The sequence below is a fragment of the Tyto alba genome, unplaced genomic scaffold (genome assembly GCF_018691265.1).
Source record: "Tyto alba isolate M040663 unplaced genomic scaffold, T.alba_DEE_v4.0 Super-Scaffold_48, whole genome shotgun sequence".
NCBI classification, from domain to species: domain Eukaryota; kingdom Metazoa; phylum Chordata; class Aves; order Strigiformes; family Tytonidae; genus Tyto; species Tyto alba.
The window spans coordinates 26,950,961-27,084,009 of NW_024881324.1; the positions used below are offsets into that span (position 1 = coordinate 26,950,961).

Genomic DNA, 133,049 nt, shown 5'->3' on the forward strand with positions numbered 1-133,049 from the left:
AAGCAATATTGTCTTTAGACCAAAATCTTTTGTTCTCCCCTAAAAGAATTTCTTTCCCTGTTCAAGAAATAAATCATGCATTTGCTTCACATTTTCCTAAAATTGTTCCTCTTCCTTTATTGTCAGATGATGCAACCAAAAATAGGTTGGTTTGATACTGGTATGGATAAGCCTGCTGATGCTACTCCATATGGAGAAAGTGTGTAGCCCGTCTGCCCTTGCGCTTCCGCAGCTCAAGATCAGTTCCCTCCTCTTCTACAGATTTCCCGCACGACTGTGGGAGCTCTGAGCCTTTCCATCCCTGAGGTTTTGCTCACGAATTGCAATCGTGGTGCATCTCTCTACCCCTGGGATGTTTGGGACCTGAGGACATTACAGTTTTGCGGGGGTTCAGACGGTGTTTGACTTCACGCCGTGGAAGTGCCGCGGCTACGCGTCCGTCTACCCTTACTGTTGCCCCACATCAGTAAACTGTAAAGAAATCAGTGCCGAATTAATCCTAATTCTATTTTTTTTTTTTTTTTTTTTGGCAAACCCCAGACAAAGCCTTAATATGTGACCCAGTTTCTCCTTCTGAAATATTATGTTTTTAATCCTCTTTCTCCATCAGTTTTCTCTAATTCAAACTGGGGGTTGGATGCTGCTATCTAATGCAACCCAGTACTGGAGAAACAAAAGCAGAAACAGAAATAATTTAATAAAGTAAAGAACTGAAGGGGAAAATCTAGAAGTTTTGCTGTCATAATTTATTCATATATACCGTCTCATTTTATTATCTGCCCTCCTGTGAGAATTTTGAGTGCTTTAGAATATAACTTGCGTCGAGCGACATGCCTCAGCAAAGCATCTCGGTTCGTGTTGCAAAGGTGAACATCATGCTCATTTTATAGGTGCTGAAATTAAATTAGAGGCTATTCAAATGCAGCAGAGCACTGTATAATATAATGTCAAACATACGGCTGTCTTGTTTTGGCACTACTCAAATGCTTTAAATGACTTGTGGTGTAGATGGCTTGTCCAAATCTGTACAGCCAGGCAGATGGGGAATGAGGTTTGGCTCCTCCCTGAAGCCATTAGAGAAATCCATCTGCATGCCTATGGCATAGCTCCATGGGAGGCTACAAGTGGTCATCCTGCAACTATTTCTCTTTTCAGAACATCATGCATGATGGCCAGCAAACATTATAAATGGCACTTTATGACAGACACAGTTATCATATTCAATATATCGGATATTTCTCCAACTTCTTCTTCTCTGTTCTTAAATATAAAGCAGGACACTGAGAAACAAAGCGGTCTCCAGCAAGGCCACGTAGATACAAGACCAATTTATTGCTTCAGCGTGGGATTTCAGAGTTTGCATTTGTTTCTTTGTACAGTATCAAAATAATAACAAATGTGATTCTTTCCATGCGCAATGAATCATGCTCAGAGGATTTCTTGTTTTTCCTCTCCCACCTCTTCCTGCGATAACTGGTCTTTCTGGTGCTAACTGGCATTTCACCAGACTGTGCAATCACACGATTAACTGGAGGCTTGTATTGAAAGACAACTATGCTTAAATGTTCTGGAAAGGTTTTGTGCATGTATTTAAAAGATTTAGAGAATTTGTGCCCTCACAAAGATGTGTGGTTTGAAAGTGTGTTAGAAACTCATAGAATAACTGTGGGGCTATTATTATTTTAGTACTGTGCATATTATCTATTAGGTTTCCTTGTATCCAATAGGATCATGCTCATTTTCATCTTTGCAGAAATGCGATGCTCTTCAAGGAGATTATTTATTTAATGTTTTCCTGAAATAATTTAAAGCGCCATACTGCCAGGTTAAAATACATAGGTGCTCATCTCACCCAAAGGTTCCCTTGTTTCTTGGTGTTTTCATAACACGATTTTCAAAAATCACACACATGACGGGACTTATCCCAGGAGATACCCAAGTGAAAGAAGATTATCTGTAAAACATACCTCTTTAGAAACCATGCCTCCCACGTCACCATTATTTAAGCAGTTTTAATTATCTTACTTGCTCTGTTGTATCTCTTTTTATCAGAATTCTTCCACTTAATAAAATATATTTCCATGAATTTGTTACAGAGGAAGTTAGAGGGGTAAGTCAGCAGATAACACTGACTACACTTCTGTGGTCAATTCTAAGCAGTTCCATTGGTTTCAGTTCTGTTACTATCCATACTCCCCTGTGCGGGTATAGGATATTAAAATGAAGACCTGTCACTGTTCAAAGCATATTATGCCATGGAGAGCATGGATGGAGGGTCTTTCTGACCCCCTATTCAGAGGCTGTTAGCAAATAATACCAAATGGAGAGAGCAATATCTCCTTCCTGCACTGTTCTTATTGCCTGTATTTTCTTTACAACTCCAAATAAAGTCTGATTGAGTAGAGAAAATATATACTTCCGTATGGTTGTATTTTTGGGGGGAAACATCCTATGAGTCTAGTGCGATTTCCTTTTGATTGTTTCTTGCATATCCATCAGCAAGAAAGTCCTTAACTTCCTCTGTAAGGCGGCAGAATTGAGGGATGACATTTTCACAGTCAAACTGCTTCAGAAGCAGCAATTAATAATCAGAAGACACTGAGATAGGTAAATATTGTTATCTCTGCTTTTCAGCTGGTGAAACTGAAATGAAGAGGTCAAGGTCAATATCTTCCAATTTAAAATCTATGGTTAGACTTTGACAGTTAAATTAGTGACATGAATTGCAAATGTTTGAAGCCTACAAAATCAAAAAGGACTGAACATTCTTGGGAATCGTGGGAATCTGAACACTCATTTCTATGCCAGAAGTGTTATAACCAAGTAAACATTCCTGCTGAAATGGTTAGGGCAATGTTAGGTCACGGTCAAAGATATCCTGAATCTCTAGGTTTTGGAGTTTTGTCTTATGTTCAGCAGTAGATATCTGCCTTTACATAAGCCCCCTCTATTTATATGCGCTTGTAAAGTACCAAAATCTTAGGAGGAAATTTTCCTTAAATTGCTCTCAATGTTAATTTGTATTTCGATTTCTTCAGTGCCCTTCACTACGGTCTGTCTCACACGGATGGACAAACTTGCACACTAAGTGAAGGAAAACGCATCGTCTACTCTGTGGGTGGTTGTGGAAAAGATGAAAACATACACTTTCCTGATGAGGAGAGAAGAGGGAAGAAAGAGCATCTTGCTTCCCCGGGGGACAGCAGTAGGGAAGGGACAGGGCCAAACAACACAGCTTCCTAGAAGAGGGTTTGCTCTTGGTTCCTTCCCACATCCACGCAGTCCTGTTTGAAGGGAGTCCGGAGTAGGGTGGTGAGCGGTCATGCAGACCGGGAGTCGCATGACTGGTGTGTTCTTTTCTCTAATGAGTAATTTATTAATGAAGTGCTGCCCAGATGGCACCCCAGATACACTGTGTGAACGCATGGCTATTGCAGGACTCTTAGAAGTTGGGGGGGGGGGGGGTTTATCTGTAAAACGTGACTGTTTTGGACTGATTGGCCCTTGTAATCCTCTCGCCCACATTAAGGCATATGGCCAAAGCAGAGGTTTTTCCATTTTCAGAAGACGGGCACTGCCTTTATCTTATCTGACCCCCCACACCCCCCACACCCCCACCCCGGTGCTGTGAATTTCTCTTCCCCTGGCAGAGGAGGGAGAGTCAAGTCAGGGATCATCTCCTTTCTGGTTATCGCCTGGCGATGGCATGTCCTGCCGGGAGGCGCTGACCATCCTGATCGGGTCCTGCCCCGCACGTGGCCGGTCGAAAAGGGGGACCACAAGCTGGGGGCTGCTGCTGAGACAGATGACAACTCTCCCACTGGAAGACTGGAGACAGTATTTTGGCATTCCGGGAAAGGCACGGGCTCTGCCCTGCTTGTGAGCACAGTTTGTTATACTGCTCTTAAAAGTTTCATTGCACCAGCCAGCACATTAGCATTACAAGCAACATAATGAAGCGTAATTGGTACAAGGGCTCAGTGTGAACTAATTGATCTGGAAAAAATGCCATTTCAGAATGCAAACAGGAAAAATAAACCTTGACTTTTCCTAGAAATTTCCAGGAGGGTTTGTATTTACAAAATAGTAAGGGAGAACTGAGAACTTGCTAGCAAGCTGATTTAATTTTTTTTGGTTGATTGGTTTATAAAAATGACATCTTGCTTGCCACCCAGCAATGAGATTTACCAGCAGGGACTTGTGTGTTGAACTGTGTTTGATTGCAAACTCTGCTGAAAATGTTGTTTTGGGAATAATAGGATACAACGTGTTTAAAAAAGAAACACTGTTACTAATTTTTGTTGTAATTATCTCCAAATAAGGTTACTGAGCTAGGGAAAGCCGTTCTAGCTATACCAGAGCTGTCAGCGCTGCCGCAAGGTTTTGCTTTGTGCTGTGCTGTATGACGTGCTCTGAAGTTGAGCCACAAAAGATGTTTTTGCCAATCAAAAATAGCGACGTGGCCTTCCACTTAAAAACCCTTCTGCCGCACCTCTCTTCTGTTCTTAGCTACATTAAAGATACCTTTTGCAATACTGAAAAGAAATAGAGATCTAACATTTAGTTTTACAAATTTGCCCTTTGCTTACCTACAACAAACCTAACTCTGGAAGTCTGCTTACCTATAAACTTTTCCTTGTGTTAGAACCAAAAGCACCCCTTGCATTTCTGTAAAAAAAAAAACAAAAAACAAAAAACAAAAACAAAAAAAAAAACACCAAAAAACAACAACAACAAAAAACAAACAAACAAAAAAAAAAAAAAAAAAAAACCCCACCACCACCAAAAAAAAACCAAACAAAAAAAACCAAGCAAACAAACAAACAAAAAAAACCAAACCAAAACAAAACAAAACAAAAAAAACAAAACCAAAACAAACCAAAAACGGTTTGTTTAGAATGACAGTTGTGAAAGATGATGCAATGCCCTTTAAATAGCTAAGAAATATTGCCATTTAAATGAGGACTTGCTACAGCAATCTTGGTGAGATTCAATTGGTTTTTTTTTGTGTGTGTGAAGCACCGCTACCTTTCCGCAGAGACAATCCTTTGCGGAGCCGCGGACGAACGACACGCCGAGACGGGTTCAGTGTGGGTGATAGAGCATCAATCACCGTGTGTGTTTATTGGCCCAGGGTACATATATTTATACAGACAATGATAATTATTATGCCCACTAGTCACTAGCTGATTGGCTTAAGCTCTAAAGGTCGTATTCGCACGGTCCACCTACTTGCAGTTAGCTTACAGCACAAGCTTCTCATCACACTAAGTTTCTCATGCTACTATTTCTGATTCCTGTTGACTTGTTTTCAATACACGACGGTACCGTAACACAATGTTTCTCAGACCACCCTTACCATAACACTGGGTTTCTCAGACCACTATTCCTAATTCCCCTTAACCTGTTTTCGACACCCCACGGTACACAGGGCTGGAGCATCCTTGCCATTCCTCCTGTATCAGCAGCTGCGAGCAGCTGCAGGCAAACCCCAGTGAGGCCCAGCATCAGCAGCCAGAGCAGGCTCTGGTCATACAGCTGCTCGGGGGGCTCAGGACCCTTGTCTCTGAGCCATTCTCCAACAATCCTTTGCTGATGTCATTTGGCACGACTTCTGCAGCAAGATGCGACAGCGTAAAACGGGCAGAGCCTTGGGTTAATGGGTACGCCTTGGGTCATATATGCATGTCTTCAGCAGGTGTGCCCGGCTTTACACCACGCGAGGCGTTCCTAAGTATTCGAAGAGCGCGGCCAGCAGGCCCCCTGCGCTCACACGGGGAGCAGAAGGAGCGAGATTCCCGGGTGGTTTCACATCCAGGAGAAGGAGGAGCGAGGCCAGCACAGACCCTGTGGGGCTGGGGAGGAGGGCCGGGGGTCAGCCTGGGGGAAGGGGGGCTGAGAGGAGGCAAACACGTTGCACAAGAGGGGAGAGAACCACGTCGCCCGGCTGGGCCGGGAGCAGGTTACCCCCCCCCCTCCTCTCCCAGAGTGACAGCAGTAGCTGTTTGCTGGGATCCAGGGTTCCTTCTCGCGGCATCCTTTCCCCAGTCCCGTTTACCTCTGCTCAGCAAACCCCTCAGGAAGCAAGACAAATGCACCGGCCACACTTTAAAGCGCAGCAGAATTGCGGGAGGTGCGGAGCTGAGGGGTGCGGAGAGCCAGGCTCAATTCACACGCAGTTTCCCCCCCCCCCCCCCCCGGCGGTGAAACACCCGGCTTCACGCAATGGGATGGGGGGATTTGCTTCCCCCAGGGGCCGAGGAAGAGCGGGTGGGATGGGCTGAGTAAGGAGACCTCCCCAGTCCAGCACCAGGGCTCAAAGCCACACCAGGCAGGGGCTGCTCAGCAGGTTTCACCTGGCCTGGCAGCAGGGATCTGGGAGAAAATGAATTTTAACCGTTCATTGAGTCAATGGATACGTGCTTTCTAAATTACAGTGCTCGAGCTAATTAGAAATGTGGAGCAGGGGCACGTTTCTCTGCTGGTGCTCCTCTGGTCTAGTTAGGAAGTGAGGCATGGTGCCCCCAAAGGCTCCTCATTCCTCTGGAGAGCACGAGGACGGCTGCCTTCTGCATGGCAATACCAAAAATGTGCCCAGCCTGGCGACTCTGAAATTACCTCCCAGGTAATTACCTCCAGCTTCGAAATTACCTCCCAGGCCCATGTGGGCACGGAGGCTGCTGACACAACTGGAGGGGAACGGCGGAGGTTTTAGCAAAGGCTGATGCTGAAATACGCATTGTCGGGCTTTGCAAAGCTTTGAGATCCACTGGGGGTAACTTTTGAGAATGAGATACACACTGGTGGGAAAAGTCCATGTGAATAAGAGGAATAGGCCACAGCCCTGTGTAACCATCTGGGTTTCCAGCAGAGCCTCACGCTGCTCCCATTTTTTGTCGAAAGTCAGAACTCCTGAAATCACCCGCCTATCTGGAAATTACGCTTCTAAACTAAAAAAAGTGAGTAAAAGGATTAGCTGATGATTTTGAAGATAACCTGGTGATTTACGCTGCTGAGTACAGGATCTTTGAAAGTTCGAATGTGGCAGTCCTTGAAATCTGTGAATCCGCCGTGATGCGTCTCCTACAAAATGATGCACAAAGTGGGAGTATCCCCCAAACTGGTGGCCTGTCTGAGCTCATTCTGCTGCAGTCTGGGAGACAGATCCTGCTTTCCCAATGTTTGCTGATGGTTACAGTGCAATAGTATCCCAATGACTTCGCGAGTTAGTTATTAATTAGTAAAAACTCTGCATAAGTTGAAATTTAGCACTGAGGAATCAGTGGTTTGGAAGTACGCCTGGCTGACAGTTCTGGTGAGGAACATATATTTATAGGTTAGTAGTATAACAGTATATATATATATAATAGTAGTATAACCCACAGTGTGGGTATATTATAGGATATACCCACACTGTACTGTCCCACTGTTATGCTATACAGGCAGACTAATAATTCAGAAATAACAGGCAGTCCAGTATCTAAACCCCAACATGTTCTTGGTTACTTTTCTGCATCTACCCTTAATTTCATCTCCTGTATTGCAAGCTTTTCATGTGTGGCCCAAGGACATAATAAAGTGATTTCATATGACCAGCCTTTCATTAGCAGGGAAAGGGTTTCATTAGCTATGGATCTCTGCTGGACTTTAAGAGAGGTTTCTGATCAGTATCCAGCCTTCCATAACAGAGACTCAGCCTCCTGGGTCCTCATGTAATTAAGGCAGCTTAACACTTTGCCATTATAAGAAATTCTGTTCTGTTACTTAAAAATTCATTGAGTTTTAAATGCTGAGGCAAAATTCCTTAGGTGTTACGAAGGCTGCTTTTATGATTTTTTTTTTTTTTTTACCCTAATTTGATTTGCTACTTTCAAGAAGGGAAAAAAAGGAAGGACAAGTGTGCTGCCCTGGCATGTTAAAAAACCTCTGGTGTCCTCTTCAAAAGCTGACCTTCTGTAAATATTATGATGAATTTTTTTTCCCAGTGGTGTCATCTTTCAGCCCTTTGAACCAAGCTGACTAGTGATCACTAGCTGTGTGTTCCTGGTTTTCAGAGGGTCTTAATTCCTTCTTTTCAAAGTCCTTGATCTGTTTATTCAAAAATAGTGATCATTCACTACTGCAGCTGAACATACCTATCCTGGAGAGAGAAAGAGCATCCTGTGAAATCCTTAAGGGAAAGATGAAGGTAATTAGGCACATGTGCTAGGTATCTAAATATGTTTGAATTGTTGACCTTACATGCACTGACAGATTCCAGGTCCTAAGCACTCCAGCGGTGTGCCCTAAATTAGTGGACACTCGTGAACCCTGCTTCGTTTTGCTTCAGCTCCTTTGAAGAAGCTTTTTTGGTGTGTGCCAAAATTTGTTTCACAGTGAGCAATTCTCTTTAAGAAGTCAGACTTTTTGTTTCTCCTATTATTCATTTTCTCTCCTTTTTTTTTTTTTTTTTTTTTTTCTTTTTTACCAGGAAATATGAAAGTTAAAGAGAGACGAGAACGAGAACAGTTTCTGAACTACCTTCAAAAAATCTGAATTTCTGCCAGGCTGCTCTCACTTTCAGCAAACTCCTTTTTTTTTTTTACCAGCCCCCCCCCCCCCCCCCTTCAAAAGTGTAGCTCAAAACATTTTAAATCACGATTCCTCATGTCCCTGGCACTGCACTGTGGTCCCAAATGAGGCAGTGACACGCTGCTGGTTTTCCTGCCTGCGCCCTGCGTGCGGCACAGATGGGCACTGCCGGAGCTCAGCTGCTGTGGGACGGGTTAAGTAGGTTCTTATCCTCTGCTCAAAGCAGCTTCTCTGAGGGGAGGCAACGTACACACCAAGCCTGCCAGTCCGTTACACAAGAACTCGTGAGGCATCTGTGGATTACTGGCGTGAGAAACCTCCGTTTACGTAACGGTACCCAGCTTCCAGGCAGCATTTCTCATCAGGAGGTATTAAAGTGCTCTACACCAAAAAAAAAAAAAAAAAAAAAAAAAAAAAAAAAAAAGAGGTCAGCGTTTTCATCCTCAATTTACATATTCTGTGTCTGGCTTTGAGGAAAGAGCATTTTCTTATGGTCAGAGCAGTGGTAAAAGACAAGAGAGCTTGTGCAAAGATTTAAAACACTTGAGCAACGTGCCTGAGTGAACGAGGCTTACCTATTTAGTACTTAAGGCCCGTGTCTGAATCTGAAATGGGGCTGAATTACATTTGTGTAACCTTCCGGTCATAAAATTAAATACTACTAATCACCTGTCCATCTCTGATGTCTTATATTTTGGGCTGCAAAAGTAGAAGTCCCTATAACTCGTTTTCCTTAACATTTTTCATGCTAAGATCTTGTCTTTAGTTGCATGTGGATTGTGTGTGTGTGCACAATTTTGCAGGTAGGGAATTTCAAAGCTGTCTCAAGCTGATCTTTAAAAACCTTTTAGAAAAAATGCTTCAGAAAAAAAAAAAAAAAAGTCAGCACAAATTGAAATTTGGGGAAAACAGGCATATGGTGGGGGAGTTTCAGCCTCACCCTGTCACTGGACTCGGGCTTTAAAGTTGCCACTGTTATTTCAGTGTCTGCAAACCTCTTATGTCCCATCCCTGCAAGCCCTCGGCTATAGTTCTGTCCCTGTAAAATGAAATAACAGCACTTTTCTTTTTGCAGTTTTTCCCATGTTTTCTCTTTTTGGCCTGCAAGGTCTTGAGACCAGAGTCTCTGACTTAAGCATACTGTCTGGCTTGTCTGGACCACAGTGTCATTCCAGAAACTTGCTGTAGCTTCACTACAAGACCTTTATATTAATATAATATTATTGTGGGCTCTTTGATCAACATTTCACAACATAATGAAAGAAAAATACGTTTAGGAAAAGGAGTGTATCTTGTAGGAATGATCATTTGTTTGACCTTAATCTGTCATTGGCAAAGCTTCCAGGCTGCACTGCATTAGCAGATGGATAATCGGCTCCAGCTGAAATTACTTGCACAGTTAAGTAGTTTATTTTCTCATTTTCCTACAGTGGGAGTCTCTAAGAACAGGTCTGGCGTGTAAGTGCTCACATACGTTCCTGTATAAATGTGTTGGGCTCATCGTTTAGACTGCTTGAACGAGAAGCTGAGATGTTACCGTCTCTTCTCATGTTTTGTGCAAGGAACAAAAGCTGGAGCCAGGTCACTGTTTCCTTTTTTTTTGGGGGGGAAAGCTGGCACAAAAGTGCAGCTCCTCATTTGGGACCCATTCTGAAGGGCGTGGGGAGGGAGGTTTTTCACAGACTTCAGTAGATTTTTGAATCATCTTCAGGGCTTTTTTCTTGGAATAACTTGCAAAACTTCTCTATATTGAGCTTTTCAGTGACGTCTTTGTGCCGTGTAGAGAGAAAGTAATTAAAAGAGAAAACTGACCATAGCAGGAAACAAAATTAGGAAACCACAAGATTCAGAGGAAATAGGATTCAGGCGATAAAACCAGAGAAAACAATAGAATGAACACACATTTTGCATGCATACAATCTTATTGTCTATAACATTTGTTAACAGGTTAAAGAAAGCTCTTACAAAGGTTTTTATAAAAGTGAAGCAACATGAAGAACAAAAATTATCACAAAAATGACACAGTTTCTGATGACTTGGACATCTCCAGAAAGCAATTCCTAGCACCACAACTGGATCAGATTTTCATAGTTTTTGTCAAGATGACTACGCCCCTAAGTGATTCAAATATTGTTAGAGCAGAATTAAGTGATGTGCAATTCCTGTCAGTGTCCCGAAAATAGTCTCTCATTTGAATACGAAGATGTAGAGGGCTACTGATTGTAAGTGAAAACAACTTAAGCAAATCGTACGCAAACTAAGAGGTGCATTCAAGAGTTTTGTTAGGGAATAATGCATTTATTTAATCAGGAATGACAGAAAGAAATTTGCATCTGATGAATAATAATATAGATGCTCAATAATGTAGTTAGAGCAATGTTATCTTTTTGGTACGTAGAAAATTGTCATTTGAAGCTGGTTTCTCTCCTTGGAATGTAAACCTGACGTAACTGTTACCTGTGACATAAGGTAATTTTAATGAAACATAATTGGAAGAAATTGAAAGGCAGGTTGGATTTGGAACTCCCATCTCAATTATATTAATTCTGCTTATATTAGCCACAGACAAAAGAAATTCATTTAACTATGCTTTATTCCTAACAGAAACATAGGTAAATGACATTCAAAGAAAACTGAAAAAGAAGAGCAGTTCCTCTGCTTAAAGTTGTAGGAGCCAAATAAAAAAGGGATTATTTTTTTTTTTTTTTTTGAAAATAAGGAAAAGCTGTAGCAAGTAGTGAATTAGTCATCGATTTTGCAAGAATTTTCAGTCATTCCAGATTCTGTGATGTAAAGAAAAATGGTTCAGGAGCAGACAAGATGAAGCCAACACTGTTGAGGCAAATATGGGCTGGTGGAGCTAGTCTTCCAAATTATTGTCATTTGTGTATGAATTGCTGTATTCTGTGCCTTGTTAATATTTAGATGTTATAAAGTTCTTTGGAGAAACTCTGCTCCTTGGCAAGGCTGCTGTAAATGGAGTTTGCTTACTCTGTTGCCCCTCCATTGTACCCAGTCTTGATGCACTGCACCTTGGTGGTGCCCTGAGATTCCTACAAGAAGCGGTTGCCCTTAAAGCTGTTTGACCATCCTCATTTCAGGTCCATTTTATAAGTGAGAATAAAATAATTTACCTTTGGGGAGTATCCAAGCAGGGAACTGTTCTCTCTTCTCCCCTTAAAAGATGATCATCCCGTATCAGTTAGTATCATAAGAGGATGCTCGTGTCAGAAGAGCAGACAGCTCTAGTGCCTGATAGGGGAAAACCTTCCGAGAACTGGAGCAGTGAGTTTCAGTTTGGAGAAGTGTTGTGAAGTTTTGGGGTTTTGTGCATGATCTGGTGGTTCTAGTATGGGGCTAAGCCATGCACCATTTCTTTCCCGAACTCTTGGGTTTGGTTGGTTGGTTGTTTTGGTGGGGGTGGTGGTTTTTTTGTTTGTTTGTGGGTTTTTTTGCTTTTTGTTTGTTTGTTTGTTTTTTTTTAAAAGAAACGGGTGGGGAGGTTGGATGGGGGTTTAGAGCTGTTCCACCAAATCCCTTGCGTGGTTAACTGTGGGAACGGTCTGGTCAGACATCTAGTGGTCAGTTTAGAGGCAGGTAAAGAAATCTGGGAAGAACTGAATCGTCTGGACGTAGAGCAGAAAGAAGAAAGCCATGACACAAAGATACAAAGAAATACAATGGATATTGAGTTAAAAAAGGGATTGGAGCAGGAGCCACAGGTATTTCAGAAAGAAAGAGAAAGCTTTGACCAGTTTGGCACCCCTAAAAGAGTTGCTACCCCTCGTGTGGCAAAGCCTTGCAAGCATAGGAGCCTGCAGACTCGCTTGCCCACAACTGGGAGGTGCAGAGCTGAATCAGGCAGGCAGCTCGGTGCTGTGCATTGAGCTAGTTAAACCTGCTGAACCGGGACTGGGAGCCAGGGCTCCAGCAGGGATTTAAAGACCTGGGAATTTTCTTTGAGGTTCAGTCTTCTCTAATTGCAACCACACGTGTTTTAGTGAGGGTGGGGCATTCTGCAGCACTTCTGCTGCCGCACACACAAATCAGCCCCAAGAACAGCTGTGAGAAATCTTTCCAGGTTGCTTTGCAGCTATATATGGTTGATAAGATCATCAGAGCAGAAGCACATGGGGTAGTTTTTATTTAACTTTAAGGAAGAAAACACCATAGGGTGTGTCTACATTAATGACGGTGATTGAGAGATGGGACCCCGGATGGGTGTAAGGAAGAGGTTGAGAGTTTGGAGTTGAAGTCAAAGTTGAAGTCGTGGCCAAAGTCATTGCCGAAGTCGTTTATTGTCAACAGTTCTTCTACAATTATACAGTCTCTAGCAATACTTGTCAACATTTGATTGGTCACTGCCCCCTGTCCATAATACACCAAGCAACTCCTTGGCTACAAGTGAGTTACTGCTATCCTAAGCCTGTTGGTTAGTTAAATCGTACAAAACACAATGTCCTATACACTTGTAGCTCAAGGCAGAAAACTTTCCATTAATTAAGAAAAGGCCAGATGTTTTCCTTTGACTGTCACCTTGCATGTTTTCTTCAGGCAAAGCTCAGCATCCTTATCTTGTTTTTCTACATTCCTGTTTGCTGCTCCCAGGGCTTGTGGCCGACCAAGGCCAAGATGTCCTCATCATTCCCCAGCTGCACAGCACTCCCGGTTCTCCTTCCCAGCCCTCCTGCTACACATGAAAAGATTTTACACTCTGACAGGAGCAGGCCAGTGACCCAAATGGTGGTGAGCTCCCTCCATCCGTGTTGCATGAAGTTGAGGATTTTTACATGAGGTGACGTGTAGTTGGATGCAACACAGGGCCCACAGCACACCTGTATCCTCCTGAGACAGGAGCGGGGAAGGAGGTGGGGTGCTACGCCGTGTCCCCACGGGCACAGGGCTCCTATATCTACATGTGAGATAGTTACGTGGGCTCCAGCTACAGCCTGGAGTCTTGCAAGGACAGTCAGTGGGGACCAGGCGTGACCCTGCTCTCCACTGACAGCATCGGGTGGCCACCCACATTTAAGGAATAAAAATCCTGGCAAGCTCTTCGGCAGCTGAGGCTGAGTATTGCAGCTCTGCCGGTGCTGCAGGCCTCGACGGCACAAAAGAGGGTGAATTACGTACTTCTTGCACAAATCATTTGGAGACTGCTGTTGGTCTGGGCTACTCGGGATTCATCTACGGGCAGGGAGAAAACGCGCGTGCGAACGGTGAGCAGATGAGAAAGACTGGTGTAACTAGATATTCCCTGTAGAGGTACACGGAAATGAAATTTTAAGAAAAAGGTAATCTTTTTAAACTTCTAGCAACCTTGTAGTGTGAAGTCTGTTGTTCCAGTGGAAATAAATATATTCTTAGTTCAGTGGCTGAATCAATTAAAAAAATCATTATTTTTTGATTGTTTGTTTTCGGATAAAGTGTTAGAATAAAATACTTGCAAAAACTATACGACACTGCATTTTTGATGGATTTAAAATTTACAGGCAACATTTTCCCCAATTCTGATGAGTCCCTGGGCTTTGCATAAATCAGCAAGCGCTGGCATTTTCTTAATGTCACTAATGACATTTTGGCCGAGAGGGTCGCAGATGACTATTCACTACAGAACTGCACATGGCATATCCTGAGGGGAATTACTGCAGCACTGTGCTTGTTTACATTGCTCTTTAAGCTGCTGTCCCCAGCAAGTGCAATTAGTCGTCCAGTGAAGCAAGATCTTTCATTACCATCTTTCCTCATGCTTAATCTAGGAATAATTCTCTGGGATATTTGTTTCATACGGAGTAAGCAGAATGTTTCCTCCTCAGCGTGGTGAACAAAGCTACTGCTGTCAACTCCTGAATGCCAAAAGACACAGTTTACCCAAAGGCACTGTTTTGGGGGGATACATAAGGGAAACTGGACATCGATCTGATGCAATGCTGTCAAGGTTATTATATGGTAAATTTAGTGAAGAACATATTATTCCAGGCTCTTACGGAATTATATCAGCCAAGGGGCCAGCTAAGAAAGTAAAAATCTCTTTCCAAGAGAAAGATCATCGCACTGAGTGTTTGATAATAACCGTGCTGATACTCAAGTGATGGTGATGGATTAAGCCAAGGTTAATGTAACCTAGGTGAACCCAACGCGACTGATGTATACAGGAGGGAGGTCCGGTAACGCCGCTAGCCACCGTGCTGCACCCCGGAGAGCGAGAGGATTGCGCTCACTGCAACAGTTGCCCGTCTTTATCACGGCATCCAGGCAGATTGAGTGCTTTCGGTGCCAGCATTCAGTGCCTCTGGGAGAGGGATAGAGTAAGGAGTGCTCCCGCAGAGTGGCTGAGCTTTTGACAAAACATCTAAATCACTTGTGAATCAGGCTTGCACTAGGACTCGTGGGTGTAGACCACTTCGCGAGCGTTGTGAATCTGCACCCAGGGTATCTGGCCTCCTACCAGCAGGGCCGCTCAGCCACGACTCTGAATGTGAGCCGTGTCTTAGGCCAGTGCTGTGCTTCCAAATATCCCACCTTAATTATTTTTTTTTTTTTTTTCCAATGAATGTATGTTGCCCTCTTCCTTAGAAACTCTGCTTAACTGAAGGGGTATGCTGATACAGAGTGCGTGGTGTCCTCTGGCACATCGTACCTCTGTGGTCTTGACATCTTGTCTCTCCTGTGTTAGGGCAAGGCTGTGTCAGTATCAATATCCCATCGGTCTCAGAATAGCATCATTAGAGAGCTCAACATAACAAAATGCACCGAGGGCCAAGGGATGTAGAAACCCAAACATTTGACATCTGAGAAAGGCTTCAGTGCATAGGATCTGTGCTTTCCATGCTCCAGAGAGGTTAATTATTTCTCAGGCAAAAATACTGTCTCTGAATGGCACGATGCCCAGGAGGTTAAAATACCCCCCCGTTGAAGTGGGTTACTGATTCCCTTTACCATTAAGAAACATTGCATTCGTTTTAGTTGGAGAATAAGGCAGCACAAGAGGTGGCAGAACAGCTCATTAGCCCAAGGATAGGCAAAGGAGGCGGAAGAGACAGTAAAAACCATGGAGGCGGGTCAGGGGAAGTGGGAAGGCAATTCTGACATTTCTTTCAAAGTCAAGGTGGTAAGCCGAGTCTTCATGTAGGAGTTGTTTGATTTATAAAAGATATATATAGCCTTGCTAATATTTTCAGGCAAGTGAGCAACAGAGGTGGGGTTTTTTATTTGATCAAAAATACAGTTCTTGAAGAACAAGTAAGCAAAGCATTGCTTCTATCAGGCTGACACCAATGCAAATAAAGGAAGCGTGTTTGCATTTAGATTCTGATGCAAACAGGTTGGACCAGTGGAGAGGTAAGTACAGCACTTGTTGCTCCTCCTTTAAAATGCTTTTCCCTTCTTGTCCAAACCTCGTCGACTGATTTTAACTACACTGTCAAATAACTCTACGGCAGTTGGAGTAGTTTGGAGGAAAGGCAAGTCATTCCCTTGCTTGAACTGCTCTTCTGTCATGGCAGAACCTATGGAGTAAGGAGGTGAAGCCTGGTGTATTACATTTGTCACAAACAGAGGACAATTTGCCTTGAATTGTGCCCCAAATGAAAGCAATGCAGTCTCTGGACTGCCGGTGCAATGTGGTACCTCGCTCTAATTAAGTAAAAAACCTAACCAATTCCAGAGCACGCACAGTTCAAACATCCTTCAGGAGCAGTAGCTGTAGTCCAGGCATGTACAGATAGAGATCAATTATTCCAGCCCAAAAGAGATTAAAGAAGTGACTCATGGCCCCACTCACCCCTTCCTTCCCCGAGACCTTATCTGTGCCTCTTTGCTAGAGGATGAGTGTCTCACCTCGAGTAGTGGAGGCGGACCCCAGCCTCAGCATACCCACGTCCTTCAAGCCCTCTCTGGATCTCCTTTGTCTCAGCTGGAGAGCTTCTTCGGAGAAAGGGCTGGGGATGGCACTAGTCTGACAGCAGGAAATTTGCAGAAGACCTTAGATGAGCAGTAATCCATCATCCTTCCAAATTGCTCGCGTCGTCTCAAGCAACAAGATTGGAACCTACACATAGGAAGCAAAAAAAAAAAGGTGCTCCAGCAGCAGCTGAGTCTCTGGCGGCGCTGAACGATGGCCGGGGAAGCAGAGGCCTCCCGCCGGGAGGAGGTTCGCCCAGGCTGCTCAAAACACTTGACAATTTCTACCAGGGCCCCAAATTTCTGAATCCCAACCAGAAGTGATGCCGATTTCAGGGCCAAGAGGTGTAGAGCATCTTCTGGAAGCAGCTTGAGGCAGAGGAGCCTTCCGGATAGAAACCAAATTTTGCTGCGATGACAGAGAGAGCTGGTGGTGGTGGTGAGGGGGCTTTATTCCCGTGTTGCAGTGGATGGTAGCCCAAATTCCTCAAGTGGATGTCACCGCTACTGAAGTGTTTGATAAAGGTTATGCTGTAAACACATCATGGCAAACAATGAGATTGGGGAGTACGACCGAACTCATTCAGCTTACAAGACGTTATTTACTGACACGTACTGGAGAGACATTTTGAAAGACCTGTTTCCCATGAAAAAAATGCAGATTTCTTAGCTGTTTTGCAGTGTTAAACATGTTTAACAGCATGTTAGATGGGAGAAAAATCTACACAATGGCTTCCACTATCTCACCAAAATATTTCAATAATGTTTGAAAACCATCAGAAGCAAAACAATATACATTTTTCTCTGACTTTACCGTTGTAACTTATTCCATTTTGTCTTGTATGTGGTATTAAAATATCAGCATATATTGCTTTTAATTAATTTATTATGTATTAAATTGTAATATAAAAATTCAAAGTTGAAAGCTCCAGGATTTCATTGTGGAATAGAAATTCTACTTGTCAACAAGGCGTCGCAGTCTGTGAAGAGAGTAGCTTGGGCTATTTCAGTTGCAAGGGCGCATTTCCAGGGCGGGGGGCGGTGAGTCCAGGTGTCCCAGGAGTTAGTTAACACATTAGCTTGAGACTAGGACTGAGGTTCATGCTGTGCAGACCTTCTGTGTGGCTACAGATGGATCACTTGCTCTTTCTGGGCCTCATTTCTCTAGATAGAAACATGTGAATAATAGCAACTCACGGATGTGAATTCATGATTTGTTTGAACTGGATCCTAATGACAATGATGGGATTTCTTCATGGTAATCCTTACACATTTAAGTTAAGTAAGCATAATAAAAATCAAACAAACTCTGACATGTATAAGCAGTTTGAGTCTTTTTTTTTACTGTTTTCAAGAAAACAACCGGCAATTCAGTATTAACCTGGTCATCCCAGACTTCCATGAAAGACAAGAGCTTCAGTGCTGCTTTCATGAAGAAGGAAAAAAAAAAAAATGTTTTTTGTCAAATACTTGTCAAATCATCTTAAAACACTACACAGAGGGGAAAAGCCATATACACAGCTATGGCCATTCATTTCTTGGCAGAATACCTGAAACGTTAAGGAAAATGGCTTTTGTAATAAAAGAACATGTTATGGGATGAGTCTTTCCCAAGCAATTATGTTCTTTCACAGTAATACTTTCATGAAAGATAATCTGATGAAATTCTTTTGGTCAGCAGACTATTTTTAATCAAATACCCTAAGGACAGCTCTAAAAGAGAAAACATTTACCTCACTTGGTTTTAATGGCTGTCAGTAAACCCAGAACGACGTGGTCAAAGAAGCTGGATTTGCGAATAAACCCTAACTCACCCCAGCCTGCACCTAGGGGTGGGCAGAGGGGTTATAAAGTGATTTAAGGAGGCTGACTCTGCTGCAGGGGTCTCTGGAGGCTGGGGAAGTACCTACACCTGCTTGCCCTGCCCCTTCGCTCCCCGACAGGCATCTGGTACAGAACATTTTCAGACGGACAGCTGGTCTGACGCAGTGCAGCCACTCTTCCGCTGCTCTGCTTAAACTCCCTAGGGTTTCACCTTTTGGGTACCCAGCAGTCTTTCGGGACCCAACCAGTGAGAGTTCAAGCATGGCCCCCAGAACTGTTTGTGTACAGCCCTGACAACCAGCAGTTGAACATATCGGGGAGACCAATCAGTGATTTAGGCTATCTGCTTCTTGAAAACAAGGGGGGCCTAGATTTTTTTATGTATATATATATATATTAGAATTACGTATATATATAATATATTTACATATATACACAGAATATATTTGAAGGTTATTCACACAGATTAAGTGCATACTTGAGTTAAGACACACAGAGCATACAAAGGACGTAGGAACAAGCGTCTGGAGATTTTAGTAAGATATTCTTGGGTGCAGCTAACAGAGGCAGCAGTTGGGGCAGCAGTCTCTGCACTCTGGGAGCTTCTGGACCTTCGGAAGACAAGGTCCAGGATCACTGGGCACACCCGGGGACCCTCCAAGATACTGGAGGGTGCCTGTTACTGCCAGGCAAGGATGAGGGAACGGGTGCCACCAGGGCGTGGGCACAAGGAAGCTCTAGAAGCTTCTAATGAGCACAGCCAGCTGCCCTTGATCCAGGGCACCTGGAGCCCTTCTTGCAGCTGCTCCCCGTTAGGAAGGGTGAAGCACCCTTTAGCCAGTACTTCAGGAGAAGGGGATATAAGAGTTATGGCCCGGAGGTGGCAGTTTGTGCAGCAGGGTGGAAGGGGAGGGAGGATGTCTTAGCTGATTTTTGTACTGTTGTGACAGTGTGAGTTAGGATGGTGGTGTGCCAGGGGATGGTCTGCCCGGTTGGAGCAGCTGTCCCTGCCAGGGCAGTGGTTTTTGATGCAGGCTAAGCTTTGGGTAGCAGGTGCAGCCCTCCGAGCCTTGGGCTATCAGGGAGTACCCGGGACTTCTCTCCAATGCCAGGAGAAACGTCCTGCGGGACGTGTGCCGTCTTGGAAGAACCGTGCTGCTGAGTGGAGGAGCTACAGGAGGAAGGTGAGCAGGCTGCACAGCACCAGAGAGGATGAAAAGGGAGATAAACGGGGTCTTCTCTGAGACACGGTAGCTTGAGGAACCTCAGACTCCAACTGCAGTGGAGAAATAGGCAGCGTCTGCCCCTAATATTAAGGGAAGTGTTACTGCTGGAGAATGGGAAGGATGGAAACCGGTGACTTCTAGCACCAAGAGAAAGGCTCCTGCCCCACCTAAGGGCTTACGACTGCAAAATACATTCACCACCCTCAGGGTTGAAGAGGAGCCAGGTAAGTCTTCAAACAAAGGATCTAGTCCACCTGACCCTAAATCATGCCAGATTTTCACCTGGAAAAAATGTTGAGTCCATGTAAACAGGTGACTCCCTGCTGCAGGGGACAGAGGCATCTATCTGTTGACCTGACCGATCATCTAAAAAGGTTTGTTTCCTGCTAGGGGTGAGAGCTGGGGATGCTGTGGAGGGACTGCTGAAGCTCGTCCAACCCTCTGACTGCTATGCCCTGCTGTTATTTTGCATGGACACAAACGATATTGTCAGGGAAACCTTGATGGTCTTAAAAGTGACTACAGGCCTCCAGGGGCAGCAGTCAAAGGTATGGGGGCCCAGGTTGTGTTTAATATCCTTCTGGTGATGGGAAAAGGTATGAGAAGGAGGAAGGCACTAATAACACAGGTGAATAATTTGCTATGGAGCTGATGTTGGCAACAGCATTTTGGGTTCTATAACTGTATTTGGGGTTCTATAACTGTGGGACCAGCTTGATAAACTTCTATGAGGAAAGGGCTGGCCTGGTAGATGAGGGTAGAGCAGTGGATATTTTCTACCTAGACCTCAGCTAAGCTTTCAGTGCTGTCTGCCAGAAGATTGTCATAGAGAAGTTGATGAAGTAAGGGCTGGAGGAGTAGACAGTGAGGTGGGTTGAAAAACTGGCTGAATGGCGGGGCCCAGGGAAGGGTGATCAGTGGCTCAGTCTGGCTGGAGGTTGGTGATTAGCAGTGGGGTCAATACTGGGTCCAATCCTGCTCAACGTCACTAATGATGGGGCAGAGTGCAGATGATGCCAAACTGGGAGGAGTGCTGATATACCGGAGGGTCACGACACAGCCAGAGGGACCTTGACAGGAGAAATGTCAATGTCAAAAACAGGAGAAATGACCTTGACGTGGAGAAATGGGCTGACGGGAACCTCAGTTCAACAGGGGGAAGGGCCAAAGTCTGGCACCTCGCTGGGGAGGAACGACCCCCCCCATGCACTAGTACGGGCTGGGGGCCACCCAGCTAGAAAGCAGCTTTGCAGAAATGGTCCCGGGGGACCCCGAGTTGATCATGAGCCAGCAATGAGCCTGTGCTGTGAATGGTATCCTGAGCGGCGTGAAGCAGAGCACTGCCAGCAGGCCGAGAGAGGTGATGATCCTTCCTCTCTCCCAGTGCAGGGCTACAAAGATGATGAAGGGACTGGAACATCTCTTCCAAAAGTCGAAAGGCTGAGCGAGCTGAGAGTCCTCAGCCTGGAGAGGAGAAGCTCAGGGATGATTTTATCAAAATGCATATATATAAATATCTGAAGGGGTGATGCCGAGAAGTTGAAGCTGGGCTCTTTTCGGTGGTGCCTGGTGAGAGGACGAGAGGCAATGAGCACAAACTGAAAGAGGGGAGGTTCCCTCTGAACATCAGGAGACACTTTTTTTTACTGTGCGGGGGACTGAGCACTGGCACAGGTTGCCCAGAGAGGTTGTGACACTTCCATCGTGTGAGATATTCAAAAGCTGCCCGGACGTGGTCCTGGGCAGCCTGCTCTAGATGACCCTGTCTTGACCCAGTGCTTGGAACGCATTATCTGCAGAGATCCCTTCCAACCTCGACTCTGCTGTGATTCTCCCTGTTACCGCCCCGGGGCTTTCTGATGGCAAGGCTAGAAATGGTATTTCGCATCTTGATTTCACTTCAGATTTTTAACTGCATCAGAAAAGTAAATTTGCAGACTGCTACCTTGAGACAGTACTCTAATGAGAATATGCTCGTTACGGATGGAGCTGTCTGAGCCCATTAGTTGCACACAGAAGAGTGGGTCTGAAAAAGTCCTTAGAGCATTAACAAAAACCTTTGCCTGATTACGACCCGAGCTGGGACAAACACAGAGGAGTAGCCTAACGTGTAATGTGCCAAAGATAGCCACGTTGCATCAAGTGGGCAGCCGCTCAGCAGCCCTCGTGGTTTGGCCTTTGTTAGAGGAGTGATGGGCTCCATCTTATGGTGTTATACATGCTATTTTAATTAATTCAGCATCTGGAAAGGAGGTTTACATTATGTGTGGCTAGCGCTGCATGCTGGCTGCGCACAGACTCACCCTAAAAACAGAGGTGGCCGTGTTGTCAGTGGTACAGTGAGTGGTGTTTAATTTGTGGGCTCAACATCGGCAGATGGAGCCAAGTCAGGAAAATACGCTTCACCCAGAAGCAAAATGACGAATTTTATCCGTTTTACATTTAAGGCCATAACATTATGCTCCAAAAATTTTCTAAAGGGGAAATAAACAGTACCTGGGTCTTATCTTCCAATGAGGATTTCTTCTGTTTACAACTATTGATGAAATAATCCCCCCGGTAAATAAAAGATGTATTCAGTTTCTCTGAGGAAAATGAAGCAACCAACAGCATAATGGGTTCCCCCAGGTCACACAATATATTTATCTTCTGTTTAGAAATACAGATAAGACCTTTCCAGTAGCTACAAGCCCCCCTTTCCTGAAAGCTCCTTGAGAAAATAACATCCAGATTAGGAACCAAGAAATGCTTTACGCTAACAAAGCAAAGTCTGCAGCGCAGCAATAGACAGGTTTGAGTGTTGCTATTCAGTGAATCTCCGTTTACCCTGATCTTTGATGTACTAAAACAATTGATATGGAGTTTTTGATTAAAGTCAGTATTTCAGCAGGTACTTACTAATCAAATCCATCTGTTTTTTACTAAGCTTGAACAAAGGTTCTGATGATATGCAGTTAACATGCTTTTAGTTAAAAGCAACATATGAGCCTGAATGCAGGATAATATTGAAAGTGTAACTAAATGTATAGGTCCATCTAAAAGAAATCTTGTAATAGATTATTTTTATTATTTGAGTATGATGTTTCTTTACTGGTAACAGATCTCGGGTGCATTATGAAAAACTGTGAGTTACTACAACCCGACATAGGCTGAAGATGGTCACAGTCAGCAGGCTGACAGTCGAATTGGACTGTTTGGCTGAACTGCTGCAGTACTGCCATATTGCTAATGACCAATTTCCACAGCAGTGAGTTTTCTTTCTGGTGCTGTTAATTTTTCCCTTGATTCTTTCATAGGACTCTTGTTATCTTTTAGGCATAATATTGTCTTGCTAAAGTATACTTAACAGTCTATAATGGCCACTTAAAGCATTTTTCCTTCTCCGTAATTTTTACAACATGTTTAAGAGTAGAATACAGTGCACTGGATTAGAAAATGCGTTTATCTAGCTTGAGTATTGATTGGTCCTGGCAGTCTCTGTACTTATCTGTTTCAAACCACAAGTTTCTTTTTGAAAAACAGTCCTTTGCCTAATCCACCCTTTTACTTTGTGTTGGACTTGAACACCAATGCTCACAGAGCCAAAAGTTCTCTTCCATGCAAAGACAGTTGCTCTAAATTTTAGAAAAATTGTCTTTTCCCAGCAGTCACAAGACAGGGATCTGCTCCGACTGGTCAAGGCAGGCTTACAAAAGAGGTCTGGGGAAGGGGAAAAGATGCCGATTCATTTTTTTTTTTTTAAACCACTTTAAAATCAGAGCAGGCGCTAGAAGGATCAGATGGGAGAGAGGGGTCAACAGGTGGGACGCAGAGCTACAATTGCGCGAAGAGGGTCCACGCTGCAGAAACACGCGTGGGGACTACTGGTGCCCTTTTGCTTTATCTGTCCATGTTGTTGACTGTCGCCTGTGTGATGTGGTGTCCCTGCTCTGCTCCAAGGGCAGCCCAGGCTCAGGCTCCTGCTGAAAGTAGGTTCCTGCTACATACAAACATGTTTTCTTGAGTTTTGGTTTTGTTTTTTTTTTTTTTTTAACTTGAGGACAGGTGCAATCCCAAACTGGCTGTGTGAGTGTCCCTAAGTCTGGTACTCTCCTCTCAAGCCTGCATCAGCCAGCACTAAAAGGGGGGGGGTTTCATCCTCTTAACAAATCCATTCCTGTTAAGGACCCCGGAGCCAACTTGTGTGATGTGACCGCAAGGGCTGCTGAGGGTAGATTCAGGCGAGACCCGTGCAGCCTTACCCGCTGCCATTCCCCCAGCTCTGCAGAGAGGAGCTTGCTTGGGGATGTTCGAGGGGCCGTAGTGCAGATGCAGGTCGGGGGAAGCTGAAACGCGTGCCTAAATGTAGCCTCGTGTCCCAGGTGTGGACACCTGGTAAAGATGAGGGCTCCGAGCGGGGCGCGCTCAGCCCCCAAGGGATGAAAGGGGAGGGGGTCCCGCAGCACACGGCGAGGCACAGGCAGCTACTGTGGCTGTCACTAAAGCAGGTCGAGTCCTGATTTTTTTTTTTTTTTTTTTTTTTGAACCAAACTGACGCGGTGTGGGCTGCACACGGGGGGGTCTTCCCTCCCACCTCCCCAAAGCACATGTCTGGGTCCAGGCCGCTGACGGGAGCGGTCCCCCGTTCCCCCCCTCTCCGGCGCCTGGGAGCTCTTTGGCTGGGCCCCCGGGTGGGCTGGGGGGGGGACTGTGCAGCAGCTCCGTGGGGCTGGCCCCCCCGGGGGGCGTGTGACAGCCGGGGAGCTTGCAGCCCGGAGCAGCCAGCTGCAGAAGACCAAGCAAAGTGGGTTGATGAGGTGAATGAAATTGCTTGTTAAATTATTAACCTCCCCCTAAGAAAGTGCCTTTTAATAAGAGGATGAAGAATCCCTGTATTTTGCCCCCCCCCCTTTTTTTTTTTTTTTTTTTTTACAGGGTTTTAGTATTCTATATTTGTGCCACAGGTTAGGATAGCAGAGGAAAACTTTTCAGTGCTTTCAACAATCCAGATGCTTTCTGGGGAAATTTTGGCATGAAGCAAATTGTTAATAATGCCATAATATGATCATCAATAACAATGAGCGGACATAATGAGGCCATTATCATGCTATGCATAGGGCTTTTATTATGCATTGTATATAACTCCTGCTAAAGGGGCCTCCTGTCCTAAAGGATTTAATGTCTGAGGCTCTAGTCCTGTAATTTACAGTATAGGAGTGCACTGGTTAATCTGTATGCAGTGCCAATGCTGCCAGTTGCGTGGGAGCAGTCAGTCACAGGACTATGGCCTTCCTAGAGCAGAACTGAAAATTGCCTGGTAGGACCCAGTGCTCATTTATTTTAATTTAGCTAATATGCTTTCTTTTTTTTTTTTTTTTTGTAAAGTCAAAGCAGCTTTCACTTCAGGAAGAGTAGGGCAGCTCCGATAACTCACGGTGATTACCAAGTGAGTACTGCTGTGACGAGTGCCTGTAAGTCCCAGGAGGTCTCTGGGATGTACTGTGCCCTTCCCTTAATATGGAAATGGTTATTTACAGCTGGCAGTTGCACTGAGCACGGAGAAATGAACAACTTGCCTGAAGCACCTCCAGTTTCTGCCTTTTGACGGGACAGACAGAAGGCCCTAAAGCGCTGATCATACTAATGACTGTTTATAGATGCTAGTAAATAATTACCATAATTTAGTAGTACCGACTTTGCCGCAGGATAAATGCTTAAGAGAAGTCATGAATTTTGTTCATTCATGGTGGCTAATGTTGGCGAAGGCACAGCGCTCTGCATTCTTCCATGCTAACCAGGTCAGTGGCAGCGAAAGAGGAATTTTGCCGCGAGTGTTCTGACGCTTTGTCTATTGAAATTTGCAATTGCAGCTCTCTGGACTGTCGCCACAGTTCGACGCCGGCCGAGCGAGGGCTCAACCCGGAGGGGACGAGGAATCCCCCGCGGACCGGCGGGGAGGGGACCTGTCAGGGCTCCGAGGGGCAGCTGACACCGAAGCGCTCGCGTACGGGCGAGAAACTTTCCCAGCTCCGCAGTCAAGGAGTCTCTGAAGTAGGCGGCCTGTTTATTGCTGGTGGCGTAGATGGCATCAGCTGGAACAGCCTTTGGGGATCGCCACGTTTTGTCACTCAAAAGCCCGCTCTGACTACTTTTTTTTCTTAGACCTCTAAAAGAGAGTGCTCGGACTTCTTTCTTTCCCCGCCTCAAAAAGCTTGACTGGGGTAACTGGTATTGCCGCTGTATCAAGTACTTGATGCAGCTATCATGCCAAAATGAAAATTAGCCGTGTGGGTTTTTCCATTAGGCTTGAATTGTACCTAGCTTAAAACATAAGAGAATGAAGTGTGAGGAGTGAAAATAGTGTCTTCAATCGCTGTACAGTTTTTTTTTTTGTTAATCTGTCACGTATTGCAGGGGTTTTTTTGCTGCCTGCTCTAAAGGTGGGTGAGATGTACCAATACAGAGCTCTTGCCTCTGTTTCTTTTAACACTGGGTATCATAAGACTTCTTCAGAACTGAATCGCTGCCAGCTAACCTAAACTGGGGCTGTGCTTTGAGGAAACCGATTCTCCAGCACGCGTGGGTGTAGCCTGTTGAGGGATGGCAGTTCTTCCTCTCTGTCCATCTGCTAGCTGCCTCAGCCCACAGTCTGCTATATTCCCAGCTGGGAAATAACGAGCTTCAAAACAAGGTAGCAAAAGAGTGGAACATGTTTTGAAATGGCTAAACCATTAAAACGGCAATTCAGAAAAAGAATGCCAGGCTGAAATGGATCTCAAGGATCGCTTGGTCCAACCTTTCCTGGCACAAGCACGGTCCAGACAAGATGGCCCAGCACCCTGTCCGGCTGAATCCTAGAAGCGTCTGGTGCTGTGGAATCCACCACTTCTTTTCCATCCTGGGATTCTGCGACTCTGCCTATCACATCTTTAAAAAGAGCAAAAAATCTTTGGTTTAGCATTTGTGCTACTTACAGGTGAGATAATCAGTTATTCTGGGGCAAGATTGCCTTCCAACATCACCAGTGAAAAGGACATAGCACAATACCTATAGCAGCTTAAAACTGTGTGTATTTAAAGGAAAAGGAATAAAGAGTTAAGGCGAGCATGAGGAATAGTGAAATAATCTGTGCCTCCATAGTCTTTTCAATAAAAGTGTAGGTATAAAACCAATCTGTTTCCTCTGAAAAATCTACGTGTTGACAGCAATTTACTTTGTACTACACGGTGATACGTTTTCTCATTCTTTCTATGCATGTGTATATGAAAGAATGTTTGGGTTTTTTTCTCTTATACCAGCATTTAGAAGTTATTTGTACTGCTGTATATATAGAAGATGATAACTTGGGAGTACTAGTCGTACTGTGCAATATTATACTCTCCGCTCTGTCTGCTTTTCTCCTTGCCCCTGGTCCAGCCTGATGTGTGCAATAGCAGTGCTGCTCTCCAAGCCTCACTTTTGCTCCCCAAAATGTCTCCTTTTCAGTGTCAGATAGCCGGAGGGCTGCTCTGTGTGCAGCAGCCTGGGAAGAGGAGACGCTGACAGCGCTAACAACGTAGGGAATGCAGAACCCGACGCATTTGCAAAGAATATCTGCTGGCTGTGTTGCTAGCTGAAAGAGAGCTGAAAAAGTGTGCTCTCTTTACATATACTTACGGTGGTTTTACTCACAGCTGCAAGGGGAGGTGTAACCCACCTGCACCTGAAGCAGTGCCCCCCAGGAGGGGTAGTCCCGGTCAGGTCAGACTGAATTCTCATCCTGGCTCTGCTGCCCAGCTGCATCACTGCCTTCAGCGTGCCCTGCTGTCTCTCTGGCTCCCCTCTCCATTTGTCAAGTCAGATTAATTGCAATCAGATTCTCCTTCCTGCTACCAGGATTAGAAGGGTGAAGCCAAGGCATGTCTGCGAGGGACCCAGGTGGCGTGTTGTTAAGAAACCGTTTTATGGAGATCTCTCTTTAGGAACACGGGGTCGGGCAGGAATGTCCTGGATGTCGCGTGGCTCTTCTCCGTTAGGGAAACAAAAGAGCATGATCTCATCAGCTAACCTGCATTGCTGCCCCTCTGTATTTGACCTGCACGGTGGTTTGCAGAGGAGCAATGAAACCCATCTCGGGGGGAACACGGGGAAGACCCCTGCCAGCGGTGTCTGTGCGGAGGAGCAGCACAGTGATCTGCCTTATTGCCTACAAACCACAAAGTGTGAAACGGAGGAGACTTGACAGGGGCCTGCCATAACATACTTTCACAGGCTAAAGGCTTTCCATGTGGAAAAAAAAAAAAAAAATAAATGCCCAGGTGATTTAAAGCATTGATTCTTTGTCCATAAGACTCTTCCCTGATGCTGCTCCCAAGTTTCTGTAAGGTTTCTGGTGACTATGCTTTTTTGTTTTCCCTCTCAGGATTTTTCTCTTGCACACAGGGGATTCTCTGACCCCCTTCGCACAAGCACAAGGATGCTAGTTACCCGGATAATGCTGTCTTCTGAAGGACAAAGGCGCTGTGCTCTGACCACCACCTAAAAGCAAGGGCTTCCACGTGAAGCTCCGTTGTGCTGTGAACTTTGTGTGTTACGGTTGGTCACCACGGGGGGAACGTGAACTCCAGGACACCGTCTGCCTGAGCACAGGGGTGAACATTACTGCTGTCAGTTCAGTGTTTAGCTAGTCTGTACTTAAGGTCCTAGCACTGGAGCTTTCCACAGCTTGTCTGACACCAGTGTATTTGTCCTGGGTTGAGTGAGTGGGGGGGGTTTTTGGTGGCAGGGGAGGGGGCTATCGGGGCGGCCCCCTGTGAGAAGCTTCTCGAAGCTCCCCCAGCTCCATGTCAGCTCCACCTCTGCACCAAAACTGAGCCCATCAGCTACGCCTCTGCCAGAACGTATTTAAGAAGGGACGTGGTGAGGAGCAGTGGGACTGGTGAGGGGGAGTTGGGGCAGCTGCGTGAACACCAAGGTCAGTGGGGGAACGGAGGAAGAAAGGAGGGGGGAGGTGTGCCAGAGCAGAGACCCCCCTGTATCCTGTGGGGAGACGGCAGGGCGGCCCCCCCTGCCACCCAGGGAGATCTACGGTGGAGCAGACATTGATTTACAGCCTGTTGTTCCTGCTCAGCTGATCAAGGTGCTGTGCCCGAAGAAGGCCGGGGTCTCATGGGAAAAGGCAGCCCCGCTGCTGTAATTCAGTGCTGGGAGGATTGCAGCATGTGGGGGAGTCCCACGCCGGAGCAGCTCGGGAAGGGCTGCAGCCGTGGGAGGGAATCCAGTCGGAGGAAGTTAGTGACCCATGACGGAGCAGTGTGGGGAACGCTGCGGCCCGTGGGAGGGACTCATGTCGGAGAAAGTTTGTGGAGGACTGTCTGCTGTGAGAGGGGGACCACGATGGAGCAGGGGGTAACAAGTTTTGGACACTCCCCTCACCGAAGATGAAGGAAGTGGCAGCGCTGCCTGCACCCCCCATTCCCTGCCCCTGCGCCCCTGGGGGAGGAGGTAGAGATATCGGGAGCAGAGCTGAGCCCGGGAAGAAGGGAGGGGTGGGGGGAAGGTGTTCTCAAGGTGTGGCAATGCTTTTCACTGTCCTGCTCTGTTATGTGTTGTTAGTGTCTGTAATAAGTGTATGTTCTTTTTTCCTTCCCCTAACGAGTCTGCCTTTTGCTCGTGATCATAAAAGGGGGATTTTCCCCCATCCCAGTCCTATCTCGAACCCCAAGCCTGGCTCTCTGTCCCTTCTCATTGCCGGAGGGGAAGGGAGAGAGAGCTGCTGCATTGTGGTTGGCTGCCAACCAGGCCTAAACCACGACAGTATTCCAGACCCCCTTCATTTTTGAAGGGCAGTGTCCAACCTAGGCACATACCTCCAGCAGGGACCTCCCAAGTGCTCGACAGAATGTAAGAATTACTTGAAGGATTACTTGTAGGTCTTGTTCACTAGTCTGTTCGTACAGTCCTGCATAGCGTTCACCTGTTGCACAGCAGTCGTGCCCCAGGCTTCCGTTCAGTTTATGGCCCGCTGTAATTCCTAGAACCTTTTGTCAAGTGCTTCCTAGCTGTTTAGCCCCAAACTGTACTCATGAAATTGATTATTCCTGCCCAGGGGTAGTGCTTTGCGCTTGGCTTGACAAAATTTCATCCCTGCTTTTTTGCTGCGTGTTTCTCCAATCTGTCACCTTTAAATTCAAATCCTGCCTCTGGCTTATTTGGGGGGAAGGAGGTAAAGCAGCGACGTACCAAGTATGGTCCCCGTAACCTCAGGCCCTGAGGTAGAAAAAAGAGAAAGCAAGGGGAGGAGGATCCAAGACTTGGCACGTTGCGCTGACAGCTCTACCTTTGCAGCAGGAGGGAAAAGCAGTGACTGCGAAACTTCACGCAAGAGCCAAAAGGTCGCAGTGGGGTCCTGCTTCTGCCCCGGGCTCCGGCACCGGCTGTCAGCCCGCGGCCCCTCCGCTCGGTCGAAGTCCCTGGAGCCACGGAGCGAGGCCCCTTGGGAGCTCAGAGGGCAGTTGTCACTTTGCTGGATCGGGGCTTTAATCTTTAGATGAGGTGTGACTACAGGAACACAAGTGAGATTAGCCACAACCGGATTTTTTCTTTTTTTTTTTTTTTTTTTTCTACCTCCCAGTAAGAAGGATTAACAAGGCATTTCCGGGTTTGGCACCTGTATTGGGCTGACGGGACGAAGTACGTTACAAAAATTCACTGTTGGCACTTAAGCAAACAGCAGTGCGCACTTTTCAGAAATGTACTCAGGGTAAATACGCAGAAAAAAGGAGGTTTTTTTTTTTTTTTTTTTAGTCTTGCTTTCGGTAGAAACATTGTCTCATTTACAGGCAGATTTGTATATCTGATAATGATTCCAGTATTCAGCAGTGGCTGTTTTGGGCTATTTGTTTGGAAGCTTCTGATAGCTTAGTCTGAGCTCGTTTCAGAGCTTCTCATAACTGTGGGACCATCTGTTACCCACCCCACTTTTTTCTTTCCTTGATTGGTTTCACACGGGCCCTTTAGTTCGTTTTAAATTAGGGTGGTCTGGAGAAAATCATACTGTATTCTGCAGCTGTTTCCCTCCTCCCCCCTCAATTAGACGGAAAACATCCCAGGATGAAGGGTGGTGTTGAATTTACCAGGCTTAGAGGGGAAAAAAGGGTGTGGGGGGATTTTCTCCAAAGATGGAAGGTTTCTGTAGATAAGCCTATAAAACCTGCAGAAGCTGGTAATGATCACAATCCTGTACTGCCATCCTTGGTAACTTCCAGTATTTTTTCCACCTAGACAGAACAGCTAAAAATATTGAGACTCCTTTTACTCGTACCGATGACCTCTTATGTCTATACGCACATACATTCATGCATATATACACACACACGCTGTTGACCTTTTAAATATATACATAAATAATATATCGTTTATAAGTATACATCATATACATGTGCATAATATAAAAAAAACATCTGTCTCCTTTCCTTGGGGATTTTATCTTTAATTGAAAAAGCTCTGGCTTCCAACTCATGCAGGTCATGAGTGAGGCTGGAGAACTATAAGGGAAAGTGATATTAGAAAATTCCTAGGAGCCTATTGAAAAATATCTCCAGACAGAGGAACCTAGAGGCCTGCTTTGGAAATTGCCTTTTTTATATATATATATATATATATATATAATTTTAGACTCTGAGCAAGAGCTAGAGAATGCTGGACTGGGGAATTGCTACTGTGGGGAAGATTTTTAGAAATGATAGTTCAGAAACAGAAGGGCAATGCCAAGCTGAAGGAACCTTGCCTCCCTTCCCTTGTCAGTTTGTCTTAACGAAGGGAGTCCTGTGAAATCCTCTGGGCTTTAAACACTTCACATTTCAAACCAGGGCGGGGGAAAATAAGGAATGGCTGACGAGTTCTAATATCCTCTGCGTCGTGTGAAATAGTGTTGCAACAGACCATTGACAAGCACAGGAGCAGTCTTAATTCGAGATGTTAATTTTCAAAGCACAAAAAGTCCACACGCTGGCTGCAGGAAACGGGTGGGGTTTTTTTTTTGCAGAATTGCTCATGGCACGTCACAGCTGTGAGATTTGCCCGAGTGCAGCCGTTCTGCCTGTCCCGCGGTACCTTCGGTCGGAGTTTGGCACGAGCTCCTCCACTTGAAATCTTCTCGCATCTCTATTTCATGGCTCCGGAGAGGACAAACGCAGGCAAAACCCACCAGCCTTGGAGGTGTTTTTATTTGGGCTGGCAGTAGGGCGCTGCGTGGCTCGGGCTGGCTGGGTATTACCTGTCATACGCCGTCTCTCCTGCCCCTGCTCTCTTAGAGCCAGGCTGGGGTTACCTGCCTGCAGCCCCGGGCTGTGCTGCCCTTGTCAGCTCCTGGGGCTTGCGCAGGGCTCCCACGCTGCGGGGAGAGTGAGAGGAGAGCCCTGAGCTGCTGGTGGGACAGGGAAGGTTCCCAGAGCCCCTCGTGGGGGTTGGCAAAGACGGCCCCCCGAATAAAACGGGAAGAGGCACGCGCTCCCCGTTTGCGCCGGGAGGAGTGTGAGGACTTCCCCCCCCCCCCCCCCAGTGATGTAAAGACACCAGCCCCCCTCCAGCAGCTCAGGAAAGGGCTCGTGCAAGTGTCTGGTTACTGAAATAATGCTGCGGCGGTGCTGCTGTGCCTTTGCCGGGCACTTGACGTGCGGAAAACAGACTCCACAATCTGATAGATTGTAAAGTAGGTATGTTTATTCAGCGCTGGGCACATAGGGGATCACTCCTCCAAATATGTGCTACCATGTGGCACCGTTGCCTTAGATTTATAGAGCAAATGATTACATATTCATAATATTTCGCAATACGCCTATACATATGCATCACCTATCCCCGCTTCGTATTAAAATTAGCATTTCCATGATCTCCTCCCAGTTGAGTCTGTGCAGTGAGTTCCTTTGGTCCTGGGCAGGGGTCGTGAAGGGCTGGGCGGTGGTCGTGGGAGGAAGTATCTCCTCTTCCTCAGTGCTGAACTTTTCACCCCGAATTCCTGCGCAGTCTCTGTCACCCCCCTGGACCCGCAGAGCAGGTTTGTGCCGTTGTGGGGTTAATCTTCGCTTACTCAGGGGTGGAGGAGGCTTTTTACTTAAACAGGAGATAGTGGTCCAGCAACACAAACATCTTCACTTACTCAGGGGTGGAGGAGGCTTTTTACTTAAACAGGAGATAGTGGTCGAGCAACACAAACACCTCCTACAAGCTAGGCAAACTCTTATCTCGACTATTTCCCTCCTCATCCCCTTCTTGCTATTCCCATATTAACCCTTACATCCCCTGTTCCTATCTAGGCCCTGTATCACACTGAGGTGCGAGATCCCCCACCGCCGCTTGCCGCAGGCAGGGGTGCGACAAGGAAGAGGCAAGGCTGCAGGATGAACCTGCAGATGCCCTGTCCGGGGAGGAGGAGCACCCCCCCGCTGTGCCCTGTGCCAGCAGCTGGCAGTGCCCTTGGCGACAGGGGGGAGCCTTTCCAGAGCTGTCTCAAAAAAAAACCCTCCCCCTGCTCTGCTCCCTGCGCTTAACGCAAACCGCCTCTCTGTGAAAGCCTCTTGAGGTGTTGGCGGGTACCACCCCCCGCTGCCCAGGGCAGCTTTGCCCCTTTCCAGGAGGGGCATGATACAGGGCCTAGATAGGAACAGGGGATGTAAGGGTTAATGTGGGAATAGCAAGAAGGGGATGAGGAGGGAAATAGTCGAGATAAGAGTTTGACTAGCTTGTACGAGGTGTTTGTGTTGCTCAGACCACTATCTCCTGTTCAAGTAAAAAGCCTCCTCCACCCCTGAGTAAGTGAAGATGTTTGTGTTGCTGGACCACTATCTCCTGTTTAAGTACAAAGCCTCCTCCACCCCTGAGTAAGTGAAGATTACCCCACAACCGGCACAAACCTGCTCTGCGGGTCCAGGGGGTGACAGAGACTGCGCAGGAATTCGGGGTGAAAAGTTCAGCACTGAGGAAGAGGAGATACTTCCTCCCACGACCACCGCCCAGCCCTTCACGACCCCTGCCCAGGACCAAAGGAACTCACTGCGCAGACTCAACTGGGAGGAGACCATGGAAATGCTAATTTTAATACGAAGCGGGGATAGGTGATGCATATGTATAGGCGTATTGCGAAATATTATGAATATGTAATCATTTGCTCTATAAATCTAAGGCAACGGTGCCACATGGGAGCACACACATTCGGAGGAGCGATCCCCTGTGTGCCCAGCGCTGAATAAACATACCTACTTTACAATCTATCGGATTGTGGAGTCTGTTTTCCGCACGTCAGGCACCCTTACCAGACACCTTTTAGCTTGGCAGCTGGGCTTTCTAGGAAAGGGGAGGGGTTGGCATTGGGCTCTTACGCCAAGTGTCGCTTGCTGGGGTAAACTGGGGGCGGCCGCCTCGTTCATCAGCGCGACCAGCCCCGGGTGCGACCCAAAATGTGCTTCTGCACCGCAGGGGCCAGGGGTAAAAAAAGGCACTGGCCCAGGTAATCAGGCTTGCTTTCTATAAGCAAAAGAGGAGCTACAGCTAAGGCTTTTTTTTTTTTTTTTTAGTAATGGTGTCTTTACAACTCCATGCTCTGCTGCCCCTACAGATCCCAGGGCGAGGAGACAGAGGTAGCCAAGGAGCTCTTTGCCTCCTGCCCCACAGCTGCTGCCTGGGTGATCGCACCTGAGCAGTCCCGTGAGGAACCGGGGGGAAGCTCAGGTACTGGGGAAAGGGATCCTGAATTTTCAGCTCTGGGGTTTATGTCTGAAACTAAACAAAATGAAGCCTGCTTTGCAGGATCTCACGTTTTTCAGTGGTACGCATCAGCAGTTGCTTTTTTCCCACTCCTGAGTGAGGAACTTTAAGAGCAGGGATGCTGCTGCTGTATCTTGTATAAGTATCTAGTTTAAATCAGTGTTTCTACCCGACTCCTCTTCTGGTTTGCTATGTAGCCACCTACAGCCTAAGAAAGGCAAGACTGAGTTGAGGTATCCTGACTTCCCCGGCTGCGTCTCCGTTCCTGTAAGACGTATAAACACCCTTCTTCTTATTTTAGCGAGTAGGGAGTCCCTGCCAGGTTTGGGACCGGGGGTTCGCCTTGCAGGACAGCTCCGAATCCCCAGAGGCAGGCACAGAGCTTCCCAGAGGGACCCTTTCCAGCCGTGGGCTCGTAATCACGGCGGCTGTACCCGTTAAGACCCTGCCGCCAGAGCCGGGAATAGAGCTGAGTGATCCTGGCGCTCGGCAGCCTTGCGGATCGTTTTGTGATTTACAGCCTCCCGCGTGACACCTTAATTCATCCCGTTCTGCCGCGGGCGGCGCGGCACGGGCGCGAGCTGCTGCCCACCCACCCACCCACCCACCCACCCACCCAGGCGCGAGAGGCCGCAGCGCTCCGTGGGGACCCCCAGCGACAAATCTGGCTTTTCCCACCTTTCGGCTTGCAGCCTGAACGCTTGCCGTTTTAAAGCAGCTCTCTTAACACAGCTTAGGACTGGGTGTCTGGATTGGGTGGGCCCTGGACTGGTTATTGAGAGGCTTTTGCTTGGCTGAGTGTTTTTGCTGATGTGAACGGAGCCGTTGCCTTCAGATATGTCCTGCCAGCGTTTCTGTATTGCTCCTGCTGTGGTGGGCAAGAGGTATAGCTGAGGCGAGATGCAGTGCCTCTGACAGGCACGAAGAACAGCGCGTGCAAAGCTCTGCCTGGGTGCCTGGGAAGCGGAATAAACAACTGTTAAAAGAAAATAACCTCGTTCTTCGTGAGCGCTTGCAGGGAAGCGTGTGCCGGGGGGTGCTGTGTGCGCTGGCATGGAAGGCACACCCGGGGAAGGTGGGTGCTTTTCCTTTTCCCCGCGGCCGGGCCCCTGCTCGCTTTGCAAGGCCGTGCCTTGTCATGAGAGACAAAGCATGCGCTAGGAGACGTGCAGCAGGATGGCTCAGAACTGCGAAAAGAATGAAGAGCTGAGCAAAACGGGGTGTTTTGCTCGGCTGGGGAACATTTATTGTTTGGAGGTAACGGCACGGCGGAGCAGTTCCTGCTTTTCAGTGAAGGTTTTGGGTATCAGTGATCAGAATCAGACTTGGGACCACGCAGCTGCTGACGTGATGGGTGGGGATACTGAAGAGGTGGGGATGACCGCAAAGCCACTGGTCTGACCGGGGAGGAAACGGAGAAAAGCCTCCAAAGAAGTATCAGAGGATGGAAGGAAGCCTGTGCCGAGGAACAGAACGGTGTGGAGACCGCAGTGTGGCTGCGGTGAGCACAGTATTTTAAGTGCAAACTCATAATGGCTGGTGTGCGTGCGTGTGTAGAGTCGAGAGAAACCGGCCAAGCCCTGGAGTTTGACACTGTAATTCAGGCACACGCGAGTGCCTGAGGACTGTTTCTGATCACAAGCAAGTAACGCTTCTGTTTTGTGTCTCAGCCAGGAGGTGGATCCCGCAACCTTGATGCCACCAACGCGCAGTTTTTGTGCTGAGCCTGACGAAATCCTATCACTGATGAGCTCAGCAAATACTCGGATCTTGAACTGTGAGTCCCCGTGAGAGCTAAAGCCACAATGTGTTTTTCCCCACTGGCAATTATTGAGTGGGATTTCCATTTCTCCCTTGCGCTTGCTTTCTCTTTCTCCCTGTCCCCAGGCTCTTTGGGAAGGCTGAGATGGTGTGGCCACCTGCGCATCGGCCAATCTCTTCAAAGGGCATCTGCAACCCCCCGTGCTAATCCTCCTGCAAGAGGAAGGACACTCGTAGGCCTCACCTGCAAATCCACACTCAGAATATTAAGCCTGCTATAAAACCTGGCCTGTCACCGCATCTGCTGACTCTTGTTTCCGAAGAAATTTTTGCAGGCGAGTTTCTCCTTCCTGTGATCTTCCTTTGAAATGTTGCTTCAGGTTAAAGTCGTACTGCTCGTTCCGCCCACTCTTACGAGAAGAAATGGCAACACCTAGGGAGAGCCAACATTATTCACTGCACTAATAGCGCTGGACACGATAGATAGGCCACGTTTTCAAAGCGACCTCTAAAGCTGTGCAAGTCTGCAGATTCAGCAAAAGCAGGAGGCTCGACCCCTGCATCTGGGGGTTGGCTGCTGGCACCGTGCAGGCAAGGACTCCCTGGGGACTGGGGACTCCCCCGAGGGAGGAGCTGCAGTTCCCTCTACCAGCCCGCAGTGGGGCACACTTAGGACATACCCGGGCGGCAAAAGCAAGGGGAACTTCAGCACCAGCTGAAACACGCAGCCGATGCATGACTGAAGCTTTTGGAGCTTTGTAAGTGCTGAGAGCACTGTAAGGTCCCCCGTTGCCTTGCCCCGTGTGGGGGTTCCTCTGCCAGGGCGCGGAAGGAAGGGCTCCAGCTGGCTGAGATGTGGGGCTGGGGCTCGGCTGGCAGCATGAGGTGCTCCAGAGGTTGCGGGGTGGCACGAGGGGAGGGGTGGTGTCCCTCCCTGGAAGGAGGCGCTTCCATGTGTCCCGCTGACAAAGGGTTGGGCGGGCAGCAAGGGGACAGCCCGCTCAAGCTGATCTTTGGCGGGTGCTCAGCTGGGTAGGTTCCCCCTAATCAGAAGGTGCAATCCTAGAAAGTGCAATCCTATTAATGCAAACCAGGCAGGGGCAACAGAGCCTGGCAGCGAGCTGGGACGGCGGCACATGGAGCAGCACTCTGCTGCTGCCTTAGATGTGTTCACGGGGGGGGGAATGGAAGTTGGGTGAGGGCTTTCAGCCAGGTAACAAATCAGTATTTAACTCATTAGCTCTTGCTCGGGGTGGGGACCTGTCGCCGTGGCAAACAAAGCAGAGGCAGTAAAGCATGTATTTGTGGAGGTGGCTGCGGGTTACTGCGCCTCGGCTGTCCTCTGCCCACTCAGACCCTGCTCTCAGGCCCTCCCAGAGAAGCAGCACTGGTAAGCGACCACTTCCAACGAAAACATCCAGCGCCTTCACCTCAAATCCCGGTTTATGACACGGACACAGCAAGCCCTGCTCCAGCCTCCCTCGCACCCCTCCTGGTGCCTCTGAGGCTACGTGCAATCCAGAGCGCCTGCGGGGGCGTTTATACTGATTTCTGGAGCAGGCGGCAAGTACTGCCCGGTCGGAAAGCTCAGAGCAAAGGAAAGGCAGAGGGTACAAGGCAGAGGATCGTGGATCTCGGCGCAGCACCTGTGAAGGTGCTGGTAGGGCTTAAGCAGAAAACCCCACGCAAGTTCAGAAACACACATCTTAAAAATTCATCGTGCAAAAGGGCATTCAATTCACTTCTGGGCGCTTAATGGTGAATTCTGTCTGTCTTTTGCCCATGGCCATAATGGGTTAGTCATCCTCCCTGTCCTTGTCTCAATCCCGAATCTTTTGTTTTATTTTCTCCTCCCCATCCCTGAGGAGTGAGCGAGCGAGCAGCTGCTTGGTGCTCAGTTGCCCTCTGGGCTCAAACCACAACCACCACGTTTAGGCACAGATGGCTTTGGAGCTTGCATAAAATCTGGTACCTGAGAGCAACACCAAACTTTCGAGGGCTTTATCCTTAAAGATAAGGATGATAGCAATCTGATAAAACTGATCTAATTCTGATGAATCCATCAGGGATCACACGGAGATACAGAAAGAGGAATCAATAAGGCATTAACAGATGCTAGAGCTGCTGCCAGTAAACCAATTTGGAAGTGTCCAGCGCACCGCAGCTTGTAAAATACACCTTGGGCTGTAATTGTGGACTAAACCACGGAATAATAAGGATCCAGCTGCAGGAGCCAAGGGCTTGCAGCGGGCTCGGAGCGGCACACAGGTGAAGGAAGGGATACACCCGCTGCGTTCCCCCTAGCAGAGGAACCAGTGAGGTCTGAGCGGTCACCATCCGCAGCTGTACTGCTCCACAGCGGGTGCTTTGGGACGAGCTGGAAGGGCAACAAAACTAGACATCGGGGAGAAAGCGCTGAGAATTAAACTCTGGCCAGGGCTCTGGTGAAGGGAGTTTTTAAAAATCTGCCTGTACCATGAAGAATACTTCTAGAAATTGATTCCCGTGCGCTAGAGAAATTCACCTCGTGTCCCTGTAGATAACGAAGCTGACTCGGTGCTACAGGTTTTGAGTGTGGCGTCTTAGCTGCAGCCTAAGATAGCAGCAAGTAATAGCAGCAGTGGCAAAAAATGGAAATGCGAGTGCCCGTGTGCTTCGTCTTTACAAAATCTCTCTCCAGTTCGGTAACTTTTGCCGAGCGATGCCCAGGCTATCGGCCTGGATACCACATCTCCTTCCCTGCAGAAAACGAGTTTGGCGCGTGGGCCCCAGGGGCAAGGGAGAAGAGGCAGCACCACTACAAAGGCAGAGCAGCTCGGAGACGAGTACAATCAATTTTACCACGGGGGTGCCGCGAGCCCCCCGCCTCCCTGTTCAATATCCCCTGTTGCTGAGGCGCAGCGGGTGAGTGCTAGCGAAGCGGTTGCAGTTTAAGCCCTGACTCGGGATGAGGTGGTTCCTGCACGACGCGTGTCCTGGGGGAGTAACCCCCCGCTGCGGGACGGAGCGTGGTCTGCCAGGCACCGGCTGCTTGCTCTGTGCCCTTTGCTGGGTTAGATGCAGAGAACTCGGTTGCAACTTTGCCAAAGACGCTGGGGTAGAGCCCAGCAAGAATCTGCCACAGCTGCAGGCTGAAAGCCGTCTGCCCTGCCTGCGTGGGCTGTCTGGGGCCATAAGCCAGGCTGCTTCCATTTTGGCTTTTTGGGTAGACCCGAGAAGTTTCTTTTTTTTTTTTTTGTCCTTCGGCTTGAGTTTCCCCTGCTCCTTGGCCCTTTCCTCATCCAGAAATGTGCATGCCGAACGCGGTAAGGCCCGAGAAAGCTGTTACAAAGCTTATTTTATTTATCTTTACCAGAAGCGTGTTTAAAAGAACTAATAATTTGAGCTTTCACTTTTTTTTTTCCTCATTTCCAGGAGGAATGGTGAGTGCAGTACAACTCTAAGTAATGTTTTGTATCTAAGGAAGAGAAGGAATGCTAAATACAAAAACTGTCCTCTCTTCCACACTGGAGAAAAAATCATTTTATTCAAGGAGTCAATATACTACTGAATAGGTAAGTGGCTGCAGAAAGCCTGAAAGGTTTGGTTATCAGTGAGGGAAAAAACAAATACAAGCCGTGGGCGAGGGTTGCTCTTCCTGGTGTGACCCCTGTGGGGCAGGGTGTTGTTGCTCACGGTGAGCCCCCCACTCCTGGTGGATACCGGTCAGAAAGGTTTGGACCATAAGAGCAGTGTGATTTCAGCCTGGCACTCTAGGGGGGTACCGAGTGACTTTGTTGGGACCACGGAACCTGTGTGAAGGTTCCCGCCTCAGGGTATGGTCCTAAAGTAGATGGTCCCCAGCGTGCCAACATCTGGCTTATCGAGCAGTATAAATTCCATCTGGAGGAGGACGCAAGGTGGCACGTTCGAGTTCTCCAGGAGCGCTGTGTGGTCTTCGTGTTGGCGTAACATCTATGCTATTCCCCTGTTGTACCTTCTGCTTATCCCGCAGTTTAGGGCTGTTCTGCTGCACTGAGGATATTTGGGGCTGGTTCCCGCAGAGACTTTCTTCAGGGATCAGTACTGGCTGGAAAAGAGCCTCTAGAGAAACACCACACCGCCGGCACGCTCAGCACTGCAGCCCAGCAAAGGGGCCTGGCCCCACTGATGTAGCTGCAGCCGGGCGGCAGTCCTGCCCGGGGAAAGGCAGCTCGGGAGTTTCCCCTCTCCTCTTCAGAAGGGACCGCGGAGACGGAGGTGTGTGGAACTCGGGGGTGCGTTATTAACCACGTTGCTTGCTGACAAAGTCACCACGTTGTCGGGTTGCAGCCCCCACGGGGCTGGGGTGCAGAAGCGGGTGTTGCCACGGGCTGGAGACAGCCAGCTGGGAAAGATGAAAGTCTGTGGGAATCCCGATCTGACGGGGGAAGCAAGGTAAGCCTGACCTCTGCCTGGAAGGTAAAGAGGCGCTGTCAGCTTTCGTGAGACGCTGGCCTTTGTCTCCCATCAGTCAGTTTGCTCCTGGAAAGTTTGCAGCCAGAATACATAGTGGCAAAGCGGCTCACGGATCGCTCTTACCCTGCTTCCTAGCATCTCGGTGCGCTGCCCTTGATTTTCTTGTAAAAAACCTATTTCAGAGGCTTAATCTTAGCCCTGTGCTGTTGCAGGCCGCGCTGTGGTCCGTGCTAACGCGTCTGTGAGACAGTTTTCCAGACCCTGAGGAGGGTTTCTGATCCTCTCCAGAGCCCAAGCCCTGTGGGCGCGTCTCTGGGTCCCAGACACTACCTGCTGAGCACTCGCTCTCCGCGTGGCACCCGTGTTTTGATTAGTCAGGACAGGTCTCTGCTTCCCAGCGTGGGCGAGTTGTAGTGTTACCTGGACGTTGGGAGGAGGACAGACTTCCTAGCACGAGCTGCCTCCTAACTGATGTGCTGTATCGCACGACAGAGGCTTCTCCCAGAGCCCCAGCAAAGGAAAACATTCAACCCAGTGGTTTGTTTTGCAGGCGTTTCCCCAAATCCATAAGGGCCAGGGGGAAAAAAAACAACCAACCAAAAAAAAAAAAAACCAACCAACCAACCAAAAAAAAAAAACCCAACCAACAAACCAAAAAAAAAAAAAAACAACCAACCAAAAAAACCAACCAAACAAAAAAACCCCACAAACAAACAAAAAAACCCCAGTATCTTTTGTTTCATGATCCCAGAAATGTTTTTTTAAAGGGAAATAAACCCTGAAGGTAATTTTGATTCATTCAAAATGTTGTTTAGCAGAGCAAAACATCTATTCTGATCATAACTATCAATTTAATTTATAAGCAAACAAAATCAAAATGTTGTTTACTTAACAAAAAAAAAAAAAAAAAAAAAAAACCAAAACTAAGCCAAACCTGTTTGGATAATTTGTGAAACTTGACTTTTGAAATTTTGAAGGAGTGGTGTTTTACTAGTGGAGATGGTCACGACAATTTTGCCCAGCCGTTCTTCCTGCTCTTTCGATAAAATGTGCCAGGGTTAGCGAGCGGGCTCTGGAACAGCACCGACAGAACCGCGGGGGCAGCTGGCAGGACTTCGCTGGGAGTATTCTGTACCGTGCAAAGTCAGAGACGCTCAGGCAAACGTAGCAAGAGAGGGGAAAAATCCCTCAAAGGGCTAAAATCCCAGCTGAGCCTCAAATTCACTGTGCAGGAGAGAAAGGGCTGTAATCTGCTAACGAGAGCAGCTGCAGGACAGTCATTCCGGCAGCTCCATCTGTCTTGCCGCCTGCCCCCCGCCCCGCCTCCTGAAGCCCGCTCTTAAACCTTCGTCATCTGTCCTCTTCTCGTAGATGACAAAAATAGCCAAGCGCAAATGTCACCCGTGTGAGAATTTACGCCTCAGGACGGTTCTTTCCTCATCCCGCGTTCCAGTCCCACTGAGGCCGAACCCCCCCCCCCCCCCCCCCCCCCCCAAGGTGGGGAGGGCAGGACTCCGCGGGGAACGCCGCGGCCACGCAGCTCCACTCCCCCACACCCACACCCACACCCACCCGCACCCCCCGACCCCTCCGCGGGCGCGGTGCCGGGGAGAGAGGCGGGAGGAGGGGACCGTCCCCGCTCCGACCCGCGGCTGGGCCCCCCCGCCCGCCATTTCGGGCGCGACCTGAGGCCGCCGCTGCCCCCTCCGGCCGGTAGGCGGCGGCCCTCTCCTCGCCCTGCCGCCCGCCCGGAAGTACTGCATCCCGCCCCGCTCCGGCTCTTCCCCGGGTTTCCCCCCGCCGCGCCGGGGCCGTCGCGATCCTTCCCCGCGTTAGGGAGGGACGGGGCTGCCGTCCGGCAGCGTGCCCCCCCCGCCAAACCTTCCTTTCCCCGCCCCGCCACTGGAAACGGGCAAGACGCAGCCCCGCCGCACGCTCTATGGCAGGGGAGCGCCCGCAGTAAACATGGCGCCGCCCCCGCCGGTCACGTGGCGCGGGCCGCGCGGCGATGGCGGGTCCCGGCGCGGTGTGGCTGGCGGACCCGGTACGGCGGCGGGGGCGGGGGGGGGGGGGGGGGGGGGGGGGGGGGGGGGGGGACACAGGGGCGGCGGTGGGCGCTGACCCGTGTCCCCCGTCGGCTAGGTGCAGCGGGTGCCGTGCCCCTACGACGCCCATCACCGCGTCCCCCGGGCGTCGCTGGACAGACACGCCGCGTCCTGCCGGCTCCGCAAGATGGGCTACTCGGCCGAGGAGGAGGTGGGCGGCGGGGCGGGGGGGGGGGGGGGGGGCTGGCGCGACTGCCCCGGGGGTCGCCGCTGGCCGGGGGCGGCTCGGCGGCCGACCCGGGGCCGGTGCGGCTGGGGGCGGCGCCGGGGCCTTGACCGAGCCGCTTGGCCCCGACAGGCCGAGATGTACGACTCCAGCTTTTTCTACGAAAACCTCAAGGTTCCCACCGTCGCCATGGGTGAGCGGCAGCGGGGGCTTTGCCTGGCGGGGCTGTTCGCCCCCCTCTTCGGGGGGGCGGGGCGGGGGGGGGGGGGGGGCATCTGAGGCGGGGGGGGGGGGACAGAGGATGAGGGGCTGAGGGGAGATGTCTGGGGGGGGACAGAGGATGAGGGGCTGAGGGGAGATGTCTGGGGGGGGGCAGGGGATAGGGCTGAGGGGAGATGTCTGGGGGGGACAGAGGATGAGGGGCTGAGGGGAGATGTCTGGGGGGGGACAGAGGATGAGGGGCTGAGGGGAGATGTCTGGGGGGGGACAGGGGATAGGGCTGAGGGGAGGTCGCGGGGGGGGGGGCAGAGGATAAGGGGCTGAGGGGAGATGTCTGGGGGGGGCAGGGGATAGGGCTGAGGGGAGATGTCTGGGGGGACACAGAGGATAGGGCTGAGGGGAGGTCCCGGGGGGGGGCAGAGGATGAGGGGCTGGGGGGAGATGTCTGGGGGGGGGCAGAGGATGAGGGGCTGAGGGGAGATGTCTGGGGGGGGGCAGGGGATGGGGCTGAGGGGAGGTCCCGGGGGGGGGGACAGAGGATGAGGGGCTGGGGGGAGACCCCCCGGGGCAGAGTCTGGGTCCCCACGGTAGCGCACCCCACTGCCTTGTCAGCCGTAAACTCTCCAGAGCCTCCTAAAAAACCTCAGTGTGTCCACCAGCAGGTTTATTTTCTCACCATTGTACTGTGCCTTATTTTACCCTCGTTATGCTTCTGTCACTGGGTGATCCTGCTCTGTAGGTCACTTGGCTGTTTTCACCTTCAAATCCAAGGAAGATTTTTTTTTTTTTTTTGTCTTAAGTTATTTTTCAGGTTCTTCCTATGCTCTCCTTGCATCAAGTGCAGAAAGTGTATTAAAACACGTGCTTAGACAGTGGAAAAACTGGCCTTTACATTTGGGGATATAGTAATAATACAGAATAGAGTTGCAATATACATATATTTCTTTTTCCATATCCCTGGAACCCAGAAATCCTTTTTTTTTTTTTTTTTTTTATCTTCTCCCCTCAGTTCAAATACAGAATAGATTAAAATGATAGTTTTAGTCCGGACCTTCCCCTGTGCATAAATAAAACTACAGTGTTCTGTAACATACCGTAAGTCTCATAATAGAGGTTGGAGAACAAAAACTAGCCCTGCCAAGTACTTGACGTAAAAGTTCTGTGATGTTTCTGATTTCTCTGTCTGTAGATAAAGATCTACAGTTTCACATTGTTAAGCAAGCTAGAGCTCAAAGCGCAAAAGAAGGTACGGGCTGCAGCGAAGGTAAGTAGCAAGCAGGTTCTGGGGTGACTTCGTCAGCTCCCGTGGAGAGCTGCTCTTATCTCCCCCCGCACAGTTTCCTTCGTTCCACTTGTGAACTGCTGTGAGGAGGTTTTCTTGCTTTTAATATACCTTCCCATGTGTATTTTGGAGCATAAGTACTTTCTCTACTCGGGGCAACAAGACAAGAGAATTTGAGTCTGTTGTGCTGACACCTCTAGTCCTCTTCAGGAGTGGAGAATCAACACGGCAAAACTCAGGAGGGTCTTATAGCAGTAGTCCTTCGCTTCCCATCTTACTAGCTACACTTTACTTTCTGCCTCTGTTTTCTGGTATCATCCTTCTGCTCTTTGTGGCCCAAACTCTTCTAGTGCTGCCTCCAGCTGTGTTCTTCATGTAATGGTTCTTCATTTAATGTTTTGTTTAAAGATTAATTGCTGGACTTGAGCTCTGTATGCTTATCACCACTCCTCAGACCAGAAACCAAACAACCTGCATATTACTATGTTGGATTGTTTTGAGACTGTCCTAAGAAGTTGTATAAGAAATATACGATGATACATCTGCAAACATGTTGTCCATTGCCGCTGTTCTCAGCTCCTTAGTTCCTTCATGTTTCATCTTTCAGTGGGTTTTGTGACCAGTCTGGGGACCAGCTTAAGACTGAGCTATGCTTCTCTTTAAGAGTTCGGATCAAGACAGAGTAGAAAAGTAGGGCTACCTACAGAAACGATTGTAGAGCTGCAGCGCGTGGTTTCAGAATTATTGCAACACCTGAAAGATACGGCATTTACTGTTTGTAGCCTTTTAGTTTGGCAAACATAGACGTGCAGAAGGAAAAGTGCATTTGTTCTCGTTTCCTTGGGGCTTGCTCAGGCATAGTTTTTCAAGTCGCCTTTGTTTCTCCGGCGTCGCAAACGGAGCCCTAACAGCCGGTTGCTTGGGAAGGAGCTTTCGTGGGGCGGGCACTGTGTGTGGAGCACGGCGGGTGCATTTCCTCTGGAGGGCAGTGTCAGCGCACTCATTTGACACAAGCACATCCAAGCAGAGAAGAAACAGATAAACCTTTTATCAGGTGGTGCAGCACCAAGAGGCATCAGTGAGCCACTAGATGCCAGTGTTTGCTCTCCAGTTTCCAAAGCAAGCTTTAATTTCTCTGAAGAGAACGCTAAAACTGTATTGGGGGTGGTCTTCATTGTGGCATCTTGGCCTATTGTCTTGGAATTGTTTGTTGAATTTAAAGTCTTTGGCAGCAGAAACAAATGGAAAGCGTTTTTCATTGTAAATTTCCTTTTGACTAGCTATCAAATGAAGTCATTTTCTCTCTTTGTTTTGAAAAAAGTTCTAACCTTGTTTAGGATATTAGAAGAGCTACGTAACAGGACAGGAAAGATGGTCTAAATCACAAGTTGTGAAATTCTTGTAAAATCACAAGCACGTAACTATTAGGACACTTTTATGGGCCTCTGTGACCCTGTAAGAACGGTGCATTTTAAAAAGAAAATTCTAGTGTTCATGTTTCAGTCTGTTAGTTCAGATTAGAAAAGTTCTGACTTAGGCTCCAAGTACAGTAACGAGGAAATCTTGAATTCGAGGTTTGCTGCCGTAGAGATACTGTGGCTCGTCTTCCTCTTCTTTGGTGTCTTCAGTGAAAGCAGGATGTGAAGGGTTGCCCAGCTTCCATTAAGTGCTGAATAACCTAGAGAAGCTGTAGCTTTGCTGTTGTGGAGGTTCCTGCGAACGCCCCGTTTTATGTCTCTGCCTGGAGACGTGTGTCTGTGTGGGCTTGTGCCCTGCAGGGAGAAGGTTGCAGTAAATGCTCGAGTAAAATGCTTTTCTGCAGGCAGTATCCTAGAATTCTGCATCCTGTGTCTTTAGGGAAGTCACTTTGCTGCTGTTGCAATGGACTGAGAATGAATTTCTTTTTTTTTTGTGTGGAGGATACGCGCTTTTAACCGGGGAATGGGAAGAGTGAGTACCGGGCCGATCATTCAGGGAAAGAAGAGTGTGCAGGCAACATGTTTGATTTCATAACTTGAAAGTTGGTTATCTGAACTAATCATCTGGAGCATTTGAAAGTGCCTCTGTAGCCCTTTCAGCTACAGATGCCTGTGGCAGTCTATCACAAAAGCTCTGTAGAGAAAGTGATAGTGTGAGGGGGACTGATTTGCACCGTGCCCAGTCATCTAGTCTAGAAGCTTTCCTTGTTGGCAGAAATACAGGTGTTTTGCAGCTAGTACTTTACAGAAAATTCTAGGAGTAAGACAAACCCACAAGTCAGAGCAGCAGTCTCCTCTCTCTTGCTTTAGTTTGTAAGCCAAGAGCTGAAACTGATGCGACGATACAGAGTGTCCTTTTGATCTAATCCAGTAAGATCCCTTCAAAGCATGTGAGAATCCGTAACTCCCAGTGTAAGCAGCAGAGAGAGGTTATACAGCCTCCGTGGGGCTGGGGAGGGATTTGGGCCTCTTCTTTTTTTTTTTTTTTTTTTTCATTAAGCAATTTTTATCCTCTCAAATTACGAGGGATAAAACTTCTTAAAGGATAAAACCCGCATGGGTATTTACTGCAGTGTGTGTTTGTTGAGCTTCTCGACGTTTTCCTGGATAATTATGCTGTTTTACTAATAACAGCTCTCTGTTCAACCTCCAGGGTCTTACTCACTGCTGCCCGTAGAAGTTCCTCAAAATCACAAACGTTTCACCTGTGACCTGACTCAAGCTGATCGCCTTGCTCTTTATGATTATGTTGTTGAGGAAACAAAGAAACAGAGGTCTAGATCCCAAATAACGGAAAATGACAGTGATCTCTTTGTGGATTTAGCAGCAAAAATCACCCAAGGTTTGAAGAACGATCTATTGTTTTAATTTATGGCTCAGAACTTTTGCTTTGTCTAGCTGGATGATTTTTGTTGAAAGCCAAACAGAACTGCTTGTGCTGTTTTCATTGTGAAAAGCAAACTGCTCTTAAAAGCCACAACGAGGACCTGGCATCAGAAAACACTAGTTTGCTATCCTTTATGATATTTCCTTCTGAGAAAACCTCCGTGCTCTGCTCTTGGCACACGCATCGGGTGTATCTTGATGGCTCTTTTGTCTCTGCTGCAACTGCCTTCAGGTTGCACGCCGCTGCCAGCTTCCTGCGCAGCTTGGCACAGCGCTTTGCTGTGAGAGATGATGAGATCAAAGATCACTTAAGACTGAAAGCGGAACAAGGAGGGTTGGCAGCCGTCCGAGGGAGCTCTTGGGCAAAATACAAATGAGTGTTTTGGACCGAGGCCTCCCCCCCCCCCCCCCGTTGAGTTGTGCCAGTTTCTAACTATACCAAGCGCAGCGTAAGCCGCTGTGTTACCCTGTGGGCACTGCTGTGCCTAGGAGGTAGGAGGATAGTGTTTGTCACCTACAGAGGTAAATGCTTTACAGAACCTGGCTTTTTCATTCCTCATGTCTCACTGTAATACTGGCTTTGAAAACGTGGCCTGTATTTTGAAGGCACCTGACCAAATCACAAGCCCGGATATTGATCTGGATCACTTTTAGCAGCCCGAGATCACGTAGCAACATTTGCTTGGTGGCTTTCTAGTCTCGTGTAAACAAACAGCTAGCAAGGAGGCTGGAGAGGAAGGCTGTGCTAAATTCGTAATAGTTACTGAATACTGGAGAAGCTTCAGAAAGAGCACAAAACCTTTTATGTTTCAGACTTTTCTTATTAGAGCACCAGACTTGCGTACCCGCAGGTGCTAATGTCCCGCTCGTGACAGTTTGTTTCACTTCCAATTTTTTGCTAGATGACAGTCAGAAAGGTCCAAAGTCCCATCTTGAAATTCTGGCTGAAATGCGAGACTACAAAAGGCGGCGGCAGTCATACAGGGCTAAGAATGTTCATATAACAAAGAAGTCCTACACTGAGGTGAGATCTGCAAATCGAGTTTTTTGCACAAAAGCGCGTATCGTGTATCACCGTAAGCAATGACAGACCCTTTCAGACACAGAAACTCTTCTCTCCTCTGCTTCTTGTGCCCTGCTTTATTAGAGTTGCAAACTACAGAGGAATATTTTGTTTGTTGCAGCAAGTTACAAATAAAAGGAGTGTTTCTGGCTATTACATTTTGAATTGGAAAATGCCAGCAAGGTACCATTGACTGTCTATTGTAAAATGGTGCTGTTTAAATTTATGCTGAAGTACCTGTTTCTGCAAATAAGACTTTCCATTCAAACATCTGATATATAGGGCTGGGGGGGGGGGGGGGGGGGAATTTTTTTTTTTTAAACGTTTACCTTCTGCCGTCTGGTTGCTGGTTAAGGCCACTACCATGACATTCTGCTTTTCCCGTTGCTCGTTTTTAATGTGTCTTGCTCTCCAGGTGATCCGGGATGTGATTGGTGTGCATATGGAAGAACTCAGCAACCACTGGCAGGAGGAGAACAGGTTGGAGAATGCAGAGATGTGTGAAGGAGGGAGGTCAAAATCTTCTGGAAGGTGTGTCACGGTTGGGAAATTCCTCGCGGACGTCAGCAGCCCGCAGCGTTATCCTGTTAACCCTTTTACAAGGACGTACACCAGCCTTGGCTGAGACCTCTGCATGGTTCATTTTACACTAATTCTGTTAAGCTTGAGAAACTCTGTCTGCAGGAAGGAGGGGGGGAAATGAATCACTAGCTTGCTTTGAGGCGTAAGGAGGTAAACTGCAGGTGATGCAGGTGAACAGGTAGTTTCTGGTGGAGCCAGCGAACAACTAGTGCTCCTTGGGTTCAGATGTGTATGTATATGTGATAGCTGGGGACAGAAGGACACTTGAAAATTAAAGTACACAGTTCCTTCCCCTTCCCCACCACATGCCAGGACATGCAATGGTGTAGATAGAATATGAAACACCTCAGAGAAAAGGTTTTCATAACTTACTAGATACGGTGACCCTTTACAGTTCTTACTAGTGAAAGTCTAGCTGTGCTTCCTCCGATCATCCCTGAGATTAAAACGTTGTTGAAACGAACTAAAAGGTGAGGGGAGGTGTTTGCTTTCAGCATTAAAATGAAGGTGGGTGAGAAGGCCGTACAGGCGATCAGGCTTGCTGGGTTCCCCAACTGCAGGGAGCAGGTTAAGCCAGGTGATGGAGGAGTTAGGGATTTAAAGATGGAAGAGTTAGGGATTTAAAGCAACCCAGAGTTGAACCCCTTCTACTGTCTCCTGTTCCGTGAGCAGAGGCGGCAGGACTGAGGGGCAGTGTTTGTAAGAAATAACTGGATTAAACAGCATCCTGCGCTGTGCACGCTTCGGGCTGCTCCTGGGAGGACCTGTATTTCTCAGAGAGATAGAGAGGCTTAAAAAAGACGTGTCCTCTCTCCTACACCATTAGTAGGTCCATTATGTTACAAAACTGGTCCTGAAAACAAGAGTGAAACTGTTTTTATCGAATAAAAGCCAATAGCCTTTTTTTCAGAAAGGAAGACAGGCGCTCAGCTTCAGTGGACTCACGGCAGTCTGGAGGGAGCTGTAAGGACACTGAGCGCACCAGACACAGGAGAGAGACCAGCAGGAGTCCAACTAAAGGAAAAAGGAGTCACGAAAGAGGCAAAGACAGAGATTCTCGGAGAAAAAGAGAGAGGTGAGTATAAACGGTGACGGCTGACTCCTGCTTCTGAATCAGGCAGCCGTGGCCACCGTCTGTGAGAACTGAGTGCAAAGAATTAGTATACCCAGTCCAATTAAAAAGCTGGGCTCATCTTCATAGAGGGAGTATAACAAGGCAGTGGCAGGAGGCTACTAATGCTAAACGGAGCGTGCGGCGAGACCCCAAGCCGTGAGCCAGACTTCAGCATTTACCTTCGCGCCTGAAAGGCGACAGCGCGCTGCGGGGTTAGCGCCGTACTGCCGCAGCACCAGCGTGGGCACAGGGGAGCACGCTGGCCACGGAAGCACCTAAGTGCTCTGCTTTGCACTGGGACTGAAATAGGATTATTTGATTCGCTAATAATATGTATCTACCTAGAAAAGCTTGACTAGCTTTTTCACGGTAGGCGCTTCGAACGACGCTGTTGCTTTTCAGGAGTTCTGGACGTACGTTTAGGCAAAAGAAAAGAAATCTAGGCCACACCTTCTGATACCATTGGCAAGGACACATTTGCATCTGTGGGACCTGTGTTTGAGCAAAGGCTCGGGCTGTTGTGCAGAAGAAATGCTGCCTGGTCCCGAGCGAGTAGGGGAAGTGCCGTAGGTAACTGCGTGGATGGGAATGATTGCTTGTCTCAAAACTGGCCTCAGTACACAGGATTGCCATTTGTCCTAAACTAATTGCCACTGTGGCATGGCCTGACAAGGCTTTGATTAAAAGAGCATGGGAAATAAACAGTCTTATAGTTTACTTTCTTTCCTCAGAAGATGACATGATTACATTTAATGAGAGCTTAACATTTTCCAAGTTGGTTTTGTTTTTGTTTTTTTTTTTTTTCCCCCTTCCCACACAATGTTTGTGTTTTTGTTTCAGGGATGAAGACAAGTATCACAGCCATAAAAGGAGGAAGTAGAAACAAGAACCTGATTACTTTGTTTGTCAGCTGTTCAAAAGATTACCTGCACAGGAACTATTATTACTGCTGTTGTACCAGGGACAGTAACACCGTGTACATAATATTGGTGTTGCATCACAGCTGTGCTTGGAGGCAGAAATTAAATAGCCTTAAGGTTTGTCAGGATGGAAGTGGTATATAGCAGAAAATCTGTAAATCTGTAAGTTACATTGATCTCTCGCATCTGTTTGAGTTTAGTCTGCCAAGGCTGAAGAAGGAAATCTGTGAGAGGCTGTACTAATTCGCCTTCCTGGGCCAGAGTTAGTGGATAGAGAACAGCTAATCCTTGGAATCCAGGATCAATTGTAAATGGAAAATGCATGAAGAGGGCTCCCCTCCTACCCTCCCACTTGACAGTGCCACCTCTGGGAGCAATGTTGCAGAAAGGCAGCGCTTGCTGCCCAGTCCCAGCATGGAGAGGGCAGATGGCAGAGTTCTCCAACAGGCTAAAATACCTTCAGCTGCGGCTGGTGGTGAAAGGACAATAGCAGGAAGGTTACTGTTCCCAAAGAAATTTAGGATCAATGTCGTCTGGCAAAGATGATGAGGATGCGGCTCTCCACAGAACCTAGCAGGGAGGCACCAGGGACACTTGTTAATATTGCTGATTGCCATTTTCAAACACCAGGTACTTGCCCATTTCCTTACAGAAGTAACTAGGAGTTGTTCCCCTCCTGTAGGCCAACATGTCAGTAGTGGTGATAGAGGTACATAGGAAGGGTGTGCAGGAGGATTCCACTACATTTCGGTGAGATTTTTATTACAGCAATTTCTAGTCCTGTTAATTCCTCACGCCATCGACTACAGCCAGGTCAGTCATCATCAGCCAAGCTCGTTACCTCAAACAAGCTTGCAAATCCATCTTTCCTACAATACTTCCTTCTGCTTGGTCGAGTTGCCAGGAGATCCTGGGTTCAGCCTGTCACTGGCACCTCCCCTGTTTTACTGTAGCCACCAGTATCCTGTCTCCTACCTCAGCTGTTTCTGCGATTAAGTGTGATTATCTGTCACTGAACACTCAGTCGAGTTCTGGTTGATTTAGACTTTGTAACTACTACAGCTGTTCAACTCAAAACCAAACTGAACTCTGTCAGGCATGACAAATGCAGTAGCTTTCCTGGTCAGAAAACGAGATGTATTTTAAAACAGATCCTTAGACAAGTCTGTGTCAGAGTGGAGAGAGATACCCAAGTTCTGAAAGGGCCCTAATTGGAGTGAAAACAATACAGAACCAGTGCAGTCCTTTCTTGAGTCGGTGTTTCTCCTACCAGCTCAGCCACCAGCTTCTCATGAAGTTCTTTTGAGTAAGGCTTGGTAAAACTATTAATAGACCATGTTGGTGCAGACAAGGTAGGCAAAAGACAAGCTGTATTTGTGTAAGAGGAAAAAAAAAAAAAGTCAGTACTACCAGAAGCATAATGAGAAATTCAGCAATTAGAGCTGTCCAGCCTTCTCTACATTTCATTGTGTTTTACTTCCTGTCACCATTTATGAAGTACAGGTAGGAAGATCCGTAACAACCTACCTTTTACTCAATCTAAACAGATGAGTGGAGGCATCGCTCCCTGGGTGTGAGCATCAGCATTTGAGAGGCAGGAGAGCAGTATAACCACATAGTCAGTGAACATCCACTGAAGGGCAATTTCAAGAGTGGGATAAAGAAAATGATGTGCCAGAGAAGAGGCTCTTCTTGTTTTATAACGTGCAAATAATGGTCCTGGGAACACAGATTATTTTCTTGCAAGTATTTATTATTCTTTTTTTTCTCCCGTGGTGCTGAAGAATAGGCTTGATCAAAACAGTGTTGAGGGCTGTGTAAGAAAGTTTCTGAGGAGCACCATGCCAGTTTGTTTGTCACTGGAAAGGAACAAACCAAATGTTTTAGAACACTTTCAACATGGTAAGTCCTAGTGTGTTGGACAAGATACAATTGAGTGATACATAAATTGCAAGAGGGCTGTTATGAAAAAGTGATTCTTTCTTACTAAAAGTTGTCAATCTGGTAATTGTGATGACAAACCGAATAGATTCATTTATGTGTTTGTGCATTTCTGAGCTCCCATGTACATAAAGCTGTTAGCAATCTAAGAGAGTGTGTTGGGTTTACGTGGCCAAGTTTTGGTAGTGGGAGAGATGCAGGGGTGGTTGACATGAGAAGGTGCCAGAAGCTGCCCCCACGTCCGGCAGAGCCAGTGCCAGCCGGCTCCAAGCCGGACCCGCCGCTGGCCAAGGCCAAGTTCATCAGCCGTGGTGGCAGCTCCCCGGGGGTAACGTGGTTAAGAAGGGGAATAGTTCCTGCACAACAGCAATCGCAGCAGGAGAGAGAATATGTGAGAGGAACGACTCTGCAGACACCAAGGTCAGCGGAGAAGGAGGGGCAGGAGGTGCTCCAGGTGCCGGAGCAGAGATTCCCCTGCGGCCCCTGGGGAAGACCGTGGTGAGGCAGGCTGGGCCCTGCAGCCAGGGAGGTCCAGGGGGGAGCAGGTGCCCACCTGCGGCCCGGGGGGGTTAACGGTGGGGCAGATGTTACCCCAATATGTATATTGGGTAATAATGTGGTGAGCGCCTTGAAAATTTCTTGATATTTTCTCAAGAAAATGTCTAGGGAGCAGTAATTCAGGTGAAACACAACAGGAGCTCTGGCCTTCAAGTGGGAACTCCCGGTTTCTGATTTCTGATCTGTGTTACATCAAATGAACAGCCCAGAAGATGCTGCCGGTTCCAGTACCAGCAATCTGCACAGGTGATACAAACCTGTATATAATTGCTTCCTACGATGAAAATGATAACCACCAGGTAGTGACTTCAGTATTTCAAAGAAGGATGGGTAAATAATCACCATTTAACAGTTCAAACCCCCAACGTTGACCACTTTTAACAAAAAATAGCTATGTACACTTTCAACAGAACCTTAGTCAACCTCTACTCCTGTCATTACGGCTAAACCCAAAGCGAATATAGACTATTCACCTGAAATTAAAGGTTTGTGGAGAAACCAAAGGTGATCCAGACATTACAATTCCATGCACGGATTTCTACTCACGCTTGCTCTTTAATTCCATGGAGGAATGCTTCTGTTTTCTCCTCTGGTATCTCCCCATCAATACTGGCCAAATAGGAGTAGAGGAACGCGAATGTTTCGAAGGGAACGCGAGCTGCTCCTCCTTCTGGGTCACTTGTTAAGATTTCGCAGGCATGTTTCATTGAACTCAGCAAGGACTGCAGGGGGTTCAGTCAAGAAATGAGAGGAACAGTGTAAGAGCCATGAACATCCTTCACATACCGTGAGAAAATCCACACTGTAAACCGTTAAAAGTCAGTGTAAATAAAACGATGGCTTTATCATCATTACCTAGCTTTCAACACCAAATCTACCCTCCGGTGCAGGCCCAGAGATGGAACCAATAATGAAGTTCTCATAGAGGCAGGAGTAAAAAAATACCAGAATCCCCTGATGGTTAAAGATTGCACTGGGTAGTCTGAGCCCTCTCTCATCTTCTGTGTGGCCAAACCGTACTGTTCTGCTACTGTAAAAGCTCCAACAGCACTTTATCTAGTGATAGGTGTGTGTGCACATACTTACTGTCTCAATGGACCTAAATGAATTCTCAGCAGCAGGTAAAATGGACAAATCTACAAAACCCAGAAAATTCATATAGGTTTGATGATTTTTATTATGATGCAATACTATATGAAACTCATTTTTAGGAGTGCTGATATTTACTGTTTTCTCTATTTGTATGCAAGTTCCATTTTAGTAGTTAGTAGAGAAAGCACTGGGGCAAAAAGCATTATACAAGTATTTTGGTTTAGTCAAAGCCCACTAATTGTTCAAGTTCCCTTAAAAATAAACATGCCTCAAAGTATTAGTTCCAAATATACTTTGAAACAATCTTTTATTCAATAGTGTCCATAATCCAGTGCTGTGTCCATAATACACATGCTGAGCTATATGGGGAAACACGTGGAGAAGTTCAGGATTGAGCTTCATTGAGTCAAAGACCGGTTGGATGCCATTAAAACAAACAAAACCCAAAGAAACCACACAGGCCTTTTTTAACCCAAGCAGTAATATCTGTGATATAACTTTTTCAGATGTCATCCTTACGTCTTCATTAACAAGCAAGCAATGACTTTGTAAAAAAGGTTCAGTATTTCCTAACAGTAGAACAGCAATATTTAAATTAAATGCAATACCTGTTCCAGATCCAGCACACAGGCCTGAAGTGTCATTCTATAACCCTTCAACAGTTTTACTTAAGGTGGTTCTTCCCCCAGGAGGCCCCTCTGGGTAAGGAGGGGCAGCTGCCTATATGCTGGCAGACACTTACCCTCTGCTTTTTGCTACCCCTCTACTGCCCTTCCTGCTCCTGCTACTCCAAGCTGCCACCCACTTGCTCTCACAGCACAGCAAAGTTATTCACATTGATTTCGCCACTTTTGAAAGGCTACCTGCAGGGTCGTTTCTCCTAGGGTGCAAAAATATATCAGTGCTTTACAGAAAGATAACTTCAGATGACCGGTGTTATTAAGCAGCTCATACCTGCCTACTCCTGCGTGTTACCCATGACCCTATCCAACTGCAAACACAATCTACAGCTGCAGGAAAATGAACGTGAATTTCTCATGTGCATCCTCCTCTCCGGTTTAGGAAACTTAAGTTTAGGTCTCAATATGTAGAGCAGAAATCAAGTAATTCACTTAATATCTGAAAGGATGGATAGATGAAGTAAATTTAGACTGGCTAGTCTAAAATTAGGTTCATCAGAATGATATTCCTGTGACTCTGGTTTTTATTTTTTTTTTTTAAATAAGTAACCCTTCTGTTACTTTTTTTTTTAAATGAAGAACCCAAACTACAAAATCATGTTGGGAAGGGGAGTGAAATCAAGAAATACACAGTTAAAGTGAAGGCCAGGTTAACATTCAGGGCTTCCAGATATTGCAACATTCTCAAAATATTATTTACCATGTATTTCCTTTTCTATACCCCTTCTTCCCTACTGCAGAAGTCATTAAAAATATTAAGAGCATCAGCTTAGTGCATTTCATAATCTGTCATTCTGTTGAACTGTTCCGTTGAGGTTTTATTACTGACATTCAAAGAATTAAACGTAGACTTAGTAACAACAGCTTCTGTGAAAATTCAGCTGACTACACAAATCAGTTGAAGCCCCATGTTTTAATTTCTCTCCCTAGTTCCCCACCACAGGCACTTGCACTGATGTCACGAGCATCATTCCTCTACGCCCCTCTCCCTCACGGGCCAGACTCCCTGCGGACCATCCCAGCAAACGGAGGACGTACCCCTCCTTCTGCTTAAGCTCCCCTGACCAAAAGCTGATGGGGAACAGAAGTAAACACACAAGTCACCTTGCCAGGTGTTGCAAAAGCAATCAGCATTCCTAAATCCATCTGCATTGATTGTTCTATGCTCTACCTCTTATTTCATCATATACGACCGTGTGCATTTGGACGCAAGGGCTCCCACCGTGAACGTACCCCGCCGAGCACGCTGCACCCGAGTGCCAGAACCTTCATCCACTCCACCTCCTCACCAAAGTCGTCCAGCTGCAGGATAGCTTTCAGCTGCTCCTCTGGCAAGCACAAGTGCTGCCATCTCTCCTTCAGTTCTGCAACACTCACCATGCCTTTGGGAGACAGCTTTAAACAAAATCACGGCACCACAGTAAGAACTTTGAAAACCGGAATGAAACAAAGAACACAGTCCTTCCCCAAAATACTTGACAGTCTCCTCAACCATCCCCAACACATCAGCATTTCTGGAGGGCACTGTGCATTACGACAAAGGCTGGTTTGTACCTGCTTGTGCAAGATTTTAAGGAGTCCTGGGGTCAAACCAGCATCTGTTTTCTCTGTCGGTAAAGGCATTTCAATCCTTTCCTTCACAGGAAGAGGCTCGCCTTTTGACAATGCTGAAAAATACCTAAGTGAACGGGAAGAGCAACACACTTCAATGCTCACGGCCGTTACAAGCTGCCCAGAAGTAATTCCAGTCCAGAGAATGAACCCCCACGCTCCCGCGCCGGAGCGGCAGCGCTCGGCAAGCCGCCCCCCTGCACAGCGCCCACCTCGCCCCGCACAGATACCGCCTCTCTTGTTTCGTGGGAGCCAGCCTTTAGGCTTTACACACACGTTCTGATAATTCCTAAGGTACCGAACCTACTCGTGCATGATATACTCAGCCCTTCTTGGCAAACGCAGCGTGATTTATTAACCTCGGAGTGGGCTTGCAAACCGAAGCGCAGGCTTCTCCCACGTGACTGACGAGCACCGTCGGGGCTGATCCTGTCTCCCCTCGCACACTGCCTGAAAAGCACGACTGGCTATTTATGCTCCGACTCCCTCATCAGCGTTTCTGCTGCTTCTGTCCGCTCCAAAATAAAATTTAAGACCAGAGCAGAAAGGGAATTAGATGCACATCCTTTTAATTACAAGTTTACCGTCACCTTAAGAGCAACCAGCTCTGCCACTGCTGGCCAGCAAGCCGAACCGTGCAGAAGCCCCTTTCGTTTTCACCCAGTCAATAGCAGGTCTAAACTTAAAGGTTTCTCCACTCGCCCTCCCTCACCTGAGCTGGCCACCCATGTTCGTGCCCAGGCCACCCCACGCTGTGCCAAAACGCACAGCAAGCAGCACTGCAGAACTGAAGGAGGGTGACCGCAGGTGCGCAGTGCGTGTGTTTGCCGAACACACGGGCCATTCTTCAGCCAGGTCTGCTTCCCCATCCGATTATTCACTGGGACAAGCACTAGACTTCAGCCTAGCTCTGGGAACAGCCTTCCCCGCCTCATGCCCACAGCACGGACAAATTTCAATCCTGCCAACTCACAGACACCCTTCCAAGAGCTTGTCCGCATAAACTGCAGGACAGCAAGAAATGATAGCGAGCGGGTGAGGTAAGAGAAAAAAAGAAGTTAAAGAAGATACATTTAAACAACTTAAATCAACTTTACGGTGAGAGATTTATTACACAGACTATCACCTCCAAGTTGCAACTTTTCAGGCTCTTTTCCTATTTCTATAACATTCAAGGACACTCCTTAATTTTTTTTTCCCGGAAACAAAAAAAAAAAAGGAACCTAAGCGAGCGTAAGAAGTAGAAAACCACTTTCTAGGTTTCCTTTAAATTCCAAGAATTCAGTCTCACATCAGAGGAGGAAATAAAAAAATCAAAAAAGGTTTCGTCTTCGGGACAGAGAAATTAATAACAACAACAACAAAATACGCACTTTTCTGTATGGGAATCAAACTATCCCAGAAATATGCCAGTCCTAAACCTCACTGAAACAGAAAATAAATCAATTACTACACTATTTTAAAAAGGCTCACATGCTCCATTAATGCACAGAAGCACGTATGCAATGTGCAGGTTTAATGTTCAAAACCAGCTCCACTGTACAGTAAACAGCAGCCGTGAGGTTATTTTGTGGCACTACATCATTACGTGAACATCATACTTACGCAGCTGACCACCGCAAAACATCACGAGGCTGAGTCCTAATAGCAGCTTTAGTAAATTGCTTCAGAATATCAGGTAGCTCGGGGGGGATTTTGATCTGCTGAGCACAGAACATGGTTTCTGGAAGAGGCATGGTCTGTTTGCGCTCAGTTACAAAGGCCTGAAAGAAATAAGATGAGAACAGCAGTTCACAGCTGCAGAATGTGAATGAAAAACTGCACGTGCACATGAGGGCCCTAGTGCTTGTAGCCTAGTTCCCTCCTGTCCTACCCGACAGCTGGGGCTACTGGAAAGCTCCCCGACTCCGAATGGTAAACAGATGAGCACTGCACGTCTTTTAAAAAACTGAAACTTGATGGCAACACCAAAGACCGGAGCTCAGACGCCAACCACAGCTCCAGGTAAGGAGAACTACTAATTTAACAGGTATCTTCAGATAGTTTTAAACTCATTTTTCTCCTCAAACGTACCACAATATGAACTTATAAAACAGGTAGTGCAGACAAGTCACACCACACATGCCCATGTGGAAGCAAGCTATATTGACAACTCACTATTGCAAAACAAGGAGAGTCTTGTCATTTTGTACAAACGCTGAAGTGTGCAGATTACCAAGTTTCTATTGTGTTCACATATTCAAAAAAACGCTGTAGCAAAAAGTTACTAATTTGTACCGCTGGCCGACTTTCCATTAAAAAAATCACAGTGATGACCAAAACATTTACATGTGCTGCAATTACACATTGCACTTTGCCCATACAGGTCTACAGATAGGTTTGTCTCATTCAGGACGTAACTTCTTTGTTGCAAGGAATCCTGTTCCCCAGGATCCAAAAGAAGGGACAGCCATAGGTGATTGTATGGTCCTTCCCCCATTATAGCAATGGAGCACGTTTGGTGGGAGATCTGGGCACTCTCCTCATCATTTCCAGGACAAACTAGAGCCTACTTCAGTTGATTTAGCAAAAAGAGCTGAAAACGTGTCAGCTATTTGCAGAAGGGAAGAGCAGTAAAAGCGACGGCATAAAGAAAGGAATCAATGTAACGGCATCTTTTATGTCTTTAGATTTTTTTATTTTTTAAAATGAAAATAAGAGTATCTAGCAAGTGGCTTTCTCCCCCTATCATGTGATTTTACCTGTATTGGAAAAAAATTGAAAGTCAGCGATGGAGCAATGGGACTGCTGTGACTCAAGGCTCGGCTCCTTTGAAGATCAAACCATACTTCGGACTGCGTTTCTGGAGGGGTACAGTGTCTTCATTACTCCAATGCAGTAAATTTGCATAGGGGACAGACTTCACAGTGTGCATTTAATTATTACATTAGTCACACACTTCCAGTAATGACTCAAAAATGCAGCTCTAGCAAAGGGACTGAAGCCAAAGGCAAAAAGGTTGGGGTTTCAGGGTAAGCTAGAGAACAGCAAAACTTCAAGAAAGGAATACACGTGCGTGTGCACGTGCCCTTGGAAAGCAGTCAAATAAAAGACTAATCAGAAAAGTAGGAAAAAAAAAAAAAGCGTGAGATCTGATTTTCTATAGTAAGCCATTAATCACAGCCTCCCAGAAGGGCTGAGGTTGGCAGGAACCTCTGGAGATCATCTGGTCTAAGCCCTTGCTCAAGCAGGGCCACCACAAGCAGGTTGACCATAAACCACGTCCAGGTGACTTTTGAGAATCTCCGAGGCTGGAGCCTCCACAGCCCCTCTGGGCGACCTGTGCCGGCGCTCGGTCACCCTCACAGTGAAAAAGTGTTCCCCGATGCTCAGAGGGAACCTCCTGAACACGTACGCACCGCGCCAGCAATCGAAGAAGCAGGCCCGGCTGCCAGCCTCCGCGGCTCTTCGCCATCAACCCGCGGCAATACCCACCACCGGCAGCCCTAGCACGGCTTACTCGCTCGCTGAACACAAAGATCATCTAATCCCTCTCGCCTCCTTGCTGCCCGTGTTTTCTCCTTTCCCCCTCACGCAGCCGCAGGCGTTGCCGTTACAAAGCTGGCAGGGGCCGGGCCGGGCCGGACGAGGCCCAGGACACCCCGGTTGTGAGGAGCCCCGGGAGCCCCAGCGCCAGGCCCCGGGAGCCCCAGCGCCAGGCCCCGGAGCCCCAACGCCAGGCCCGGGAGCCCCAACGCCAGGCCCCGGGAGCCCCAGCGCCAGGCCCGGGAGCCCCAGCGCCAGGCCCCGGGAGCCCCAGCGCCAGGCCCCGGGAGCCCCAGCGCCAGGCCCCGGAGCCCCAACGCCAGGCCCCGGGAACCCCAGCGCCAGGCCCGGGAACCCCAGCGCCAGGCCCCGGGAGCCAGGCCGCCAGGCCCGGGAGCCCCAGCGCCGGCCCACGGCCCCGGGCAACACCCCCCACCCCGCCTCACCCCACCGCAGCCCCCGGCCGAGCCGCCCCCCGCCCTCGCTGCCCGGGGCCGGGGCAGGCCCGGCCGCCTCACCTGCCCCACTCCCTGCCCGCGGCCCCCGCTGCCCGGGCAACGCGGGAGGCGGCGGGCGGGGCGGAGCGCGGCGGAGGCCGCCCCGGTGCTTAACGGGGGCCCGGCCGGGGGAAAGGGGGGTGCTGCGTGCGGTGCTGGCCGGGCCCGGGGTAGCGGCAGTAGCTGGGCACGTCCGTCCTGCCTTCGGCTCCGTCGTACCGCCTTTTCCAGGCCGGCTGAGCAGCCAAACGGGGCAACCTATTCCCAAAAATTCCCGTTACTCCCCGTGGCTGCCGCTTCAGCATCCAGCGTCCTGGAAACTGAGGCCCGCGGAGCGCGGGACGGCTCCAAACGTGGCCCGACGCCTGCCGAGGAGCCAGAAGGCCCTCTCTGCCCCAAAGCGTTGGTGGACCGCAAGACCTCTGCTCCTTCTGCTGCAGATAAAAACAGCACCGCAGGTAACCCCTATGGCATCCTCCGTAAAGACACCGGCACCTCCCGATGACAAAGCAACGCCGCTCCTGACACGGGCTGTAAGGAGCCCGAGCACCCCACTGAACTCGGTAATACAATTATTTGCTCCGGAAAGCCTCCACAAGCCGTTCCTCCAAAGAAACTTAGGTACCGCATGCTTGAAACAGGCCCAAGTTACTGAAAAAGACCACAGTCTTGCCTGAAGCCAGCCTTTCTCAATCCACATTGCGTCCCCTCTGATGACCACGTGAAGCTGTGCAGGACAAAGACGAAACGCCGGTCTCTGGGAAACAACACACACACACCTTTCCGCAAGTGCTCAGTCTTTCATAAAACATAAATACTCCGAGCAGGCTACCGGCCAAGTAATAGCCTCAAAATACTTTGCAGATTCCTGCAACTACATGAAAACAGCAAACTTCTGACACATCATGATACACCTGTTCTTTAAACGGGTAGATGCTTTAAAACAATAACACTAGAGCAAAAAATCCCCGTAGCGAACATCCTGCAGGGGTTCACAGAAGGGAATTTCGTTACATCAATTTTGCAAGGCAGCTTTTCAAAGGCATCTAGGGATAACAGGTAAACAGCAAGTTTCATATTAGCTCCCATCTGCAGTCTTTGGACGTGCCTGGAACTATCCTAAAAATGCTCAAAAAGTAAATGCCATACCCTCAATTCTTCCAGCTGTTTGGTCCAGCGCAGTAAAATCATGCATAAGGCTGCCAGACCATATTATGCGAAACAGCAGCATGTAGGTAGAAAGGTTTTCTGTGTGTATTTAATGAAAAGCTTATTCTTGACACATGCTATTTTATATGACTTGCAAACTGATGGAAAAAGCAAAAGGCTAAAACTGTCATATAAGAGTGAAAAATAACTGGAAAATAGGAGGCCAATTAGTCACGTGCTGCTCCAGAACATGTGTGATCTATAAAGGCGTGGCTGAAGTAATCTTTATACAAATGCTTACATGTAACAAAAATTAAGATAAACTGCATCAAGTAACAAAAACCTCTGGGGGATATGCTGCTTACTCTTTGGAGAAAGAGCAGCATGGCCAGTGCTCTCCTCGCTCCTTGGACCCCAACCGAGGGGCTGGGGGGGGGGGGGAGTGTGTGTGAATTACACTGGAACATCTGCTTAAAGATTACTCTAATCCATGGAAATAAAAGGGAGACAACAAAGACAGCATAACAAATAATAAAGACTGGAATAACCTCTGAGATAGTTTGTGAGTGATATTAAGAGCAAGAGGCAGGTGAGGGAGGGAGGCTTCAGCTTCAGTTTCAAGGGTTGGTGGGGTGACAACAGTTGTTAGTTACAGGCAGGTTAATGAAAGGTTGTTGAAGGAAACTCAGGGTCACACAGGTAATTAATGTGGCTGTCAGGTCAACAATCCCCTTCCAAGGAGGAAGAGGGAGATACTACAGAAAGGCACAGTGAGAGGGACTTGGATAGATCAGGTTGAGAATCTTGGCTCAAAGTTACAAAGGTAGTAAGGCCTAAACAATCTACGTTAAGAAAAAACTGATCAAACTCTCTGAAAACACAGGTAGTAAATACACAAGCGTAGCTTCAGTGAAAATAGTAACTCAGATTCTTCCTAGACACAGAATACTTCCCCCCCCTCCTTGCATTTTACCAATTCCTCTCTTTTATAAAGAGCATTTAAAAGTATATCCACAGACATAACCGTTGCTTTACAGTGGCACTGCCCGATCTCACAATCAAAATTCTGCTGCTGCTTTGTGCTCCCATGACTCTTGGTCACAAGTAGGCAGAATACCCCACGTTTACACCATTCTAATGCAGCAGGATTTTTAGATTCAGCACATTCCTTACCCAACTTCACCAGGTGTGTATGGACTTTACACCTGCCGAACATGGCACACCAGTGCAGATCTTCACTATTTAGGTTCTAATATATAAACTCTATTCAACGTAAGTAAATAATGAGCTTGGCAGTGTTCTCTGTTTCTGTAAGCCACAAGGAAGTTTGTTCTCTCTAGGTGAAACTGGTGGAATTTCCCAGGAACAGAAACACAGTCTTTGAAAGCCAAGTGGTTCAACATAAATCAGACAAGTGAGGTTAAATGCCTCCCCGCCATCGACATCAGACAACTCCAGAGACATTTGACTTTTTCTTATTCCGGGGGGGGGGGGCGGAAAGCACGTATGCAGCTTTGGCATTGGCCACTGCTCAACAAGTAAGAGATAGCAGCAGGCAAGCGTAGAAGCAGCAAAACTGATGTGCAAAGTCGTGAAATAATTTTGCCATTGCTCCATCCCTCAGGTTATATTGAATTCAAAACACTGTTTATTTTTGAACAGTATTTGACCTTTGGAAATACCATCTTCTAAAAATTTCTATTATTGAGTAACTTTGATTTTAGCATACGGTTTCTCAATTTATGGTGACTTCTAAATGAAGCACTTAAAACCAGAAGCACAGCTTCTTGTCTGGAATAATCATAGACTTAAAATCGCTGTTAACTATGCAATTCTTGAGCTCCTGTTAATCTAATTAAGAACAGAAATAAGAGAGGTCTAACTTATTATTATGCTTTATAAAAGCTTCCTGTTTCCAAAGGCAGCTTCCCTTTTTTTGCATCTTCATTACAGTTTTGCAACCTTACCCTACTACCAGGATTCAGTTCCCTGTTTAATGTTTTTATTATCTGTACTGCCAATTATGTGTGATTTTATTATCTGCCAAGAACCCCACTCACTGCTCAGGCTGTGCAGTGCCCGCTCACAAGGCAATCAGAACAAGAACACTTAACCTGGCCACAAATAATTTCCCATCTAGAGATAAACAAACGGGCAGACAGTGGAGTGTGAGGAAACAAAACGACGCTGAGCTGCGCGCCGGGCAGTGGAATCACCGAGCCCGTCATTCGCGCCTGGTAAAGGGCTTTTTCCAGAGTGCTCGGAAGAACGGTGGAGCTGCTGCGCAGATTTTTACAAAGACCTTTGCTCAAGCTTAGGGGAAAGCAAGGGAAGAGTTAATGCACTCAGCTGAAAAGTGACGGGAATACTGCAAGGGGTGTTGAAGCTGGCACCTTACTCAGAGAGGAAATAGTGACAGATTCCAGAGGGCCCTCAGAAACAAAACCAGGCTTTACCCAGGGGAGAAGGGGGAGTCAGAGAAAGAATGCGGAATTTTCACTATTTTTTAATCAATATAAAACAATCTGTGTATAACCAGCCAAAGCCACGCTGCAGTTAACTTCTTTCAGTATGCAAGAGAGCTGCAGAGCCATCTGAAAATTCTTGGATGGAGACCTGTTGAACTACTAACAGCGTTAGATACTCAACGCCACGAAGGGGATACAATTAAGCCTCCAACCCCTCCAATTCAAGACCCAAGGTCTACACAAATTGTGCTGAAAGGACACACACACACACACAGAATTTTTCCCACTTGAAGAGTAAAAACTGCTGCGTGCTGTATTACTGTAGCACAGATGGAAGGCACCGGCACAGAGCTCGTCAGCTTAGGAACAGCTAACTTACATGCTTACTGTCAAGTTTCTATCCCAGAGAAGTACACGCAGCACAATGAGGCAATCTATTAAAATTTAAAACAGTAAAAAAAAAAAGTAGTGTTATTTAATTATTGTTCTATACAACTCCCATCTTCTTTCCCAAAACACATGTTAAAAAAAAAAAAAAAAAAAAAAAAAAAAGGAGATATGGAGATGAGATTTTTTTTTTTTTGAAAATTCACAATGGGCAGTTTCAGCAACAAAACTTCACCTGGAATCCGTGAAGCAGTGCAAAAGCAAGCACAGCAGTTTGACTTGAAACCAGTTCTCCGTAACAAAGAGCCCATACAGGTAACATAAGCTACATTAAAGCAGCTACAGTTCACGTTACATGACTGGCCCGATTAATTTTTTTCTGTTATGACCTGCAAGATAACAGCAATAAGAAACAGCAGAAGGGCTTTTTCTTAATAAATTTTAATGTTAAGACCAGTTTGTCTGGATAAAAACACAAAGTTACAAGAACCACACTACTGCAAATTCTGCATGAGGCACAGTAGTGCTCGCGATATTTGTGTGGCAAGACCATTTTGGAACTGTTTAGGAAAGATATGTCGAAGACAGAATCTTGGCATAAGTAAGACTGTAGGTCACCAGTGAATTTCATATTGTCAAAATATATCTGTCCCACAATGTACACCACTGTAAATAGTCAAATGCAATATTTATGCACATCAAAAACATATGGGGTGAATACTCAATTTAGCATTTAGTCAGCAACAGTGAAAGAGAGAAAGATTTTGGTTATGTTTCTATGTTTTCATTTCACTGGAAATTTCCTAATAAATCACTCCGAATATTGGTGGCTCAAAACCACCAGGACAAAAGTCATTCTGTAAAACAGCAGTTTCTGTCCTTCCGACAGTGACAGCCCATCCTCCTGCCACTAGATGCATTTGGCTTGCGCTCACTGCCTTGGAACGTGAGTCCAGGCACCAAAACATGACCCACCACCACCACAGCCTGGGCCACATCAGCTCAGAGATGCAACATCAATAAAAGGAGATGACACTCTCGAAGCACCTGCCAGATCCTCAAGTATTAATTACATACACAGATGCTTAAGTACAGACTACTGAAGGACAGCGTACTGAGCAGCAAGTTAAATGTTCCATCAGTTTTCTGATTACTGCAAGTGATACTCACATTTCCCCCGTTTAATCTAGAAAAGATACTGCAATCTAAGCATGTGATTGGATGCTACTTAAAGCTTTGCGATACTGTTATGTATTTTAAAATATCTACATAAAAAAAACCCCAAACATTACTGCAAAAGAACTCTATCTACATATAGAAATAACACAGACTTGATTTGGTGGCTCTTTTTTGACTGTGGCCTTGCAAAGAAATCTCCTAACTCTTCCTTGCCTGTTTAATAGCATATGTATTTCCCTACTCCACAGGCCATAAATGGTACACGATGAAACACTTCCTCAATATTATTCCCATAAAAACTCATAGTGACCAATTCTGAAAGAAAAAGGATTTTTGTTGTTTTTGTTGTTACTGAGGGCCCTTTTTTTTTTTTTTTAAACAAGTAATTGTGCAATATAAAGTTCATACTACAATTTGAAACTTTGGTAACTTACAGAAAAAAAACACAACAATTCAAGCTCTTTAATTAAGGACCAGGTCAGAATGTTGCTTACACTATGCTTTTTGTTTCTGTGCACACATATCAGATAAGGTTTATCCCTCCTCTTGAGGGCCTGAAAAATTCTATTACCAATAAGAAATTGGCTACAATTTAAGTTGTGAACCTATCTAATTTTCCTTGGTATCTTTAAATGCTTCCATCACCTAGCCTTAGTCATTTTTTTACTTACTGTTTCAATTCAGGAAACCCTGATTCCCAGAGCCAACCCCTGTCCCGCCCCCAACAGAAAGACTCAGCTGAGCCTCAGCAAGTACATCTGAATTCTCAGAAGAGGAAATATTTTCTTGATTTAACAGCAACTGTACAATATTACAAACTCAGACACATGAAAAACAATCAGGCAATAGAAAAATGTACAACAGCTTTGGTGTTATACAAAATAATAAAAAAAGACTTGACAGCAAGATACATAGGTCATTATGGTCTCACCACAGCCACTCCACTGCTAACTGTAAGACAGTTATTTACTTTCGATGTTCTCTGTGTGGCCTTTCCACTCATGAAAAATCATACTATATTACTACAATAAGAACTGTTATGAACACCATAAAGTAAGCTCCAAATTTTATAAAAACATCTTGCCTCTTTGCACTATTGCTTTGTGGCACATTGTCAACAGAACAGCAGTCCAAAATAAAGTGACAACTAGATTTAATAAATTAATATACTTTTTTAAAGATGTACAATGCACATTCTTTTTAATCCAAGGTTTTAGGGTGTCAGGATACTTCTATTTACACATATACAGACCTCAGACAGCGCTGGTAACATCCGAAAATGCAGATAAGGACCAGAGCCTTAACTGCTATCTGGACGCTACTAACAGAAGTCAAAACACTGCCGAGAGTATTACTGGGAGAGATATTCAAAGACTGAAAGTCTATGAAAAAAGGACATGTGAAGGCAAAGGGGAGGTCACGATGTTTAATATGACCGTATCTATTCTTGTGAAGACTGAGGTGGAGCTGTTGATGTGCCTTGTTTACCAGACTTCCGTTCGTAATTCACAAGTCGTTGCCCAACAAGGTACCTGATGGCAGTAAAAACAGTGAGAAGTTAACCAAGTTAATGCAGTTCTGTAACACAGAGCCACCTGATGTCCTTTGCTGCAGAAGTAGCTTTCTCATTTCAATAAAAGTTATTCTACAAGCGATCCCTTCCCCCCTTAATGGTCTTCAACCATCCTCATTTTTTTTTTTTTTTTTTTTTTTTTTTCTTTTCAGCATTCAGGCATTTCTTAATGGAATACAGGCATTACAGGGCTGTGTTTACAGCGTTAACGTTGGTGGTCATACAATTCAGACATAAGCTGAATGAAGATATGAAATATAAAGACTGTGTTTGCCTTATTTATATACCCATCCCCTTTGCTGGGTGCTGCTTTTCAGAGCATCTTCACGCCAGTGTCTGTCTGAGCCACGGCCACTTGAACACCTGGGACAACTACTGAGGTACAAACACAAACGAGAGTGCTGACGAGGCTCGGAGTTCAGGGAAGGATCTGCCACTATGCAGCACAAGCGCTGGGGAGGAGCGGCTCAGCTCACATATCCGTGAAGAGCACCCCGGGTGAGAAAAGTGAATAATGGAAAGCAAGAACTTTTACTGCAGACCAATCTTTAAGGGGAGAATACCCTAACGCTACTCCACATCAAGCCTAAGGGGCTGCGCAATTCCTTTATTTAAATTATGTTTCAACATCTCACCAGCTCATCAGTTTTCCTATCTTTCACACTGTTCCTTACTGCCTCTGTATCACAGTTTCACGCTCCTACTTTTTGCCACCTAAATTCTTTTCCGTGCCTATTTGTATGCTGGTTCTATGTGTGGAAGGATCACATACACGTATGAATTCTTCCCCTGAAACCTGCCATTTCCTTCAGAAGTTTTTTCACCACCACGCCTCTTCTCATAGTACCATAAATAACCAAACAACATCACGGATTTTTTGTACGTTTTATAACGTCACAAGAACCTGTATATACTTTTGAAATTTGTAACACAAAAGAATTAAGCACATTTCTAAACCACAAATCTCCAGCACGCACGACTATGCTTGCTTAATTTCTGAAGTGGAATCATTAACTTAAGCTGTACAAACTTCTTGTCTACAAGGGTGGTTGTAACACTTAATGTGTTCATTTTATATCAAAGTAATTTTCACTTAGATATGTTTTCACAGCTTTGTGTACTGTTTACATGCCTTATTTACACAAGAAAGCAACCTGCAACGTTAATGCAAGTTGCACTTCAATGCACATTCTGCCTGAAAGATGCTAACACTTAGCTCAAAACCCATTTGCAAAGATAGATACCAGCTATACATGCTACAGTAGGCCAAATACTACAGAACATGTTATGCAGGCAGGTGGGGAACAGGATTTAAATCAGCTGATCAAATAAAACGTGCTAGAATATAAATGGATGTGCTGAGAGTTTAATTTTAGGTGCAGCTGTTCTAATACTTCTAGATACTATTAATTTTGCATTTACACTGAACACTTAATGTATCAGTGACTTCCTAACATTTAAAATTCATAGAAGTTTATTTTAGGCTTGACTCCTTTTGGAGTCAGTGGAAAGCAAAACTTCTAGGGTAACTCAGGGCATGAATGCAACAAACTCATTTATTCATTTCCAACAGAAAAGAAGGCTGTGAAGACTAGTTGCTGGGGTCCAAAACTTATTTTTCTAAATAACCAATACGTAAGGTTATTAGGGGAACACAGAAAATGAGGTACTAAGGATAACACAAAAATCCCCTCAGAAACTAAGCAGGATAACCAGAAAAAAACACTGCGAAAATTAGTATTTTATCAGGCATCTGAGTAATACAGAGTAATAATTACTGAAAACATCAGAAGACAGTACGAAATTTGGGAAGGGCAAACTCCATCAAATCAACCGAACGTGCTTTAACAGGTTAATTGGACTAACGAGTAGAAAGACTAAGGAAAAAGTTATGCGGAAAAGGCTGGGGAAATGATTTTATAAGCGGGAGGTTGAGACGGGCTTTTAGTTCCTGATACCTCGTGACTGTCATGTTCCCTTGTCCTTCAGGACTACAGGGGGGGAGGCAAAGCAGCAACCAGCTTCGTTTGCGGTAAAACGCACTCAAGTCAGACACAGGGCAGCGCCCTCCGTTTCGAAAGGAAACCTATTCTTGGGCTTCTTTACCCGACCCACTGGTAAAACGTTTGCCCAGAACAGCTTAGGTCTGCCTCAGAGGATCATTTGTCTAGAAAGCTTCCGAGAACCCCTTTCAGCCCAAAGCATCCGAATCCAGCCTGAAGTTGTTCTCGCGATTTAAAGCGGAAAAAAATAAAAACCCCACACGATCTACTCACTTGTCGTTTTTAATATGTTCATAAAGGCGCTTGAACTGGCGGACTTGGAAGGAGAGAATTCCCATCAAAACCACCACCATAAGCAGAAAAGGGTAAATCCGTCGCTGCACGAGGTTTTGCATTTCGGCGGTAACTCCTGCGAAACAAGACACAAGCCTCGCGCAATCTGACGTTGCTAGAGTAACGCACACGCTCCTGCTCCTCTACCTTTTGTTATACTGTAACGTCAGTAGAAGGGCTGTGAAATCAACAACGCGGATTTATCCCAGAGATCCAACGTGACCACTGCTGCAGTTTTGCATCTGAAGCATTAAAGCTGAACGGTTTCCATTAACACAGTGAAAACCCAGAGGAAAAAAAAAAAAAAAAAAAAAATGGGCTTATCAGCTCTTCTTGCTTATCGACTTCTATATAGCCCGTATCAGGAAAAAGTGGACAGTATAAAAGTCTGCATTAAAGTGAGATGTTGGAAGAATAAAATGGGACTTCTATAACATGTTGACATCAAAGCTAACTAGCAAGGTAACTGTCGATGAAAAAGCACATCTACCTTGCTTCTAATAAAATTACTTCTTTCAATTATGGAGATAGCAAAGTCTGAAATAAAAAAAAAAGCTCTATTTATAATTTACATTTTACTACTGCATGAAAACCTCAAAACAAAACCAGTACTTTCACCTGTTCTAAGCTTCCTTTAGAATCTGACAAGTCAGAAAAGATGTCCTCAGCTCAGCACAGCTCGAAGACAGACTGAAATTAAAGGTTCATTGTCCAAAAAGAAATGAATTAATCTTCCCCTTCCCAAACTAGCTAGGTACTGACATTTCTGCTGTTAAGATATGATGCAGTCCCATGCTGCTGATGTATTCTGCACTTTGTTTATTAAAAAGCCAGTCTGAGCAACGTACTGCATTTCTCAAAAAATCCCTAAGCTTTTCAAGTGACACGGCAATCCTTAAGCATTTACATCTGCTGGCAGAATAGTGGGGGTTTTTGGTGTTGTTTTGTTTTTTTTTTTTTTTTTTTTTTCTTTTTAAAATAATCTAGAGCTCAAAGCTTTATTTCCATGGATATATTTACATTGCTGTAAACCACCAGATGATAAGCAGGTATTCTGAATGTATACATACCTAATAAAGGTACCACACCAGAAGCTATGATGTATGGTACACACAGGGAAAGTAGCAGGACAGAGATCACAGGTGCTGCCAGTTTACGGATTATGAAGTGTAAATCAATGTTACGAATCCCATTTGCATATACCTAAAAAGAACAAGTTAGGAGTAGAACGGATCAATCAAGAAAGCCATGCTTTGCACTGACAGGACTAATTACAAGGCTTTACATAATTCTCCTTATGTATCCAACTCGAAGAAATCCATGATGGCCACAGTCAAAGAAGGAAAAACCTCTGTGCCAGCCTACGTCACGAGGGTTCCAGGAAGCCACTAAGAGTGCCCAGGAGAGCAACTTTCACCTGGAATAGTGGCGTGATTTGGCTGCAGGGGTGCAAGCGACCAGCTGAAAGATCATTAAATAGAGCTGTGGATGGTGTTTTTGTGGGTGACCTGGGATCCCTCTGTGCTGTTAATCCGCTGAACGAGGATCCTGTGTGTGCTAATAGAGTCAAGCTATTAAATTTGGTAACAGCGGCAGAAAACGGGATTTTATTTTGTACTTGGTTGGGCAGATCAGGGCCTCTCCGTGCGGAGCCTGTGCGTCAAGACACAGCCTCCACAATTCCTGAGTTTCTGCAGCTACTCCTAGGAGCTCAGGTCTCAACATGACTGGACTAATCATGAGAAAAGACCAATTTCAAATGGCTAGCACACACAGCTAGACAGTGGCCTCTGCCTCACAAGAGCATGTGCATAACAAACAGCCCCAGGGTGAGAGCATTCAAAAGGGAAGGAAGAGCCACGGCGTGCATGGGAAGGTGCTCACAGAATGAAGACTGCACTTCTCCACTACGACTCCTGAAGCGGTCAGTAAATGGTTTAACAGCTGGGACTGTGTGCTAGCCTTAGTCAAGGGAGGCAGCCTTTGTTAGAGAGGTCAGGACGTGCACCATAGCCACTACGTAAGAGTGCAGGGCTGAAAGGTTACTTTCCGACAAAGAACTGACATACTTCATTGAGACAGGTGTAGAGCTTCAAGGTTATTATCAAGAAAAAAAAAATACTTCTGCCGAAGAAAGCAACAGGCCATGTGAGTCAGAATGGCTCACAAAAGCTGTTCTGTCTTGCTTAGTAATCAAAGGGGAATGGAAAAGGCGTCCCTCATAGGCACTCAGCTATAACGGAGGAAATCTCTACAGCTCTGGAGAAGGCAGGAATTCTCTGTTCTTGGGTGGCAGACATAAATAGCGTCCAGTATTTGAACATCTATGAATTCATCTGAAGAAATAATGATGTTTCTTACTGTAATACAAACCTGATAAAACTGCATAGAGGTATATGCAGCATTTTCTTGATTTCAGAGGTTTATTTTGGTTTTATTATTAAGTGTACCTTAATGCATTTGGCTATACCGCTTAAAAGGACTCCACAAGACTAGCTGAGTTTTACACAATTACTCAAATTACTCCATTACTACAACAGTAACTCAGTTTTCTGACTCACGTGCAAAACGCATTCAAAATGTATTATACAAATAATTCATATGGACAGTTTCTCCCTACCTGTTCAATAACAGTTTTCAGCCACCACTGGGGACCCATCAGTGTTATGGCAGCAATTATTTTGGCATGCAGAACTCCAAGAGCCCAGTCCTAATTTTGTAAAAAGGAACTGTTAGCACTAACATTTTAAAATAGTTTGACAACCAAAAGCTTTTAGAGCAACTTGTTGATATTACTTATAAGTGAAAAGATAATTACTTTTCTATTTACATGGAACATTGTTTAAAAGAGGTGACATCTTTTGCAGACTCATAAGAAAAAGAGGATGTTCTCAAGCTTAACTGACATCTCTAAAACATTCAGCTCCCTGGAACCAGGAAAATCAGCTACTATTAAACCAGAGACAAATGCAAAATAAAAGCGTTACACTTACTTAAAGCAACAAACTACCGTTCTGGTACAAAATAATTAACACTAGTAGCACTTCCCTAGAAATAAGTTATTTTGATTCCTTTAAAGAAAGAAGAGAAACAAGAAGCAAAGATGTTCACATGTCAGGAAACATTTTTTTTTTCTTCTTTTCTTTTAAATTTTAATTTTTCACAAAACCCTACACCTTATGTGAGAAAACCTAAACAAAGCAAGGCAATGTTCCTCACTAAAGAACCTATAACTATTCAGAGGAAAATTTATGCTTTAACCTATACTGCAATTATTATGGCATGGAATTAAAAGAGCACAATATAACTACAGGCTTCTAGTAAACACATCATGAGTCAGTCCTTTCTGAATTCCAGATATTTGTAAGAGATACTTCCATAAAACCCACCAAAAATGGAATGCAAAGCATAAGTTGACAAGGCAGAATAAACAGCTACGGAACCGGTAAGGCTTAAGGCATCATAGGTTAACTTTCTTAAACTGACGGGGAAATACATTTTCTTTAACCGGTTATTTTAGAAGACAGCTTTTGTTAATGTTTACTACCCCAGATACGTTCAAAAATTTAAAAACTTGTTACAAAAAAAGTCAGTGTTAAAGCTGCTTTGCATTTGCCCAGGCACGTAAATTTTGTACAATTACTCTCTTTTGTGAAAAATCTAAATCGTTCATTTTCAACAGATCCTTGTTAATTTAAAGCAAGTCTCACATCCCTCTACCCTGATACTCTGAGGAAGCTCTTCCACATGAAAATGAAATCATTCAGCATATTTAATTCTAAACTTTTAAAGACTTCACATGCAAAAATTAAGAATTTTTGTAATCTCTAGCGTTACAAAATATTTCCCACACTGTTTGGAAACCATGATCATCTACCACTGCAATCATATGATGTCCTGACTTATCAGTCATTTAGTTAAACAGACACCCCCAAAGTATACTTGTATTATAAAATAATGGAATAGTTAAATCAGCAGTCAAGTTCTCCTTTGTGTTACGGCTTTCACACGTTTGGATACCAAAAGTAAATGAAAGCTTGTTTATGGGCAGCTTAGAAAATCACTATCCCTGAACACTTTATTGTTACTGAGTACTAGGCATTCTAGATCTTTTGAATTACGGTTCTCTCAGCGTTCCTTTGAGTTACGAGTTCTTTCAAAACTCAGCCTAGGTGATGCAAGTATTTGTCACTCAATGCACTGTACCTTCATCCCTTCCCCCAACTGGCAGGAGAAAAGTCTGCACTCCCTTAACCTGTGAGACTCGACTGAAGAAGAACAAAACACTACCACCTCAAAATCTTGTATTAATGGTTTGGCATCTCAACCTAAAATCAGAATGATCCTAAAGCCTATCAAAATTCCATCCATAGTGTGTATCTTCACTGAATTAAAGCCTTGTACAGAAAAAAAAGACCAACTGAACCTCTCGCTGCATACCTGTCGGCAGTAAGCTCTCCATAAAGGTCAGACAGAGTATGTGCATCTATGCAGATGTACATGCAGCTATACTAATTTCTGTACATAACTTTACAAATATGCTACTGAAAAGAAGCGTCTATCTGATCACTGAACTGCAAAGGTCCTCTCATGTCATCCCCCAAAGTTCAGCTTTTCATCCTTAAAATTCCTAAGCGTATCCCTTTGGTTCAGGTAATCCTCACATCCAGACTGGCTGCCTTTTCTCTACCACACCGAAACATACTCCTGGAAAATGTTCTGAGGCACTGAATCACCATGAAACATGAACTCCCCTGCCCCTTACTCCTACGTAACTAAACGTATCAACAGCAGAAGAATGGGAACAACTGACCTGCCAAGGATAGAAGAGAGGTGTTTGATCCAAAGGAACTCTCAAAGGCGCAACGATGACCAGTTCAAACAGAAGACCGAGCAAAAGTGGAACCACACCAGCTAGCAGTATAGCCACTATTAACGTCTTCATTATCTAAAAAACCCAAGACACCTTATTAGTATGTTTAATAGAGTATTCTTTTTGTTTAAATTTAAAAATGTAACTTAAACTACACAAACAGATAAAGCTGGAGGAAAAAAAAACAAAAAAACAAAAAAACACGACCACGCAGACCTTTAATTCCAAGATACACACACCTAGAAATAATTTTTATTACATATAGAGTTTTGCAATGCAAGTTTTCAAGACTGGGTCCTATTCCATGCCCCCCTCCAGAAAAAGTCATGACTGTGGCTCCTACTGGTGTCCATACAGTTTTAAACCATATAATCACCTTTGACCATTATCAGTAGGGAATACTATCAAATGGCACTTCATTATATTGAGTATTCTTGTATGTCAGAAAATTGGAGAAGCATCTTTCCAAAACTGCTGAGTTTTCTCCAGTGAAATCCAAACCTTAAAAATTCACTAATTATGGACTAGTTCTGACTTAGAAATGAGAAACTCAGAAGATCACGCTGGAGTCTTTCGTTGTTCTAGAATTCTCTTAATTTAAAATCAGATCTGACATTAGTCTGACTTAAATAACATGATCGGGAGAGAGGACAAAGGATAGGTAGAGCATTACATTTTAGTTCTGTATTTAGTTAAACAACCTTAAGATTTCCTAAAGGAATATGATGGATACTTGGAAAATGTCATAATACATGAAGAAATATAAACTTGCAGTGCTCTTCTGTCTGTACTAGTCCAATGAGAACATAAGCACATCCATCACAAGATACCATTTATGCTATGAATATTTAAAATTATTACACTTAGGCAAGAAATCTATTATAGAAATCCTCAAACCCAAAACCAAGATAAAAAGGTGGGATATAATTTGTTGCCAAGGTGAGAACCTGAACACCTGGTAATAAAAAAGGATATTTTTTCTTTAAAAATATTAATTTGAACACCGCAAAGATCTGACAAATCATAAAGAACTTTCTGAAAAAATGCATCAAGCTACTTTGAAGAGATACACACATCATCATCTATCACATTTAATAGTTTTGTTTTGTTTTTTTAATAATGTCAAGTTGCTAAATGACTAATCATTAAGCTTTCAGGTGTATGTGAAAACGTGAATGTATTTGAGGACACATCACCTATGGGATAATACAATGCAACATACTTTTAAAGGAAAGCAGAAAAACATACATGTGTGTGTAAACATATATAGGCAAACTGATTTACACTGATTGCTCAACCTTGTGCTAAATGGCTTCCAACAAATAGTTAGCCTATGCAATGGGAATGCAAGCTGCAAATGCCTCAATATGGTCTGAAAAGGGAAATGTGGTATACACTACCGAGTAAAACCTGCAAGCAAAGAAATGAAACAGGTTTTGTTAGCTACTTTTTCGGTAAGTCGGTACAGTTTTTTTCCCCTCAAGACTCACCATGAGAGACCATTCCTTGACCTTCTGAAAAATCACTCTACGACCCTGTGGCATCCAGGCGACCAGCACTGTCACTGCTCGGATAGTTAGCCAACAGACATAGAGACCACAAGCAGCTGTGTACAGCTCGTGGATTTTGGCAGTCCCCGTCCAAAATGACATTAACCACCGGCCAGCAAATACTGAAAACACAAACACTGTTAAATAGAGTAATACTTTTTGATGTATTAAGGAAGTATGCCTATTAAAAAATACTTACCAAATTTACCTTTAAATGTAAATGGTATTCAACATAAAACGGTGTTTTGGTACTATACCCGTAAGGCATGCATGTGTAAAGCACTACGTAAATAGTTATGGAGGTGACGCCAAACACACATGTAGAATTGGGGTTTTTTTCCCTAAAATATCATTACACCAGCAGTGTGAGCTGAACTACTGCAAAAGAAAGCACCGAATACGGCACTATTCAGAGCCTAAACACCAATCTTCAGAACGGCAAAGGCAATGATGGATCAGTGCATAAGCTTGAGCTTACATCTTACGAGCTATATCGGGCTTATTTCACCGCTTCAATTTTTTAAGACTCACTTGTAAGTGGGGCTTCTGAAGCTCTCCAACAAAAATCGGAGACTCATTTGCTATATTTCATCTTTTAGTAGTGCTTCTGTTCACTAGTGTTATAGTGGAATTATTTTATATACTATTAAAACCATCATAAAATTCCTAAGTCTGATCTCAACACACTATTGACTTTAAGACCGTTAATACAAGGAGGTCAAAATTACATAGTAAGATGGTAGTCAGGTTATAAAATTCAAGTGAGTTTACATGTCTTAATTTATTCCAAATTGTTTAAAAAAACCCCCAAACCTACAAAGTGCTTCTGATTTGGTTAAAGTACTTATTCATACATATTTAGGAAGTGGCACGTGTATCACTTCAAAGTCTTCTAGTGACCTGTCATAATGACACGTTCAGAATATTTAATTAAAGAACATACTGTAGAAGACCTCGTAACAACCTACATATTTTCATTCTCTAAACGGTAAAGCAGGTGCAAGAGTTTCAGTTCTGTTTTCCTCTCAATATTGCTACAAAGAATGTCTCAGCACTCGGAGCCCTGCCCTTAAAAGAAAATTATTCTACAACAAAACAACGGAAATGTCAATCTCTGTCATTTAAATACAGGCATTACCTCTATCATTTAGATTATTACAATTTGATGAGGTACCATGAAAAATGAGACATAATTTCCCATGTTTTCTCTTTTTAACTTTAAACAACGGTTTCAAAACATCTGCCATTGTTAAGCACGGCAACACACTGAGTTGTTTTTTAATCGCAGTTTTACAACAACACTTACCTGGTAAGGTAAGGCAGATGAGACTCGCAATCAGTAACGTTATGCACATGAAAACAATCAAAAGAAATATCTGAAACAGGAAAAGAGAGAAAGAGTTCATAAGAAAGTTACTTAACTGAAGCAAAAAAAAAAAAAACCAACATAAAAGATGTGTCATCCTAGGAAGGCAGCTGAGCTAGAATGTTGAAATACCGGCTGATCGTCACTGTACAAATAAATCAGGGATAAGAAACCTGTCCACAGTACACGCAGCACACCTACAGTGTTGTGTATTTCTTTCAAGAGTCCCCATCAGCCGTCACGACAGTAAAAACATCTGGATCCAGAATGACGGAAGTTCTTTGTTATGTTACATGAAAAACAATCTCTATTTCTGCACTGACCGGTACAACGACTGTCAATCAACCCCGAGAGGTTTCTAGCTCCCTGTGCCAGATAAGCAAGACAGTGGTTTTATAAGGAAAACCTTGCTGAGAAAGCTCTTCCAGATACCCTCAGGTTTATGTGGCCAGCAGCTGAGAGCAAACCTGGCGGCTCCTCAGGTTTACATCTTACCAGAGAACTCCAATGTACTTGACCTCTTTAAATATTTGAACGTCTCAAGGACCACGTGCTACGAAGTTCTGCTTCACTAATCAAAGCCACGCAACAAGCAAGCTTACTATGGGAAAACTAACACCTTATCACAATAACAGACTATTGGAAGTTAAATCTGTAACACGTTGTCCTCGACACTTTGGGGGACAATGTAGATCAGTCTCGCCTCTCGGTTAGGATCTTCAGCACTGCTTAAGAGAAGAGAAAAATCCTGTGATTTTGTAGACGTTAGCCTGCATGAAAATTCCACCATACCCAGTTACTCGCCAGGTGACAGCCACAGACCTTTTTTCACACAGACTCATCTCGTTCAGGTTAGGGGGTCTCAAAAGACAGAAAGAAAAAAAAAGCAGAGTAGCTGGCAACTGGCCTGCAGGCAAAAGGACTTCTCAGTGGTGAGGAGCACACAGCGTGACTTGCTTGGGACCAGTAGTGTCAAAGTAGTCACTTGGGGAACGAACGCTGGGGAAAAGGCAGTCCACGTGGGAACAAGCAGCACAGGAAGGACTAGAGCTGATAGGAGGCTTTTAAGCACCACACGTGGCTGCTTCTTGGATCAGTGAGCAGAAGAACATAGGAAAGGATGAGCAGCTCGTGACTTGGACCTAAACAGTGCACAAGGCATCTAGGCACTAGCATCGCAGGGACACTGACAGTGACTGCAATATATTCAGGCTCAAAGGTCTTGCAAGGACAGCTCTCCTCTCTCCAAAATCCACTACAATAATAGTATTTCAAAAAAGCAAACCAGCTATAATGAGAATATTTATTGAAAGAGCATTGAAGATAGTAGTCAAAAGGAAAAATGCTCACAGGAGATCCATTCAGATATACTGAAGTGAAGGTTTGGCACAAACTCACATTATTAATCGTAAGTCTAAAAAAAGTCTCCCCGAAGTTGTCAAAGCAAAGAGTAAAATAAAAATGGCTTCCAGAAAAAGATATTTCCAGAAGTTGGAAATAAATCCACAGGGGGAAAAAAACAGAAAATGGATGGACTCTGGCAAGTGAAATTCAAAACTACAGCAGGACAAGCCAAAAGGGATTTTAGAAATAACATACCAAGTCTATGAAAAGCAATGATAACTTTATTTTTATATATAGGGTTTGTTTTGTTTTTTTTTTTTAAAGGATCAGCAATAAAGTGGTAAAATCTAAAAATCCTCAGAAGAAAGCTTGCCAGAGTTTGTAGGCTCTGCTGACAACCATGGCTTATGAAAGGAAGGTTAAAGGAAGACAAGGCGGTAGTGGGAAAATTCAACAAATTCTGCACGTCAGCATTTGTGCTGGAGAAGCTTTGGGAGATCATCGCATGAGAACACTGATTTAAAAAATGAGTGAGTGAGAAGAGTTATCTAGATTTCCTGATAAAACTGATGATAGGATTTTATGTAGAATAAATAATAAAAAAAAAAATCTGTTTATTTTGAGATTAACAGTATGTACTTAAAATTAAAAAAAAAAAAAAAAAATCAAACCTATAGCTTTACATGCTTATTTGTAACTGAAGTAACATGAAGGATCAGTCCTTATTGCTTGCTCAAACCATATGGACATGAGTGAATTCTAGTGAAAAAAAATTCATACGTAATAAAAACTGAATATAAAACCACCTTCTCCTAGGTTCTTACAACTTGGTTAAAATTTAAAAAAAAAAATAATGAAAGCATAGAAAAGATCAGATGTTTACCCTGTGTTTTTTTCTTCTCAAATGCTTAAAATCCCATTTGAGAACATAATTAAAATACGGTGTTGGTCCACAGTGGAAATCCGTGCGGGAGACACATTTTTCATAAGATGAACTTATCTAAGTAGAACCAACGTCAGCATACCAAGAACCACAACTGAAGCACCCACGGTGATCCCGAATGATTAATTACTTAAAGTGGAACCACGGATGTAGAATCACGTGTTTGAGATTGTGCAAGTCCTTGTCATATCTCTTGATGAAAACAACAGAAAGAAATTCAGTCAAATCAGATTTTCTTTTATTTCTACATTCTGTAGAAGTCTCCAAAGAACAGCTTAAAACCTCTACACGAAGGTAAGTAGACTGGAAGAAAGTGTCTCTAACAGCTGAATATGAAACTGGTTAGTTATCACCAGTTCAAGGTCGGCGCCCCAAATCACTGAACTTTTATATTATGCAATGGTTTGAGAGGGGGAAACGGTTCCAGCACGTGCCCTTCTCCAGGGGCATCCACAAAAAAAAAACAACCCATGCAACGGTAGTTCTGGAAAGGATTTAATGAGTCCCTAGGCTAACAGATCCCTTTCTCGAAATCAGCACGTCCATGTTACAGTTCCATACTGCCAGGGCACAGTGAGAATCCACTTTAATTCTCTCCTTAGCAGCCAAACAGGGAACTCATTTCAATTAACCTGCCTGCCCATCCCAGCAGCTTCATGTGAACTTGACTCAGCCTACGTGAAAAATGTTACAGGTATCATACTTTAAAAATAACACTATAAAGTCTTACCTGAACTATCTGATGTGTCTAATGCCCTTTGAATATTACCTCAGTTCTCAGCTGGACTGGATTGCTGTTCCAGCTATCATGTGCATGTTCTAGCACAGGCATTCAGGCTAAGAAGGGAAGATGGGGGCAATTGCCATGGGAAGACAGCTGCACCACTCCTTTCAGCAGTAAAGGCGTAGTTACGCTAGGTTAAATCGGTCTCGGTCAGAGCATGCTTTGACTGGCTGTTGTGACCAAACTGAGGGAGCAGCAGCTGCTACGAGAGGAACAAATTGATCCTGCTTCCCTAGCTTTTGCATCCTCCCCCCGTTTCCCTCTGCGACAGCGCTGCAGCTCACGCGTTCTCCTGGAGAGCCGTTTTAGAGGGTAAAAACAGCAGTGAAGGCACTTAACACCACCACCCCCCCCGCCGCCCAGAATAAGCACCCCAACTTCAAACACCCAGAAGCTCAACAGCTGGGAAATCCTAAAATACTTTCAAATTTGCTTTCAGTTCCACGAGACTGAGATTTATAGGGAAAAAGGAAAAAAAAAAGAAAGCTTTATTTTGTATGTTGTTATGAGAATTCTGCTAGATTCACCATTTTAAAGAAGCTACAGAAGCAATACTAAACTGTTCTAACTTTAGCCATGACTTCCATTCTTGAGCTATATCTGAAACTTTGGTAATGAGCTGTGTTTAAATTTCTATTTGATTAATTCAGAGTTCTGGTAACAATAAAACAATTTAGTTTGACCCATATATTATTCTAGAACTCTTAAGTATTTGCCAACATTTCCTTTCTAATAGTAGGGACTTAGAACTTTCAAGTAGCACAACACCTCTCCATGTTTAACACAGATGCAACAGAAGTTCTCAATTTAATTTCCTAATAAAGCAAAATAGTTTAAAATATCAGCTAGAAGACCAAAGCATGTCCTCTTGAAAGTCCTGCCTTGTTAGAAACATTCCTGAACTACCTGCTTGCTGGGGGGGTGGTGGTGGTGGTGTTGTTATATTTCTCTCCATTACTAACCATTAGGAAAATAAGATGGGTAATACACAACATGTATGGGATCTATAAATAAAATGGTAATTGAAGGTCTTAAGTTCCAGGCGGAAAAAAGCTGTATGTGAGAATAACTTAGTCTACTTCTTAGAAAGATGTGAACCGTACAAAACACAAAACATGACCCCACCACTTGACTTCTGATCACATGGGGGCCAAATCTTTCTTGCAAAAAACCAGTATACCCATTTTTCAAATGCCCCCCCCCCCCCGCATCCTCTTAATCTGTTAGACACACCTACCCTGAGCGGGAATTTCAGAGGCCTACGATAAGGCTGGAAACCCACAGGTCCTCCTTGTTGAAGTATGGCTTGATGGGCTGCATGAAGACCTTCTCCCACAACTGGAATGGCATTATTATTGCGAGCATGCTGGTTGTTAGGCTGCTGGTTTGCATTGTTTTCATTCTCTTCCTGGTCACCCAGCAGGTAAGAATGAAGATCCCTGCGTAACAATCAAAATCTCAGTTCTGTTCTGTCGGATACGAGAGGGAATCTTACAAAAAGACAGGCCTACTCAGAATGAGTACAAGTTGTACAGAAGTTATACAGGAATAGTGGCAGAATCTTCATGAAGTAAAATAAACCATTTGCTGATAATGTACTCAGTGCCATCCTAAACATGGGAGAAAAACGCTCGTGTGGATGCAGATTGAAACAGTGGGATTACAGCCACAAATAAAGATCGCTTCTCTGACTGCTTTAAAAACAACATCTGGTGTTAAAGTTACGCATATAGAAGGAAAATTGCACTGATATTTCAGTTCGTGTAAGCAGGCAGCTCAACTGACAGCTTTTATTTTACTGCTATTAAACTCTATTGGAAACTACTTCCTTCAAACTTAAACTGCACAAGGACAGTACTGTATTGCTAAAGACAAGTTTTCAAAAGGACAGTCAGGCAGAGTCTTTCACGAAGATTCTAAATTGCTCAAAACCTGTTCACAACTTTCTAAGAACATCAGTCCTAGAAAGAGATGATCTCCTTTAAAAAATATTCTGGGGATATTTCCTGCACACATCATTAGCAAATAGGTATCTGAGTCTGATTTTAAAAGCCCCAAACCCAATGTGAACATTTAGAACCTAATTTTCCTCAGCTTTAGCAGAACTTTTATTAGCAGTAAGACACATGCAGGTATTTTAGTGGCAGACAATGAAATAATTTTCATGGCAATTTACTTTTTGAGAAAAGCAGAGGAGAACATTTTCATCTTTGCTCAACTAAAATTGCTGGAGAGATATTTCACAGTTGTTCTTAACAGATGCAAGAACGGAGAAAGCCAAGTCATTTCTAGCATAATCCCCAAAATTCTCTTCTTTTGTCATACTTAAACACTACCAAAACATGGAAAAGTTAATTCAAAAAAATAACTTTCCAAAATGCAAACTATGAGAACAGGGGTGGGGAGAGTCTCCTTATGAGAAGATAAAATAAGTATTTTGGATTGCAGTGGAAGAAAAAGGTCTTTCATTCATTTTCGCAGAGTCCCAGGCATAACTTAGCAAAGAATAAATCTTCATCTTAAGTGTTGCATTGGCATGGCATACAACGAGGAAGACACAATGGGAGAATGCCAATAATATACTTTTAAGTTAAATTTAAAACTTTATAGAAACAAAACCAATCTTATTTTTTTCTTGACTAATTTGACAAACAACGTGCAAACTAAAAAAATAATTTCAAGTGTTAGAACTCTGCCTGGCAGTCTAAATTAAAGACCCTCACTTTGTATAATCATTTACTTCAGCTGACAAAGATAGTTTCATCCTTCTAAAAACACAACTTTTAACTTTTAAAACCCCCAATTTGAACGCATTCACTTCTTCAGCTTAATGTTCTAAAGAATTTTTCCTTTTTTATTTTTTCCTGTTCTTATAGTCAGAAATGCAAGCACAACACATGAATTTTCCTTAGATGATTCATGGAAATGCTCTGTTGACACCTCTAATTTTTCCATATGTAACAGGACGTTAACAAGCTGTTAGTCTGTATATACTTTTTTTTTTTTTTACTAAGAAAATACTGTAAAAGCGTACCAAAAGAATTACTTGTGAAAGACTAGTCCAGAAGTTGCTACAACTATTGCTTAGAAGAAGGTGCTCCCATAGGAAGTCACCATAGCTTTTCATCAGGTATTCATCTGTAAAACAGCTCTTACAGCTACTTGTTGGGATAACTCTCTTGAAAGTACGCTGCTTCCCCATTAAAAGGCTACGATGGACACAGTGCCTGCAGCTGATTCGGCCTTCCTGTACTTACAGCAAGTATCCAGCAGTAACAGTCCATGCTCGTACAAGACCCTTCAACCACTGTCTCGTATGTCCTTGTTCTAGCAAAGCTGGAAGCACCACCTGAAGCAAAAGGAGCTCAAGGGAAAGTTCGCTTACTGGAGCATCACTAGAAAGAATGGAAGAGCAGGAAGTCAAGCAGAGGGAACATTCCGATAGCAATCTTTTACACTGACTCATACTAACATCGCCACAATAACAAAACATACTGGATGCCAACGGGAACAATTCTTTGTTTTTTGCAGATATTTTTCCTCGTATACTTATAACCGTACAGGTTAAGTGTTCACGAATGTTTAGGCACTTAGATGCACAAGAAATTTAAGAAAAGATGTTGAGAAAGATTTTATCAGGGAGTGCGATTTGCTTTTCTATTTGCTTCTATCATTGGTGTTTCAGTTATTTAAAACCAGAAAGGTCCTGGTATCATTACAAAGAAATGCAGTTACAGATGCTCGTGTATTCTTGAAGCAAAGATACTCAATGAATGTGAAAAACAAACACGGCAGCCACTTCACTGTCAAAAGGTTGAAGGGAAAAATGATTTGAGGGCATATAAAAATGAAATAGTTACCATTATGGAGGCAACACAAAATGCCTTTTGCTTTTCTTAGTAGCTTTTTATTTGACAAGTTGTACGATGCATCCACATCTTTTACCTTTTTTACTTTTCCAGAACCATGAAGTTCAGAATAAGTGAAAACAAAGTCGCACTAATGCTGAAAGAGCGCAAATACATGTTTTTCTAGTTATAAGGAGACTAAAAAAACATCTTTTCAAAACTAAGTGCTTACCTGTAGAGCATAACGTTATAGGGAAGAAAGTTAGGCAGAAGATACTTGATAATGCGTATAGGAAGCCAGAGCATGAGCAGTACAATTGATCCAAAGACAATCTGCAAGCAGGAAGTTAAACAAATGAGTCTCAAGAGCAGAAACAACCACAGTTAGTTTCCCACCCATCGCTCTGACGTGTTTCCTGCCCGTGGTGGGTTAACTCCATCCCAGGCAGACCAGTCCGTTACGATGCCCTCGCCAGCTAAGACTGGGGCTGAACAAACACGGACTGGCCAGATGACACGATCACGTCAGGCAGCCCAGTCCTACTTTTTACACCCTCCCCCAACACTGGGATCACCAGCTTCGGATTCCTCTCTTTCCTTAGGAGTTGAATTTTCAAGCAACTTGTAGAAGCCTCGGCAGACCTTTCAGTTTCTATTTCCTCATAGTTTCAATCGGCTGAAAGATCAAGGTTTGGTAGGGGAGATGAGGTGCATAAAGACCATGCAATTTGATAAAATCCTGTTTCCTTAAGGAACAAGATTAAAAATGAAGTATGTTTTAACCACATTCTTACACTCCACATAAAGGTACCACTAGAGACTAAAAATGCCAAAAATTGTATGTTTAACTATATAAAAAAGAAAAATCAAGTCCTATTCTTCTTGAAACTTAATAGTTTATGTTCTAAACAAGAAATTTTTTATAAATATTGAGAAAGAAACAACTTGAAAGTGTAACTTGTTGGGGTTCTTTTTTGAAATAGTAAGCTGTAAATGATTGCTATTCTGGGTCCCACATTCTAGCACGAGGCCGGTAAAAGTTTTGAATTAAGCAGTTAACAAATCAAAAGGTGAAGTTCAAGCAACCACCAGTTCCGACACAATCCGAGAACGTCTCTTTAAGACCTGTAGCAGCAAGCAGATCTTTGCTTACACTGGGGCCACCTGCTGTGACACCAAGTTTCAGGCAGCTAAAGCATTATGATTCTCTCAAGAGAAAATACTCTGAAAGAGGGACAGGACAGCTCCTCTCGTGTGAAACTAAGAGCTTCACGAAAGAGCTACCCGATTAATATCCGTAATAATAAAAACTTGAAACATTTCCTGTGATCTGGCATATGGAGAAGATATCACAGAAAAATTTGTTTTAGAAAAGGCCTTCTAGAGATGAACTACCCCAGCCCCCTGCTCGGAGCAGACCCAGTTGCAAGAGGTTGCTCAGAACCCCGTCCAGTTGAGTTTTTGAGTATCTCAAAGGACGTAGCTTCTGCTGGCAACCTGTTCCAGTGTCCAATCACCTTCACGGTGAAAAGGGTTTTCCTTAAATGCGCAGTGGCGTATATGGGAGATAACATAGGAAGTTTTCTTTCCAAATAAACACGTTTTTGATTGAAAGTCCTTACCACTGATAAAATAAACCTCCTGAGATGTCTGTAAATGGGCAAGTGAATCATCTCCTGCACAGGATTAAAGTCTGGATCATTCAAATTCCTGAGAAACCATAAGACACCGGGTCTCAGTACCTGAAGCAGGAAATAGAAAACAATGTATGAAGAGAAAATTATCTTTGTATTCTTTGTTTTTAATTTTGGGTAACACTGTGCAGCAAGTAAGTTCTGAACATAACAAAGGTATTTGTTGAACAAGGTTCAACCAAATGGTACAGAAATAGACTAAGGGAAACATTAACATAGAGAAGTAAAGAAGCCATAACCAATTATAAGCTTATTTTTCAAATATTAATCAATCTTAACCAACTGAAATGCATTTAGATTCATCTGAAGGCAACAACCATGTTTAAGGACTCTTTGTAAACTAAAAATGTAAGTAAAAATATACTCTAAATCATCATTTTCCACTGCAGTAAGTACCAGCATGGCCCTTTTTACGTAAGGCTGAAATACACACACAAAACACAGCAGCAGCAATACGCCTGTGTGAAGGCTTTAACAGTTCAACATGCAAGCTTCTCTAACTCTGTTACATACCAGTTTCATTCTTACAGACTTACCTCTCTCAGTAAAAGAATGAAGGATGCAAAATAAAAGACGTAAACCATTCCAACTAACCAGTGCAGAAACATTGTGGTACCTGGGGCAGACTGAAAGCTCAATTCTCTGTCTTTCAAAGTGGCATCAAACATCTCCTAGAAGGTAAGTAATAAACAAACACGAATAAAGTTTGGCAAGCCTCCACAGTTACTCAGTTTGTTTACCCTAGTTCAGATAGGCTCATACTAGGCATTTAATTTAAATGTTTGCCTCATGCTAACACATAAATAATTACAGCATTTAATTAGGAAAAAGGGAATAATTTACCATAAGAACAGCATATGAAGATCTATTTCTGATCAGTTTATTTCTTCCGACAGAAAGAAGTCACCTCGAACACTAACTGACACTACATAAGTTATAGATCAGTTCAAATACAGTGGCTCTGTGAAGGAAGCAAATACTTATTCCCTTAAGTAAAATTGTATTTCTACTAAGGCTAGAAGAAATTATTTTCCTCCATTTGAAATTAATCACCTAATTTTTCTTCAGGACAGAAAAACTGTCCTCAATACCAAGTAAACACAGCATGTATCTTGTTCAAAACATGAGGAAATTGGACAACGATTAAAATCTGAAGTCATTAACATTTCACAGAAGATGACTACATAAAGAAGTTTATTCAGTGCACAAGAGTTTGCCTATAACCAAGTTCATTATCACAGTGGTCTTGTAAATGCAGTAAAAAGTATCAAGATCTTATTATTTTAATAATAGCATGTGAATTTGTATTTTATAAGATAAAACAAAATTAGCATTAAGCAGTACCTAAATATCCCATTTCCCTCCAGAAACACTTTGTTTATAAAACCAGAAGAGTGCTGTCAAATTCATATCAACAACTCATCAGAACTTTCTTCTTTAAATATAAGCACTGTTAAAAAACATTTTATCCCATTTACTTCTATTCTTACCAAAGAGCATATATCCAGCCACCAGCCACAGATGAGAGGAAACACACCAATTTCAACCACCACTAACAAGGAAACCTTTAAGAAAAAAAGAGAAAAGGGTACTTCACTACTTTAACGGAAATTATTAAGAGAATTCTAATGTTAAACTGAGAGGGTTTGTTGCTGCACACAAAAAATAGGATTACCTTGACAACAATATAGCAAACTCCTAATAAACGACGTGATCGCTGGAACTTAACAAGTGCTGCCAAACCCTGAATAGTTTTGTCAAGAAAATAATCTCGAAAAATACTTTAAAACATAGTTCGATGAACAAGACACACTATATTATGTGCCCTTATCAACAGGAAATTTTATAAAAGACAAAAGTGAAATAGAAAGCATGTATTTCATTGGGGCTCTATTTTCGAAATTGGCTGTGACTCTGGAAGTCACAATCTGACGTGCTGGATAACCCCCCCAAACAGGCATCTAAAAGAAATTAATAAATAAATAAATACTATCACCCTTCTTAAATTAAGTACCTGAAAGTTTTATCAAGAAATAACTGGCTGCCTTTGAAAAGGTCTGACACAAGTAAGCAAGTTTCAAAACTGAAGGCCTACCTTAGTAGGTTTCCTTTTCATGCAGTCTGAAACAAATTCTTACCTCTTCCAAGAAAAGCTGGATGCATATTATAGTTTGGGGGTTTGTTTTGTTTTCCTTTAGGAGGCAAAACAGAGGTAAGCAACTGTCTTACCACATTTGCACTGCTTCTTGATACAGCGCAGTGTAAAGTTGACGTTAGCTTTGTGTACACTTGAACAGAAAACTGCTAACAAAGGTTTTTTCTTTCATCTTGGGGTAGTCCGTTTAAAAACATGCATCTAGAATGTAGACTTTTTACTTGTGACCAAATCCTTCTAGCTTTCAGGACTCTGCCAGTACTTAATCTTCTCTGGAATAATGAGGGTTATCACCCGAAAGAAATCCCTCCTGCAAACTCTCAGTTGTTCAGAGACATAAAAAAGAAACAAACCAATCCATATTCCGAAGATCTGCCAGGATCAACAAGATGTGAATAAGTTTCCCATTATACCCTACATATTTTCGTAATCCCATTTCTCCTTCTGCTGCAACTACGTAGCCCACACCAATAGTGTAAGGACAGCGAGGCAAAAACAACGGTTCTAACGCTCATCTGCTCAGACAGTCCTCCAAAATTTACTTGGAGGCCTTCAAGCAAGCATGAAAGCCTACGATTTTGTGTCAAACCTGTGCAAGTGTTCTCAAGAATGCAGTCACACTGACAACTTTCAAATGTCCAAGAGAACAGAAGAGACCTTTTCTTCCAATTTCACCGAAAGAGCAGAGCAAAATGGTAACTTAATTACATCTGCACCATGCCTATGCTTCCTCAAAATATAGCCAGAAAAATGATTTATATGTAAAGTCTGAACCAGGTAACTACTGACAAAAGGATACATGACAAACAATAAGAGTCACTGCTAGCAGAACATATCCGACTATAGTTGTAATCAGGCCTTCAAAGTGAGATGCTTGAACCTGCAGAGGAGGGGGGAAAAAAGGAAAGTTTATCAGTCTCTTAAAAGATTACATCTCCTTTTTATGTAATTAAGATAAATTCCAAATCTCAACTCTTCAAGAAGAATGTCAAATCTCTTCAGTTTTTACATATTTTAATAATCTACTACTATTCGGTATCTCCCATCAAGAGTAGAAAATGTTTACATTTACTGGAAGTCTAACAACTACTTTCTTCAAACACGAGGTCACCTCTCTATATGAAACAAAAAGCGTTACCTTACACGACCTATTATCAACAACCATGAAGATTACTTAGTACAGAAATTAAAAATGCACACGAAGAACTACAGGCTGTAAAAAAAAAGTATGCTTTTTTTTTTTTTTTTTTGTAAAAGGAAACCTCCCTTAAAATATAAATAATAGAGGAAGAGGGAAAGAGTAAGACAACATTTTTAATCATAGATTTAAAAAGGTTTGAAGAGGAAAAAATGAGACATACTCCAGGTTACTTTTGCAATCTTGCATAAGATTTGAAGGATGCTACAAAAATTTGGTGATTAAATAAGTAGCAGCAGTTTTTTCATTTTGAAATTATAAGACAGTACTTACATACTCCTCAAAGCCCAGGCCAACAATGGAGAAGTGACCAATATGGTATGGACAAAATGCTGCATAACATAACAGAAAGAAGAGGAAAAAATGCCATGAAAACTGCTAAATGGAGCCTTCGTTGCAGGAGGTTTATTCGAACGTGGTAATTATTCTACTTCTCATTAATTTTGTGAATACAACTAACAAAAATTACTTTCTGTGCAAATATTTCCAAGTGTTATATTTCTATGTTACAAACACTGAATGTCAGATCAGAATTCACACCGAAAGACCACAAACGATATAAAACTACACAGAATAAGGAGAGTCTTTTCTTGCTTAGTTCATCTTGCTGTGTGTAAATTAATTTAATTTCTCAGTCTTACATAACTAGGGTGGTATCGGGCTTACGGACTGGTGTAGGAACCTGTTCTGCATACTCACTCTTTCCCATGCACTGAAATACTTAGGGAGCCTTTTTACATCTTGGTCAGATGGGACTTGCTTTAGCAAGGTTTCAGTTTTAGTGCTTTAATTCTTAAGAATACTGTGAAAAATGCAGACATCTGCAAAGGCAAGAGAAGATGACATAGAGAAAGACAACGCTCCAGTGAAAGGATGAGGAGCAAGTGAGAAGTCTTTTATTTTGAATTAATGTACTAAGAACTGTTATCCTTCCTGAGATCCCACTCTTTCCAACCCTGAGGTCTCAGGAGGAATGAATTAAAAAACCCCAGCACTTTTCCTATTTTTGGACACCTGTGTATTTGCAATAGGATCAAGTAGTAGGTTTAGCTTGTTGTGGTCTTCTAGCCAAGCTACGAAGGACTACAGAATTCAAGGTCACTCTCCTATGGGAGGGAGTCAATAGGAAGGAACGGGGCTGTAGGAACTGCAAGCTTTTATTTTCACATATATTGCCTTTGCCATACCATGATAATCCACTCTCGGGACTACTGCAGACTGAACGTACCCTCAAATGAAAAGCCTGATGATTTTCTCTCCTCTCCTCATTTCCATATGACCAATATGTAAAAAAAAAAAAAAAAAAACCTAGGAAAAGATTTAGCAGGACTTTTATTACCGTCATTAATGATCAGAACGTTTTGACATATGTTTCTTTCAGAGAAATCTGCAGTTACTGGGAATAGCAAAAATTTAAAAGTTAAAGGGAGGACATGAGCTTTTCCTGCCCAGTAAGAACAAAGAAGGAACATGAGATAAAAAAAAAAAAAAAAAAAAATCATACTTGCAACTCCTATGGGCAGACTCATACTTAAAAGTTGTATCTTTGACAGTTTTATGAATGACAGTGCACATTTTATCATGTTTTTTAAAATCACTTTATTTTAAAAAGCATTTGTAATAGATCCCCTCTAATAAAAAGCACGAAGGAGTACAAACTCCTCTGTGAGTAATAAAATGAGCTACAGAAAATATGAATTAAGTTGAACTTAGTTAACTCTTCTAAGAGAGCAACATAGGAGAATTTCTGGACCAGTAATTGAGGTTCCAAATGCTTTCCTTCTGCTTTATATTTTACAAAGTACCTCCTGTGACATTTGAACTCACAAGTACTGTAATTGCAAATAACTAGAGATCTGGCAGTTGTAAATTAGGCAGTATTACTTAGTGAGAAAGATACTAAAAATAGGCCTGAGAGGCACAAATTAAATTCCTAGATCTCCTGTTCACTTGCTTGGGAAAGTCATTCCCCTTCTCTACTCGTTAAAGCACATTTAGAGCTACTGAAATCATCTATATGACAAGCTTGTGAATTATTCTTATTACTCATTTCTTATTGGATTTAAACCAAGGACTTAAAAATTTCATAGTTATTATCTACTAAATTTTACAGCGGCTAAAAACCTAATTAACTTCTGATAACTACAGATTAAAATAGACTAATTACCAGAAAGAAATAATTCAAACATTTTCCCACCCCTATTAGAACAATTATAGCTTTTTGCGAATTAAATATACATGATAATTCTTTTTATTTTCTGTTGATCTGGTGACTTGTTTCAGTAACTAGATGCTCAAATCACCGGTTCAGTATTGTGAGCTTTACTTTGCCAGCAAAAAGTTTTTATCTACGGTATGACTTCAGTTTTTTAAGCTCAAACTCTTCTGCCAAGAAAAGACCACTCAAAAAAACAAAGCAACGTGAGCAAACCCTTTCCAAACTGGTAATTCAGAGCAATTGAAATTTGGTGTCTGGTATCTCTCTGAGTGTGTAAAATGCTCTGTCTTTTCACTACAACGCTGCTGCTCCTGCACACAGTTCTGTCAAATTAACAACACTAACGCGCTCGAGCGCCATAATCCAAAAGCTTGTTAGCAGTGAAACAGGCAAAACTGAGGCACAGGGAAGAGCTGTTATTCTCCTATGTCACTCAACAGGTGTAAGGTAAAAAAAAAAAGAACAAAGCAAAAAAACACCCAAAAGAAATAATCTGTATCATGGTCTAATGCCTCTCAGGAGGGTCTTAGAAAAAAACCTTTTTTTTTTTTTTTTTTTTTTTAAATTTGTTACCCCCCTTTCTGCAGCAAAACCAGAGTGGAAATGCAAATTTATCCTAGATATTTTAAGCAGTAAATATAAAATAAGAGTTTCAGAAACTGTCAAGGGGGAGCTTACTGCTATTTACAATAAAGCAGGCATTTAACCCTTTTCTTTTAGGGTTAAAATGATTAAGAAATATGCACCCATGGTTTGGGGATTTTTTTTTTTTAAAGTTGTGACAAGCTTATGTCCAAGAAATCCTCCTAGCACTAACTACACGTGGAATCAGAACATGGCAATACTCCTATCTTGTACTAGAAAGAATCTTGAAAACATTTAAAGTTGCTATTCAGCTTCGGCATCTACAAGAAGGAACAAGGAAACTAAAATAAAACATGACACTGATTAGAACTTATTATTTTCTAAAATTTAAGTCAGTCTAATTTTGTGAACTAAGGAAAGCTGTTCTGTAGTAACTTTGGACACAAAATTGTATTTGATGACCCTACACAGTCAGCTACATTCCTGTGTGCCCCTGTCCCTCCCAATTTTGAGCTTCAAAAATGGATTTCTTGTTGGAAAAAGTTATTTAACTATATATAGTGAAAACTATAGGGAAAAAAAAAATCCTAGCCATTCCTAAAAATACTGCATTTTCTCATAAATTAAATTCCAGGAGGTTCCTCCTTTAATTTAACAGTATTCCAAACAAATATTTTCTCTGCTTTGGTTGACACTATTAAGCTTTTGGTAGATTTCCCATTTTAAGCCTATTCGCTTAAAGGAATTCAAATGACAAAACTAGAAGCAATAAAGATTTATTATTCATAGTCTTAGTTCGATTGTGGTTCCATTTCTGGATAACACAACTTCATTTGTTCTGAGAGAACAGCCTTAAAACCAACTTGCATTATCACTTCAAAAAGAAGGAACTTTTTAAAACCTAAGAGCAAATGATACTTACCAAACACAAGTATGAACAACGTATTTAGAGATACCACCCAAAAGACATGTTCCTGCGAGGAGTATGAGGGAAGGAGGGAGGAAGACAAGGAAACGGGACAATCAGTCGTTTAAATAAGTGACTTCACTTTTGTATCTAAACTTCTTATTTCAACTGCCTGCTATTACCAGAACTCGCACATCTCATGTTAGAGCAAAGAAATTTGCTTTAACACAGACCAAAACATGCAGGGCTGATATTCATGGACATTTACCTAGGTAAGAGCACTTATATTTGCTTTAACACCTTTTTTTTTTTTTTGTAAAAATAATCCTTTATTTTAAAATCAGTAGTTCAGCCCTTAAAATCAAGTATATGAAACGTATGCAGGTATTTGTTTTATAAATGAGATGATGTTCATCTGAACTTTTAACAATTAGGCATTGTCACAAGAAACCCATTTACAAAACCAACAGCTCTCACTATAGAAATGACAGCTTGTCTGGTTTTGAATGTTACTTTTAGCTAAGACGCAAACTCCATCATAAATACACTGGAATTTTAATTCTTTTTCTATTATTTAAGGCCAATCACTAATTACATAATAAGCTGCATCATTTTGAACATGCGACATTACATGAAAATATGAGACACTTTATTTCAGACAAGAGACATTTATCCACTACGCTATCTAGTGAACACATTCATATTTAAGAATTGTATTTCATATTTCATACATTAAACAAAGTAAAATTTATAGTGCCGGAAGAGAGCACAGATCTTTTTCCCCTTTAAAATATAAATTACTGAAAGTAAGCTATCTGGCAGCTGATACTCAATGAATGTAGCTGTGATGGGTTAAAGTTTTGCTGCCATCAACTCTTTGCACACTCTCCCCCCGACCCTGAAGTCAGCCCTAGACCCCTCCAGCAGCCAGGCAGGGTGGGCAGCACACAGAGCCCTTCCAAGAAACTGTAAAAAAGCCCCCTGGAAGATCTGCCTTGGATCGGTAAGAGTTTTTAGGACTGCTGCGCTAAATTATCGTAATCATAAAGATTTTTGGAACTAATTTAACAGCCACGTGCTCCACAAGACAAACTAACTACTGTGAAGATTTTAAAATAAGTTCTGATACTGGTATCAATCAAAATAATATTAAAGAGCGGAAAAATTCTAGGGAGCAACAAAAAACCCAAACCCCAAATAAAGTCAAGAAACATACCTGAATATCTTAAATTTAAAAATCTAGTCCACACTAAAAATTCACTAGTGGTGTTCTAGCGGTACTAGGGCAAATCAGCAGTCTGAAAGAGGACACCTTTAACCATAACATAAAGAGCAAAACTTAAGGCTAGAACAGATATGTACTTTCAGCGTACGGTTTTTTAAATGGTCTAACTGATTTACAGTGCAGTACGTGATCCAAAGTTACCTATGCCTTTTAAGAAATTCCACTTTTATGCTACACACACACAACTCTACTGTGAATCTCCTAAAAAAGTTTGCATGAACACGACATCATATGGAAGTCTATTTAAAGAATATATCTTATGAAAATACAGATTTCAAATAGAATTATATAATTTTAAAAAATAGTTTACTTTAAAAAAAAAAAGGCTTCTATAGAAATTCTTGAAATATAGGATTTTACTTACTAAAAAAACCAGAGATCCATCAAGTCCAAGCATCTGTGAAGATAAGTTAATTTTATTTACTCAGAAAAAAACTAAGCAACATGCGTCTAAAATAAGTATCCTAGAAGCCTCTTTCTCACCAACTTTTCATGTCCCATACAGTCAAAAGCTATTATTATTGCTCAGCCAACAGAAGCTGGACATAAAGTCTTAAGGATAAAGACAGAAACCAAGCCCTCGTTCAACACAGTAAACTCAGCTGCCCAAGGACATGTGGAATATCTTAATGCACATGCAATATATGGCAAATCAAACATATAATCCATTTATGGGCTATTTCCCCGCAAGACTTTGAAGACTCTGACAAAGATTTTGGAATTACAAAAGATTTTAGTGATTGAACTGTTACTTAAAAACACGCTTAAACAACTCTGTTAAAATACACGAGCAAATTTTTTTTTTTCCTTCCTAATTGCAAAGTATCGGTTTATGTTGCACTGAAAAAAGTCAAAGGTTAATATTTTACCTTTCATGTATAAAAGCAACCAGTAACAGGATAATGTTGCTATGCTGTGTGTTATTAAGTTTAGAACCAAATTAGTTTACAGCTAAGGAAGACAGGAAACAAATCCTCCATCACTCTGCACAGCTGTTTTGGGAAGTATCCACAGAACAGCCAAAAATAGAGCATCTATTAAAAAAATATAAAAAACTCTCCTTTCTCCCAACTTCAAGGATTTCTTACTATTTCAAGCCAGACACTCCTTTGCAATTACTGGTAAAGCACCAGGTTCAAGGCTATTTTGTACCAGGGTTTTGCACTAAGTTCCAGGATAATGAAGTTGTACACATTTAAAGGAGTAAACCAACATGCAAATATTTTTGAACATGCAAAAAGCTTGCATTCTATTTTCACAAGATGAAGTAGCAGAACAGCCTACCCCGGTTCTGACACTAAATGCCAACTACATGTCTATGGCCCATGCCAGCGCACAGGGTTGGAAATTATTATGAGCTTTTCCTGAAACTGATTTCGGTATTAAAGGAGAGGCATCAAAGTATTTTCAGTTAGGAGTACATCAACACTTCCCAGCACATTAATTGGGTTCAGAAACAATGTTTTCATCTTCAGATACACAGTAGAATGGTTTGGAAACATGAGTTTATGTCTGTCCTTTTTCACTAAAATTCTTTCAAAACAAACAAGTTTTTACTATATCGTGGTTTGAGCTCAGAGGGCAACTGAGCACCACGCAGCCGCTCACACATCCCTTCTCTTCCAGCAATGAGAAGGGACAAATGAGCCAGGCTTGGGGTTTGAGATAGGACTGGGAGGGGCAAATCACCCATTATGGTCATGGGCAGAAGGCAGACTTGTTAGGGGAATTAAAAAAGAACATACACTTATTACAGACACTAACACATAACAGAGCAGGACAGTGAGAAGCATTGCCACACCTTGAGAACACCTTCCCCCCACCCCTCCCTTCTTCCCGGGCTCAGCTCTGCTCCCGATATCTCTACCTCCTCCCCCAGTGGCGCAGGGGCAGGGACTGGGGGGTGCAGGCAGCGCTGCTGCTTCTGCCATCTGCGATGGGGGGAGCTGCTGGAACTTCTCCCCCTGCTCCATCGTGGTCCCCCTCTCACAGCAGACAGTCCTCCACAAACTTTCTCCAACATGAGTCCCTCCCACGGGCCGCAGCGTTCCCCACACTGCTCCGTCATGGGTCACTAACTTCCTCCGACTGGATTCCCTCCCACGGCTGCAGCCCTTCCCGAGCTGCTCCGGTGTGGGACTCCCCCGCATGCTGCAATCCTCCCAGCGCTGAATTACAGCAGCGGGGCTGCCTTTTCCCACGAGACCCCGGCCTTCTTTGGGCACAGAACCTTGATCAACTGAGCAGGAGCCACAGGCCGTAAATCCATGTCTGCTCCACCGTAGATCTCCATGGGTGGCAGGGGGGGCCGCCCTGCCATCTCCCCACAGGATACAGGGGGGTCTCTGCTCCGGCACACCTCCCCCCCCCTTTCTTCCTCCGTTCCCCCACTGACCTTGGTGTTCACGCAGCTGCCCCAACTCCCCCTCACCAGTCCCACTGCCCGTCACCACGTCCCTTCTTAAATACGTTCTGGCAGAGGCGCAGCTGATGGGCTCAGTTTTGGTGCAGAGGTGGAGCTGACGTGGAGCTGGGGGAGCTTCGAGAAGCTTCTCCCGGGGGGCCGCCCCGATAGCCCCCTCCCCTGCCACCAAAAACCCCTCCCACTCACTCAAAGCCAGGACACACTATATACAAAACAAAGATCGAGAACTCTCCCTAGTGATGAAAACTGTATTTCTACTACACTGCAATCAAGGCAACAACTAGATCACTACCTAGGAACACAGTGCCCAGCTTCACAACCGTCTGCTGTAGGCACTGGTGACACTGGTAAATCACATGAAGCTGCTGTATCTACCTCCAGGTAGATTTTGCTGCACGTGGTGAACTTGGAGCTCAGATGTTGGCTACTCCTAAACCTGCTACAAAAAACTAGTTCTTGGGTTTCTACACTACCCTATGATTGCAGCGTACGTGCAAGTCATGCTCTAATCATGGAATTTGTGATCCATAAACAAAACAGAAGCAACATTACATTAAATCATTCCATCATTTTTAACAAAATTTGTCTTTTGTAAATATGTAAATAAATTAAGCAAAATTTCTGTTTCTCTCTGTTCTTTAGTTTAATGCTTTAACAAATACAAAAATTAAGCATTAAACTATATATAACACAACACCTATGTGCTTCTAACGTGGCCTCTTGCATCCTCAATGCAAGCTGCAGTTCATTTCTAAACCAGACCAAGTTGAAGACTTCAGAAAAGCCTGTGCTAAAAACACATTTTAAGCTGCTACTGTATTTCAAATCAGATAAATGTCTTTTTGATAGTTAACAAACAGCATAACATTTTGTTTTCAATACAGTTACATTTTTCGGTCACTGAAGACTCTTACTGATAGTTTTCACACTAGACAACGGCATCCAAATCTATCCCAAATGGATTTTAACACAGCAATACTACAAATAATTTCAAGCCTGAGTCTGATTTATTCAAGAAAATGACTCTTACTCACTCGCTCCCAAGTAAGCTCTTCTGCTGCTCGATCCCATTCCAAAGCATTCCAGTTCATGTCATCTGAGGAGACAATGGCCGTTTTTACAGCTATTAGACTCACCCAACACAAGATCGAACCACTCCATGCTATGTTTTAAATGAACAAAAAGATTTAAGTGCATAACACTGAACTCATAACTGCTTATAGCTTTTCAGCAAGCAAATGCTTCAGCACTCAAAAGAAGTACATGAAATTTGCAACAACAAGGTAAGTTGAAGGGGGAATTTACACAACTTCCTTGAATTCCGACACTCTGTTTTCAATGGTTTAACTTATATTTTAAAAACCCTAGAACATTACTGTTTTGAGTCACCTGTTACCTTGTGCTCCATTGTTTGCATCTGCTGCATCTTCTACTACAGCATCTTCTTCATCTTCATTATCCTCCTCCTCTTCATCTACTTGCTCTTCTTGAATTTCAGGGTTCTCACCTACAACTACGTTCTCAGCAGCTGGGTTTGCAGGTTGATCAAGCACAGCATTTTCAACGCCTCCATTCACAACAGCCTGAGCCTGCAGAATCAGGATTTAGTATTCAGTTAAATTGATCAACATCTCTCCACACTTCTAGATAAGCATTACATTTGGGACCACTAAGCCTTTTAGAAGAGGAAGAGAAATTCCAGGCGCATTCATACACACTGATGAGGTTCACCCTGAGCCTTCTCATCTCCAGGCTGAGCAGTTCCAGCTCTCTCAGCCTCTCATCATATGTCAGATGCTCCAGCCCTTAACCATCTGTTGGCTCGTCACTGAACTCACTCCAGCACGTCCACGTCTCTTCTGGACTGGGGGAGCCTAGATCTCGATACAGCACTCCAGATGTGGTCTCACCAGTGTTCAATAGAGGGGAACTCTCTTGATCTTATGAAAACTATCATTACAGGACTGCCCTGGTTTGGGCTGAAACAGAGTTAATATTCCTTTTTTGGGAACTAGAAGAGTGCTGTGTTTTGGATTTAGCTTTGGGTTTGGTATGGGAAGAATGCTGATAGCACACTGATGTTTTCAGCTGCTGCTGAGACTCCAAGGACTCTCCGACTGCCCGTGTCCTGCCCGTGCGCAAGGGCACAGGGAGCAGGGAGGGAGCACGGCCAGAGCACCAGCCCCAAACTGGCCAGTGAAATATTCCATAGCATGGAACTGTATAGAGGAAAATATGGAAATATTCCATAGTCATGGTCCCTGTATAGAGGAGGGGTGGGCGGGAAGGGGCTCTCTCCCTCTCTCTCCCTCCCTCTTGCTTCCAGGATTGTGATTGTGGGATCTTGGTATTTCGGGGTCGCTGTCCTGGAACGGGCTGGGCATTGGTCAGTGGGTGATGAGCAATGGCATGCTGCATTGCCCGTTTATATTTTCTATTGCTGTCATTGTTCTCGCTTTATTACCATTATTAAACTGTTTCTATCTCAACCTGTGAGCCTCCCTTCACCCCTCCAATTCCCTCCCCCGTTCCCAGGTGGCAGGGAGGGGAGGGAGGGGGAGTGGCTGCCGGGTGGTTGGCTGCCGACCAGGCTCAAACCACAACAATTAGAAAGATGGTAATTCAAGGACAAGCCAAGTCAGTCATCAAGCTGAGGATCTCTGTCTTTAAAAAAAAAATCGACATTTATTACAAAAGAAATCTAAATTTTAATTATTTCCCCCCATGCACGTACTGCTGTATCGTATCTTCTCCTGACCAAGAGGCCCCTGTTAACACTAAAGGTGTGCGTGTATGTGTCGGAGGGCAGGGGGAGGGCAGAGAAGCTCCACCTTCAGAGGATTCAACAAAACCTCCAACTGCTTTGAGAACAGTGAATTATGACCTCATGAACCACTGAAATACTTATGAATAAGACAAAATAAAAGCAAGCTGCATCTTCATTGAGTAAGGCTGACAATTCAGCTTTATAAGCACCAAATTACCCTAAAAAAATGTAGAGATACAGAGGTAAGAATCAAAGTAATGTTAAAGTTACTTTACAAAAGTGATACTGTAACAAATCCATTAACATTCCATTTTACAGAACTCCAAAAATTTAACAGTAGTGTCATTGAGCTTATACAGGAACACATGTTCAACTTTTGCCAATGTACAAATACAGATACCCTGCAGTAAAATAATGTTACTGTTGGGTTCTGATAATGTGTTCATTCACAAAAACATATTTTCTAAATTTATCATGAACGACTGAGCAGTTAAGCTTTACCTCATTTTGTTGACCAACACCATTAAGTGGCTGTTGCTGATTTTGTTCCAACCACTGTGGTGCTCCTCCATGGACGATCTGTTCACGTAACCAAACAAGGCTGATAAATGCACACAGAGTGCACGTTACCACAAAACAGCCCTGCAGACAGTCAGCCAGTAAGTTCTCCCTGTTAAAGAAAGGAAAAAAACCAAACATCAATGACATATTTTGCTAATAAGACTAAACTTAGTCATTTCTAACTACCACAAACAGATCCTCCTAGGCCAAATCAACAAATAAACTGGTATTTGGGCAAAAAGCTGCATTTATTTATGTGTCTAGGTGAAGAAAGTATCTAGATGTAACTTAATTTAATCTGTTCCAAGAAGGTTTCTTTTATTAAGGCTGTACATACCTGTGTACAAATGGTTTTCAGTGCCAAACACAAACACTGATTTGAAAGAAGTTTTATTTCCCTCTGGTTTGGTTTGTGAAATTACTACTGTTTAAACATAAAGATTCCTGCAAAACAGGATCTGATTCAATATGAAGAAAAACTTCAAGAGTAGCTCAGGAAAAACAATCTTCAAAAATAACAAAGGAAACAACGGTCTTTAAGTAAATGACTTGCCATAGTAAAAGGCCTGTTTAAACGTCCAGATGCCTAATACCCAGTCCACTGAAACATTTTATCTGCCGAGCTACCCTAACCAAAAGAATGGAACTGCAGGGTTTGCCTTCAACTGCTCTACAGTTTGGGTAGTCTTCTACCCCAGATATTCTCTCTATACTTTAAAAAACCTAACCTAGCAAGTCATGCGTAACTGAATTTGCAGCAAAACAAAGTTCAGTTAGGCAACTGAAGCTAGGGTTTCATGCCATGCAAGAGGTACTTCAATTGGCTTCAGCAACCCTCACCCTAATTCTGCACACCCCCTCCCACTTGTTCCCACCCCTTGCACTACTCCTCGGCCGTGGTGAGTTTGCTCAGGAAACTAATCAACTACAATACGTTCTTTAAAATAAGAACTATGCCATCCTCAGAGGAGAACCAGCCTGGCCCTCCGTGCAGCTGCACAAGCACTTGCGCCTGCAGAGCGCAGTGAGCACCATGGGGACGCGAAGTCCAAAATTAAAAGATGGCACAAGGTGCTACTGAAACGGACTCTGTCGAAGAAATACATGTCAAAGCACAGCTTCACATGCCATTAAAATCTGGCACGTGCTGGAGGCCTTTATTTTCTCCCTGGACTCTAAAAGACATGAGAAGACGTGCCCTCCCTTCAGTTGTTTCAGATTCTTCTCGGAAAAATAAAAATAAAGTCTACATTTACGGGGAGGTAACAGGAGAAAACATTGTTATTAGTCTCAAGCGAGCATCTCCATTAATAAAAATTAATGAAACGTAACATGACCTGATGTCTCAAATCAAATATCCCAACTGAGATGACTTAGCTGAACTGCGCAGGACATTAATTCCAAGTTTGCTTGATGTGCAACCGATTCTACTCAAACTGAGTTTCAGTTCCTCAGATTCAATATAATGAAAAAAGTAAGAACCAGACTGAAACTCTGGTATGTTGTTATTTACTGACTAAGTAAAACTGATTTTAAAAAAGACAAAGATAGACAATATTCAATAGCATATGGTGATTGAAGCATTAAAATCTAAGTGTCAGCTAGAAGGCAAGCCGATAAAAAAGAAATCCCTATCACGTAAGAGATTCAGTCTGGATAAAATTAAATTCAAAATATAAGAATGAAACAACACAAACAGAATGTGACATTAATCCTATTAGTAGGACATATTAATATTCTACCATGCGGCATCTGATTTAAACTGTAGGAAATTACTTTTTTTTTTTATTACTAAGTGTAGTTTTGCTGCGTAAGTTTTCTTGACACCAAATACAAACCTCCATTAACCAGGGCCCATTTTGTAAAGCCAGTTTTCCATCTCCAGAGATCCTGCATAACAAAACTTCAACGTGAAATGATTTCTACCGTAATACTGTCAGCCATACATCTCATTACATGGAGGGTAACGGGCAGCTGCTCGCATGAGATGATGGAAGGTAACAAGTATAACTGGAAGAAAGGGACCCTCAATTCCAAAGCAACCATTTCCACGGCAATCTGACTGCAACAGTTATTTGTATCAAACTGCTTAAGTACTTACGTTGACAGAATATCTAATGGCAGTGTCAGTAGTGAGCTCACAGAGCCAGTAAACAAGCACTTGTAGATACGACCTGCATGAAGAAACAAAGTGTGGTATAAATTCACACTGAGAAACGCAACTCTTCAGATTCTCATTCCACCCTTTCGGCAGGCATAAGTATCCATGGACAATACTGGCACAATATAGTTCCTGTGACCTGCACTAAATCGGTCATTTACTACCTCTTGGTTAAACCTGTTTGGAACTTAGAAGGAAGTTTAAGTTTCTATATCCCTCATGAATCAATCCACCAGAAGTGCTCAAACACTATCTACTCTTTATGCTCATCTTTTATATAAGTAGCACTGGGAGGAAGTTAACACTTATATTCCCAGTGCAATCCACTCCTCCTGCTGAAGTTCTGACACTGGACAGAAAATAATAATACAAAATTCAAAGGTCCAGAGTAAGTTAGAACACAAAACAGACAACGGCTGTAGCTGATCTAATGAAAGCCTTCAGTCTGTAGTCAGTACTACTTGCACATTTTATTTTGAACAGTCACTGAATCAAATTTAGCAAGAAGATACTGATCCTCTGCTGCCAGTGAGTTTCAACAGTTTGCCTCTGCCTACCATCTAGCTGCATGGCAGGGGAATTTCAAAGGGGCAAGATATCACCGTGAGCTCTGCCAGGCTGAAAAGGTCAAAGCACACAAGCCTTCTAACTTCCGATTACATGACACTGGTAGGAAACCTGTTTAACAAAACTCATTATGAGATTTTATGGAATGGGAAGGAGATTTTATTACTCAAAACCTCTAAGCAAGCTATTTTCCCTCACAGATTTCACTTGGTCCCTCTCAGATGTGCGTACCCACGTGGTCTGGACAGGATCACTTGAGGGCAACACTGAAAACAAAGGACACCAGCTAGTAAATCCTCATGATATCTCTTGGAGGCTTCTTGATTGGAATTTATGAACTGATTTTAGACTGGCCTTTCCTACTCTGTATGAGCGGATGCCATTTGGGAACTTTGCCTTATTGTCTTCTTTCATACCTCTGGAGTCTGAGGCAAATTTCACATTCTCCTGTCTTCCTTATCTGTACATCTTATCTCTCCAGTCGTCTTCAATTTCTTGGCACCTTATCTTTAGTCTGTTTGTTTTCCCTCTTGATTCGATTGAAATCACGCATACATTGTTCTTTGGCAAACAGCAAATACTCCTTTTAGCCCTTCTGCTGCTGCTCACATATTGGATCCCATTCAGAGTTTACTCGTGCCAATTCAGGTAGTTCTGTTACACATCTCTACAATTTTAACAGCTACACAATTACGTGAAACATGTATACAACCATTCTCTTCAGCTATATTGTTTTTCTTTTAAAAAATGGCATCTGAGCAACTCCAGAAAAATACATCCGTGTGCCATATCAGGATGTGAACAGTGATTTCTAAAACTTGAGATAAAGGAGGCACTTCAGACAACCCAACTCCCACTCCAGCATTTCGTAATGCCTTAGCATACACATTCACTTTACTCAGTGGGTACCACCTCTTTCTCACCCTGCATACTCTATAGGTACCTCGGGTATTTCACTCTAGGACCCATGCAGCTAAGTACAGTTATCACAAAGAATAAAACCACTTTGGATTCAATTACTTTCATCCATTAAAGTAAATATGCTTTGTGCTAACAGAACAGCAACAGCATCTCAGAGCCTGCTGCGATTAGGCTGAGGGTATGCACAGAGAGATAAATTCCTTTTTACTCACCCATATAAGATGGGTATGCAGTAAAGAAGTGAAATTATCAAAAAAGAATGTAGAATTTATCTCACAACGGGATAAGTGCACGACTAGCATGTTAATCTGGGAAACAGATTTGTTCAATCATACACCTCCTTCGGTATGTTTGACAAAGGTTTGGGGGTTTTTTTATGCTTTTTCTTCCAGATATAAAATAATGAGAATAATTCCTTGTGAATCCGGCCACACCCAATTATGTGAGCCATATGAAGGAAATGGGGAAGGCAAAAGTACTTAAATATTACAAAAATTAAAGATTACATTAAAGACATCTAACGTAAGAAGACAATATCTATACAAAATCACATCCCCAAGACAGATCATAACAAATTTCAAAAGTAAACAGATTTTTCCAGGTTTGTCAGACTGAAAGGGTATCTCCCTGTGCAGCATATTAATTCTTAAAGAAATCCATAAACAGGGGTACATATGCAGTGTTAGACAGAAATTAAGACAAATAAAAAAAAATGGTCACTTGTAAATTAAAATCATAATTCAGTTATATTGGCTTAGTAAATGAGCATTAAAAACAAAAAATGACATTTGCTAGGGGAAAAAAAAAAAAAAGTCTTACATAACTAAGTTGTAGGTGGTGTCTTCTGGTAACCTTTCAGTATTACTGAAGAGCCAGCAACAGGTTTTCAGACATTTATGAAACATAATTACCTTAATTAATCCACTGAATATGAATTTGCTGTCCTTCAGAAGCTTTAGTAAGTGTACAACATTTGCATCTTGAAAGACAACAGTAGAAAGCTAAGATTCATCTAAAAATCCAAGGCAGAAATTTGAAATATTTTTTAGTTTTAATGCAGAGCAGTTTGCAAATCTTGCTTATTCCATGCCCAGAAAAGCTCGCTCCCTTGTACAGGAAGGACAGGCTGCAGAAACAGGATCATTCTTTTATAGCTGATGACAGTATTGTGCTATTCTCAAACTCAGCCAGTGCCAGCTACAAATAAAAGTGCAGAACATATTGAGAAACTGTCTAGGGAGATGCATTTACTGGCTCCCTGCTCCTTTGTCCAAGAGGTTTATTACTGTTTGCAAAGACGCACTTCCAAACATTTCCTTGACTGAATACTACATCCCTTTTGCCTTTTTTCATCTTCTCTGTATTTTTAGATTGTTGAAACATGGAGAGATCTCATTCCATTTGTATTTTAAAAGTGAACTGCAAACTGGATGCTACAGTAATTTAAATGTGTGCTCTCTTTTGCTGTTCCTTTACTACGTATAGGTTTTTGTTTAAGATTTTTTTTAAGAGGAGTTTTACTAATCAATCTGTGCATTACTGTAAACGAATTTCACTTCTCATACTTAACAAAAAAAGTGCATTTGACTTATAGTTGGTTAGAAAAACCAGGACAATTCTTCTATCCTAATGTTAATAAATGGTACCAAATAAAAAGTTCCATGTATATTCTAAAGATGATAATTGAAAAGAGGCATTTTACTGGAATAAGAAGTTTAAAAGCCCTTTTATGCATTTTCTCCTATCTTTTACCACCTTCCTGCATTACACAACTGGCTTAAAAAAATCAAATAGCTAGAACTTCCAAGTGAAAAACGAAATGCCGTCTTTGAATTTAGGACCTTAAGAAATGAACTAACAATGGTCTCACAAACTTTGTTGCACAAAGTGGCATATTTTCCTGAGTATAAGAGTACTACAGTACAAAAAATTAATACTTACATGCAGTAAGAGGTACTACTCCCAACCATGCAAAGGCCACAAGTGTATAATGAAACCAGTATCGTATTGCTGTGCCAATACTTGTAACCAGTCCAGCAAAGATGTCTTGGATTGGAAGCCGTGAAGGCATATCTGGGGAATAAACTGTGTAGAAAAGGCACTTATGAAACAGTTCTTCCTTTAAAGACGCATGTATGTAAAAGTCCTGGCAACTGCAAAATGTTTGTATTTGGCAAAAGCTTACTAGTAGAATAAGCATATTTTACAGATTCTCAAGAGATGACACCAAACAAATAACAGAAAAAAACAAGACACATCTGTTACACTGCATACTGAGTGGAAGGGAAAAATTAATAAACTTCACACTAGTTTTTTACTTAGAGAAGTATTCTTAATAGCTTTATTTATTAACTGTAAACTCTAATTATCTCAAAATAAGTTCAAGCCTGCAAGAAAAAGCACAGTCTAAATTCAGTAGCCTTCCCACCCAGTACTACCTCAAAGATATCCCTGACTGTTATTTATAAACCTAGTTCAAGGAAAGAGCACGAAAAACGAGCAATTTGTAATTTTGTATACTGTCAATTTGCTAGATAATTAGATTCCACTTTCTATCCAACAGTACAAAAAAAAAAAAAAAAAAATTTAGCAAAATCAAAGCACCATACAGACAAGAAAAGTGGTGGGGATTGATTAAGTATCTACAAATGTTGAAATTTACCCAGAATGACTTTTGTTTTCAACAGATATCTATTTCATACCACGCAAGATTTCTTCTAAGGTCACTCCTGTTAGAAAACCCAATACAAATCTCTCAGTCTGTATAGACATTTTCCTAACAGAAAATTTTCTTGACTTTTTAAATTCAACACTTATACACTCCTGAAAGCCGCCGCTACTCAAAAGCCAAGACAGACAGTGACAGGGCTGCTTCTTTTGCAAACGGTTAGAAAACATCACTCCCTAACAATTTCATTACATTTAGTTAGCTTCTATACTCATATGGATGTCAGGAATTGGTAATGCACAGCGTCAGTAACAGAGCTGAGTAAAGAAGATACACAACAGTTGTGAGCTGCACAAAGACATTGCTGCCTGGATGTTTAAGTTGGAAACAGCTGAGCTTGAAGACTAAGGCATTTAATGAATGGACTATATTTAAAAACATCGTAAGAACTACTAAAGAAAAGCTTTGCTTCCCTCTCACGGACAATCCTTTGATTTAAATGTCTGAGAAATACCGCTTCATGCCATCTACCTGCACCCCCTCTTTTCTTTAATTAATATCCCTGCTACCTTGACATACATTCCTAATCATCCTTTCACTGATCTCAGACAGGAAGTCTCTCCAAGAGAAAAAAACTTTTTATTTTCCTCTCAGGAATATTTCCCTAAGTTTCTGTATTGTAAAGAGACCTGGAGAACAGAGCAAAGCAGGAGCAGACAAAGAAGGTGGGGAGCCTGCTGCGTTTCAACAACAATGTGGATTACATTTGATGCAAAGTAACAACCAAACAGGAATCGTAAGACAGATAGTATGGGGTTTAAGTTTCAAAGGTTCTGAACTGTCAGGTGTCTGGCAAGGAACTGGAATTTGTGAAAAAAGGACTGAAAATGCAGCCCTTGGGAGGTTTAGCTGTGAGAACAGAGAGCGGCACATTGAAAGCAGGACACAAACATCCCTTGACACTGTCTGCCAACTTAGAACTTTCTTATTTCAGCAGCAGATTTAGTGTATGATTTGGTAGTACTCTAGCAAATGCCAACCGAAGACTTACTAACAATCTCTCAGCTCACCCTGAACAAGCATTCTGGAAAGTTATCAGAGGAGACAAGCAGACCTTTGTTAAGGGTGCTAAAAGAATACCCACACACCTAGAATATATTTGTTACACATTTATGGCATCAGAAAAAAAAAATGAACTCAATAGATATTTTGAGGCTTATTTTTTGTTTTCAAAAAACATATTTTGAGCAACATTTTGGAACCACAACAGAGGCTACAAGGAAAATATTAACTCTGTAATAATGATTTATTTGTTAGGGAGAAGTTGGGAGGGTTTAAAGTTTTCTAAAAAATGCATCTTTCAGAAATTACTGAACACACACACACAGGACTGTAAAGAAGGATGCCCATCCTAACTCAGTAAAGCTGAAGCAGTTTTAAGTGTTAGCACCTCTACAAACTCACTTTTCTAAAGGCTTTAGGATTACAACCGAGCATTCAAATAAATGCACGAAGTAGCTACTGCTCGGAGAAGCTACCTCCCCTAGATTGTATAATTTGCTGAGTTTTGATTATTTCAGGAGCTGGGGTGGGGCAAGAGTGCTGTTTTTCTTCTGCTTTGCCACACCTCAAAGTACAGAAAGCTTCCGCCATGACAAGCTTTATACCGGAGTTTCTACGTCCCACAACGTTTGGGTGGGTGAACTGCAAAAATTCCTAGCACGCCAGGAACCCCCGGTGTGCAGGCACACTGCAGCACGGAAGCTTGCTGCCAGTGATTTTCGTAGCTAATCCCCCCACTTGTGTCTGTCGTCTACTGCCATTTTCCTTCCACGTTCCACTCCCTTTTATCCACCCCCCTCTACCGCCGTGAGGCCGGAGACTTTGACCCCTGCCATTGGGGTATAGTCCCTTTTGCAGACTCGTCCTCCTCATCTTTCCTCCATCCCTTAATTCCCATCCCAGTAATCTTTCCTAACTCAGTTTGAGAAACTAATTTCCTGCATTATTTACTGCCGTTCCTCCAAATAAAAATCTCTCTATCAGAGGACAACTAAAGCAGTATTTTTTTTTTCCTACTACAGCATGAAATCCAGACTTTGGCTGAGCATAAGTGAGCTTTCATAGCTTTAGGTCAACTTCTCTGAGCCACGGGGAAACTAGGGGAAAGCTTTTTGGGTGCTCAGGTCACAGTCCTGTGCAGTGTAATTGCCATTATAGCTGTGACCCCTAGTTTTAGTGGGGTTTTATTCTTTGGCTGGTTGTTTTCTGGGGATGGGCTTTTCTTCCACCCTTTCCCCTGCCCCTCAAGTCTAACTTTTTCAGGAACATAAATATTAATTTTGCTTCTCCAAAGCAGACAGCTCAGGACAAAAATCTGCTATTACACTGACACAAATTAGGGAGGAAAAACACAAGGCCGTCTTTAGAAATTTTCCTTCTTCTAGAAAAAAAATGAGGAAGAGAACAGAAAATAATGACAATAGTTTTCAGGGAAGCAGTTTGTCAATAGATTTCAGCTGACAAAAAAAATCCAGAACAGGAAAGTGGAAAAAAAAAAACGTTCCCAATGTTTTAGCTTACTGAAGTGATACCTTTAAGTTTATTACAGGAAGCTCTCTCATCATTCCCATTTCCTCAGAGGCTATTTAGCACAAACATCACAGAACCATACTTTGACAAACACAACAGGGACAATCTGCTGAACCTGAACACTGTCATTCCCACCAAACTTATGAAGAAATGGAACAAACCAATACCTTCAATTTAACCTCCCTTTACCAGTTTTTTCAAAGTACCAAAAACTTAATCCAAATGAAAGCTATATTGCCTACACAATTTCCCTTGCAAGCAGGTATGAGAGATATTTAGTGATGACATGGACGGTACAGAAAGGTGCGCTCATTAGAGCAGTATCTGAGAAGTAACAGGGGCTTTTTGAATGCCTGTATGTTCTGATAATGTAATACGTAATTATAAATTTAGCAAACCTGGATAGTTTTAGACTTCACTTTTGTTGCTTGTATTGGAAAAAAAAAAAAAAAAAGAAGAAAAGAACAGCATCAGTATCAGGAGCACTGGCACTCTCCGCATGACAAAAGAAAATGACCAATACAGAGAGAACACCAGGCTCTTCCTAACCCCAAAATTCTCCTGCTCCTCTTTCCTGCCCCAACCAGCAGTGGAAACCCTGTACAAACCCACCTCCACAACAAACCATCAGCAACATGTAACTGGTCCCAAAACAACGGTCCAAGACTTTCCCCATCTCCTAAGTGCTTACTCTCGACAAATGAGAACAGGGTGTGCAGGTTCAAATATGTTTATCTCCTCCATTTATGGCCAGTTCTGACACAAGGTAAAAAGCAGATACTTTCTGAAGCATGCAAACATTTGCAGAGAAGCCATAATGATCATTATGAACTAGTATAAAATACAGTGGAAAGTCATCCGTAGTTTACATGTTACTGGCCAGTAGCATTTTGAAAATGCAAATCTTCCCCCCTAGAAAGAAATAAAGATCCTAAATGTATTTCCCTAGTTTATGTTATACCTACAGACACTTCATGCCTCCCGTGAGTCCCTCCCTATAGCGCATCATCTTACTTATCACTGAGGGCAGGAGAGCTGCAGAAATACACTAGAAAAGCAACAGCCTTCTGACACATGCTGTATCAAAAAATCCCTACCACTAGTTATTGTGAGGGCTCCAATTTTTTTATAAGTCATTTTTCTCCACAGCGGTCACAATGCAACTGTACCCTATTTAATTTCTCACTCTTTCCCCATCCAGGTCAGCCTGTTTATTTGCCCATAACCTCAACAGCTGCTCGCCTAGCAGGGAAGAAAGCAAAACATCTTTCTATGCTTAGGTAAAACTGTCATTTAGCCTACTTCACTATCTCCACACTTACAGTCCTCTTCTCCACACATTTTCTATTTACTAGTACAGTCGCAAGCCATTTGTATGCCACCTCAATCATCCTTGTGCACTGATCATGAAATAAGACTATGTAACTCCTAAGTGAAAACCAGGTGGGTTATAGCTCACGGGTTACAGCACTGGTTTGAGAAAACAGGGCTTGTGAATTACTCTTTAGGTTGGACTAGGTGATCTTCAAAAGACCCTTCCAACCCAAACCATTCTATGTTTGACACTCTTGGCCCCTACACAGACTTTGCTCCAGACTTCTAAGGTAAAAGAAGAAAAACACCACCCCTTCTCATGCAAGCCACAGGTCTAACAAAACATATGAAACAGCCATCTGTATCTCAACTGCATGTTTACTCTGCACCCTGGGGCTGGCAGCAGGCATGCTGAATTCTGTGCCAGCATGTGGTATCTTGTTTCGGAGGTTTATGTTTTTCCGAACTGAACTCTAGACAAGCTGAAGCTATGGACTGCTGCGTTAAAGTCTGTCAAAACGGACAGCTAAAAAAATTAGCCCAGTATATCTTTCAATAAAATCTTAATCACTTCAAATGATGAGCCCAACAAAATGGGCCACTTGGTCCAAAAGTTCTGAACTTAGTAAGTTGTTATTACAAACAACGTGCAATTACTAAGTGGTAGGTTTTGTACGAGTTACTTAAAAATACAAATATATAACTTATTTTACAATGATGTCAGTGATACTCATTTTTCTTTACCTTAAAATCTATGAACAATGAACTCTTCCACATTAAGCTAGATAGGCTAGTCACATCTGGAAGGTTTTAGGACGATAAAAAATATCAAGGCTTATGGATTACTTAAAAAAAAACACCCCAACCTTAAGTATTTAATGTGGACGACTTCAGCGTGCTATAGGATAGCTTAGGAGCTCAATCAACTCAAATGATTCACAGGAACAAAGAGTTCCTGATCCAACCAACTTTCATACTAAGTTTCCCGTGAGCAAAGGTGGCAAGAGGAAGAACAGTAACAAACCAGGATTACAATACAGTGAGGTCCAAGCCCATGCAAGTTTTGAATTAGTAACTTTGCATGCATAAATCGAAACCTTATTTCAGATTACAACAATGTACAGACTGAAGAGCATCCTACCCCTGTGGCTTCCTCCCATTTTACAACCTTTGTATTAACTAAGCTTGTGACGTTGTATCGACCACTTACCAGCAGTGCAGCTGCTTAGGAAGCAGAGGAATAAACCCATCCCAATCTCCAGCCAAAGATCAGGCTAGTCTATTTCCATACTGTGTTTTTGAAAATATTTACGTTAATGTTACCTTCTACAGAAAAGAGAAGTTTTGAAAACTGTCTTCTCATGGGAAATAAAAAAACCTCCCCTTTTTTCACGGGTCAGTGCTTATGAACGTTTAGTGTGACATCAAGAAAAGTGCATCCTAGCACATGACAAAGGAAAGTGCATGTGGGGAAGAAGAGAATACAGAGTAGCTGCTCTTTAGAAATTCAGAAGGGAAACATACAAGTTAAAAGTGAATACGCACCTTGGCATGATGCAAAAAATGTCCAAAGCTACTTTTGTTTTAAATAGTTGTATTAATTCACAACCTGAAGAACTGCAGACAAGGAATGAATAATAAAACGTATAAAATCTAGCTTCAAAGTGTGCATTTGAAAATCCAGTCATTTCCCTACACGACAAAACATTTTCAGAGAATGATGTTACTATTCAAAAGAAAAATTAGTTCCTTTTACTCCTGCCAAGATGCAAACAGAACCTTCTACTCTTTCCTTCCTTCCTTTCAAACAGTAATTAACCTAGTAGATCGGGTGCTAAAGAAGTCACAAGATGTTACGGAAGCTAAAGATAGTAAAGGACGTAAAGAATATATGCACTAGGAATATTTTATGAATGCTCCATAGACAAGAAGTTATACTAACAAAAGAGCATTTCTGACAGAATGACAGCAACAGCCTTGGCAAGCAAACCAAGCTAAACTAAAAGAGGAGTTGCTGGTATTACTGCTCTATTATTCTCAACTTAGCGTCTGTCCATTGAAGCACAGACACTAATTACGTACATGCGGTTATTTGACCACATCCCACGGTGAATTAACTCATCCCAAAGTGCTGTAAATCTGGCCTGGTTATAGGCCAGGTTCAGCTTCGCTTTGGATGGCTGGTGTACACATCAATCCCAACTACGCCTTGTCATTCTCCCTCCAGCACCTGTGACACTTTCCCAGCTCCCAGCAGCAGATCCAGCTTCCAGACTGGACATCCACGTTATCTTCCAAATAAAGGGGGATAAGAGAAACTAAGGAAACCAGAACTGCACGAGTGTTGGGTGCAAGGGAAATGATGAAAACAAGACATACTGGGCAGAGGGGGCTTGAGGAATCCGTGCTATGTACCTGACGTGCTACTACTGTGTGCAGCCTGGTAGGAAAAAAGCACACGGTGCAATGTGGAAAGCCAAGAAGAAAACATTATCAGCTCAGGGCACGCAGTCTGGGGAGTGGCCAGTGTGCGACAGGAAGATAAGCAGACCTTTGCCAGAGGCTGAATGTGGAGAAAGCACTCTATTACAAGGGAAAGAGAGACGCTTACTGATCGATTTCAAGGCTCCTATGATAAACGGTAACTTGTTAAGACACAGTAATTCCATTATTTTTTCTCATGTGTTCATAATCTGCAACCGCATTACAAGCTGTGCTGGTAACAGCTATGTCAGTCAAGGATTAAACTTCTTCAGGAACACCACTGTTGATAAGGGCAGTGAATAAGCTTTCTAATATCAATAGTAACACACATATGAAATACATTTAATCTAGAACTTCTCATCCTCTTTTTTCTCTATCCCAGAGAAAACACTATACACTTTTTTTTTTTTTTTTTTAAATACAAATCTAGAAAGTCTTCTTCCTTCTCCACAACTAATAAATCACTGAAATGCAGTTTTCTGATCTTGCACACTAAATTCTGTAGAGGACCTAGTAGCAGAATACAATTTTCAGAGCGACTGATTAGCTTGTAGGGAGCTCCGGAACTGGGGATCACTCTTAATTTGCAAAGTTGTATGCCTTTACAAAAATGTTTAACAAATAAAACCTGTAAGCAGATGACATCTCTCTTACATTTCTCATGAAGGTCGCTCTAGTATTTAAAACTGATAACCCAAAAGCATTACTGTGATCAACAGAAAATACGCTGTTGTCCTCACAGTGGTAAGACCACCACCAGCTACCCTGAAAAGCAGCTTTGATTTTTTATTGTACCACACACCTAAAACAGTCAAACCTCATCACCTTCCCCAAGTCAAAACGGCATCTACAGTGCAGATACCTGTCAGTTTAAAAGAAATTTAGATTACGTATCTGCACCATGAAAAATCGAGCTCAGCAGTTGTCAGGAACAGACCAGCACAAATAAACTTAGTGAGAAAAATACGCACCACAAGAACCACTTTACCTGTTCAACAGGCAGTAAGTTGGCAATATGAAATAGTGAACCTAGTCTGCCACCAAGCCAAAGGACCTCACTTATTTATACTATTATTGGTTAAAGTGTAATTAAGAATCCTTGGGGAACTATATAAAGATACAGTCATTCTTCATCATAAGTTGCCTAACTTAATTGAATATGACATAAAAGGTGATGTAATACTGGGTAGTTACTGTATCTTGACTGAAATACAAGTGGAATAATTATCATTTGCATTATCTGTCAAGATCACTTGAGTTTAAACTGACAGAACTCATGTGATAGCACTGCACCTGCATAGTGTGAAGGTAACTAACTGAGAGATGGTTTTCAAATTCAAATTTTGCAGTGGTTTCACCTCAATATACAGACTTTCAAACACTCAAATTTCTCAATGAGACTGAAAACACGCCATATGTTGTAATGCTGGCAACAAAAGAATGGGACTGAGGCAGTCAGAAAAGGAATGGAATAATATTTCTTTTATGGCTTACGTAAGATTATGAAAGAACCAGATTATCCATTATTTAAACAATGCACACAGTCAGTCTGCAATAACATGCATAAGAACGGCAATTCAAACAGCAATACAGAAGTTAAAACACAATTTTGGATGTAACATACTGAATGAAAGAGTAATCACTTCACACATACTAAGAGGAAAAAAAAGAAAAATTCTGAAAAAAATAGGAGCAGTAAAACATACTTACTTGGTGTGAAAGCAAATCTGTGCTTACATAATTCACAGTATTCTTTTCTGCTGTGTTTAAGCCACTGAACTAAGCTGCAATAAAAAGTGAACACATTAATGCACGCTGTTACCTCTCTCCTCCTTATCCCTTCATTAAGGAAAAGACACCAATTCTCTATATTCAGCCATAGATCAGGATGTTTGTACTATCAAGGCAGGACTTAAATTAGCATGCTTATTAAGTCCATTTAGGCCATCAATTAAGTTTCAAAAAGTAAAAAAGTCACGCCAACTATGAGTAATAGTGACTCTTCGATTGCATCACTTACATTACTGATAAAGCACATTCTTTGAGTACATTATTGAAAGGGCTAATAACTCGAAATATATAACCTGAGATGGACACCCACTAATGACACCAATCCCTATAAATATTTCAAGATATGACACATATACATGCACAGCTAAGATTCAGAACGGTTGTATTTGTGAAAGAATGGTTATTAAAATACCATTAAAAGGAATGCGTGCTACAGACCAGAATTATAGTTTTCACTTTAGCATTGCCCGGATCAAACATACACCTCAAAATGACCAAAAAGTACTTAAGTATTTTTATTTCTTGCTATAAGGTTAAGATGTTCCTTTTATTCACAACTATAAGTGGGCAGAAAGAAGCCCCAACATACTGATTTTTCTGCTTAGTTTTCATAAAGCTGACATATGAATAAAACTGTAGTCCTAACCACAACTAATTATCAGGACTTTCTTTCATATTACTAAATTCTTTATGAACTGTAAAGAATCATCATGTAAAACACATCAAAACCCCTAAGACATTTCCACTGAAAACTGGATTTTCTTACTAGGTAACCTGAAGAATTAGGAAACATTGTTTTTAGAGACATGTTAATGTGCTTTATAACAAAATAAATAATAATAAAAACCCCCAAACAAACAAATAAACAAAAAAACCTAAAAAGCCACAAACACAGAACTCACCATTCCTGATGGATAAATTTAATACTGCCAGTACACACACATGGATGATAGAGAGGTTTCTCGGGAGTTCCTTCAGATCGACAGACTCTGCATATATCTGCTGACAAGGACACAAAGCTTATTACACCATTGCTTAAAGAGCTCAAATTCACAAGACAAATGATACAATTAAACTCTAGAAACATTGTCATGTAGCAAAATGAAGCCAGAATAAATTGAAATAGGATAAAAGTCATATTTCATTTCACGCAAGACATGAAGACTAGATAGATCACCAGAAAAAATAATTAGAATGCTATCTCTGATCATGTTATAAAAACCCCAAAACACGTCTTCTTATATTTTTAAGATTTCTAGGAAATAGACACAGTAAAACAACATGCAGAGGCTCTCTTTGGCTAAAAAAGTTACTACCAAAAGAACATACAGATTTTTAATCTTCCTGAAAGTAAAGACTTCAAAATGGAAAAATTACATCCGAGTTTTGAGCAAGTTAAATGGAGGCTGAGCAGAAGCAGTTTACGAGCATCTTAGCTATGACCTGAACGTGCCATTTCCTACTCTTAAACCTAACACGGATGTTCCTTGGTGCTCTCGATGAAAGAGAAAAAAACCACATCATAATAAACAGAAATAGGTATTTTGTGAGTTTGCTACCTGTGTTGAATAAGGCCATCCATTTAGTAGTCTACAGTTCAGTCACAAAGGAAAGACACTTTATATTTCTTATTTCTTAATTCCAATACTATTTCAACAGGGCCCACACCTTCTTTAGTCTCTATTTTTGACATTTTCCTGCAACTACAGGTTGCAAGATGTTTTGTGGACAACAAAGTGAGTGTAAACCTCTCCTGCTAAAGGACCGATGCCTATCCTAATACCGTTCAGCTATCCAGAGCATTTAAACACACAACTAGATACAAATAAAAATCAAGTATTTTATTTGCTTGTTGACAGATACACGGTATGTTCCCTCTACTCCCCCTTTACTTCTATTAAGGAAATGAACATGAAATGCCCATTTTTATAGACCATTTAAGTTTAGAACTTTCTCTTTTGTTAATTGTTTCTCTATCAACCAACATTCAGCAAACCTGCAAGAGTGTAACAGACACACATCAGAGGTCTTTATTTTATAAAAACACCCCCTTGAAGTACTGATGTAAGAGTACTGAAAATATGCAATTTCAAGTCTGAATCACCTATCTTTGTTCTTGGTTGGAATCTCCAAAAGCTAATGTTTGTCTACAGAAAGTTCCAAAAGGTCCCAAACATTAAAATCTGATTTTTTTTTTTCTACAAAGAAGTCACAATATGACCAGATCTATAGTTTGTACAGTATTAGAACAGTTTCTATACATCAAGCATAAGAATTCAAGGGATTTCAAAGAAAAAAATCATTTTCTACCTATAAAAAGAGACTTGAATTCATTCATGCAGGCTGAAAACCTGGAATTAACAGAAACATGTATTCAATCAGTGACATTAGGAGGACACATAAAGAGTAATTCTGTCACAGCCGTCTCGAGCAATGATGTATGGCTACAAACATCAAGAGCCCCTGGTTTCTCTGCTGAGGAGAACAATCAGATCTGCTGCTTCACCTAAGAAATGATTATTTTATCAGAGAGAGCTTTTCCAGAAGGCTGCACGGGCCAGGTCTGTTCAGGCATGCTCACCTTCCCCCGGCACCCTTTCGAACAGAGCTACTTCACTGCAGAAAGTTGACAACTTTGTGGGCTGGATCAGGCTCACAAAGGGGCAGACAAGAGCAGAGCCGGCACAAGAGGCAGGCTGTGAAACCGCTGCTTTGAGAATACTCTCTGGCACCAAAGAATGCAAGTTAAAAGCACACTCTTCTCTGGAGGGCCCCCATAACTCTCTGAACCCACTCATTAATGGTCCCTCGGCTTTCAGAGCAGACTCGTCACTTTTTCCTCAAGACTGCTGGAGGGGGGAACCCAAAATCTGCTTTACTGAAAGCAAATGAATTCTTTATTTGAAAAAGGATTTCTTCTCTTAGCTTACTAAGGTAAGTTAAACCTATGTTTTATTTTTTTTTTCAAAGGCTATGAGAACTTCCAGGTATTCTCACTTGCTTTATAAATTCAAATAAACGTATTGTAAGTGTAACTATCTGGACTGTTAAGCAGCCAATAGTTTCAAATCAATAAACCCTGCTGAGGGTAAACATGTAAAGCTATGCACCTTATGACCTACTGTCATGTACAAAGGGAATTCCAATGTGTAGCAGACACTATTTTTCCACTTGCACACACACTCTGCATCCCTTTCTTCATGTGTGTGCTTTGGAAAGAATGACCTTGGGTAACACAGTCCTTTTTTGTGTCTGTGTGTGTCTGTCCCCTGCCCCCCAACTATGATTCTCTGCCTACCACCTCTCTAACTGTTCATCACTGTAGTATCCAAAAGTGAAGATCACGTTATGTAGCAACAAGCTGATCTCACTAGAAAGAAACAGAAGTACCTCTCATCAGCAAAACCTGCCATCTGGTGCTTTCAGGTGCCACAGAGAAGCAACTCTCACATTCCTTGCGAGATGAGGAAGCTGCCACTTCGGCCTGACCATTATTACCCTAAACTGCCCCTCTTACCTGAGCTCTCCCCATCCAGTTAAGTTTTCTAGCTCCACAATACAACTCAGTCAAGCACAAAACCCACCAGAAACCCAACGGCCACAATAACATTAAGGGGCTATCAACAGTCAGGAAGGTCCATTTTAACGCTGTAGCAGAAATTCAGGCGCACAAGAAGACTGGAGCATGGATTTCCTCTTCCTTAGGGCACTAGCACAGTCCTTCCTGCTGCTAGGGTTTAAAGCTTTCTAACCTTGGGAAGTCTCTGCAGCGTTCTGGCAAGTGGGGTGAAATTCTAATAGTGGGAATTGAAGTTTGAAACTGTAGAAGTTGTAACATTCTGGTGGTATTTATGGAAAGTGAGTATATAGACTACTAATTTCATTCTACTACTCAGAGCTTTTGAGGGTAACATTGACAAGACTGCAATGTAATATCTAAGGGTATTTGTATGCGTGTGTTATATATATATATAAATTTAACTAGAAAAACACAAATTCCGAGTGTAAAGTTTAACATGAAGGTTTAAACGAGACAATGCCTTAGGATGTAACTAACAGCCCCCTCCTCTTTCTCTTCCTGGTCTCTCTGTTCACCTACTTAAGTCTTGTAAAAGCAGGTAAAATCAAAGCCTACCCCTGTTAACAGTCTGTAACAAGTCACCAGCAATGCTGTTTGAATTAAATCCACTGAGATGGATTTACCAACTATTGGCATGGTAGTTCAAAAATTACCTACTCAGCTGGTCATTTCCGAGTATCCACTTCACAGTTTACAATAATCCAGGTTTTCTGGGCAACCAGAGGCCAAGCAATCAAAGTTTCACTTTGTTAATGTCATCAGTGTAAGTAACTGTCCGTCTACAGAGGCATGGCAGAGTTGCAGCAAGCAGTTGTACAAGTTGCTAGATTTTAAAACCACTAATATTTTGATAAACCATCTGTTTTCACAAGTACTAGAGATGTCTACAGCACAACCCAAGGGACATTTCTACAAAGGTGCTGTCCTATTTCGTCTGGTGTTTCATGGTTTTCCAGCTTTTTTTCTTTTTCATCATCTCAAGCTGAAAAATATCAAGTGGCACTAGATAAAAAGCTACATCCAAGATGATGCCAAAGTAACAAAAGCCAAGACACAAAACACTTTCCCTAGAATTGTCTTGCTACTGCAATGTGTATTTGTAGTTATTGCTTAAGATGACAAACAAAGCTCAAATACTATAAGAAAGCTAGCACAACACACATCCTTTATTTATTTTGGTTTACGCTTCAATATGAAGTCTTGGTTTATTCAGCTTTAACTACACGGTCCCCGAACATCATCTGAGCAGAGCAAAAGTGCTGATCTCGAGTAAAACAATACCCTTAAAAATGGAAACTACCCATTAAAAAAACATGACTCTGCTCTCTGACAACTTCTTTTTTTAAAATGAGGTAAGTTACTACGTATTAGTGTCTTGTAGGAGAGACAGAGAAACGCGCCAGCTCCTGCATCGTTTCACTATTTCAACTTTTTAAAGAGATTTTCCAGCGTAGGTAACAAAGTTAACCCCGCGAAAGAAGCAGCAGCAGCTAAAGCAGAAATCTGACGAAGTTGGAGGAGCGGGTACGGCGGCGTCTGCCGGCCGGTAGGAAACGGCCCGCCGAGGGTCCCGCAGGGCCCGGGGGTCCCGCAGGGCCGGGGGTCCCGCAGGGCCCGGGGGTCCCGCAGGGCCCGGGGGTCCCGCAGGCCCCGGGGGTCCCCCAGGGCCCGGGGGTCCCGCAGGGCCCGGGGGTCCCGCAGGGCCCGGGGGTCCCGCAGGCCCGGGGGTCCCGCAGGCCCGGGGGTCCCGCAGGCCCGGGGGTCCCGCAGGGCCCGGGGGTCCCGCAGGCCCCGGGGGTCCCGCAGGCCCCGGGGGTCCCCCAGGGCCCGGGGGTCCCGCAGGCCCGGGGGTCCCGCAGGGCCCGGGGGTCCCGCAGGCTCGGGGGTCCCCCAGGGCCCGGGGGTCCCCCAGGGCCCGGGGGTCCCGCAGGCCCGGGGGTCCCGCAGGGCCCGGGGGTCCCGCAGGCTCGGGGGTCCCCCAGGGCCCGGGGGTCCCGCAGGCCCGGGGGTCCCGCAGGGCCCGGGGGTCCCGCAGGCTCGGGGGTCCCGCAGGGCCCGGGGGTCCCGCAGGGCCCGGGGGTCCCCCAGGGCCCGGGGGTCCCGCAGGCCCCGAGGGTCCCGCAGGCCCCGAGGGTCCCGCAGGGCCCGGGGGTCCCGCAGGCCCCGGGGGTCCCGCAGGCCCGGGGGTCCCGCAGGGCCCGGGGCAGCCCCCCCCCCCCCCCCCCCCCCCACTCCCCCCCTCCGCCTCCTCTCACAAACCCCCTCCCCTCGCCCCCTCTCCCCGCCGGCCCAAGCCCCGGCCGCTGGAAGCCGCCTCCCCGCCCCCGGTAACGGCCCAGCCCGCCGCCGGTGCCCCGTAGCGCCGGGTGGTACCTCAGCACCGCCCCCCCCCCCCCCAACGGCCGCCGTTATGTAAGGGGAGCCCGCCCGCGCCGCCGCCGGCTGACGGGCCCGGCAGAGGAAAGGCGGGGGCGGCCCGGGCACCTGCCGCCCCGGTACGCGAAACCCCCCCCCCCGCCCCCCCGGGGAATAAACAACCCCCGGCCCGCCCGGTGCGGCCCCCACGCCCTTCGCGGCAGCACGGGCAGAGCCCCCGCTCGGTGCGGGGTGAGGGGAGAGGAGGGGGGTGTTGGCAGCGAGCGCGGTACCTTCCTCGGCGGTCTCCATCTTGCCGGGCTGACGCAGCGCCGGCCGGGCGGGTGGCGTGACCGCGGGGGGGGGGGGGGGGGCGGGGCCACGCGAGGAAGCGGCGCGGTGCGGGCACCGGAGGCTGCACCAGCGAGCCGGCGGGGCTAGAGCGCCGCCCTCGGCGCGGGCGCCCCCTGGCGGGGCGGGCCCGCACGCTGGGCACCGGCACCGGCACCGGGAAGGGCGGGGGGGGGGGGGGGGGGGCTGTCGGGCAAAATGCAGCGGAATCGCGGTGTAAGTTCTGCCCCGAAGCGAAAAGAAACGCCGCGGGTCGTACGGGAAATCGGCCGAGCTTTCGGGAGGGCCGATGCCCCGGGGGCGCAGGAGGGCGCGGGCCGCGGATTTTCCCGGGGCAACGTCCCTCGGCGGGCGGGAAGCGGCTCCCTGTGCTCTCCCTCAAATCCCGGCGCTCCTTCCCGAGCCTGAAATGTCCGACAGAGCTAACGAACTCTTCAGTAAAACACAGGAATCTCTTTCGGCTTAATCGTTTCCGTGCTCAGGTCTCGCTGGCCCGAGTGGCTGAGGCAGCGTACGTGAAAGCTCTGGGCCCTGCCGGGTGCACAGAAAGTTACCGGCTGGGCTCTGGCGAGGATCTTAATTCAGGAAGAAAACAGAAATTCATTGCATCAGGGGCAGAGAGGAATTCTATACTGATGAGATGCATGCGTGTATGATTGTAGTTTTCCACCTGGCAGCTATTTTAACCCCTCTAGTTGACCAACTTTCGGCTCTCTTTACCGAATGACCCTTTGTGTCCAACCAGTCATTAAATCCCTCGCGGTAAGACTTCGGCCGTCATGTCAGCAACAGAACGCATCGTGGTTCTAGTCTGGACTTAAACTGCAGAGGGGATACATGAGTTTTAGAACTCTTTTCTCCTCAGCTTTAACCACAGTAATACCTTCCAAGATTACCTTCTTCGAGCTGGTAGGTTATATGATACTGGCCTGTGTAAGCAAAAAAAAAAAAAATCGGGAAAATGCGAAGGCTTGCTGTGGCTCTCCAGTAGCTGTATAGTGACAGTCAAGTGCTGCAATAAAACAAGTGGGCTGCGGTATCGTATTCAGCTCTTCTGTGTCCTCCCTCTCAGAAAAGCAAGGTAAAAAACCCTCCCGCTTAAACGAATCAGTTTATTGTACAAGTAAGCTAACGTTCACCTTGACAAATTATCTTGGCGTATTAAAAAAGTGCCAGCATAGTACTGAGGATATGAGAAATGCCAGTATATCCAATTTGTCTGAACATGGGAAAACTGATGTAAAAAACAAGAAATGAGGCCCTTCGGTTTCCAAGTACATTTGTAATTCCCACTCTTCATGTCCCACACATGTAACCGTTGTTGTTACTCTGCTGTGATGAATATAAATTAAATGGTATATAAAAGTCTCTAAATCATCATTCACATTCAAAAGGCCATGGCAGGACTAATGTATAAAATTTTCCAATTTTGGTCTTTCATGGTAGGCTTTTTAAAATTAGATGAAAGCTTTTGAAACGAGTTGCTATATGTTGCCGCTGAATAATTTGGTTCCTATCTGTATCTATCTATTCAGCCATTTAAATTACCTAACAAACATTACATGTATACCATCTTCTCAGCAGTTAGAGAAATTAATCCCAGAATTTTGTTCTTACTCAATGTTTCGGTATGAGCTACACAATAACTTACCAGTAAACACGGGTTGAAGGCAAGCCATTTTAATTTACAAATTGAATCCTTTGTTGTAAGTTAAATTAAATCTCTCAGCCTTCTTGGTATTTTTGGTGAACAAATTGTTAATCCTCATCTATTTAGTAATACGTTAGGTCTTCTTCACCCGCGAAATACTCATTGCCTAAGTAGTTCTTAATTTTTAGTACAGAGAAGGATGTTAGAGATTGTTATGAGCTTCTGACTGTCATTAAGGTCAAGAATTAGTGCAAACAGGCACTTAACAAACATACTCGAAAAAAAAATCTTCTTGAAATAAGTTATTTTCTGGATAACAGAGGAAATATGGAAATTTTACAGGTAGAAACCAAAGACAGTAATAGATGTAACCCCAAATCACAGAAGGTTATGGCAAAAGGAAGGGCATATTTAGAGTGGGTGGGAGGAGCAGAAAAAATACAAGATTCTTTTGAACATGGTTTTATTTTGGTAAAACATTTTGGTTTTGTAACATTCAGATGTTTAGAAAATATCTTTTTTTCAAAAGTTCTCTTAATACAAAATAAATATTGCAAAATTGAAGCTACCCAGCATTTGTACTATGACATTTCTATCTCTTCACTCATTTCTAAATGACTTCATAAAAATGATTCCCTTACATTTTTAAAGTTATTTTGAAAATTCGGTGCCCTGAAAAATCCAAACGGCAAAAGCTAATACTTTTCCGTTTTAATTTTGCTGACCATTTCAAAATGCATTTATTTTCTTAACCGGTTGTTTGGGCGTTTTTTCAGTGCTGCCCTGCGCTCTTTTTCTCAGCTGTCCACCTAACTCTCACCACAAAAATGGTTCAGCTGGTTATGAACAGCAAGTTACAGAAATGTGGAAATCATAGTGGATTATCTTAAGGAAAACCAAACGGCTGCCAGTTTATCTTAAAAAACCAGGCGGTATCTGGGGTGAAGGTGTGCCTGGTTCCTAAACAACTGGTGCACCACTGCTGGGGACGCCGGCGGCAGGAGAGGAGCTGTCAGAGCAGGCACTCGGGTGTGTAGCACAAAGTATGGCCTGCAGGAAATCAGCCCGGCACAGCCGGAAAGCACAAAGGTCTGCGGAAGCACACGGTGAAAGGCACAGCCGCCCCGGGCCTCCTGGTGACTGGCCGTTTTGCCACGACATCTCATGAAGCTGCCCCGCACCGGCGGGTGGCTGGCAGATTCCTGGCAGGGAGACCGAGGCACGTACCGCGCCCGCCGTGACGTTTACCCCTCTGCCAAGAGGGTGCCGCGGGCTCTTGCACTGATGCCAAGTACTCTGAAGCCTCCGTATTGACCGATGTTTCCTTTCAGGTGACAGTTTGCTTCTTAGTGAGCCTTGGCTATGATTAATGACTACCCGAGGGATCAAACCTCCTGAATGAAGGCGTGACTTGTGATTCATGCTTTGCACACCTGCTGGATGCTATAAAATGCGTAGCAGTACTGCACCGAACGTAAATATAGGGATGGACGTAATGGCCCAACACCATCAGACACAACCAGGCTCTAAATCTGCTTACTTTTGAAAGCATTTCTGAGATGCATTTCTGGGATTTATTCTACAGATTATCAAAATTTCAACCAAGAAAGAAACTGTGGCTGCTAGCATTTTCGGTAAGAGGTGAGGTTTTGCTAGAGTGTAAAAAACCTAGCCTAAAATGATATTACAGGAGAAATTACCATTTGATGGGTTTGACTGAGAGGAAAACGAGGGCTGTTTATATATGTTTAGATTTCAAGAAACTAGGTAATACTTGGATGACTGACGCATATGCGTTTCCATGCATTAAGGAAATACTTGCAGAACTTCACGACTCTCCTCAAAGATCTACAGAATGCACGTCACCAAATTAAGCAGCAGGGATCTTTTCACATATGGATTACGGTGGATTTTCTGTTTAAAACATAGGTCCTGTCAACTTGTTTGGGATCCCGCTGTCATGCTGAGTGGGGCCAATGGCTGTGATTAATCTACTTGGGATTCAGAGCTCTGTGGCTGCTGTTGCTCAGTGAAGGGCTCCTGGGTTCAAAACAAAAAAAAAAAACAAACAAAAAAACCCCAAACAAACAAAAAAAAAAGGGCTGTATTTGTCTTCTGGAATATCTCATTAATAACTGTAGTATCATTTGAAGCATACAGTTCTTTACCTAAAACACTTCCATCAATTTAAGTGAACCTATTAGATATTTGTGTCATTAGATTAGAATGATAATTTCTTCTTTTTTTTTTTTTTTTTTTTTTTTTTGCATACTCTTGTTCTCCTTGATAACAGAGGGTGTGGTGTGAAACATGTTACCATTGTCAAGTGGCTACTTACAAGTCCTTCTGAGGACGTGTTGGTTCTCACGTCTTTAAAAATCTGTAAAAATATCCTTACAGGTGACAGCAGTTAGGGATTATCCTCAGTATTTAGCAGAAGCAATCTTATTTTGCCAGAAACCCTTTTTTTTACCTTCCAGATGTGATTGGAGAGTATGACTGCCAGCCAAATTAAATTGAACTCCTCAGGGCAGGGATCAGTCCTATTTCATTTAGAACTGTTGAGTGTTGCCAAAAGGAGAATGTCTCTATTGCGGAGAACGATCCACACAGTCTCTACAGATATTTTTTTCTATGACGACACCTCTGTTTCTGCTGCACTGACTAGGAGAGAAATGCAGAAGGACTTAGATTTTTAATGACTTGTCATTACTTTTTCTCAAACATTTGCAGCAACAGGAAAAAGAATGGCCAGGGGAAAGTGAGCTGTGCTCTGAAGGTCAGAGTTATTACAGGTTGATCAGAGTCAATGACCCTCTGTTTTATGAGGTTGTCTGATTTCTGTAGTGACTTCGCTATACCTTTACACACTGAGAATCTGGGCATAAAACCCAGCTTTTTCTTGCTTCCCTATGGCAATAATGTATTTCATGTGTGTACCACCTTCAGTGCAGGGTCAGCAAATACAGTGAAGAAACCACTTAATGCTTTTGGTGTCTCAAGAAGAGAGCAAAATGCTTGGCTCAGGGAAGTAGATTTTCAGCAGGGTCACTGACATGGAAAGTCAAACACATTTACTACTCAAAATCTACATTTTCTAGACTCTTCTTTGTGGAGCAATTAAACATTTTGTTATACTCATTTTTTAATGCAGTCATGATCTCAGATGGGCCTCTGCCAGGGCCCCAGCCTGGTTAAAGGTGCTAAAGAAAGAATCATCCCACAAGGATGATGAAACATGCAGAAATAGCAGTGCATGGTATTTCTTTCTCTCAGCCTTGTCTTCAGAGGGTCTGAAGAGTATCTGAGCGGCTCAGCTCAGCGTTCCCATTTGGCTCCTGAGAACAGGAGCCTGTTTGGAGTCTGAGCTTTTCAAAGGAGAACATCTAGGAAAGTCCCAGCTTTAGAAGTGACTGCCTAGTTTATCCCTGCTTTAGAAGGAAGAGTTTTCCGAGAGCCTGTGTTTTCTGATTCATTATCAGCTGAGCCCTGAGAACACAAATTGCTGTCGGAAACCTGTACCAAATTTTCCAGTCAGAACTTTTATATTCAGGGTGGCTAATGGGGTTCTCTTTCGCTTTTGTTTTTCCCTGGATCCTCAGGTTTGGTTCTCTTCCTCCTTTTTCCTCTTCTCTCACTGATCTTCTACCAGTAAGGAAAGCAGGGCTCTTCAAATGATTTATAACCTCTCGAGGGGATGTGTGATCTTTGCTTTCCTTACACACTGCTGGGCCCCCTGAGCCAGCTCCTGATCCTGCTTCTGTGGAAGGGCAGGGGAGGATTTTATACAGTAAAGGGCAGGGAGTTCTCCAGGAGGCCTGAACCTCACAGTAGCTTCGACTTCGAGGAAGACAAAGGCTCGTGGACAGCTCTTTCCCTCCCTCAATCTCACTCCTGATGGAGGTGAGCTGAAGCTGGGCAAATAGAGTTTCTCCTCTGTACAGGGGTACTACCAGGCAGGAATGGGGCAAAACCAGCCAGGAGCTGTACAGATGCAAAGCATGGTGGAAAGGATTATGGTGAATAGCATGGCCAAAATGAGTGTGGTGAGTCAGGAAGGGTGTGTGCCCAGGTGACTGAGAGCAGAGGGGCTAGGAGGGAGACTAGAAGTCAAGAACTGGTAATAGGAGGAGGTTCTTGAAAACGGAAAAAAGAGAAGGTGTCACAACCGTCTTCAAGGCGAAGAAGGAGACTCCAGGGAACCCCAGGTCAGTCAGCCTAAACTCAGTCCGCAGGGAGATGGTGGAACGTGCAGCGAAAGAGCCTGATGGCAACAGAGACCTGGAGACCCATCGCAGGAGCCACGAGAGGTGGTTCTGCCACCTGGGGAAGGGGGTGGCAGGAGAGGTGGGGCGCCTCGGGGCCTGGCAGCGGGCCAGCCGGGCAGGGACCGCGGGGGTGTGCGCCCGGCTGGGGCCACCCCACAGTTCGACAGGCCCCGAGGTGAGCGGCTGCCGACGTTGGGAAACCCATTGCCTTGAACGCTGCCACCTGATTAAGCCTGTTACCCCAGGGGCCCCCGGGCGTTTCCAGGTGTCTGAAGCCTTCGACATCTGCAGCAGCATCCTGCACAGCTGCCCTGCGCCGTGCCAGCGCTGGCGGCAGCGGAACGAGTGGGTCACCAGGGGCTGCCAATCTGCAGTCCTGCCTCAGGCTGCCGTATCTTGCTGCGTCTTCCCTGGAATGTCCCCAGGATCACATCCCACGACTGCCAGAAGCCCTGGAGCTGGGTCGGTCACTGCCTGTGCTCAGCTGGAGCTGGAGGTGGTCGGGGAGAAGGATCTGGAGACTTAGCGCTTCCCCCGGGGAGCACCAGGGCGATGTGCCAGCGGCTGATGGGCTCTGCCTCCGGTCAGCTGCAGAAAGTGCTACCCTCCTTGAGCCCCAGCGAGGAGCAGACCCAGCTCCTGCCCCAGGATCTGGCCCTCATCCCCCTGTTCAGGGTGATGTGAGAAGAACACGCTGCAAGTTTCTAACCTTGCCTTACTGATGATGACCTACGTAAGAGTCACTTACAATGACATTCAGTGAATTTTTGTTTAAAATCTAAGAAATGCTGTGCAAAATGCTACCTGCTGAAATGTCCTGTTGGCAGTATCAAGCACTCCAAGGTCAAGACGAAAGAGAGAGGCTTCAGCTCCCCACGAGGAAGGAGGCAGGGACGGGGTGTGGGAGTGCTCCAGCACTGACACACTCAGCGGTCTCACGCGGGGAGCCTGTTGCGTGAGCCTGGACGTAAGGGCTTGGGTCTGATCTGGCAGCACGTCAGCATACTCCTACTGAGGAGCATGTGTGCACGAACTGATGTGTTCTTACCAGCAGCCTTTCTCTTGCAATGACAGGAGAAAGTCCAAGCAGGTCAAGAGGGGGGGCACCCGGAGCTATCTCGTTGGTCTGAGCGATGGGGATCTGTGGATGTAGGTGGATTGGAAATCTGTACAGCAGAGATCCCGCGCTTGGTGCTCTGCTTTAGATTTTCTCACTGCAGTCCAAAACCGGGTTTTGAAAATGTATGTTGATGCTAAATATGTTGATGTATTTATGTTAATAGCTCCTTCATGATTATGTCTGAAATATTCTTGGGCCTGCAGTATACTTAGGATTGTCTTGTAGATTTTGGATGCGGGATCAATTCCAGATCAGCTATCATGACCAAGAAAGGCTTGAATTTAGATCGCTACTGAGAGACACATGAGAAGAAAGACATTAAAGACCTCTTTCTGTTTTTGAAAACCCATATTTATAACAGGCTGAGCAACAAGCCATTTACTAAAGTATAATTACAGTTCAGTGACTTTTCCATCTATTTTTCCATCACACTTTCCCTACCCACTATATTCCAGTTGCTACATTGATCTCTGTCAGTGTCTCAAAGCTATTTACTAATGGGCTGCGCTTCAGTATCACACATAATCACAGACACTCAGTAAGATCCTTTGCCTACTCATTTTCAGTTATTTAATATGACCATATTTTAATGAAAGTTGGAAGCTGAAAGATACAGATTTTCACTCACCTGGATGTCCATCCTAAATCCACCGTACTTACAAAATTGTTGCATATATTTAGTGTTGTGCTCCATGGACAAATCAAAGTTCTTCCTGGAGCCCAGGGAATAAAGTGAGTGGGGCCTTGGGAAAGTGGTGTGCACTGTAGGGCTGGGACCTGGACTGGCGTGGCTCTTCTGAGCTTGGCTTGAGCTCAGCTTCCTCTTCAGCATCTCAGTCATGTTCATTCTTCTTTTTAATCTGGAGACAACACGGTGGAAAACACCACGTGTTTCTTGTTTTCAGAAAAAAAAAAGATTCAGAAGAGAAGTATTTTCTTCTTTGTAAAATTCATATTTGAGATGAACGGAGAGCCATTCCGTACAAGAGAAAAGAAAGTTACAAGTGTGACAAGGAGGTCACAGAAAGAAAAGTTCCTCAAAAAAATACCATATCTGAAGAACATGAAGAATTCCTAACAGCCTTTGGGGTCTGCAGATTCTCCGGGAGGTTTCCAGGAGTAAGCAAATCGACTGCCAGTAGTTCAGCTGCCTGAAAGATGAACATAAACACATCAAAAATTACTCTGAACTGTAGCCATGTGAAACATGTAGAATCTAGTTTGCATTTAGGGAAACCAGTTGTTTCCCAAACTTCACAAAACCTTTTTATCCCATCAAAGCAGAAAGCATTAACCAGACCTTTTAACAAACCTATATTATAAAAGCATCTTGCACGGTAATGAAGAGCTTTAATTACAAATGCCAAGGCATGAGTCTGTTGTTTAATTTCTGACTTTCTATTTGCATAATTCACAAGTTCACTGAGGAATGTGCAGTTTCATTGCTGTTCTTCTGAGTCATGCCGTGCTTACTGTTTGCTCTCAACTCACATAACATGTAGCTGTCCCTGGGAATTCATTTAGCTCTCAGAGCTTTAAGTTTGAAAATGTTGGCGTTTATGTTTTTTCTCACAGGAAAGAACTTATTATGATTGTTGCGCAATACATAGAAATGGTCGTGCTCAGCAAAACCATGGCTTTTGACTCTGAGTAACTGAAATGAGCTGGCTATGGTTTTTTGTTTTGTTTTGTTTTGGGTTTTTTAGGATAAATACATCAGAAATATCCGTACGATCAAAGTTCAGTTTTGGTGCCACTTTTAAAGAAATTTCAGAGATCAGCAGCAGGCACCAATTTCTGCTTAAAATCGGAGAGGGAGTGTTGGAATAGCTAATAGTATACTGGGATCTGACTGGAACAATAGGAATCAGTCTTCTGGTTCCTGCTCACATGAAACCATAAGTGGCTGTACAAAGGCAGGAGAGAAAGTCCTGGGCCCTTCTTTCAGGACCAGCCTAAATCTTCCACAGTGTTATTACTATCTCTTTTACATCCACGTTTTATTTCTTGTATGGACATTGAGACAAATGCTATCCCGTTGCAGTCAGTCTATCACTCTCTCATGAGAAAAAGTATGTGATGGTAGAGACGCACTATGAATTAATTCCGCAGAGAAGATGGCTGATTTCCTTTTTCTCCCTCCCCCTCTTTATCCAGATAACAAGCCGGAAGATCATCCACACCCTAGAGAACTCGATCGTTGTTTGTATCTGGGCTTTCAAGAAGGTTTGCACAAGGAGGAAAGGAAAACCCCCGGGCTCTGGCTTGGTGGAAGCAAGTGGTGGTTTCACTCAAAAGGGTGGATCTCATCTCCCCAAGCTGGGGGATCTGGGGAGGCTAATAATTTGTGGTGCAGACTGTTGGTCTCTTTGAAGGGGCAGGTGACTGGGGATTTGATTCCAGCTTGCTGGGGAAGGGTTTCAGGTTTGGTTTGATCTTTCCCTCCTGAACCAGGAGAACAGGCTGTAACGAACAGCCAAGCTTGGCCCGCGGTCTGAGGCGCTGCTCGAGAGAGGGCTGTGGAAGGGGCCTGCCCTGTGGTAGCTGCTGTGTCAAGTGCAGAGAGGCCATCATCTCCATAGCTTCCTGTGAGGAAAGGGGAAAATCAAAGCACCTTAAAGAGGAACCTTGTGAAGGCTTGAATGAGGTGGCCCTAAGCTTTTTGCCTCATAGCCCCAAACATACCGGCTCTCTGAGATCCCATTGTGGCTCTCTCGGGCAGCTGAGGTCCTTTTGTTTCAGACCAGAAGGAAGCGGTGTGCTGGAAATTGTCAGGACCGGAGGTGCTAAATATCAGCCCTTATAAGAGCAAATCTCACGAGGCCTTGAAGCTTTCTGCTTAAGCTCCTGCATCCTCCTTGCTGAAACCCCCAGTTTGAAACTTGCTAGCTGACAAGAAAGCTGTGGAAGAGCGAGCTCTTTGCTGGCACGGCCGCGGCCGCCGCACGAGCAGCCCTCGCAAAAGTTCTAGCTGGCCGGGTGGGCAGGGGGGGTGTCGTGGTTTAGGCCTGGTCGGCAGCCAACCACAGTGCAGCAGCTCTCTCTCCCTTCCCCTCCGGCAATGAGAAGGGACAGAGAGCCAGGCTTGGGGTTCAAGATAGGACTGGGATGGGGAGAAATCCCCCTTTATGGGCACAAGCAAAAGGCAGGCTCGTTAGGGGAAGAAAAAAAACCCATACATTTATTACAGACACTAACAACACATAACAGAGCAGGACAGTGAGAAGCATTGCCACATCTTGAGAACACCTTCCCCCCACCCCTCCCTTCTTCCCGGGCTCAGCTCTGCTCCCGATATCTCTACCTCCTCCCCCAGTGGCGCAGGGGCAGGGAATGGTGGGTGCAGGCAGTGCTGCTGCTTCTGCCATCTCTGGTGAGGGGAGTGTCTGGAACTTGTTCCTCCTGCTCCATCGTGGTCCCCCTCTCACAGCAGACAGTCCTCCACAAACTTTCTCCGACATGAGTCCCTCCCACGGGCCGCAGCGTTCCCCACACTGCTCCGTCATGGGTCACTAACTTCCTCCGACTGGATTCCCTCCCACGGCTGCAGCCCTTCCCGAGCTGCTCCGGCGTGGGACTCCCCCCATGCTGCAATCCTCCCAGCACTGAATTACAGCAGCGGGGCTGCCTTTTCCCATGAGACCCCGGCCTTCTTCGGGCACAGAACCTTGATCAGCTGAGCAGGAACAACAGGCCATAAATCAATGTCTGCTCCACTGTAGCTCTCCATGGATGGCAGGGGGGGCCGCCCTGCCGTCTCCCCACAGGGTACAGGGGGGTCTCTGCTCCGGCACACCTCCCCCCTCCTTCCTTCCTCCGTTCCCCCACTGACCTTGGTGTTCACGCAGCTGCCCCAACTCCCCCTCACCAGTCCTACTGCTCCTCACCACGTCCCTTCTGAAATACGTTCTGGCAGAGGCGCAGCTGATGGGCTCAGTTTTGGTGCCGAGGTGGAGCTGACTTGGAGCTGGGGGAGCTTCGAGAAGCTTCTCACGGGGGGCCCCCTCCCTTGCCACCAAACCCCCCCCCACTCACTCACCCCAGGAGAGGGGGGCAGCCCCCTCCACACCCCGACGGGCGGTGAGCCGCGCCGCAGAGCCGCCCCGCGGTCCCTTCCGCGCGTAACGCGCGTGGTGCCCGCGCTGGAGGACGGGCCTGGTGCCTCCCCTGCCCGCAGCCTTTCTCCCGCCGTCCCCCGTCCCCTGCTCACCCCGGCGTCTGCCCAGGGACCGAGGGAAGCTGATTCTGTGTAAACCCGGCACAGACTGCAGGGTGGGTACCCGCACCCCCAGCGCAGGCTCCACGATTTGCGGGATTACGCTGAGATGTGATTTCTCTCCGCTACGCCAAAGTTCATTGCTTCACTTTAGAAAAAGGGGAAGAACAGGTGCTCCCTGCGAACGTATTTAATAAAGTACCTTGATTGCTCTGAATTGATTTATGTATGGTAATTACCCTGTAATATAATTAGAAGCTCTTATGTTTACTTTCCTTAAACTTGCTGCTCTGATGTTGCACTTGGGCGTCTGTATTGCTTTGTGGGATACTGTCCAAAGCTGCCTGGATCCAGTGCAAGATTAGTAATGCATAGACATGTTTGCAAAACAGGACTTTAAAAGCCGAGCACACACGGGAAGAAGTGTTTGGGGTTTTTTTTCCTGGCACTCTTTAAAATTTTAGAATTTAAAACACTGATTTAGTGCAGTAATTTCTTGCCAGACTTGTTGACAGATCAGTGCGAGTAACAAACCTTTCCCCTTTTTCCAGTTAGGAAAAAACCCCTAAATGTTAATCTAGAAGATGTGTAGTCTATGGGGCTTATCATGTGTAAGAGGAAATTTTGAGGTCCTCTTGGCTTTAAAAAGGATCTCCTGGAAAATCTCAGCCAAATCAAACTGTTCAAGCTCACAGTGGGAGTTTACAGAGGAGAAGCCAGATTTCTACTCATGAAAGTTGCCTCTTCTGAAAAG

General features: G+C 44.1%; 3 protein-coding genes and 1 long non-coding RNA gene across 10 annotated transcripts; 2 read left to right on the forward strand and 2 right to left on the reverse strand.

The window, feature by feature from the left end:
- Window positions 1-10,009: 10,009 nt before the first annotated feature.
- Window positions 10,010-17,779, forward strand: LOC116960753. The gene is made up of 3 exons (XR_006166899.1): window positions 10,010-10,152; window positions 10,519-10,793; window positions 16,397-17,779. It is a non-coding gene; the product is annotated as an uncharacterized LOC116960753 (long non-coding RNA).
- Window positions 17,780-42,192: 24,413 nt separating this feature from the next.
- On the forward strand, window positions 42,193-52,847 carry SNRNP48 (small nuclear ribonucleoprotein U11/U12 subunit 48). The gene is made up of 9 exons (XM_042806870.1): window positions 42,193-42,486; window positions 42,585-42,698; window positions 42,846-42,906; window positions 44,122-44,196; window positions 46,846-47,034; window positions 47,981-48,102; window positions 48,557-48,672; window positions 49,634-49,798; window positions 50,678-52,847. The coding sequence occupies exons 1-9, from the start codon at window positions 42,451-42,453 to the stop codon at window positions 50,715-50,717; spliced, it is 918 nt and encodes a 305-aa protein (XP_042662804.1). The 5' UTR covers window positions 42,193-42,450; the 3' UTR covers window positions 50,718-52,847.
- Window positions 52,490-60,849, reverse strand: ROPN1L (rhophilin associated tail protein 1 like). Of its 3 annotated transcripts, none has more exons than XM_032989072.2 (7): window positions 60,683-60,848; window positions 59,381-59,481; window positions 58,245-58,402; window positions 56,583-56,706; window positions 56,262-56,423; window positions 53,803-53,978; window positions 52,490-52,616 (listed from the first exon to the last, which is right to left on the reverse strand). In XM_032989072.2, the coding sequence occupies exons 3-7, from the start codon at window positions 58,373-58,375 to the stop codon at window positions 52,553-52,555; spliced, it is 657 nt and encodes a 218-aa protein (XP_032844963.1). In that variant the 5' UTR covers window positions 58,376-58,402; window positions 59,381-59,481; window positions 60,683-60,848; the 3' UTR covers window positions 52,490-52,552. The 3 variants fall into 3 exon arrangements, with proteins under 3 accessions (XP_032844963.1, XP_032844962.1, XP_042662809.1); XM_032989071.2 differs by lacking the exon at window positions 60,683-60,848 and adding an exon at window positions 60,139-60,488; XM_042806875.1 differs by lacking the exon at window positions 59,381-59,481 and having other exon boundaries at window positions 60,683-60,849.
- A 4,241-nt stretch (window positions 60,850-65,090) lies between these two features.
- On the reverse strand, window positions 65,091-121,087 carry MARCHF6 (membrane associated ring-CH-type finger 6). 5 transcript variants are annotated; one of them, XM_042806868.1, is made up of 26 exons: window positions 120,983-121,087; window positions 115,657-115,753; window positions 114,674-114,747; window positions 105,847-105,990; window positions 102,358-102,430; window positions 100,197-100,365; window positions 98,325-98,517; window positions 97,963-98,024; window positions 94,868-94,900; window positions 93,234-93,285; window positions 89,782-89,840; window positions 89,110-89,190; window positions 87,831-87,899; window positions 87,646-87,720; window positions 86,692-86,826; window positions 86,084-86,203; window positions 84,694-84,794; window positions 83,871-84,008; window positions 81,851-82,052; window positions 77,483-77,552; window positions 76,117-76,298; window positions 74,567-74,701; window positions 72,374-72,463; window positions 70,824-70,956; window positions 69,694-69,829; window positions 65,091-67,376 (listed from the first exon to the last, which is right to left on the reverse strand). In XM_042806868.1, the coding sequence occupies exons 1-26, from the start codon at window positions 120,999-121,001 to the stop codon at window positions 67,286-67,288; spliced, it is 2,733 nt and encodes a 910-aa protein (XP_042662802.1). In that variant the 5' UTR covers window positions 121,002-121,087; the 3' UTR covers window positions 65,091-67,285. The 5 variants fall into 5 exon arrangements, 4 of the variants coding, with proteins under 4 accessions (XP_042662802.1, XP_042662800.1, XP_042662801.1 ...); XM_042806866.1 differs by having other exon boundaries at window positions 76,117-76,313; XM_042806867.1 differs by having other exon boundaries at window positions 115,657-115,756; window positions 120,983-121,037.
- Window positions 121,088-133,049: the final 11,962 nt, after the last annotated feature.

Coding starts and splice junctions, on each gene's coding strand:
- SNRNP48 (XM_042806870.1), top strand. CDS start 42,451: ATGGCGGGTCCCGGCGCGGTGTGGCTGGCGGACCCG. Junction 42,907..44,121: donor GGTTCCCACCGTCGCCATGG/GTGAGCGGCAGC, acceptor CTCTGTCTGTAG/ATAAAGATCTACAGTTTCAC. Junction 49,799..50,677: donor TCTCGGAGAAAAAGAGAGAG/GTGAGTATAAAC, acceptor TTTTTGTTTCAG/GGATGAAGACAAGTATCACA.
- ROPN1L (XM_042806875.1), bottom strand. CDS start 58,375: ATGCCTCTTCCAGAAACCATGTTCTGTGCTCAGCAGATCAAAATCCCC. Junction 56,707..58,244: donor GTTTTGCGGTGGTCAGCTGC/GTAAGTATGATG, acceptor CCGTTCACTTAG/GTATTTTTCAGCATTGTCAA. Junction 52,617..53,802: donor CATGGAATTAAAGAGCAAGC/GTGAGTAGAAAT, acceptor GTTCCTTTCCAG/TGACAAACAAACTGGCATGG.
- MARCHF6 (XM_042806865.1), bottom strand. Junction 76,314..77,482: donor CATCTGCCTTACCTTACCAG/GTAAGTGTTGTT, acceptor TCTATTTAACAG/TGTTTGTGTTTTCAGTATTT. Junction 74,702..76,116: donor TCAAGGAATGGTCTCTCATG/GTGAGTCTTGAG, acceptor TGGGTTTTTTAG/ATAATGAAGACGTTAATAGT.